Raw genomic sequence first — 144,179 nt, 5'->3', positions numbered from 1 at the left:
ATCATCCAAGCCAGGAAACAATGGAGTGGAATTTTTAAAGCACTGAAAGAAAAAAATGTCAGACCAGAATTTTCCACAAAATGAAACTATCTTTCAAAAGTGATATAGAAATCTAAAAAATAGCTTGAGAAAATCCACTACTACAAAAACTGCACAAGAAATATTAAATGAATTTTTTTTTTCAGGAAAAAGGGCTAGGATACCAGGCAGAAACTTGAATCAATATAGAAAAAATAAGATCTCCAGAAATGGATAGAGTGAAGGCAAATTTAAAAGGTATTTTTACTCATTTTATCACTCTTAAAGAAAATTGACGGCAATGATTTCATTGCAGATCAGTCCTCATGAACATTTTACTAGCCATCCCAGCCAGTGCAGTAAGGTGAGAAAAATAAAAAGAGTATATAGTAAAGGAAAAAAAAAAATAAAATGGGCTCATATGACAGGAATCTCAATGTGGAAATTCCCATAGAAATTACATGAATCTATTAGCTCTAATAAGAAAATGTGTCAAGGTAATAAGATACAAGATTCACATATAAAATCGAGTTTATGTCTAAAAAATTGTAATGAACAAACTGAAATTGATTAGTATCCCAAAATGTGAGCTATTTTGTTATAAGTCTAAGAAAATATGGGCAAGATATGTATGTTGAAACCTAAAAAAGTACTGATTAAAGAAAGCAAAATAAATGGAGAGGGATATAGTCATCAGGAATTGGAAAAGTCAATATTGTGAATGATGTCACATTTCCTAAAATTCAATGGAATCATATATTATTCACTCTTGTGTAAAGCCTCTTTGATTCAGCATAAATTTTGTGAATTTTATTGAGGTATGGTTACATACATTCTACTGTATCCATTTAAAAGTTTACAATTTGGGGAATATGGACATATATGTGCACAAAAACGAATCCACAGTCGGAAAAAAACCAGACCAGTGGTTACTCAATCAGAGTAGTTGTGGAAATTTTAAGGGTCATGAGGGAGCTTGCAGAGGTGAGAGTTATGTTCTCCATCTTGATAAGGGTTCATGTTGCATCAGTATATTCATTTGTCAAACACTGACTGAAGAGTATCATTTTGTGTTTCCTTGTTTAAACAATTTACTGCAAAAAAGAACCAAAAAAAATTGCATTGTACTTAATAATATGAAATTAATATTATATGAAATTAAATTAATATGAAATTAAAATTGTACTTAGTAATATGAAATATTGTAAATGGTATTTTTTTTTGTAAATGGTATTTTACAATAATATCTGTAAAAATAAAATACTTAGAGACAAATTTACTAATAAATGTATAAAATATCCTAAGATTATATCATATTGTTGAAAGAAATTAAGAAAGTTTAAATCAATAAAAGGTACACTAGTTCTTGAATTGGAAGATTCACTATTGTTAGTTTTCCCTAAAGCAAGCTGCAGATTAAATGCAATCCCAATCAAAAGTCCAACAGGTTCTTTTGTACAAATGATCAAGGTGATTTGAAAATTTATGTGGACATGAAAAAGACCTAGAATATTCATAACCACCTTCAAATGTAGAGCACTTCACCTGACTTTAAAACAAATGTAGAGCACTTTACCTGACTTTAAAACTAACTCTAAAGCTAGTAGTTAAAATAATCAATCACTTTGATACTCATGAGCAAATAAACATCAGTTGAATTCAATGAAACAGAATGGTGAGTTCAAGAATAGATACACTTATACAGTCAAACAATTTTGTCAATGGCACAAAAGTAATTCAATGGGAAAAAGAAAGTCTTTTCATCAAATGGTGCTGGGACAGTCTGTATCCAAGTAGAAAAAGAATTACTTTGATCCCCACATTAAATCACATACACAAATTAATTTGAGATGGGTTATTATCTAAACATAAAAGTTAAAAATATAAGGCTCTTGGTAGAAAATATAGGAGAATGTGTCCACAGTCTTAGAGGAACAAGGACTTCACAGGACTCAAAAAGCACTAATCATAAAAGAAAACAATGTTGAATTGGACTTCAACAAAATTAAAATCTTATTCATTAAAGCATACCATTGCTTTTGCACAGCAAAGGAAACCATCAACAAAATGAAAAAACCTACTGAATGGGAGAAAACATTTGCAAATGATATGACTGATAAGGGGTTAATATCCAACATATATAAAGAGCTGATACAACTCAACATTAAAAAAAACAAAAACAGGGGCTTCCCTGGTGGCGCAGTGGTTGAAAATCTGCCTGCCTATGCAGGGGACACAGGTTTGAACCCTGGTCTGGGAAGATCCCACATGCCACGGAGCAACTAGGCCCGTGAGTCACAACTACTGAGCCTGCACGTCTGGAGCCTGTGCTCCACGACAAGGGAGGCCGTGATAGTGAGAGGCCCATGCATCGCAATGAGGAGTGGCCCCTGTTTGCCGCAACTAGAGAAAGCCCTCACACAGAAATGGAGACCCAACACAGCCAAAAATAAATAATAAAAACAACAACAACAACAACAAAAAAAAACCCACAGTGAGATATCACCTTGCACCTGTCCGAATGGCTATCATCAAAAAGAACACACTAGGGCTTCCCTGGTGGCGCAGTGGTTGAGAGTCTGCCTGCCGATGCAGGGGACACAGGTTCGTGCCCCAGTCTGGGAAGATACCATATGCCATGGAGCGGCTGGGCCCGTGAGCCATGGCCTCTGAGCCTGGGCGTCTGGAGCCTGTGCTCCGCAAGGGGAGAGGCCACAACAGTGAGAGGCCCGCGTACAGCAAAAAACAAAAAAAACCCAAAAAAAACCCAATAAAGAATGTTGGTGAGGATGTGGAGAAAAGAGAACCCTCATACACTGTTTGTGGGAATTTAAATTTGTGCAGCTACTATCGAAATAGTATGGAGGTTTCTCAAAAAATCTAAAAATAGATTTACCACATGACCCAGCAATTCCACTCCTGGGTGTATATTTGAAAAAAACAAAAACACTGATTGGAAAAGATACATGCATCTCAATATTCATAGCAACATTATTTACAATTGCCAAGATATGGAAGCAACCTAAATGTCCATCAACAGATGAATGGAAAAAGAAGATGTGGTGTATACACACACACACACACACACACACACACACACACACACACACACAGTGGAATACTACTCGGTCATAAAAAAGAATGAAATTTTGCCAGTTGCAGCAACATGGATGGACTTGGAGGGCATTATTCTAAATGAAATAAGTCGGACAGAGAAATACAAATACTGTATGATATCACTTATATGTAGAATCTAAAAAATAAAACAAACTTGTGAATATAACAAAAAAAGAAGCATACTCACAGATATAGAGAACAAACCGTGGTTATCAGAGGGGAGGGGGAGGGGCAATATAGGGTTTGGGGAGTGGGAAGTACAAATTATTGGGTTTAAGATAGGTTACAATGATGTATTGTATAACACAGGGAATACCACCAATATTTTGCAATAACTGTAAATGGAAAGCAACCTTTAAAAATTGTATAAAAAATTTTAACAACAAAAGCCACATTTAAAATGGCAGGGAATTTTGTGGAATCTTTACTTGTCCTTGCTCCATCCCTGCCTTGCACAGCATAGCACAGATGGGAGAAGCAGTAGTCTTATCCCTTGTTAATTTTAGTGAAGTAGAGAAAGTTCGACTGAATTTGCTCTGTTCTAAACTGTCTGTGCACTGTGTAAGGGAATGAAATCTACAATGCTTAACTCAGAGTTCAAAGGACCGAAAATAGCTTGGATCTCAGGCTAAGGGTAGCCTTGGGAAGCTGAGAGCATGGCTAATGAAAATCCACCAGATGCCTGCATGCAAAACATTATTTTGTGGGGATTTTTTCCCAGCTTTATTGAGATATAATTGACACATAACATTGTGTAAGTTTAAGGTGTACAACGTGTTGATTTGATACATTTATAAATGCAAAATGATTACCACCATAGTATCAGCTATTATGAAAGAGGTTTTTTTTAAAGGACCATTTATTCCTTTCCCAAATATTACAGTAAAACCAGCTGGAAGAGAATGGTTTTAGCAGTTAGAAAAAAAAGTACAAATCTGAGGTTTGGCCATTAAAAGTTATTTACAACAATGGGAGGGGAAAAAAGACAATAAGAAGTTGTTTCACATTACAGAACTCCCCCCAACCCCAAAGCTTAATACTTGATTACCAAGTAAAAAAGAGATACAGTTGATTCACAAGCTGGAGGTCTGAACTTGAGTAATACATTTATAAAAACCTAGACAGGGGCAGTGTCCTCTCCAGCCTAGGTGCCACTAGGCACAGCACAAGAGACTAAAAACTCAACAGAGGAAGGCTGGACACTCAGGGTTTGGGAGTGTAGGCACCCCCACATGTGGCTCTGGGATTTGGGGAGTAAACAAAGCCTACTTGGAAAAGAATTGGGGAAGAAAACCAGCAACTGCCTTATGCATGGGTGGGGATAGGGAATGGGTAGGGCCAGGGGCAGGAGCATTTCCCATCACTAACCTAACTTGGGAAACTGCAAGGGACCATCTTCAACTGGCCTTAAGAGGAAGACCAGATGGATGATGGGAGAATCCACATAGAGAGAGGAGGAGAGGGAACGTGGTTAGTGGGGCAACAGCCCCTTCCTTTCTGGGCGCAGGAAGGCAGCCAGGGCACCAGGTCCAGGCAGTGACCTCACAAGGACAGCACAGTTTTTGCAGCTTAGAGATCACCCACCTGCCCCCACCCAGATACTCATTCTGCTCGCTGGCTGGTGTAGGGCCACTCTCTGGCCCGAAGGGAGTGGATGGCTCTGCGCCTGGGGCCCTGCCTCTTCTGTGTCTCCTCCTCCCTTGGAGGAAGCACTAGCCTCTGCCCCTTTGGCCTGGGGCTCCTGGCTCTCAGGGGTGGCGGCAGCCTTCCCTCCCTGGGCAGTGCCTTCCTCGCTGCAGGCACCGACCGCCCCCTGCTCCTGCCCTTCCTCTGTGGGTGAGGAGGCAGATGGATCACCCCCAGCCCCCTCCTTGCGATTTATCTTGAAGGACAGGCCACTCAATTTGGAAGGCTTCTTGAAAGAGAATTTCTTCTTCTTCTTGGGGGTCTCCTTGGCGGGGGGTGGGGGGGCGGGGGGAAGCTCCCCCTTGACCTCAGAGTCCTGGCTAGGGGGTGCCGGCTCGATGGCATTGCCATTGGCCCCGGCTTCCTCTGTTCTGTTCACGGCAGGGGAGCGACCCTCCTCCACCTCTGGGGGATAAGTCTCCATTGTTTTTCACGTGGCCGTTCTCCCGTCCATTGACCTTAGCGGGGGAAGTGCTTGCTGCTTCCTAGGTGGTCACGTCGCCCCAGGGAGCCTTGGACCTCTGGTTGCCCATGGTGGGGGTTCTGCTGGTGGGCGCCAGGAGCCACCCCCTGCTCACGCCATAAGGGATAGTTTGGTCTGGTGGCCCAGGCAGGCAGAGGGGAGGGGCTTGCACCTGAGGGGGAAGGGTGTGTGTGTGGGAAAATGAGCTGCATCCCTGCTCCACACCTCACCGACTAGCTGCGCCCGCCACCGCTCTGCTCCTCACCAGAATGCCCATGCAAGAGATTATTGATTGAGGAATACAGAACAGCTAAGGCACAATAGAAACGGGGGTAAGCTTCTTAGGGAAAGGAAGGCATTTAAAAGCAACTATGTATAGACTTCCCAATTTCAAAGTTTACTATAAAACTACACTAATCAAAAGAGTGTGGTAAGTTTTGAAATTGGGAAGTGTATACATAGTTGCTTTTAAATGCCTTCCTTTCCCTAAGAGGCTTGAATGGACTTGAGGACCCAGGGAGTAGGAAAGGTAAGCTGGGACTAAGTGAGAGAGTAGCATTGACATATATACACTACCAAATGTAAAATAGATAGCTAGTGGGAAGCAGCTACATCTCAAGGGGAGAACAGCTCACTGCTTTGAGACCACCTAGAGGGGTGGGATGGGGGGGGGAGGGAGACGCAAGAGGGAGGGATATGGGGATATATGTACGCATATAGCTGATTCACTTTGTTATACAGCAGAAACTAATACAACATTGTAAAGCAATTATACTCCAATAAAGTTGTTTTTTTTTTTAAAAGTGTGATAATGACATAAAGACAGATATACAAACCAATGGAATAGAATTGGGAGTCCAGAAATAAAGCATTGCATATATGACCAAATGATTTTTCAAAAAGGTGTCAAGTTCATTCAATGGAGGAAGGACATTTTCCCAACAAATGGTGTTGGGAAAGCTGGGTATCCACATGCAAAAGGATAAAATTGGATCCTCACACCACATATGAAAATTAACTTAAGATGGATCAAAGACCTAAATGTAAGAGCTAAAATTATGAAATTTTCAGGAGAAAATATAGGGGGAGGGGACTTCCCTGGTGGTGTAGTGGTTAAGAATCTGCCTGCCAATGCAGGGGACACAGGTTTGATCCCTGGTCCAGGAAGATCCCACATGCTGTGGAGCAAATAAGCCCTTGCACCACAAACTGAATCCTGTGGGTCTACAGCCCGTGCTCTGCAACAAGAGAAGCCACCGCAATGAGAAGCTCATGCACCACAATGAAGAGTAGCCGCACTCTCCACAACCAGAAAAAAGCCCATGCACAGCAACAAAGACCCAACGCAACCAAAAACATAAATAAAATTTTAAAAAAAGAAAATATAGGGGGAAATTGTCATGATACTGGATTTGAAAATGATTTCTTGGGTATGACATCAAAAGCATAGGCAACAAAAGGAAAATGGATAAATTACACTACATTAAAATTTGAAAAAGCTTTTGTGCATTAAAGGACACTAACAACAGAGTAAAGAGGCGACCAGTGAAGTGGGAGAAAAATGTATGCAGATCAAATAGCTTAGTAGGGGTTAATATTAAGAATATATAAAGAATTTCCACAACTCAACAACAAACAGAAAAAACCCAATTAAAAATTGAAGAGGGCTTCCCCGGTGGCACAGTGGTTGACAGTCCGCCTGCCGATGCAGGGGACACGGGTTCCTGCCCCGGTCTGAGAAGATCCCACATGCCGCGGAGTGGCTGGACCCGTGAGCCATAGCCGCTGAGCCTGCGCATCTGGAGCCTGTGCTCTGCAACGGGACAGGCCACAACGGTGAGAGGCCCGAGTACGCCCCCACCCCCCCACCCCCCCCAAAAAAAGAAGAAAGAGATTAAATAGACAATTGTCCTAGGAAGATATACAAATGTCCATTAAGCCAATGAAAAGATACTCAACATCACTAATTATTAGGGAAAAGTAATAAAACCACAATGAAATACCACTTCTCTTCCATTATGATGACATGTTTTTTTTTTTTACAACTTCATTGGAGTATAATTGCTTTACAGCCGTGTGCTATTTTCTGCTTTATAACAAAGTGAATCAGTTATACATATACATATGTTCCCATATCTCTCCCCTCTTGCGTCTCCCTCCCTCCCACCCTTCCCATCCCACCCCTCTAGGTGATCACAAAACACCGAGCTGATATCGTTATCCTATGCAGCTGCTTCCCACTAGCTATCTATTTTAATTTGGTAGTGTATATATGTCCATGCCACTCTCTCACTTTGTCACAGCTTAACCTTCCCCCTCCCCATATCCTCAAGTCCATTCTCTAGTGGTCTGTGTCTCTATTCCTGTATTACCCCTAGGTTCTTCGTGACATTTTTTTCTCTTAAATTCCATATATATGTGTTAGCATATGGTATTTGTCTTTCTCTTTCTGACTTACTTCACTCTGTATGACAGACTCTAGGCCCATCCACTTCATTACAAATAGCTCAATTTCATTTCTTTTTATGGCTGAGTAATATTCCATTGTATATATGTGCCATATCTTCTTTATCCACTCATCCAATGATGGACACTTAGGTTGTTTCCATCTCTGGGCTATTGTAAATAGAGCTGCAATGAACATTTTCGTACATGACTCTTTTTGAATTATGGTTTTCTCAGGGTATACGCCCAGTAGTGGGATTGCTGGGTCATATGGTAGTTCTATTTGTAGCTTTTTAAGGAACCTCCATACTGTTCTCCATACTGACTGTACCAATTAACATTCCCACCAGCAGTGCAAGAGTGTTCCCCTTTCTCCACACCCTCTCCAGCATTTATTGTTTCTAGGTTTTTTAATGATGGCCATCCTGACTGGTGTGAGATGATATCTCGTTGTAGTTTTGATTTGATTTCTCTAATGATTAATGATGTTGAGCATTCTTTCATGTGTTTGTTGGCAGTCTGTATCTCTTCTTTGGAGAAATGTCTATTTAGGTCTTCTGCCCATTTTTGGATTGGGTTGGTTTTTTTTAGTTATTGAGCTACATGAGCTGCTTGTACATTTTGGAGATTAATCCTTTGTCAGTTGCTTCATTTGAAAACATTTTCTCCCATTCTGAGGGTTGTCTTTTGGTCTTGTTTATGGTTCTCTTTGCTGTGCAAAAGCTTTGAAGTTATATTAGGTCCCATGTGTTTATTTTTGTTTTTATTTCCATTTCTCTGGGAGGTGGGTCAAAAAGAATCTTGCTGTGATTTATGGCATAGAGTGCTCTGCCTATGTTTTCCTCTAAGAGCTTGATAGTTTCTGGCCTTACATTTAGGTCTTTAATCCATTTTGAGCTTACTTTTGTGTATGGTGTTAGGGAGTGACCTAATCTCATACATTTACAGTCCAGTTTTCTCAGCATCACTTATTGAAGAGGCTGTCCTGTGTCCACTGTACATTCCTGCCTCCTTTATCAAAGATAAGGTGACCATATGTGTGTGGGTTTATCTCTGGTCTTTCTATCCTGTTCCATTGATCTATCTTTCTGTTTTTGTGCCAGTACCATACTGTCTTGATTACTGTAGCTTTGTAGTATACTCTGAAGTCAGGGAGCCTGATTCCTCCAGTTCCGTTTTTCATTCTCAAGATTGCTTTGGCTATTCAGAGTCTTTTGTGTTTCCAGACAAATTGTGAATTTTTTTGTTCTAGTTCTGTGAAAAATGCCAGTGGTAGTTTGACAGGGATTGCATTGAATCTCTAGATTGCTTTGGGTAGTAGAGTCATTTTCACAACATTGATTCTTCCAATCCAAGAACATGGTATATCTATCCATCTACTTGTATCATCTTTAATTACTTTCATCAGTGTCTTATAATTTTTTGATTACAGGTCTTTTGTCTCCTTAGGTAGATTTATTCCTAGATATTTTATTCTTTTTGTTGCAGTGGTAAATGGGAGTGTTTTCTTGATTTCATTTTCAGATTTTTCATCATTAGTATATAGGAATGCCAGAGATTTCTGTGCATTAATTTTGTATCCTGCTACTTTACCAAATTCATTGATTAGCTCTAGTAGTTTTCTGGTAGCATCTTTAGGATTCTCTATGTATAGTATCATGTTATCTGCAAGCAGTGACAGCTTTATTTCTTCTTTTCTGATTTGGATTCCTTTTATTTCCTTTTCTTCTCTGATTACTGTGGCTAAAACTTCCAAAACTATGTTGAATAAGAGTGGTGAGAGTGGGCAACCTTGTCTTGTTCCTGATCTTAGTGGAAATGCTTTCAGTTTTTCACCATTGAGGATGATGTTTGCTGTGGGCTTGTCATATATGGCCTTTATTATGTTGACGAAATTTGCCTGTATGCCTACTTTCTGCAGAGTTTTTACCATAAATGTGTGTTGAATTTTGTTGAAAGCTTTCTCTGCATCTACTGAGATGATCATATGGTTTTTCTCCTTCAATTTGTTAATATGGCATATCACGTTGATTGATTTGTGTATATTGAAGAATCCTTGCATTCCTGGAATAAACCTCACTTGATCGTGGTGTATGATCCTTTCAATGTGCTGTTGGATTCTGTTTGCTAGTATTTTGTTGAGGATTTTTTTTTTTTTTTTTTTTTTTTTTGCAGTACGCAGGCCTCTCACTGCTGTGGTCTCTCCCACTGCGGAGCACAGGCTCCAGACGTGCAGGCTCAGCGGCCATGGCTCATGGGCCCAGCCACTCCGCGGCATGTGGGATCTTCCCAGACCGGGGCACGAACCCGTGTCCCCTGCATCGGCAGGCGGACTCTCAATCACTGCGCCACCAGGGAAGCCCTGTTGAGGATTTTTGCATCTATGTTCATCCATGATATTGGCCTGTAGTTTTCTTTCTTTGTGACATCCTTGTCTGGTTTTGGTATCAGAGTGATGGTGCCCTCGTAGAATGAGTTTGGGAGTGTTCCTCCCTCTGCTATATTTTGGAAGTGTTTGAGAAGGATAGGTGTTAGCTCTTCTCTAAATGTTTGATAGAATTCCCCTGTGAAGCCATGTGATCCTGAGCTTTTGTTTGTTGGAAGATTTTTAATCACGGTTTCAATTTCAGTGCTTGTGATTGGTTTGTTCATATTTCCTCTTTCTTCCTGGTTCAGTCTTGGCAGGCTGTGCATTTCTAAGAATTTCTCCATTTCTTCCAGGTTGTCCATTTTATTGGCATAGAGCTCCTTGTAGTAATCTCTCATGATCTTGTGTATTTATGCAGTGTCACTTGTTACTTCTTCTTTTTCTTTTTTATTCTGTTGATTTGAGTCTTCTGCCTTTTTTTCTTGATGAGTCTGGCTAATGGTTTATCAATTTTGTTTATCTTCTCAAAGAACCAGCCTTTAGTTTTATTGATCTTTGCTATCATTTCCTTCATTTCTTTTTCATTTATTTCTGATCTGATTTTTATGATTTCTTTCCTTCTGCTATCTTTGGGGGTCTTTTTTTGTTCTTCTTTCTCTAATTGATTTAGGTGCAAGGTTAGGTTGTTTATTTAAGATGTTTCCTGTTTATTAAGGTGGGATTGTATTGCTATAAACTTCCCTCTTAGAACTGCTTTTGTTGCATCCCATAGGTTTTGGGTCATCGTTCCTCCAGTGTTATTTGTTTCCAGGTATTGTTTTAATTTCCTCTTTGATTTCTTCAGTGATCACTTCGTTATTAAGTAGTATATTGTTTAGACTCCATGTGTTTGTATTTTTTACAAATACTCTCCTGTAATTGATATCTAGTCTCATAGCGTTGTGGTCAGAAAAGATACTTGATACAATTTCAATTTTGTTAAATTTACTAAGGCTTGATTTGTGACCTAAGATACGTTCTATTGTGGAGAATGTTCCATGAGCACTTCAGAAAAATATATATTCTGTGGTTTTTGGATGTAATGTCCTGTAAATATTAAGTCCATCTTGTTTAGTGCATCATTTAAAGCTTGTGTTTCCTTATTTATTTTCATTTTGGATGATCTGTCCATTGGTGAAAGTGGGTTGTTAAAGTCCCTTACTATGAATGTGTTGCTGTCGATTTCCCCTTTTATGGCTGTTAGTATTTGCCTTATGTATTGACGTGCTCCTGTGTTGGGTGCATAAGTACTTACAATGGTTATATCTTCTTCTTGGATCGATCCCTTGATCATTATGTAGTGTCCTTCTTTGTCTCTTCTAATAGTCTTTATTTTAAAGTCTATTTTGTCTGATATGAGAATTGTTACTCCAGCTTTCTTTTGGTTTCCCTTTGCATGAAATATCTTTTTCCATCCCCTCACTTTCAGTCTCTATGTGTCTCTAGGTCTGAAGTGTGTCTCTTGTAGACAGCATATATATGGGTCTTGTTCTTGTATCCATTCAGCCAGTCTTTTGGTGGGAGCATTTAATCCATTTACATTTAAGGTAATTATCGATATGTCTGTTCCTATTCCCATTTTCTTAATTGTTTTGTGCTTGTTATTGCACGTCTTTTCCTCCTCTTGTGTTTCTTGCCTAGAGAATTTCCTTTAGCGTTTGTTGTAAAGCTGGTTTGGTGGTGCTGAACTCTCTCAGCTTTTGTCTGTAAAGGTTTTAATTTCTCCATCAAATCTGAATGAGACCCTTGCTGGGTTGAGTAATCTTGGTTGTAGGTTTTTCTCCTTCATCACTTTAAATATGTCCTGCCACTGCCTTCTGTCTTGCAGAGTTTCTGCTGAAAGTTCAGCTGTTAACCTTATGGGGATTCCCTTACGTGTTATTTGTTGTTTTTACCTTGCTGCTTTTAATTTGTTTCTTTGTATTTAATTTTTGACAGTGTGATTAATATGTGTCTTGGCGTGTTTCTCCTTGTATTTATCCTGTATGGGACTCTCTGTGCTTCCTGGACTTGATTAACTATTTCTTTTCCCATATTAGGTAAGTTTTCAACTATAATCTCTTCAAATATTTTCTCAGTCCCTTTCTTTTTCTCTTCTTCTTCTGGAACCCCTATAATTCGAATGTTGGTGCGTTTAATGTTGTCCCGGAGGTCTCTGAGACTGTCCTCAGTTCTTTTCATTCTTTTTTCTTTATTCTGCTCTGCAGTAGCTATTTCCACTATTTTATCTTCCAGGTCACTTATCTGTTCTTCTGCCTCAGTTATTCTGCTATTGATCCCATCTAGAGTCTTTTTCATTTCATTTAATGTGTTGTTCATCATTGCTTGTTTCATCTTTAGTTCTTCTAGGTCCTTGCTAAATGTTTCTTGCATTTTGTCTATTCTATTTCCAAGATTTTGGATCATCTTTACTATCATTATTCTGAATTCTTTTTCAGGTAGATTGCCTATTTCCTGTTCATTTGTTAGGTTTGTTGTGTTTTTATCTTTCCCCTTCATCTGCTGTGTGTTTTTCTGTCTTCTCATTTTGCTTATCTTACTGTGTTTGTGGTCTCCTTTTTGAAGGCTGCAGGTTCGTAGTTTCCATTTTTTTTGGTGTCTGTTCCCAGTGACTAAAGTTGGTTCAGTGGGTTGTGTAGGCTTCCTGGTGGAGGCGACTAGTGCCTGTGTTCTGGTAGATGAGTCTGGATTTTGTCTTTCTGGTGGGTAGTTCCACGTCTGGTGATGTGTTTTGGGGTGTCTGTGGACTTATTATGATTTTAGGCAGCCTCTCTTCTAATGGGTGGGGTTGTGTTCCTGTCTTGCTAGTTGTTTGGCATACGTTGTCCAGCAGTGTAGCTTGCTGGTCATTGAGTGAAGCTGGGTGCTGGTGTTGAGTTGGAGATCTCTGGGAGATTTTCACCGTTTGATATTACGTGGAGCTGGGAGGTCTCTTGTGGACCAGTGTCCTGAATTTGGCTCTCCCACCTCAGAGGCACAGCCTTGACTCCTGGCTGCAGCACCAAGAGCCTTTCATCTACATGGCTCAGAATAAAAGGGAGAAAAATTTGAAAGAAAGAAAAAGAAAGAAAGAAAGAAAGAAAGAAAGAATGAAAGGTATGAAAGAAGGAAGGAAGGAAGGAAGAAAGAAAGAAAGAGGATAAAATAAAATAAAGTAAGATAAAATAACTAGAGTTATTAAAACAAAAAATAATTATTAAGAAAAAAAAACAAAAAAAAACCGGACGGATAGAACCCTAGGACAAATGGTGAAAGCAAAGCTAAATGGAGAAAATCTCACACAGAAGCGTACACATACACACAAAGAGGAAAAGGGGAAAAAATAATAAATCTTGCTCTCAAATTCCACCTCCTCAATTTGGGATGATTCGTTGTCTATTCATGTATTCCACAGATGCAGGGTGCATGTAGTTGATTGTGGAGCTTTAATCCGCTGCTTCTGAGGCTGCTGGGAGAGAGTTCCCTTTCTCTTCCTTGTTCGCACAGCTCCTGGGACTCAGCTTTGGATTTGGCCCTGCCTCTGCGTGTAGGTCGCCGGAGGGCGTCTGTTCTTCGCTCAGACCGGACAGGGTTAAAGGAGCAGCTGCTTCGGGGACTCTGGCTCACTCAGGCCGGGGGGAGGGTAGGGTGCGGATGCGGGGCGATCCTGCGGCAGCAGAGGCCGGTGGGACGTTGCACCAGCCTGAGGCGAGCCGTGCGTTCTCCCGGGGAAGTTGTCCCTGGATCCTGGGACCCTGGCAGTGGCGGGCTGCACAGGGTCCCCGGAAGAGAGGTGTGGATATTGACCTGTGCTCGCACACAGGCTTCTTGGTGGCGGCAGCAGCAGCCTTAGCGTCTCATGCCCGTCTCTGGGGTCCGCGCTGTTTGCCGTGGTTCGCGCCCGTCTCTGGAGCTCCTTTAAGCAGCGCTCTTAATCCCTTCTCCTCGCGCACCAGGAAACAAAGAGGGAAGAAAAAGTCTCTTGCCTCTTCGGCAGGTCCAGACTTTTCCCCAGACTCCCTCCGGGCTTGCCATGGTGCACTAACCCCCTGCAGGCTGTGTTCACGTAGCCAACCCCAGTCCTCTCCCTCATGATGACTTTTTTTTTAACAAAAGTAAATAACAAGCTTTGACAAGGATGTGGAGCAACAGGAACACTTGTGCATTAATGAAGGGAATGTACAATTATGCAGCCACTGTGGGAAATAGTAAGGCAGTTCCTCAAAAAAAAATTGTTGTATAATATGATCCAGCAATTCCACCTCTGGATATATACCCAGAATTGAAACCAGGGACTCGAAAAGATATTTGTAAAACCATGTTCATAACAATATTATTCACATAACAACATTATTCACTCAATATTCAAAATGTGCAAGGAAAAAACGAACAGGGTACGAGAAAATATTTGCAAACCATATGTCTGATAATGGGTTAATAGCCAAAATATATAGGGAACTCCTACAACTCAATAGCATAAAAACAAACAACCTGATTAAAATAGGGGCAAAGCAATTGAAACATGTCCAAAGAAGACATACAAATGTCAAACAGGTATATGAAAATGTGCTTGGCGTCTCTAATTATCAGGGAAGTTCAAAACCACAATGAAATGTCACCTCACATCTGTTAGGATGAGTATGATATGTTTTTAGATCAAAATCAGAATGAGCTACCACTTCATATCCCTTAGAATGGTTATTATGTTTTTTAAAAGCAAAAGATAAGTTTGTCATGATGTGTAGAAAGTGGAACCATTGTATGTGGTTGGTGGGAATGTAAAATGGTGCAACTTCTACAGAAAACAGTATGGGGTTTTCTTGAAAAATTAAAAATAGAATTACCATATGACCCAGCAATCTCACTTCTGGGTATATATCCAACAGAATTTAAATCAGGATCTGCAGGAGATATATTCACTCCCATGTTTATCGCAGCATTATTTGCAATAGCCAAGATATGGAAACAACCTAAATGCCTATTGACAGATGAATGGATAAGGAAAATATAATATATACATACAACAGCATGTTATTCTTTCTTACAATGGAAGAAAATCCTGTCATATTCAACAGCATGGATGAAACTGGAGGATATTCTAAATGAAATACACCAGTCACAAAAGGACAAATACTGCATCATTCCACTTAAACGAGGTCTCTAAAATATTCAAACTCAGAAAGAGTGAGTAAAATGATAGATGCAGGGGCAAAGGGGAAGAAACAGAATTGCTCTTCAAAACATATAAAACTCCATTTATGCAAGATAAATAATTTCTAGAGACCTGCTATCTCTAGATTGCACTTGTTAACAATAATGTATTGCATACTTAAAAATTTAACAGGTTAGATCTCATGTTAAGTGTTTTTACCACAAAAATGTATGTTTTAAATTACATGAAAATGAAAATACAACTCATTGAAATTTCCAAGATGCAGAAAAAGTAGTGTTTAGAGGGAAAATTGAATTAGAAAAGAAGAATTAATTTTAGCTATTTCTTCATTAGAAAAGAAGAAATAGCTAAAATAAATAATCTAATCTTCCACTTCAGGAAACTAGAAAAATAAGAACAAATTAAATTCAATATAAGCAGAATAAAAGAAATAATAAATATTAGACCTGTGAGGATTTCTACCTTCACCACTCCTACTCAAAATCATACTGGAATCCCTAGCTAGAAAGAGAAGAAAAGGAAATAAACATATACAGTTTGGAAGAAGGTAATAAAAAATTACCCCAATATTATACGACTCTTTGTGTAGAAAAATGTCAAAGAATCAACAAAATATCTTCCGGAACTAATAAGCCATCACAGGAAGGTTTCAGATAGAAGGTTAATATACAACTGTCAGTTCCTTTCTTATAGACCAGCTATGAACAACTGGAATTTTAAACTATAAGTACAATGTCATTTACATTAGCAACAACAAAGTGAAATACTTAGGTATAAATCTAACAAAATCTTATGAGAAAAACTACAAAACTCTAATGTAAGAAATCAAAAAACACAAATCAATATTGGCTTATCAATTGTTTAGTAAAGAATTAACCTCAATTCTTCTCGATTTCAAATAACAGAAGGGATTGGAACACTAACTTGTTCTATGAAGCCGGTATTTATCTGATACCAAAGCTAAACAATGGTATCGCAAGAAAACTATAGACCAATACCCTTTATGAATATAGATGCAAAAATCTTCAATGCAATTCCAGTAAATGGAATCTAACAGTATGTTGAAAGAATTATTCACCATGAACAAGTAGAATTTATCCTAGGAATGCAAGGTGGCTCAATATACAAAAATCAATGTGTAATATACCACATAGATAGAATGAAGGGAAAAACCCATCTCTATTGATGCAGAAACAGCATTTCACTATATTCAACACACTTTCATGATAACAGTCACTTAATAAACAAAGAATAGAAGGTATATTAGTTTGCCAGGGCTGTTACAACAAAATGTCACAGACTGAGTGGCTTAAAGAACAGAAATTTATATTCTCACAGTTCTGGGGGCTAGAAGTCCCAATTTAAAATGTCGGCAGGTTTTTTTTTTTTTTTTTTGATATGTGCCCTTTCCTTGGCTTGTAGATGGTTGAACTTCTCACTGTATCTACATATGGTCGTGTGCACGCACAACCCTGGTGTGTCTGTGTGTACAAATTTCCTCTTCTTATAAGGACACCAGTCAGATTGGATTAAGATCCACTCTAATGGTCTCATTTTAACTTGTCTACCTCTTTAAAGGCCTTGTCATCAAATATAGTCCCATTCTGATGTACTGGGGGGTTAGGGTTATGAGATATGAATTTGGGGACTACATAATTTAACAGAAGGGAACTTACACAACCTGATAAACTACATCTACCACAGCTAACACACTCAATGGTGAAAGACTAACAGCCTAATTCCATTAGATGAGGATGTTCATTTTTACCACTTCTATTCAATATTGTTCTATAAGATATAGCCAGAGAAATTAGCCAAAAAAGAAATAAAAACATCCAGATTTGAAAAGGAGAATGTAAAACTATCTTTATTCACAGTTGACATATTCTGTTTTTGCATTTTAATTTTTTGAATTTTTATTGTAGTATAGTTCATTTAATGTGTTGTGTTAGTTTCTGGTGTACAGCAAAGTGAATCAGTTATACACACATGTATATCCACTCTTTTTTAGATTCTTTTCCAGTATAGGTCATTACAGAGTACTGAGAAGAGTTCCCTGTGCTATACAATAAGTCCTGATTAGTTATCTATTTTACATATAGTAGTGTGTATTTGTCGATCCCAATCTCCCAATGTATCCCTCCCCCTCTTCCCCCCCACCCCCCCGGTAACCATAAATTTGTCTTCTACATCTGTGACTCTATTTCCGTTTTGTAAATAAGTTCTTTTTTACCGTTTTTTAAATTCCACATATAAGCGATATCATATATTTGTGTTTCTCTGTCTGACTTACTTCACTCAGCATGACAATTTCTAGGTCCATCCATGTTGCTGCAAATGACATTATTTCATTCTTTTTTATGGCTGAGTAATATTCCATTATATATATGTACCACATCTTCTTTATTCACTCCTCTGTCAATGGACATTTAGGTTGCTTCCATATCTTGTCTATTGTAAATAGTGCTTCAATGAACATTGGGGTACAACAGATGACATATTCTTATACAGAGAAAAGTTTTAAAAATCCACAAAAATTATTTCAGATTATAAACACATTCAGCAATGTTGCAGGATACAAGATCTACATATAAAACTCAGTTGTATTTCTATACACTAGAAATGATTAATCTAAAACTGAATTGAGGAAATTCGTCCGTTAATAATAGCATGAAAAAGAATGCAATATTTAGGAATAAATTTAATCAAGGAGATGCAAGACTTGTAAATTGGATACTACATAACCATGAAAGAAATTAAATAAGGTCTAAATAAATGGAAGGACATCCAATGATTATGGATTGTAAGAGTTAACATTGTAGATAGTACTACTTCCCAAAGTTATCTACAGATTCAATGCAATCTTTATAAAAATCTCTACTGTCATTTTTACAAAAAAGGACAAGCTGATCCTAAAATTCATATGGAATTGTCAGGGACCCCAAACAGTCAACAGAATGCTGAAATAGAATGTAGTTAAAGTACCCATAATTCTTGATTTTAAAACTTACTACAAAGCTCAGTAATAAATCGCGGTGATATAGGCATAAGAATAGACATGTAGATCAATGGAATAGAATTGAGAATCCAGAAACAAACCCATGCATCTGTGGTCAATTGAGTTTTGACAGGGTGCCAAGACCATTAAACCATCGAACCATCAACAAATGGTGTTGGGATAACTGGATATACCCTTGAAAATGATGGAACTGGACTCTTACTTCACACCCTATTCAAAATTAACTCAAAATGGACCAAAGACTTAAATAAAAGAGCTAAAAGTATAACAAAATTTAGAAGAAGATATCCAGGTAAATCTTAATGAACTTGGATTTGGCAGTGGATTCTTAGATCTGACACCAAAAGGACAAGCAACAAAAGAAAAACAGATAAATTGGAGTTCAGCAAAATTAAGAATGTTTGTATATCCAAATAATAGAAGTTGGTGAGGATGTGGAAAAAAGGGAACCCTTGTACACTGTTGGTTGGGAATGTAAATTGGTGCAGCCACTACAGTTTCTCAAAAAACTAAAAATAGATCTACCATATGATATATCATATATCAAATGATATACCCACTCCTGGGTATATATCTGAAAAAAACAAAAACACTAATTCAAAAAGATACATGCACCCCAATATTCATAGCAGCAGAATTTATAATTGCCAAGATATAGAAGCAACCCAAGTGTCCATCAACAGATGAATGGATAAAGAAGATGTGGTATATATATGCAATGGAATACTACTCAGCCATAAAAGATGAAAGATTCCCCATTTGCAGCAACATGGATAGACTTGGAGGGCATTATGTTAAGTGAAATAAATTAGAGACAGACAAATACTGTATGATATCACTTATATGTGGAACCTAAAAAAATACAACAAACTAGTGAATACAACAAAAAAAGAAGCAGACTCACAGATATAGAGAACAAACCAGTGGTCACCAGTGGGGGGGGAGGGGCAATATAGGGGTGGAGGATTGGGAGGTACAAACTATTGGGGGTAAGATAGGCTACAATGATGTATTGTACAACACAGGGAATATAGTCAATATTTTGTAATAATTGTAAATGGAGTGTAATCTTTAAAAATATATAAAAATAAAAAATAAACAGTAAAAAAAGAAAAAAGAATGTTTTTGTATCAAAGGATGCTGTCAAGAAAAAATAAGACCTATAGAATGAGTGGAAATATTTGCAAACCCTACATTTGACAAGGGTTTAGTATTTGGTATATATAATAAACACTTACAACTCAGAAAATAAAAGACAACCAACCCAATTAAAAAGTGAGCAAAGGAATTGAATAAACATTTCTCTAAAGAAGATATACAAATGGCAAATAAGCACATGAAAACATGTTCCACATCATTAGTCATTAGGGAAATGCAAATCGAAACCACAATGAGATGCTACTTCACACACAGTAGGATGGCTATAATAAAGAAAACAGAAGAAAGCAAGTGTTGACAAGGATATGGAAGAACTGATACACTCATATATTGCTGGTATGTATGTTAAATACTGTAGGTCTTCTGGAAAACCTTTTAGCTGTCCCTCAAAAAGTTAAACATAGCATGGTCATATGACTCAGCAATTCCACTCCTTTGTATGTACCCAGAATTGAAAACTGGTGTTCAAAGAAATAGTTGTAGACATATGTTCATAGTAGCACTATTCACATTAGCAAAAATTGAAAACAATCCATATGTCCATCCACTAATGAATGGATAAACAAAATGTAAATCCATACAGTGGAATATTATTCACCCATAAAAGGAATGAAATACTGATATATGGTACAACAAAGATGAACCTCATATACTTTATGGTGAGTGAAAGAAGCCAGACACAAAAGTCCATATATGATTTCATTTATATATGAAATGTTCAGAATAGGTCAAATTAATAAAGACAAAGTAGATTAATGGTTGTCAGAGACTGGGGGGAAGGGGAAATAGGTAGTGACTCCTTAATGAGTATGAGGTATTTTGGGGGGGCAGTGATGAAAATGCTCTGAAATTAGACTGTGGTGATAATTCTACAACAATGTAAATGTTCTAAAAACCACTGATTTGTTGACTTTAAAATGGTAAAAATGGTGACATTTATGTTATGTAAAGTTTACTTAAATAAACAAATGCACTGAGTATTCCTGCAATTAACAGAAAATTAGTTTGGTTTTGTTTAGCTGATAGATCAAAAATTAATATATAGGATACTCTATATTCATCATCCTAAGTAGGATAAACACAAAGTAATATATATCCAGACACATCATAGAGAAATGTCAAAATCCTAAAACAAAGAGAAAATTTTGAACAGAGCCAGAGAAAAACAACTTGTCATGTACAATGTGTAACCCCAGTAACATTCATAACTCTCTAGTAATCAGAAACAATGGAGGCCAGGAGGCAGTGGGATGACATACTCAAAGTGCTGAAAGAAAAAAACCCATCAAACAGTAATGTTTATCTCTCAAAACTATCTCTTAGAAGTGAAGGTGAAATAAAGACAGTCCTAGAAAACAAAGACTGAGAGAATTCACTGACAACAGACCCTCCTTATAAGAAATAATAAAGGAAATTCTTCAAGCTGAGAGAGCAAGTGTGATAGGCTGAATAATGGGCTCCCCAAATATGTCCATGTCCTAATTCCCAGAATCTGTTAATATGTTACCTTACATGGTAAGATACTTTGTGTGATTAAGTTAATGATCTTGAGATGGGGAGATTATTCAGGAATATATGGGTAAGCCAGATATAATCACAAGAGTCCTTGTAAAAGGAAGTCAAGAAAGTCAAACATAATAAGAAATGTGACAGTGGAAGCAAGAAGCTGCAGTAATATGAGGAAGAAGTAAAGAATCAAGGATACAAGCAGCCTTTAGAAGATAAAATAAAGGATTCTCTCCTGAATTCCAGAAGGAACAGAGCCCCCTGAACCTTGATTTTAGAATTCTGATCTCCAGAAATATGAGAACAAATTTGCATTGTTTTAAGTCACTAAATTTGTGGTAATTTGTTACAGCAGCAATAGGAAACTAACAAAACACATAAACACAGACACAATTCAAATTCACATTAAAAAAAAGAGTGCAGTAAAAGTAATTATGTTAGCAATTCCAAAAGAGAGTGTAAATATTTCCACTCCGTTCTTCTCTTAACTGATTTAAACAGCAACTGAATAAAATAATTGTTATATAATTGTATTGATGATTCTATATAGAAATATATTTGGCAATAACAATGTAAGGCAGGTGATTAAGGACAGAGTTTCATTTGAGTAGTTAAATGATACCAGATTGTAACTCAAATCCAGAGGAACAAATGAAGAGAACAAGAAATGATAAATAAAAAAGTTAATATAAGAAAGTATCAATATACAGTTTAGTCTATCCTCAGCTTTTTAAAAGACATAAAATTATATGATACAAGTTATAACAAAATATTGTTGTTTTTTATAAAATACACAGATGCAATATGTATAACAATAATAGGACACAAAAAGAGAAAAGAGAGCTGAGTTGCATAAGACTATCATTTGTGTATCTCACTGGAATTAAGTTAATATAAATATAAAATAGCTTTCCATAATTTCAGATGTATAAGCCCCAAAGCAAACACTGAGAAAATGAGTCAAAAATACAGTGCATAAAATGTTAAAGGAATTTAAATATTACACTAGAAAATATTTACATAATACAAAATAGGTAAAGAAGTAAAGCAGAAAGAGGAACAAGAAAAGACATGGGGCATATAGAAAACAAAAAGTAAAATGGCAGAAGTGAATCCAACTATATCAAACTTAACATTAAATGCAAGTAGATTAAACAATCCAATCAAAGGAGATTGTCAGGTTGATAAAAATAAAACAAGAACCTACTATATACTGTCTACAGTAGACACAATAGATTCAAGGATGCAAATAGGTTGAAGATAAAGGACAGAAAAAGCCATATCATGCAAACAGCAACCATAAGAAACCTGGAGTGGCTTTAAAACAAACAAAAAAACTGCTACTAGGATAAAGAGGGACATTCTATAATGATAAACAGGTCAATACATCAGGAAGGTATTATAAACCTATATACACTTAACAAGAGAGCTACAAAATACATGAAGAAACCAGTGACAAAAATGAAGGAAAAAATGGACAATTTAATGATAATATTTGGGGTTTTCAATACTACACTTTCAAAAATGGATAGAACAATTAGGCAGAATATCAACAAGGAAATAGAAGACTTGAACAACAGTGTAAATCAACTAGACATAACAGATATCTACAGAACAACAGAACTCTACTCAACAATGGTAGAAAAACCCTTCTTCTCAAGTGCACATGGAACATTCTCCAAGATCACAAAGTAGGGCATAAAATAAATCTCAGTGATTTTTAAGGAACTGAAATCATACAATGTATGTTCTTCAACCACAATGGTATGAAATTAGAAATTAACAACAGAAAATTTGGAAATCCACAACTATGTGGGTTCTAAACAACACATTCCCAAATAACCAATGGACCAAAGAAGAAATCAGAAAGGAAATTAGAAGATACTTTGAGATGAGTGAAAATGAATACACAACGTAACAAAACTAAAGGAATTCAATGAAAGCAATAATTAGAGAAAAATTTGTAACTGAAAATACCTATATTATAAAAGAAGAAAGATTTCAAGCCAGTAACCTAACCTTCCAATTTAAGACACTGGAAAGAAGAGCAAAATAGCCTAAAGCAAGCAGAAGAAAGAAAATAATAAAGATTTTAGGGAAAATTAATGTAGAAAATTAGACAGCAATTAAAGGAGATAACAAAATCAGTAATAAAACGGAAAATGTTTCTACCAATATTACAGAAATAAAATGATTATAAGGGAATATTATAAACTGTATTTCAACAAGTTAATAACTTATATGAAGTGGAAAAATTACTAGAAAGAATGTCTGGTCTTTGCTGACAAAACTGACTCAAGGGAAAGTAGAAATAGACCCATAAAAACTAAAGAGATTGAATTAGAAATTGAAAACAATCCACAAAGAAAAGCCCATGCCCATTACTTCTCTGGCGAATTCCACCAAACCTTTAAAGTGGAACTAGTATCAATCTTTACAAACTCTTCAAAAATATAAAAGAGCTAACACTTCCAAACTCATTCTATGAGGCCATTGTTACCCTGATACCAAAACAAAACAAAGGGATCTCAAGCAAAGGAAAACTGTAGACGAATATTCCATATGAATACAAAGGTAAACATTTGTGAAACAGTAGTAACAAGCTGAATCCAACAACATTAAAAAAGATAATAAACTATGACCAATGGGGATTTACTCCAGGAATGTAATGTTGGTTTATTGTATGAAAAAGCAATCAAGATAATATAACACACTAATCGAATGAAGGGAAAAAAACTACATGATCATCTCAATTGATGCAGAAAAAGCATTTGATAAAATCTAGCATTCTTTCATGATTAAAACACACACACACACTCAACAAACTATAGAGAGGTGAACTTCCTCGACCTGACAAAGGATGTCAATGAAAAATCCACAGCTTACATCATATTCACTGCTGAAAGACTGAATGTGTTCTAGCTACAACTAGGAACAAGGATATATACCATTGCTACTTTTATTCAACTTTTTACTGTAGGTTCTAGGAAGGCAATTAGGCAAGAAAAAGAATTTAAAGGTATCCAGATTAGAAAAGAAGGGGTAAAACTGTATTTGTAGATGACATGATCTTATATTTAGAATATCATATGGAATCCAATAAAAACATATTAGAAGTAATAAACAATTTCAGCAAAGTTACAAGATACAAGAGTCAACATATAAAAATCAATTTTATTTCTATACACTAGTAATAAAATCTGATAGAAAATTCTATTTACAATGGCATAAAAAAGAATAAAATATTTAGGAATCAATTTAACAAAAAAGTGCAACACTTCTGAAAGAGGGGTCCAAGATGATAGCATAGGAAGACCCTGAGGTCGCTTCTTCACATATAGAGCAATTCCTCCTGAAGAACAACTGAATGATTGAGCAGCTACTGCATAGAGAAGGATCACATAGAAATGGGTAGGAGAGATGGGAATATAGTATCCACGAGGGCCCACCCCTGATGTAGAGACCTGTAGTAGGGATGGATATTGCTGAGGGACCTGGGCACAGACTCACCCACCTTGGGACACAGTGAAAAAACAGCAATTTAAAGGGTACCTAGACTATAAGGGAAGGAAATCTATGCACTAACCCTAGAACTTTGGCTGAATGGGCAGGGAACAGTTGGAACCCTCTCCAGGGTTGGAGGTATCAGTGAATGGCATTGTTTGAGTTCCCTAGGCATTCCCCCAGGCCCATGCCCACTCCAGCTCCAGCCATCCCACCAAGGCAGCATCAGGTGAAGTATGCCCCCAGACACTCCCAAGCCTGTGCCTGATCCAGCTCCAGCTGTTCTGCCATGGAGGCCTTGGTGCAACATTTCCTGAGACTGCCCCCAGCCAAGGCCCACCCCAGCCCTAGCTGTCCTGCCAAGGTGGCCCCAATGTGGCACTCCCCAGGGAATTACCCTGGCCCAGGCCCACTCCATCTCCAGCCTTCCCACCAAGGTGGTCTCAGGAACGGCAGTCTCTGGGGACCACCACCAGCCCAGGCCCACTTCAGCTCAAGCCACCCTGCCAAGGCTGCCTCAGTTCAGCACTCCCCAGGGACCTCTCCAGGCTCATGCCCATTCCAGTTCTAACAGTTGGCCAAAGTTTCCAGGTGCAAGAAGTCTACATGAGGGATGCTCCCACACAAGGCCACTCCTTCAAGACCAAGAAAGGTAGCTGTTTCACCTAATTCATAGAAGCAAAGACCAAAAGTCACACAAAATGAGGAGTATCATAGGAATATGTTCTAAATGGAGGAACAAAAAAAAAAATCCTAGAAAAAAATCCCTAATGAAATGGAGATAAGTAACTTACCTGATAAAGAGTTCAAAGACATCTTTGTCTGGTTTTGGTATCAGGGTGATAGTGGCCTCGTAGAATGAGTTTGGGAGTGTTCCTCCCTCTGCTATATTTTGGAAGAGTTTGAGAAGGATAAGTGTTAGCTCTTCTCTAAATGTTTGATAGAATTCGCCTGTGAAGCCATCTGGTCCTGGGCTTTTGTTTGTTGGAAGATTTTTAATCACAGTCTCAATTTCAGTGCTTGTGATTGGTCTCTTCATATTTTCTATTTCTTCCTGGTTCAGTCTTGGCAGGTTGTCTATCTATTTACAATAGCAAAGAGATGGAAGCAACCTAAGTGTCCATAATCAGATGAATGGCTAAAGAAGATGTGGCACATATATACAATGGAATATTACTCAGCCATAAAAAGAAATGAAATTGTTATTTGTAGTGAGGTGGATGGACCTAGAGTCTGTCATACAGAGTGAAGAAAGTCAGAAAGAGAAAAACAAATACCATATGCTAACACATATACATGGAATCTAAGAAAAAAAAATGGTCATGAAGAACCTAGAGGTAAGACGGAAATAAAGACACAGACCTACTAGAGAATGGACTTGAGGATATGGTGAGGGGGAAGGGTAAGCTGTGACAAAGTGAGAGAGTGGCATGGACATATATACACTACCAAATGTAAAATAGATAGCTCGTGGGAAGCAGCCGCATAGCACAGGGAGATCAGCTCAGTGCTTTGTGATCACCTAGAGGGGTGGGATAGGGAGGGTGGGAGGGAGGGAGATGCAAGAGGGAAGAGATATGGGAACATATGTATATGTATAACTGATTCACTTTGTTATAAAGCAGAAACTAACACACCATTGTAAAGCAATTATACTCCAATAAAAATGTTAAAAAAAAAAGGGTTCAGGGCTTCCTTGGTGGCGCAGTGGTTGAGAGTCCGCCTGCCAATGCAGGGGACACGGGTTCATGCCCCGGTCTGGGAGGATCCCACATGCCGTGGAGCAGCTGGGCCCGCGTCCGGAGCCTGTGCTCCGCAGTGGGAGGGGCCGCAACGGTGAGAGGCCTGCGTACCGCAAAAAAAAAAAAAAAAAAAAGGGTTCAAAGAAACAATCATAGAGATACTCAATGAACTCAGAAGAGTGGAGGAACTCAGAACTTCAACAAAGACTTAAAAAATATAGGAAAGAACCAACCAGAATTGAAGAATTTAGTAACTGAAATAAAATATACTCTAGAGGCAATCAACAGCAGATTACATGATACAGAAGAATGGATAAGCAATCAAGAAGATACAATAGTAGAAATCACCCAATAAGAACAGAAAAAAAAAAAAAAAAGAAAAGCAAAGAAAAAGAAAGAATTTTTAAAGTGAGGAGAGTTTAAGGGACCTCTGGGATAACATCAAGCATACTAACATTCACATTATAGGGGTCCTAGAAGGAGAAGACAGAAAGGAAGGGACAGAAGACTTATTTGAAGAAATAATGGCTGAGGCAGTGTCAAGATGGTGTACTAGGAGGATGCGGAATTTGCGTCTCCTCACAACTAAGGCACCTACTGGTGGGGGACTACAGACACCTAAGAGGATGGGAGGAACACCCAGTGACTGGGTAAGAGGTAGGGGGAGTGAAGGGGGAGGAGAAGTGGAGGCAGGATGTGACTGGCATCACAGGGGCAGGGATCCTATGCCCAAAGGGGGAAATTGAGGAACCATTGGGAGGGTAGAGGATCAAAAGTGGGCATGGCCAGGTTTCCTCTGCCACTTGGGGCCCCAGGAACCTGCTGATATCCCGGGCCAGATCCTCTGCCCACTGAGGCCCCCTCCAGTCATGTGGGTCCTGAGGGAGTGGGAGGGAGGGAAGGGGAGCAAAAGTAAAGCCCAGACCTCCGGAACTGGCACCCTGAGGGGTGGCTGGGGGAGGGAAGGAGTTCCTACACCCAGCGGGACCCACCCATGGTTAGGGGGTCCAGCAGTGATGGGAGAGACCCTGGGGGAGATGGTGTGGGAGGGGTGCAAAGGAAGGGAAGGGAATGCAACCAGTGCTTTCCCTGTCCACTTAGGCAGCAGGGAGCCTGTTGGGCTCCTGGGCCTAAATCTCTGCCCTCAAAGCCTCTTTCCTGCTGCACAGAACCCAAGCCCCGCCCCTACACCCCCACCCAGGGCCCTACCTCTACACTTGGAGACCCCCTACAATAAGCTGGGCCTAAACCCCACCCACACACCCACAGCCAGGGCCCTATCTCTACACTCGGAGACCCGAAACAATGTGCTGGGCCTAAACCTCACCCACACAGCCTCACTCAGTGCCCTACCTCCAAACTCCAGAATTCCACACTCCAGAGGCCCTCTTCTGGACCTGCTGCCTTTCCCCTTCTGTGCGGGTCCTAAGCAGAGGCCCCACCCCAAGCTTGAACGTCACCCTGCCTAGGCCCTGCCCCACCCAAAACACTGCCCCTGTCTAAGTTCAAACCCTCCTGAACTCCACCCCCATAGCCAAGGCTGTTTTTTTTTTTTTTCCTTTTTCCTCTTTTAGATTGGGGTTCTCTTTTACCTTGTTGATTCATTGTTGTTGATTCTTTTATATTTTTATTTTTCCCAATAAATCTTTTAATTTTCTAATTTTATTTTATTCTTTATACTTTGTTACTGTTCTCTCCTTTTGTCTTGTTCCCTGACCCACACTTGTTTTTGTTTTTCTTTCTGTTTTCTGTTGTGGTTTTATTTTACCTTGTTGCAGTTGTTCAGTTATAGTTTTATTTTTTTGTGTGTGGTACGCGGGCCTCTCACTGTTGTGGCCTCTCCCATTGCAGAGCACAGGCTCTGGACACGCAGGTCCAGCGGCCATGGCTCACAGGCCTAGCCGCTCCGTGGCACGTGGGATCTTCCTGGACTGGGGCACGAACCTGTGTCCCCTGCATCAGCAGGCAGACTCTCAACCACTGTGCCACCAGGGAAGCCCTACCTTTCTAATTTTATTTTGTATTTTATTATTTGATATTGTACTGCTCCTTTTTCCTTTCTTCCTTTTCTTTTTTTTAACCATACCACGAAGCTTGTGGGACCTTGGTTCCTAGGCCAGAGGTCGGGCCCAAGCTCTTGTGATGGAAGCTCCGAGTTCAAACTGCTGGACTAACAGAGAGCCTCAGACCCCAGGGAATATCAATCGGAATGAGTCCTCCCAAGGGTCCTCATCTCAGCACAAAGACTGGGCTCTACCAAATTGCCTGCAAACTCTGGTGCTGGAAGGCTCAGGTAAAACAACCAGTAAGACAGGAGTACAGAACAACCCATCGAAAAAAAAAAAAAAAAGGAGAATAAAATGAAATGACAAAAATATGTTACAGATGAAGGAGCAAGGTAAAAACCTAAAGAACAAATACATGAAGATGAAATAGGCAACCTACCTGAAAAAGAATTCAGAGTAATGATAGTAAAGATGATCCAAAATCTCAGAAACAGAATGGAGAAAATACAAGAAACATTTAACAAGGAACTAGAAGAACTAAAGAGAAAACAAACAGTGATGAACAACACAATTACTGAAATTAAAAATATTCTACAAGGAATCAATGGGAGAAAAACTGAAGCAGAAGAATGGATAATTGAGCTGGAAGATAAAATGGTGGAAATAACTGCCAGGGAGCAGAATAAAGAAAACAGAATGAAAAGCATTGAGGACAGCCTCAGAGATCTATGGGACAACATTAAACTCACCAACATTCGTATTATAGGGGTCCCAGAAGAAGAAGAGAAAAAGAAATGGTCTGAAAATATCTGAAGAGATTAGAGTTGAAAAGTTCCCTAACATGGGAAAGGAAATAGTCAATCAGGTCCAGGAAGCACAGAGAGTACCATACAAGATAAACCCAAAGAGAAACACAGAGACACATATTAATCAAACTATCAAAAAATTAAATACAAAGAAAAATGTTAAAAACAGCAAGGGAAAAGCAACAAATAACATACAAGGGGATCACCATAAGGTTAACAGCTGATTTTTCAGCAGAAATGTTGCAAGCCAGAAGGGAGTGGCAGGACATATTTAAAGTGATGAAAGAGAAAAACCTACAACCAAGATTACTCTACCCAGCAAGGATCTCATTCAGATTTGAAGGAGAAATTAAAACCTTTACAAATAAGCAAAAGTTAAGAGAATTCAGCACCAACAAAACAGCTTTACAATAAATGCTAAAGTAACTACTCTAGGCAGGAAGCACAAGAGAAGGAAAGGACCTACAAAACCAAACCCAAAACAATTAAGAAAATGGTAATAGGAACATACGTATTGACAATTACCTTAAATGTAAATGGATTAAATGCTCCAACCAAAAGACATAGACTGGCTGAATGGATACAAAAACAAGACCTGTATATATGCTGTCTACAAGACACCCACTTCAGACCTAGGGACACATACAGACTGAAAGTGAGGGGGTGGAAAAAGATATTCCATGCAAATGGAAATCAAAAGAAAGCTAGATTCTCTATGTATAGCATCATGTTATCTGCAAACAGTGACAGTTTTACTTCTTTTCCAATTTGTATTCCTTTTATTTCTTTTTCTTCTCTGATTGCAATGGCTAGGACTTCCAAAACTATGTTGAATAATGGTGGTGAGAGTGGACATACTTGTCTTGTTCCTGATCTTAGAAGAAATGCTTTCAGTTTTTCACCATTGAGAATGATGTTGGCTGTGTGTTTGTCATATATCACCTTTATTACGTTGAGGTAGGTTCCCTCTATGCACACCTCTGGTGAGTTTTTATCATACATGGGTGTTGAATTTTGGCAACAGCTTTTTCTGCATCTACTGAGATGATCATATGGTTTTTATTCTTCAATTTTTTAATATGGTGTATCACATTGATTGATTTGTGTATATTGAAGAATCCTTGTATCCCTGAGATAAATCTCACTTGATTATGGTGTAAGATCCTTTTAATGTGCTGTTGGATTCTGTTTGCTAGTATTTTGTTGAGGATTTTTGCATCTATATTCATCAGTGATTGGTCTGCAATTTTCTTTTATTGTAGTATCTTTATCTGGTTTTGGTATCAGGGTGATGGTGGCCTCATAGAATGAGTTTGGGAGTGTTCCTTCCTCTGTAATTTTTTGGAAGAGTTTGAGAAGGATGGGTGTTAGCTCTTCTCTAAATATTTGGTAGAATTCATCTGTGAAGCCATCTGGTCCTGCACTTTTGTTTGCTGGAAGATTTTTAATCACTGTTTCAATTTCATTACTTGTGATTGGTCTGTTCATATTTTCTATTTCTTCCTTGTTCAGTCTTGGGAGGTTGTGCTTTGCTAAGTATTTGTCTATTTCTTCCAGGTTGCCCATTTTACTGGCATAGTGTTGCTTGTAGTAGTCTCTTAGGATGCTTTGTATTTCTGTGGTGTCTGTTGTAACTTCTCCTTTCTCTATTCTAATTTTACTGATTTGAGTCATCTCCTTCTTTTTCTTGATGGGTCTGGCTAAAGGTTTATCAATTTTATCTTCTCAAAGAACCAGCTTTTAGTTTTATTGATCTTTGTTATTGTTTTCTTTGTTTCTATTTCATTTATTTCTGCTCTGATCTTTGTGATTTCATTCATTCTACTAAGTTTGGGTTTTGTTTGTTCTTCTTTCTCTAGTTCCTTTAGGTGTAAGGTTATATTGTTTTTTTGAGATTTTTCTTGTTTCTTGAAGTAGGCTTGTATTGCTATAAACTCCCCTCTTAGAACTGCTTTTGCTGCATCCCATACGTTTTGGATCATTGTGTTTTTGTTGTTATTCGTCTCTAGGTATTTTTTGATTTCCTCTTTGATTTCTTCAGTGATCTCTTGGTTAACAACCAGAAAACTACTAGAGCTAATCAATGAATTTGGTAAAGTTTCAGGATATAAAACTAATGCACAGAAATCTCCTGCATTCCTATACACTAATGATGAAAAATCTGAAAGAGAAATTAAGGAAACACTCCCATTTACCACTGCAACAAAAAGAATAAAATATCTAGGAATAAACCTATCTAGGGAGACAAAAGACCTGTATGCAGAAAACTATAAGGCACTGATGAAAGAAATTAAAGATGATACAAACAGATGGAGAGATATACCATGTTCTTGGATTTGAAGAATCAATCTTGTGACAATAACTATACTACCCAAAGCAATCTACAGATTCAGTGCAATCCCTATCAAACTACCAATGGCATTTTTTTCAGAACTAGAACAAAAAATTGCACAATTTATATGAAAACAGAAAAGACCCCGTATAGCCAAAGCAATCTTGAGAAAGAAACATGGAGCTGGAGGAATCAGGCTCCCTGACTTCAGACTATACTACAAAGCTACAGTAATCAGGAAAGCATGGTACTGGCACAGAAAGAGAAATATAGATCAATGGAACAGGATAGAAAGCCCAGAGATAAACCCACTCACATATGGTCATCTTAACTTTGATAAAGGAGGCAAGAGTATACAATGGAAAAAAATAGCCTCCTCAATAAGTGGTGCTGGGAAACTGGGCAGTTACATGTAAAATAATGAAATTAGAACACTTGCTAACACCATACACAACAATAAACTCAAAATGGATTAAAGATTTAAATGAAGGCCAGACACTATAAAACTCAGAGGAAAATATAGGCAGACCACTCTATGACATAAATCACAGCAAGATCCTTTTTGACTCACCTCCTAGCAAAAGGAAAATAAAAACAAATATAGACAAATGGGACCTAATTAAACTTAAAGGCTTTTGCACAACAAAGGAAACCATAAACAACATGAAAAGACAACCCTCAGAAAGGGAGAAAATATTTGCAAATGAAGCAACTGACAAAGGATTAATCTTTAGAATATACAAGCAGCTCATGCAGCTCAATATCAAAACAACAAAGAAACCAATCAAAAATGAGAAGAAGGCTTAAATAGACATTTCTCCAAAGAAGATATACAGATTGCCAACCAATGCATGAAAAGATGCTCAATATCACTAATCATTAGAGAAATGCAAATCAAAACTACAATGAGGTATCACTTCACCCCAGTCAGAATGGCCATCATCAAAAAATCTAGAAACAATAAATGCTGGAGAGGGTATGGAGAAAAGGCAACCCTCTTGCACTGTTGGTGGAAATGTAAATTGATAGAGCCTCTATGGAGAAAGTATGGAGGTTCCTTAAAAAACTACAAGTAGAACTACCATATGACCCAGCAATCCCACTACTGGACATATACCCTGAGAAAACCATAATTCAATAAGAGTTATGTACTACAATGTTCATTGCAGCACTATTTACAATAGCCAGGGCATGGAAGCAACTTAAGTGTCCATGGACAGATGAATGGATAAAGAAGATGTGGCCCATATATACAATGGAATATTACTCAGCCATAACAAGTAACAAAACTGAGTTATTTTTATTGAGGTGATGGACCTAGAGTGTGTCATACAGAGTGAAGTAAGTCAGAAAGAGAAAACTAATACTGTATGCTAACACATATATATGAAATCTAAGAAGGAAAAATAGGTTCTGATGAACCTAGGTGCAGGCCAGGAATAAAGATGCAGACATAGAGAATGGACTTGAGGACACGTGGAGGGGGAAGGGTAAATTGGGAAGAAGTGAGAGAGTGGCATCGACATATATAAACTGCCAAATGTAAAATAGATAGCTAATGGGAAGCAGCCACATATCTCAGGGAGATCAGCTCTGTGCTTTTTGACCACGTAGAAGGGTGGGATAGGGAGGATGGGAGGGAGACTCAAGAGGGAGGGGATATGGGGATATAGGTATGCATATAGCTGATTCACTTTGTTATACAGCAGAGACTAGTACCACATTGTAAAGCAATTATACTCCAATAAAGATGTTCAAAAAAAATTAAAAAAATAAATAATGGTTTAAAACTTCCCTAATCTGGGGAAGGAAACAGACATACAGGTATAAGAAGCACTGAGAGTCCCAGTAAGATGAACCCAAAGAGATCCACACCAAGTCATATCACAATTAAAATGGCAGAAGTTAAAGATAAAGAGATAATCTTAAAGGCAGCAAAAGGAAAACAACTAATCACATATAAAGGAAACCCAATAAGTCTATTAGCTTAATTTTCAGCAGAAACTTCACAGGCCATAAAGAGGTGACAGGATATACTTAAAATGCTGAAAGGGAAGAAAAATCTTACAACCTGGAATAATCTATTCAGGAAGGTTGTCATTCATAATTGAAGGACAGATAAATATTTTCTCAGATGTACAAAAATTAGAAGAGTTCATCACCACTAAACTGGACTTTTACGAAAATGTATGGGACAACTTTAAGTGTAAAAGAAAAGGGCACTACTAGAAATAAAATATATGAAAGAAAATATGTCACTGAAAAATGCAAATATATAGGAAAGGCAGTTGATCAGCCACTTAAAAAGCTAGTATAAAGGCAAAGACAAAAGTTGTACAATCAATTATAACTAAAAATAGTTAAGGGCATGGCAAAATCAAAAGGTGTAAAATATGCCATCAAAAATATAAAATGTGGGTTGGGGAATAAAAATGCAGTACTGTTAGAATGCCTTCAAATTTAAGTGGCTGTTAGCTTAAAATAGATGGCTACATCTACAGGATGGTATATATGAACTTCATGGTAACCAGAAACCAAAACCTACAATGAACACACGAAAAATAAAGATGAATGAATATGAACATAACACTAAAAGGTTAGATGACATGTTAGGCCACAAAAGAATTCTCAATAAATTTAAGAAGATTGAAAGCATGTCAAGCATCTTTCTTGACCACAATGCTATGAGAATAGACGTCAACTACAAGGAAAAAACAGGAAAAAACACAAATAAGTGTAGACTAAACAACATGCTACTGTACAAACAGTAGGTGAATGAAGAAATCAAAGTGGAAAAGAAAACTTTAGAAAATTGAAAATGGAGATACAACTGTCCAAAATCTATGGGATGCAGCAAAAGCAATTCTAAAAGGTAAGTTTATAGTAATACAGGCCTACCTCAAGAAAGAAGAATCTTAAATAAACAATCTAAATATACTTTTAAAGGAACTAGAAAAAGAAGAACAAGCAAAACCCAAAGTTAGTGGAAGGAGGGAAATAATAAAAATCAGATTTGAAATAAATGAACTAGGAAGTAAAAACAATAGAAAGGATTAAAGAACTAAGAGTTGGTTCTTTGAAAAGATTAACAAAATTGAGAAACCTTTAGCCAGGGGAGAGAGAGAGGGCAGAAATAAATAAAATCACAACTGAAAGAGCAGAAGTTACAACCAGCATGACAGAAATACAAAGAATCATAAGAGAATATTACAAACAGTTATATGACACAAATTATACAACCTAGAAAGAAATGATAAATTCCTAGAAACATACAATGGTTCCAAGAATGAATCATGAAGAAATAGATAACCAGAATAGACTGATTACTAGTAACAAAACTAAATCAGTAATTTTAAAACTGCCAAAACCCAAAAATCCAGGTCCAAATGGCTTCACAGGTGAATTCTATCAAGCATTTAAGAAATAATTAATATCTATTCTTCTCAAATTATTCCAAAAAATTGAAGAGGAAGGCAAGTTCCAAACTCACTTTATAAGGCTAACATTATCCTGATACCAAAACTAGACAAAGACACCACACACAAAAAATATTACAGGCCAGTATCCCTGATGAACATAGATGCAACAATCCTCAACAAAATATTAGCAAACCAAATTCAATAACACATTAAAGGATCATATACCATGATCAAGTGGGATTTTTCCCAGAGATGCAAGGATGGTTCAAAATCCACAAACCAATCAACATGATACACCACATTAATAAAATTAAAAAAAAAACATATGACATCTTACTAGGTACAGAAAAAGCTTTTGACAAAATTGAACATCTGGGACTTCCCTGGAGGTCCAGTGATTAGGACTCAGTGCTTTCACTTCTGTGGCCCTGAGTTCAATACCTGGTCTGGGAAGTAAGATCTCAGAAGCCACACAGTGCAACCAAAAAAAAAAAAATTGAACATCCATTTATGACAAAATCTCTAAATAAAGTGGGTACAGAAGACATAATATAATAAAGGCCAAATATGACAAACTCACAGCTAACATCATACTCAATGGTGAAAAGCTGAAAGCCTTTCCTCTAAGATCAAGAACAAGATAAGGATGCCCACTCTCGCCACTTTTATTCAACGTAGTATTGGAAGTCCTAGCCACAGCAGTCAGAGAAGAAAAAGAAGTAAAGGAATCCAAGTTGGAGAGGAAGAAGTAAAACTGTCACTATTTGCAGATGACATGATATTATATATAGAAAACCCCTAAGACCAAAATACTATTAGAACATAAAAATGAATTCAGTAAAGTTGTAGAATAGAAAATTAATCACAGAAATCTGTTGCATTTCTAAACACTAACAATGAACTATTATAAAGAGAAAAGAAGAAAACAATCCTATTAACAAATGCATCAAAAAGAATAAAATACACAGGAATAAATTTAATGAGGAGGAAAAAGACCTGTACTCTGAAAACTATAAAAAACTGATGAAAGAAGTTGAAGAAGCCACAAATAAATGGAAAGATATATTATGTTCATAGTTTGGAATAATCAATATCATTAAAATGTCCATAACCACCCAAAGCAATCTACAGATTCAATGCAATCCCTATTAAAATACCAATGGCATTTTCACAAAACTAGAACAAATAATCCTAAAATTTGTATGGAACCACAAAAGACCCAGAATAGCCAAAGCAGAAAGAAGAACAAAACTGGAGGTATCATGCTCCCAGATTTGAAACTATACTACAATACCATAGTAATCAAAACAGTATGGTACTGGCACAAGGACAGGCACAGAGATCAATGGCACAGAATAGAGAGTCCAGAAATAAATCCACACGCATATGGTCAATTAATCTACAACAAAGGAGGCAAGAATATACAATGATAAAAAGACAGCCTCTGTAGTATATGGTGTTGGGAAAACTGGACAGCTACATACAAAAGAATGAAACTGAATGACTTTCTTACACTACGTAAAAAAATAAACTGAAAATGAACTAAAGATTTAAATGTAAGACCAGAAGACTCCTAGAAGAAAACATAGGCAGTAAGCTCTCTAACATTGGTCTTATCAATATTTTTTGGATATGTCTCCCCAGGCAAGGGCAAAAAAAGCAAAAATAAACAAATGAGACTACATCAAAATAAAAGCTTCTGCACAGCAAAGGAAACCATAAACAAAGCGAAAAGACAACCTACAGAAACGGAGAAAACATTTGCAAACAATGCAACCAACAAGGGGTTAATATCCAAAATATGCAAACAGTTCACACAACTCAATATAAAAAAAACATACCAATCAAAAAATGAACATAAGACCTAAATAGACATTTCTCCAAAGAAGACATACAGATGGCCCACAGGCACAAGAAGGGTGCTCAACATCACTAATCATCAGGATACTGCAAATCAAAACCACAATGAGATACTACCTCACACTTGCCAGAATGGCTATTGTCAAAGACAAGAAAGAAAAAATGTTGGCAAGTATGCAGTGAAAAAGGAACTTTCATGCACTGTTGGTGGGAATGTAAATTGGTGAACCCCCTATGGAAAACAGTACAGAGGTTCCTCAAAAAAAATGAGAATAGAACCACCATATGATCCATATATTCCTCTTCTGGATACTTATCCAAAGAAAATGAAAATGCTAATTTGAAAAAATATAGGTACCCTTATTTTCATTGCAGTATTATTATTTTTTTTACATGGATCATCATAGCATCTTTATTTTTTTTTCATTGCAGTATTATTTACAATAACCAAGATATGGCAGAAACCTAAGTGTTCACCTATATGGATACAGAAGATGTGATATATATATATATATATATATATATATAATGATATATTACTCAGCCATAAAAAAGAGTCTTATTGTTACCAGAAGTAGGGTCTGGCTGCTTGCTGCTCAAAAGCCAATTAAGAGGCAAAGTTGATGGAAAGGAAAGTTTGCTTTATTTTGGATGCTGGCAACTGGGGGTATGTGGGGAGGGCGGGTGAGAGCTTTTATAGGCTAAAGGAGGGGGCTGGATGCAGAAACAGCACAGTCAGCTCTGACAGTCATCTTGAAATTGGTCATCAGTGGTCTGATTAGCGTCATCTTGATTTTTTTTTAATGTTTTTTTTTATTGTTGTAAAAGTCACATAATATAAAAGATACTATTTTAACCATATTTAACTGTACAGTTTAGCGGCACTAAGTACATTCACATTGTTGTGTAACTCTCACCACTATCCATTTCCCGAATTTTTCAACTTCCTAAACTGAAATGCTGTGCCCATTAAACACTATCTCCCCATTCCCCCTCTCCACCATGCCCACCTCCCAGGCCCTGGCATCTAGCAATGTACTTTCTGACTCTATGAATGTGACTATTTTAGGTACCTCATATAAGTGGAATTAAGCAGTATATGACTGCACCTAATGCATATAGGAATACATTTTTAAGGTTAACTTAATATAGGTCCGGCAAACAGATTGTACCTTCTGTTTTTTCCCCTGTGCTATACAGTAGACTGTCACCAGCCATTTAATTCATACATAGTAGTGTACATATGTCAATGCCAATCTCCCAGTCCATCCCACCCCCCACCCCCACTGGTGTCCACACATTTGTTCTCTACGCCTGTGTCTCTATTTCTGCTTTGCAAATAGGTTCATCTGTACCATTTTTCTAAATTCCACATGCATGTGTTAATATACGATATTTGGCTTTCTCTTTCTGACTTACTTCACTCTGTATGACAGTCTCTAGGTCCATCCACATCTCTACAAATGGCACAGTTTCATTCCTTTTTATAGTTGAGTAATATTCCATTGTACATGTGTACCACATGTTCTTTATCCATTCCTCTGTTGATGGACATTTAGGTTGCTTTCATATCCTGGCTATTATAAATGGTGCTGCAATGAACATTGGGGTGCATGCATCTATTGGAATTATGGTTTTCTCCAGGTATATGCCCAGGAGTGGGATTCCTGGATCATATGGTAGTTCTATTTTTAGTTTTATAAGGAACCTCCATACTGTTCTCCATGGTGGCTGTATCAATTTACATTCCAGTTAAGAGTGTAAGAGGGTTCCCTTTTCTCCACACCCTCTCCAGCATTTATTGTTTGTAGATTTTCTGGTGAAGGCTATTCTGACCGGTTTGAGGTGATACCTCACTGCAATTTTGAATTGCATTTCTCTAGTAATTAGTGATGTTGAGCAAAATTTCATGTGCCTCTTGGCCATCTATATGTCTTCTTTGGAGAAATGTGTATTTAGGTCTTCCACCCATTTTTTGATTGGGTTTTTTTTTTTTTGATATTGAGCTGCATGAACTGTTTGTATATTTTGGAGATTAATCCCTTGTCAGTTGCATTGTTTGCAAACATTTTCTCCTATTCTGAATGTTGTCTTTTCATGTTGTTTATGGTTTCCTTTGCTGTGTAAAAGCTTTTAAGTTTAATTAGGTCCCATTTGTTTATTTATGTTTTTATTTTCTTTACTCTAGGAGGTGGGTCAAAAAAGATCTTGCTGTGATTTATGTCAAAGATTGTTCTTCCTATGTTTTCCTCTAAGAGTTTTATAGTGTCTGGACCTACATTTAGGTCTTTAGTCTATTTTGAGTTTATTTTTGTGAATGATGTTAGGGAGTGTTCTAAATTCATTCTTTTACATGTAACTGTCCAGTTTCCCCAGCACCACTTATTGAAGAGACTGTCTTTTCTCCATTGTATATTCTTGCCTCCTTTGTCATAGATGAGGTGACCATAGGTGCGTGGGTTTATACCTGGGCTTCCTATCCTGTTCTACTGATCTATATTTCTGTCTTTGTGCCAGTACCATACTGTCTTGATTACTGTAGCTTTGTAGTACACTCTGAAGTCAGGGAGCCTGATTCCTTCAACTCTGTTCTTCTTCTCAAGATTGTTTTGGCTATTCAGGGTCTTTTCTGTTTACATACATATTGTAAATATTTTTTGTTCTAATTCTGTGAAAAATGCTATTGGTAATTTGATAGGGATTGCATTGAATTGGTAGATTGCCTTGGGTAGTATAGTTGTTTTCACAGTATTGATTCTTCCAATCCAAGAACATGGCATGTCTCTCGATCTGTTTGTATCATCTTTAATTTCTTTCATCAGTGTCTTATAATTTTCTGCATACAGGTCTTTTGTCTCCCTAGGTAGGTTTATTCCTCGGTATTTTATTCTTTTCGTTGAAGTGGTAAATGGGGAGTGTTTCCTTAATTTCTCTTTCTGATCTTTCATTGCTAGTGTATAGGAATGCAAGAGTGCATTAATTTTGTATCCTGCAAATTTACCAAATTAGTTGATTAGCACCGGTAGTTTTCTGATACCATCTTTAGGATTTTCTATGTATGTAGTATCATGTCATCTGCAAACAGTGACAGTTTTACTTCTTTTCCAATATAGATTCCTTTTATTTCTTTTCCTTCTCTGATTGCCTTGGCTAGGACTTCCAAAACTATATTGAATAATAGTGGTGAGAGTGGACATCCTTGTCTTGTTCCTGATCTCAGAGGAAATGCTTTCAGTTTTTCACCATTGAGAATGATATTTGCTGTGGGTTTGTCAGATATGGCCTTTATCATGTTGAGGTAGTTTCCCTCTATTCTCACTTTCTGGAGAGTTGTAATCAAAAATGTGTGTTGAATTTTGTCAAAAGCTTTTTCTGCACCTATTGAGATGATCATATGTTTTTTATTCTTCAGTTTGTTAATATGGTGTGTTACATTGATTGATTTGCATATTTTGAAGAATCCTTGCATCCCTGGGATAAATCCCACTTGATCATGGTATATTATAATTTTAATGTGTGGTTGGATTAGGTTTGCTAGTATTTTGTTGAGGATTTTTGCATCTATGTTCATCAGTGATATTGACCTGTAATTTTCTTTTTCTGTGGTATCTGTGGTTTTGGTATCAGGGTGATGGTGGCCTCATAGAATGAGCTTGCGGTGTTCCTTCTCTGCACGTTTTTGGAAGAGTTTGAGAAGGATGGGTGTTAGCTCTTCTTTGATAGAATTGGCCTGTGAAGCCATCTGGTCCTGGACTTTTGTTTGTTGGAAGATATATAAGCACAGTTTCAATTTCATTACTTGTGATTGGTCTATTCATATTTTCTATTTCTTCCTTGTTCAGTCTTGAAAGGTTATACCTTTCTAACAATTTGTCCATTTCTGCTAGGTTGTCAATTTTTTCGGCATATAGTTGCTAGTAGTAATCTCTTTTGATCCTCTGTATTTCTGTGGTGTCAGTTGTAACTTCTCCTTTTTCATTTTTAGTTTTAGTGATTTGAGTCCTCTCCCTTTTTTTCTTGATTGGTCTGGCTAAAGGTTTATCAATTTTGTTTATCTTCTGAAAGATCCAGCTTGTAGTTTCATTGATCTTTTGTATTGTTTTTTTCTGCTCTATTTCATTTATTTCTGCTCTGATATTTATGATTTCCTTCCTTCTACTCACTTTGGGTTGTTTTGGTTTTTCTTTCTCTAGTTGCTTTAGGTGTAAAGTTAAGTTGTGTACTTGAGATTTTTCTTGTTTCTTGAGATAGGATTGTATTGCTACGAACTTCCCTCTTAGAACTGTTTTTGCTGCATCCATAGGTTTTGGGTCATTGAGTTTTCATTGTCATTTGTTTCTAAGTATTTTTTGATTTCCTCTTTATTTCTTTAGTTATCTCTTGGTTATTTAGTAGCATATTGTTTAGCCTTCATGTGTTTGTTTTCACAGTTTTGTTTTTCTTGTAATTGATTTCTAATTTTATAGCATTGTGGTTGGAAAAGGTGCTTGATACAATTTCAATTTTCTTAAATTTACTGAGGCTGGATTTGTGACCCAAGATGTGATCTATCCTGGAGTCTGTTCCATGTGCACTTGAGAACAAAGTGTATTCTGCTGTTTTTGGATGGAATGTCCTATTAATATCAATTAAGTCTTTCTGGTCTAATGTGTCATTTAAGGCTTGTGTTTCCTTATTAATTTTCTGTCTGGATGATCTGTCCATTTGTGTAAGTGATGTGTTTAATTTCCCCATAATTATTGTGTTACTGTTGATTTCACTTTTATTGCTGTTAGCATTTGCCTTATGTATTTAAGTGCTCCTATGTTGGGTACATAAATAGTTATTTGTTATGTCTTCTTCTTCGATTGCTTCCTTGATCATTATGTAGTGTCCTTCCTTGTCTCTTGTAACAGTCTTTATTTTAAAGTCTAGTTTGTCTGATATGAGTATTGCTACTCCAGCTTTCTTTTGATTTCTATTTGTATGGAATATATTTTTCCATCCCCTCACTTTCATTCTATATGTGTCCCTAGGTCTGAAGTGGGTCTCTTGTAGACAGCATATATGTGGGTCTTGTTTTTGTATCCATTCAGCCAGTCTGTGTCTTTTGGTTGGAGCATTTAATCCATTTACATTTAAGATAATTATTGATATGTATGTTCCTATCACCATTTTCTTAATTGTTTCATGTTTGTTTTGGTAGGTCTTTTTCTTCTCTTGTGTTTCCCCCTTAGAAAAGTTCCTTTAGCATTTGTTGTAAAGCTGGTTTGGTAGTGCTGAATTCTCTTAGCTTTTGCTTGTCTGTAAATCTTTTGATTTCTCCATTCCATCTGAATCATATCTCTGCTGGGTAGAGTGAACTTGGTTGTAGGTTTTCCCTTTTCATCACTTCAACTATATTCTGCCACTTTCTTCTGGCCTGCAGAGTTTCTGCTGAAAAACCACATGATAACCTTATGGGGATTCCCTCGTATATTATTTGTTGCTTTTCCCTTGCTGCTTTTAATATTCTTTTCTTTGAATTTTATTTTTGTTAGTTTGATTAATATGTGTCTTGGTGTGTTTATCCTTGGGTTTATCCTGTATGGGAGTCTCTGCACTTCCTGGATTTGGATGACTATTTCCTTTCCCATGTTATGGAAGTTTTTGACTATAATTTACTCACATATTTTCTCAGACCCTTTCTCTTTCTCTTTCTGGGACCCCTATAATTCAAGTATTGTTGTGTTTGATGTTGTCCTAGAGTTCTCTGAAACTGTTCTCATTTCTTTCCATTCTTTTTTCTTTATTCTGCTCCTCTGCAATTATTTCCACCATTCTATCTTCCAGCTCACTTATTCTTTCTTCTGCGTCAGTTATTCTGTTATTGATTCCTTCTAGTGTAGTTTTCATTCCATTATTGTGTTGTTCATCACTGTTTGTTCTTTACTTCTTCTACCTCCATGTTAAACGTTTCTTGTATTTTCACAATCCCTGCCTCCATTCTATTTCTGAGAGTTTGAATCATCTTTAGTATCATTTCTGTGAATTCTTTTTCAGGTAGATTGCCTATTTCCTCTTCATTTATTTGGTCTTGTGGGGTTTTACCTTGCTCCTTTGTCTATACCATATTTCTCTGTCATCTCCTTTTATTGATGGGTGGGGCTGTGTTCCTGTGTTGCTGGTTGTTTGGCCTGAGGAATCTAACACTGGATTTGCAGGCAGTTGGGTGCAGCTGGGCCTTGGTGCTGAGATGAGGAACCCCAGGAGAGCTCACAACAATTAATATTCCCTGGGACCTGACGTTCTCTGTTAGTCCAGCAACTTGGACTCAGTGCTCCCACCACAGGGGCTCAGGCCCAACCCTGGGCCTGGGAACAAAGACCCCACAAGCTGCATGGTGTGGCAAAGAAACAAACAAACAAAACCAAAAATCCGACAACTACAACAAAAGAGCAGAACAATAACAAATAAAAAAAATAATAAAATTAGAAAAATAAAAATATATTAGAAAAATAAAACTGAAACAACAAAAACAGAACAAAACAACAGCAACAGAAAAAGAAAAAATTGAAAAAACATAAATAAACAAAAATGAAGAAATAAAAAAAATAACAATTCCTTGGTGCATCCACTATCAGTGTCCTTGAACCCAAAGTGAACTACTTCCAACCTCCACCTCCTCAGGAGGGCCTCCAAGACCTGTAGGTAGGTCTCTGGCCCTGCTTTGTCATCCCCACCTCTGCATATGTTCCTTTCACCAACATCTGCTGCTGAAACTGGCCTGAAGCACACATACCCATGCAGGCTGGCTGGGGCACAGGCTTCCACAGGAGTGTCCACAGCAGCTGGCACAGGTGGAGGAGGCTTTGGAGGGGGGCAGTGCTTGGCCTGCCTGGACCCATGTGGGCAGAGGAGACTTTGTCAGTGGTGGCATGCAGGACACTAGGATCTGTGCAGCCTACAGAGGCTTTGGGGGATGCAGTTCTCATGTCCACTTGGACCTGTGCAGCTAGAGGAGGCCTCGGTGGGGGTGGGGCTGAGGTCCAGGACCCATGTGGCTGAAAGAGGCTTTGTTAGGGGTGGCAGGTGGGCCTCCAAGACCTGCGTGGCTCTCGGAGGTTTTGGTGGGGGCTGGGCCCAGGCCCAGAACCCTAGCAGGCTCACTGGGGCTTCAGGGGCAGGTGAACCTACTCAGGTGCATGCCTCTCCCACTGCACAAGGAGGCCAGGCTGGAGGGCAGGGAAGGGGACCACAATAGTGGCTCCGCCCTTTGCACATCACTGAACAATGGCACTCCACTTCCCTGGTGGCCCCAGCCTCCTCCGCCAACCTTCCTGGCTGTGGAGCCCTTCCTCCATGCTGCCTCAGGCCTTCCTCCCCACCAGGAGACACACGACCTAGCCTAGGGTGTGCAGGGCTGCGGCATGGACCACTGGCCCCTCTCCATCCTGCCCCCTACAGACCAGTAGCCCCATTCCCTTCCAATCCCCAGAGAGTTCCCCTCTGTCACCGCCAATCCCCCCACTGCTGCGAGTGACCCCCCCCCCCCCGAGTACAGGAGCCACTCCTCTCCCCTAGCCCCTTTCCAGGGACACCAGTCCTGTGCCATTTTACCCCTCTTCACTCCCTCCTTCCTTCCTATGTCCCACCCAGTTGCACAGGGACCCCTCCTGTCCACTTAAGTGTCTGAGGTCCACAACTAGCGCCCAGCAGGTGCTCCATGAGAACTGCTGACGCTCCCCTGTTGTACCTGTGAGGAGACATGAACTCCATGTCCTCTTACTCCACCATCTTGACTCCACCCCTTGATTGTTTTAAGTACAGTTAATCTTCAGTTCCAGGGTTCTTTTTATTTTTTATTTTTAACAACAATGTGGATATATTTATTACGGAATGGTACACTGAAAAAAAATGTTTAAGATGGTACATTGTATGTTATGTGTTTTTACTCCAACTGTAAACCAAGCAATCAAAACACATGCTTTTGAAATAAACATGAAGGATACAAAATCTACACTCCACTTCACAAATCTACTCCACTCCACTCCACTCCACTCCACTCCACTCCACTCTACACTCCACTTCAAAAATCTACACTCCACTCACTGAATTCAAAGGTGTTTACAATAAAGGTCACAGCCTTAAACAAAATCTCTTGTTTTTCTTAATGTCCTTCCTACATGTGTAAATCTCCCTAATGCAGTATTGGTTTTGAACTTTTTTTTTTACATCTTTATTGGACTATAATTGCTTTACAATGGTGTGCTAGTTTCTGCTTTATAACAAAGTGAATCAGTTAAACATATACATATGTTCCCATATCTCTTCCCTCTTGCGTCTCCCTCCCTCCCACCCTCCCTATCCCACCCTTCCAGGTGGTCACAAAGCACCGAGCTGACCTCCCTGTGCTATGCGGCTGCTTCCCACTAGCTATCTATTTTACGTTTGGTAGGGTGTATATGTCCATGCCACTCTCTCACTTTGTCACAGCTTACCCTTCCCCCTCCCCATATCCTCAAGTCCATTCTCTAGTAGGTCTGTGTCTTTATTCCTGTCTTACCCCTAGGCTCTTCATGACATTTTTTTCTTACATTCCATATATATGTGTTAGCATACGGTATTTGTCTTTCCCTTTCTGACTTACTTCACTGTGTATGACAGACTCTAGGTCCATAGACCTCATTACAAATACCTCAATTCATTTCTTTTTATGGCTGAGTAATATTCCATTGTATATATGTGCCACATCTTCTTTATCCATTCATCCGATGATGGGCACTTAGCTTGTTTCCATCTCTGGGCTATTGTAAATAGAGCTGCAATGAACATTTTGGTACATGACTCTTTTTGAATTATGGTTTTCTCAGGGTATATGCCCAGTAGTGGGATCGCTGGGTCATATGATAGTTCTATTTGTAGTTTTTAAAGGAACCTCCATACTGTTCTCCATAGTAGCTGTACCAATTCATATTGCCACCAGCAGTGCAGGAGGGTGCCCTTTTCTCCACACCCTCTCCAGAATTTATTGTTTCTAGATTTTTTGATGATTGCCATGCTGACCAGTGTGAGATGATATCTCATTGTAGTTTTGATTTGCATTTCCCTAATGATTAATGATGTTGAGCATTCTTTCATGTGTTTGTTGGCAGTCTGTATATCTTCTTTGGAGAAATATCTATTCAGGTCTTCTGCCCATTTTTGGATCGGGTTGTTTGATTTTTTGTTATTGAGCTGCATGAGCTGCTTGTAAATTTTGGAAATTAATTCTTTGTCAGTTGCTTCATTTGTAAATATTTTCTCCTTTTCTGAGGGTTGTCTTTTGGTTTTGTTTATGGTTTCCTTTGCTGTGCAAAAGCTTTGAAGTTTCATTAGGTCCCATTTGTTCATTTTTGTTTTTATTTCCATTTCTCTAGAAGGTGGGTCAAAAAGGATCTTGCTGTTATTTATGCCATAGAGTGTTCTGCCTATGTTTTCCTCTAAGAGTTTGATAGCATCTGGCCTTACATTTAGATCTTTAATGCATTTTGAGCTTATTTTTGTATATGATGTTAGGGAGTGATCTAATCTCATACTTTTACATGTACCTGTCGAGTTTTCCCAGCACCACTTATTAAGGAGGCTGTCCTTTCTCCACTGTACATTCCTGTCTCCTTTATCAAAGATAAGGTGACCATATGTGCGTGGGTTTATCTCTGGGCTTTCTATCCTGTTCCATTGATCTATCTTTCTGTTTTTGTGCCAGTACCATACTGTCTTGATTACTGTAGCTTTGTAGTATAGTCTGAAGTCAGGGAGCCTGATTCCTCCAGCTCCATGTTTCTTTCTCAAGATTGCTTTGGCTATTCGGGGTCTTTTGTGTTTCCATACAAATTGTGAAATTTTTGTTTCTAATTCTGTGAAAAATGCCAGTGGTTGTTTGATAGAGATTGCATTGAATCTGTAGATTGATTTGGGTAGTAGAGTCATTTTCACAATATTGATTCTTCCAATCCAAGAACATGGTATATCTCTCCATCTATTTGTATCATCTTTAATTTCTTTCATCAGTGTCTTATAATTTTCTGCATACAGGTCTTTTGTCTCCTTAGGTAGGTTTATTCCTAGATATTTTATTCTTTTTGTTGCAGTGGTAAATGGGAGTGTTTTCTTGATTTCACTTTCAGATATTTCATCATTAGTGTATAGGAATGCCAGAGATTTCTGTGTATTAATTTTGTATCCTGCAACTTTACCAAATTCATTGATTAGCTCTAGTAGTTTTCTGGTAGCATCTTTAGGATTCTCTATGTATAGTATCATGTCATCTGCAAACAGTGACAGCTTTACTTCTTCTTTTCCGATTTGGATTCCTTTTATTTCCTTTTCTACTCTGATTGCTGTGGCTAAAACTTCCAAAACCATATTGAATAAGAGTGGTGAGAGTGGGCAACCTTGTCTTGTTCCTGATCTTAGTGGAAACGCATTCAGTTCTTCACCATTGAGGATGATGTTGGCTGTGGGTTTGTCATATATGGCCTTTATATGTTGAGGAAAGTTCCCTCTATGCCTACTTTCTGCAGGGTTTTTATTATAAATGGGTTTTGAATTTTGTCAAAAGCTTTCTCTGCATCTATTGAGATGATCATATGGTTTTTCTCCTTCAGTTTTTTAATATGGCTTATCCCATTGATTGATTTGCGTATATTGAAGAATCCTTGCATTCCTGGAATAAACCCCACTTGATCATGGTGTATGATCCTTTTAATGTGCTATTGGATTCTGTTTGCTAGTATTTTGTTGAGGATTTTTACATCTATGTTCATCAGTGATATTGGCCTGTAGTTTTCTTTCTTTGTGACATCCTTGTCTGGTTTTGGTATCAAGGTGATGGTGGCCTCTTAGAATGAATTTGGGAGTGTTCCTCCCTCTGCTATATTTTGGAAGAGTTTGAGAAGGATAGGTGACAGCTCTTCTCTAAATGTTTGATAGAATTCGCCTGTGAAGCCATCTGGTCCTGGGCTTTTGCTTTTTGGAAGATTTTTAATCACAGTTTCAATTTCAGTGCTTGTGATTGGTCTGTTCATATTTTCGATTTCTTCCTGATTCAGTCTTGGCACATTGTGCATTTCTAAGAATTTGTCCATTTCTTCCCGGTTGTCCATTATATTGGCATAGAGTTGCTTGTAGTAATCTCTCATGATCTTTTGTATTTCTGCAGTGTCACTTGTTACTTCTCCTCTTTCATTTCTAATTCTATTGATTTGAGTCTTCTGCCTTTTTTTCTCGATGAGTCTGGCTAATGTTTTATCTATTTTGTTTATCTTCTCAAAGAAACAGCTCTTAGTTTTATTGATCTTTGTTATTGTTTCCTTCATTTCTTTTTCATTTATTTCTGATCTGATTTTTATGATTTCTTTCCTTCTGCTCTCTTTAGGGTTTTCTTGTTCTTGTTTCTCTAATTGCATTAGGTGAAAGTTTAGGTTGTTTACTCGAGACGCTTCCTGTTTCTTAAGGTGGGCTTGTATTGCTATAAACTTCCCTCTTAAAGCTGCTTTTGCTGCATCCCATAGGTTGTGGGTTGTTGTATCTCCATTGTCATTTGTTCCTAGGTATTTTTTTATTTCCTCTTTGATTTCTTCAGTGATCACTTTGTTATTAAGTAGTGTATTGTTTAGCCTCCATGTGTTTGTATTTTGTACAGATTTTTCCTGTAATTGATATCTAGTCTTATGGCGTTGTGTTTGGAAAAGATACTTGATACAATTTCAATTTTCTTAAATTTACCAAGGCTTGATTTGTGACCCAAGATATGATCTATCCTGGAGAATGTTCCATGAGCACCTGGGAAAAATATTTATTCTGTGGTTTTTGGATGGAATGTACTATAAATATCAATTAAGTCTATCTTGTTTAATGTATCATTTAAAGCTTGTGTTTTCTTATTTATTTTCATTTTGGATGATCTATCTCTTGGTGAAAGTGGGGTGTTAAAGTCTCCTACTGTGAATGTGTTACTGTCAATTTCCCCTTTTATGGCTGTTAGTATTTGCCCTATGTATTGAGGTGCTCCTATGTTAGGTGCATAAATATTTACAATTGTTATATCTTCTTCTTGGATCGATACCTTGATCATTATGTAGTGTCCTTCTTTGTCTCTTCTAATAGTCTTTATTTTAAAGTCTATTTTGTCTGATATGAGAATTGCTACTGCAGCTTTGTTTTGGTTTCCATTTGCATGGAATATCTTTTCCCATCCCCTTACTTTCAGTCTGTATGTTTCTCTAGGTCTGAAGTGGGTCTCTTGTAGACATAATATATATGGGTCTTGTTTTTGTATCCATTCAGCCAATCTGTGTCTTTTGCTGGGAGCATTTAGTCCATTTACATTTAAGTTAATTATCTATACGTATATTCCTATTCCCATTTTGCTTTGAGTTCTTTATTGTAGGTCTTTTCCTTCTCTTGTCGTTCTTGCCTAGAGAAGTTCCTTTAGCATTTGTTATAAAACTGGTTTGGTGGTGCTGAACTCTCTCAGCTTTTGCTTGTCTGTAAAGCTTTTAATTTCTCCATCAAATCTGAATGAGATCTTTGCTGGGTAGAGTAATCTTGGTTGCAGGTTTTTCTCTTTCATCACTTTCAGTATGTCCTGCCACTCCCTTCTGGCTTGCAGAGTTTCTTCTGAGAGATCAGCTGTTAACCTTATGGAGATTCCCTTGTGTGTTTTTTGTTGTTTATCCCTTGCTGCTTTTAATATGTTTTCTTTGTATTTAATTTTTGACAGTTTGATTAATATGTGTCTTGGCATATTTCTCCTTGTATTTATCCTGTATGGGACTCTGTGCTTCTTGGACTTGATTAACTATTTCCTTTCCCATATTAGGGAAAATTTCAACTATAATCTCTTCAAATATTTTCTCAGTCCTTTTCTTTTTCTCTTCTTCTTCTGGAACCTCTATAATTCGAATGTTGGTGCATTTATTATTGTCCACGAGGTCTCTGCGACTGTCCTCTGTTCTTTTAATTCTTTTTTCTTTATTCTGCTCTGCCGTAGTTATTTCCACTATTTTATCTTCCAGGTCACATATCTGTTCTTCTGCCTCAGTTATTCTGCTATTGATCCCATCTAGAGTGTTTTTCATTTTATATATTGTGTTGTTCATCATTGTTTGTTTCATCTTTAGTTTTTCTAGGTCCTTGTTAAATGTTTCTTGCATTTTGTCTATTCTATTTCCAGGATTTTGGATTACCTTTACTATCATTACTCTGAATTCTTTTTCAGGTAGACTGCCTATTTCCTCTTCGTTTGTTAGGTCTGGTGCATTTTTATCTTGCTCCTTCATCTGCTGTGTGTTTTTCTGTCTTCTCACTTTGCTTATCTTACTGTGTTTGGGTCTCCTTTATGCCAGCTGCACATTCGTAGTTCCCGTTGTTTTTGATGTCTGTCCCCAGTGACTAAGGTTGGTTCAGTGGGTTGTGTAGGCTTCCTGGTGGAGGGGACTAATGCCTGTGTTCTTGTGGATGAGGCTGGATCTTGTCTTTCTGGTGAGCAGGTCCACGTCTGGTGCTGTGTTTTGGGGTGTCTGTGGACTTATTATGATTTTAGGCAGCCTCTTTTCTAATGGGTGGGGTTGTGTTCCTGTCTTGCTAGTTGTTTGGTGTAGGGTGTCCAGCAGTGTACCTTGCTGGTCGTTGAGTGCAGCTCGGTGCTGGTTTTGAGATGGAGATCTCTGGGAGATTTTTGCCTTTTGATATTTTGTGGAGCTGGAAGTTCTCTTGTGGACCAGTGTCCTGAAGTTGGTTCTCCCACTTCAGAGGCACAGCACTGACTTTTGGCTGCAGCACCAAGGGCCTTTCATCCACACGGCATATCAGAGCCCCTGTGGATTGTTGTGTGCCAGTTTGTAACTTGATCCTGCTTAAGAACTCAACCACAGACCCCGAACAGCTGGGCCCTCAAGAAACGTGGCGGCAGGCATCAGGAAAACTGTAGCTGTCTTTTTAGTATCCTCCTCAGGTTTCTTATGAGCAATATCTAGCTTCCCTTTCAAGGTTCGCCCTCTAGTTCCCCAGCTCCAGGGCTCCGCATCCACTCAGTCTGGTCTCCACGTAGTGCTTCCTCGGCTATCAAGCCACAGATTTAGAGAAAATATTTATAAAAGAATTATCTGATAAAGGACTATTATCCAAAATATACAAAGAACTCTTGAAACTCAATAATAAGAAAATGAACAGCCCTCAGTAAAAATTGGCAAAAGACCCAAGAATCACCCAAGCTCACCCAAGAATATTTACAGATGGCAAGGAAGCATATGAAAGGATGTTCCACATCATATATCATCAGAGAAATATGAATTAAGAAAACGAGATACCAGTATACACTTATTAGAATGGAATGCTGACAACACAAAATGCTGGTGGGCATAAGGAACCAAAGTAACTCTCATTCATTGCTGGTGGGAATGCAAAATCATATAGCCAGTTGGAAGATAGTTTGCCAATTTCTTACAAAACTAAGCAGTCTTACCAATGTAATCTAGCAATTTCGTTCCTTGGTATTTACTCAAATAAGTTGAAAAGTAATGTCCACTAAAAAATCCACATGTGGATATTTATAGCAGCTTTATTCATAACAGCCAAAAGTTGGAAACAACCAAGATATCCTTTAGTAGTTGAATTGATAAATAAACCATGGTACATCCGGATGATGGATTGTTATTCAGTACTAAAAAGAAATGAGCTATCAAGCCATGAAATGACATGGAGGAAACTTAAATGTACATTACTACGTGAAAGAAGTTAATCTGAAAAAGCCCACATACTGTATGATTCTAAGTTTATGCCATTCTGGAAAAGGCAAAACCATGGAGACAGCAGAAAGATCAGCAGTTGCTGGAGTTGGGAGAGGAAGGGATAAATAGGCTGAGCACAGAGGTCTTTCAGGGCAGTGAAAATATTCTGCATGATACTATAATGATTGATACATGTCATTATAAATATGTATAACCCCACAGAATGTACACCAACAGTGAATCTTAAAGTATGGACTTTGGATGATTATGATGTGTCAATATAGGTTCATCAGTGATAACTAATGTATCATTTTGTGGGTGATGTTGATAATGAGGGAGACTATGCATGTGTTGGAGTAGAGTGTATATGGGAAATCTCTGTTCTTTCCTCCTAATTTTGCTTTGAATGTAAAACTCTAAAAGTAATATTCAAAATGAAATTTAAAACAAGACAGTGAATTGTCTTAAAAATCTTATATGAGTTATAAGTAACATTGGAGTTCTGAGTATATGGCAAAAGTTTTAAGTATGGTACTTGGACGACTTAGAGTATGAACAACTACACTACAGACCTATGCAGTAAAGATTGTTGACTATCCAGCCATAACTGTGAATTAAAGAATTGTTGCACTTACTGCAGGCATATACAGTATGGAATATCTTTTTGTCATCTCTTCACCTTGAGCATATGAGTGTTCTTAAAGCAAAGTGGACCTCCTATAGGCAGCATGTAGTTTAAAATTGTTTCTATCCACTAAGCCACTGTATGTCTTTGGATTGGAGGATATAAGCTATTTATATGTAGAATAATTATTGATAGATAAGGACTTACTAATCTCATCTTACTAATAGTTTTCTGGTTGTTTTATAGTTCTATTGTTCCTTTCTTCCTCTTGTGCTGTATTCCTTTGTGAATTGATGATTTTGTGTAGTTGTGTGCTTTGAGTCCCTTCATCTTTTGTGTATCTACACAAGTGTTTTGCTTGTGGTTACTATGAGGTTTACTTTATATATATATAACTGTATATTTTAAGCTGACAACAACTTAACTTCAATTGCATAAAAATTCTACCCTTTCTCTCCCTCCTTTTATGTTTAAAAATTTTTAATACAATTTTTAAAGGTTACACTCCATTTACAATTATTACAAAATATTGGTTATATTCCGCGTGTTGTACATCTTTTTTTTAAATTAATTAATTAATTTTTGGCTGCGTTGGGTCTTCGGTGCTGCACACGGGCTACTCTTCATTGTGTTGCGTGGGCTTCTCACTGTGGTGGCTTCTCTTGTTGCAGAGCACAGGCTCTAGGCACGCAGGCTTCAGTAGTTGTGGCGTGTGACCTCAGCAGTTTTGGTTTGAGTGCTTAGTTGCTTCATGGTATGTGGGATCTTCCCAGACCACGGCTCGAACCTGTGTCCCCTGCATTGACAGGCGGATTCTTAACAACTGCACCACCACGGAAGCCCTACAATACATCTTTGTAGCCTATCTTACACCTAACAGTTTATACCTGTCCATTCTCCACCCCTATGTTGCCCTTCCCCCTCCACTGGTAATTAGTTTGTTCTCTATATCTGTGAGTCTGCTTCGTTTTTGTTATATTCACTAGTTTGTTGTAGTTTGTAGATTCCACATATAAATATTACACCATATTTTTCTTTCTCTGTATGACATTTCACTTAGCATAATGCCCTCCAAGTCCATCCATGTTGCTGCAAAAAAAGAAAATTACAGGCCAATATTGCTGATGAACATAGATGCAAAAATCCTCAACAAAATATTAGCAAATTGAATCCAACAATACATTACAAGGATCATACACCATGACCAAGTGGGATTTATCCCAGGGACACAAGGATTTTTCAATATCTGTAAATCAATGTGATAAAACACATTAACATATTGAAGAATAAAAACTATGTGATCATTTCAACAGATGCAGAAAAAACTTTTGACAAAATTCAACATCCATTTATGATAAAAACTCTAAACAAAGTGGGTGCAGAAGACACATAACTCAACATAATAAAGGCCAAATATGACAAACCCACAGCTAACATCATACTCAATGGTGAAAAGCTTAAAGCTTTTCTTCTATGATCAAGAACAAGACAAGGATGCCCACTCTTGCCACTTTTATTCAATATAATATTGGAAGTCCTATCCATAGAAATCAGAGAAGAAAATGAAGTAAAGGTATCCAAATTGGAAAGGAAGAAGCAAAACTTTCACTGTTTGCAGGTGACATGACACTATGCATAGAAAATCCTAAAGACGCCACCAGAAAACTAGTAGAGCTCATTAATAAATTCAGTAAAGTTGCAGGATACAAAATATACAAAAAACTGTTGCATTTCTATACACTAACAATGAACTATCAGAAAGAGAAAGTAAAGAAACAGTCTCATTTACCATTGCATCAAAAAGAATAAAACACTTAGGGATAAATCTACCTAAGGAGGTAAAATACCTGAACTCAGAAAACTATAAGAGGCTGATGAAATAAATTGAATATGACACAAACAAATGGAAAGATATAATGTGTTCTTGAACTGGAAGGATTAATGTTGTTAAAATGACCATACTACCCAAGGCAATCTATAGATTCAATGCAATCCCTATCAAAGTACCAATGGTATTTTTCACACACCTAGAATGAAAAAAATTTAAATTTGTATGGAAACAGAAAAGACCCCAAATAGCCAAAACTATCTTGAGAAAAAAGAACAGAGTAGAAGGAACCATGCTCCATGATTTCAGACTATACTACAAAGCTACAGCCATCAAAACAGTATGGTACAGGCACAAAAACAGACACATAGATCATTGGAACAGAATAGAAAGCCCAGAAATAAACCCATGCACTTATGGTCAATTAATCTACAACAAAGAAAGCAAGAATATACAATGGAGAAAAGACAGTCTCTTCAATAAGTGGTGCTGGGAAAAATGGACAGCTAGATGTAAAAGAATGAAATTAGAACATTCTCTAACACTCTACACAAAAATAGAGTCAAAATGGATTAAAGACCTAAATGTAAGACTGATACTATAAAACTCCTAGAGAAAAGCATAGGCAGAATGCTCTTTGACATAAATCGCAGCAGTATTATTTTTTTTTTTTGGATCTGTCTCCCAAAGTAAAGGAAATAAAAGCAAAAATATACAAATGGGACCTAATTAAAGTTAAAAGCTTCTGCACAGTAAAGGAAACCACAAACAAAATGAAGATGACCTACTGAATGGGAGAAAATATTTGTAAATGATATGAATGATAAAGGATTACTATCCAACATATATAAAGAGCTCATACAACTCAACATCATAAAAAACATGAAACCCTATTAAAAAATGAGCAGAAGACCCAAATAGACATTTTTCCAAAGAGGACATGCAGAAGGCCAACAGACACATGAAAGGATGCTCAACATCTATAATCATCAGGGAAATGTAGATCAAAACCACAGTGAGATATCACCTCACACCTATCAGAATGGCTATCATCAAAACACAAATAACAAATGTTGGTGAGGATGTGGAGAAAATGGAACCGTTGTACACTGTTTGTGGGAATGTAAATTGGTGCAGCCATTATGGAAAACAGTATGGAGGTTTCTCAAAACACTAAAATAGAACTACCATATGACCCAGCAATTCCATTCCTGGGTACATATCTGAAAAAAACAAAAACACTAATTCGAAAAGATACATACACTTCAATGTTCACAGCTGCATTATTTACAATTGGCAAGAGATGAAAGAAACCTAAGCATACACCAACAGATGAATGGATAAAGAAGATTGGTATATATGGAATGGAATACCACTCGGCCATAAAAAAGAATAAAATTTTGCCTCCTTTTGTGTTTTTCATGTCACAATTTATCTCTTTTTCTATTGTGTATTTATTGACAAATAATTATAGGTATAGCTATTTTTAATACTTCATCCCTTAATCTTATTAGTAATATTTAAGTGGTTAACACACTTCTATATTACAGTATTAAGATATTCTGAATTTGACTATATACTTACATTTACCAGTGCATTTTATATTTTTTATATGTTTTCATGTTACTAATTAGCATACTTTAATTTGAGCTAGAAGAACCCCTTTCAGCATTTCTTATAAAAAAGTTCTAGTTGTCATGAACTCCCTTAGCTTTTGTTTACCTGGAAATATCTTTATCTCTTCTTCATTTCTGAAGGACAACTTTGCCAGTTAAAGAATTTTTTTAGACATTTTTTTCTTTTAGCACTTTGAATATAGCATCTTATTTTCTCCTGGCTTGAGAAATCTGATGATAGCTTTATGGGGTTTCCTGTGTAAGTGACAAGCTTCTTTTCCTTTGATGATTTTAAGATTCTCCTTGTGTTTGATTTTTTTTTTTTTTTTTTTTTTTTTGTTGCGGTATGCAGGCTTCTCCCCATTGTGGCCTCTCCTGTTGCAGAGCACAGGCTCCGGATGCGCAGGCTCAGTGGCCATAGCTCACGGACCCAGCCGCTCCGCAGCATGTGGGATCTTCCCGGACCAGGGCATGAACCCGTGTCCCCTGCATCGGAAGGCAGACTCTCAATCACTTTGCCACCAGGGAAGCCCCTTTTGTTTGATTTTTGACAGTTTTATCGCAAAGTGTCTTGGAGAAGATCTTCTTGAGTTGTGTTTGTTTGGGGACCTATTAGCTTCTCAAACTTGGGTGTCCAAATTTCTCCCCAAATTTTGGATGTTTTCAGCCATTATTTCTTTAAATAAGCTGTCTGTTCTTTTTCCTTCTCTTTTCCTTCTGGGATTTCAATAATTTTCTCATTGCTTATTTTCATTATAGTGCATGGTTTACATAGGCTTTCTTTACTTTTTTTTTTTCATTCCTTTTTTTTTTCTTCTCTGGCTGGGTTATTTGAACAGTCTGTCTGCTACTTCACAGATTTCTTTTTCTTCTTGATCCGTTCTGATGTTGATGCTCTCTATTGCATTTTTCATTTTATTCACCATATTTGTCAGCTCCAGAATTTCTATTTGGTTCTTTCTTTTTAAAATGATTTCTATCTCTTTGTTATATTTCTTATTTTGTTTGTGTGTTATTTTCCTGATTTTGTTGAATTGTCTGTGCTTTCTTGTAGCTCATTGAGTTTCCTTAAAACAGCTATTTTGAATTCTTTATGAGGTAAATTGACTAACTCTATGTCTTTGGGGTTGATTACTGGAAAACTATTGTGATCCTTTAGTGGTGTCATGTTTCCTTGATTTTATGTGTTCCTTGAAGTCTTGCATTGCTATCTTTGCATTTAAAGTAGAAGCCACCTCCTCCAGTCTTTACTAACTGACTTCAGGAGAGAAATACCTTCTGTCGTCTTATTAGAGATTCTAAGGCTTTCTCAGACCTTCTATGAATACAGCTGCTTTGTGCCTCTTGCTCCCTCTTGTGGAAGAATTCTTAAGCTTGTATGCTTTCTCTCAATCCTGCAATGTACCAGTCCAAGTTCTGGCAGCCTCCCTTTTGCTTTCCCAAGGGTGGTACTAAATGCCCAGATTGTGGTCTCTCCCTGGCCTGCAGATTTGGACCGGATTTCTGTACATGTTCACTAGCCATCTGCGAAAATTCACTCTTGCTGCCACTGGGAGCACTCAGAGGGGGTCAGTCATGAGGTGGAGGGTGATGTGGGTGAGGTATATAAAACACTGGGATGACCTTCAGCTATCTGGGGAGATCTACACAGAAGAAGTCTCAGGGGCTCATTTGAGGGTCTCCCAGTGTAGTCCATGATGTCATTATTAGGATTTTGTTCCTTTGATACTTTCCAAACACTGGCTGCTGTTCTCCCAGCTGCTCACTGCCCCTTAGTTGTCCAGCTCACAACTCAGGACTCTAGATGGAATGAGAGAGAAATGGATCTCTTTGGCAGTGTTCTGCACAACTGGAGAAGTCACGCACTCACACACTCTCACTTTTCCCTGCAGGAGAAATCATGAGCCAAGGACTCTGTTGGCATTGAACACTGGTAAAGTCAATGTGTTCCTCACCCTCTCCAATGCATATAATCTCTGATTTTTTTCTCCACAAGTGTCCTGGGACTTCTCCAATGGACTTCCACAAAGGCTCTCTCATTTGTGGGTGATTATCTAAGTGTGTTTGTTCTCCAGGGGCTCTCAGACAATGGCCTAGAGGGGCTGGAGTTGGTTCATGGTGCATTTCAGGGTTCACAGCTGGGACCAAGTACTGTATGTCTATTATCGGACATATGGGTGGGCAATATTCCTCCTGGGCTCTTAGGCATCGGGTGCTGGATCCCACAGCTCCCACAAAGGTACTTTTGTGCATAGATGGATGCCAAATTGCTGTTGCTGAGGGAGGTATACAAGTGAAGGACATGTTTTTTCCTTCCAGTTTTATTGAGATATAATTGACATAAGCATTGTATAAGGAGTACAGCATAATGATTTGACTTATATATATCATGAAATGATTAACACAATAACTTTAGTAAATATCCATCATCTGATATAGATGCAAAGTTAAATAAATTAAAAAAATTTTTCTTGTGATGAGAACTCTTAGGATTTACTCTCTTAACAACTTTCATATATAACACACAGCAGTGTTAATTGTATTTATCATGTTGTGTATTACATCTGTTGTACTTATTTATCTTATAACTGGAAGTTTGTACATTTTGAATGCCTTTATCCAATTCCCCCTCCCTCCACCCCCTCCTTTGGTAACCACAAAGCTGATCTCTTTTTCTATGAATTAGTTTGTTTTTGAAGTACAATTGACCTACAACACTGTGTTAGTTCCTGTTACACAACATAGTGATTTGGTATTTCAAAGTGATCACTATGATAAGTCTAGTTATGATATGTCACCATACAAAGATATTACATAGTTATTGACTATATTCCCCATACTGTACATTTCATAGCTGTGAATCATTTATTTTGCAACTGGAAATTTGTACCTCTTAATTTCCCTTACCTATTTCTTTCTTCTCCCCATGCTCCTCCCCTCTGTCTACTACCTGTTTGTTCTCTGTATCTATGGCTCTGTTTCTGTTTTGTTATGTTTTCTTTTGTTTTGTTTAAAGTCCACATACAAGTGAGATCATACAGTATTTGTCTTCCTCTGTCTGACTTATTTCACTTAGTATAATACCCTCTAGGTCCATCCATGTCATTGCAAATAGCAAGGTTTCATTCTTTTTTATGACGAGTAATAATCCATTGTATATATATATACCACATCTTATTCAGCCATCTCCCTGTCATCACTCCCACTTCTTTCCCTTCAAATTACTTTGATGGACTTTCTCTGGTCCTAGGTTTTTTCTTCATGTCTCTCTTCAAAGTATGACAGTTCTAACTGCTTGGGTTCTTACTAGGCCAAGGAGTTCTTGGTTGTTTTAACATTACCAGCCACAGTGTAAATAAGGAGTAATGAAAGCATTAGTTTATGCCATATCTACACTAGACATCAAGGCAATTGAACTGACCCACTATGGGAATCAAACATTTAGCACCCATTAGGATCTATGATATCGTCTAATTTAATTTTCACATTTGACTTACAGGAAATAGAAGGGAAAAAGGGGTTCTCTCCCAGACCACTCTGGACTACTAATAGAACTCAGGTCTTCTGCCTCCCAACCCAGTGCTCTTTTAATTATATATTGCTTATAAATATATTTCTTAAATTTATCAATTATATGCATGGCAAGAATCTGACTGCCATTTTGAAAAAGGAAAATCTAGTCTTTGGCATTGCTGTACCCAGGGGCTCTCACTGGGAGATTATCCTATATTCTGGGCTTCCCCCCATAATTTATTAATATATCTTTACCCTGAGCTCAGTTCTTCAGAGCTCTGTCTGCTGCTTTCCCAGGTGACAGCAGGTGTGTTAATAGCTCACCCTCTATTCCTTGCTATATAATTGACCTTCTGGCAAGACTACCCTAACCTAGAAGAATGATTAATAGTATAAACTTTAGGCACTGTGGCAGGTAAGCTAGAGGGATGTTTAGGGATGGTGCGCCCTGCAATCGTTCTTAAATCATACTATGTGTAGTGATGTCAAGTTTTTTCACATTCAGGGTCAGAACTTATAATATTAGAGGTAAAGCAAAAGGATCTTTGCAGTTGATAGAGACATGTCATTTGCCAACCTTATCAGCCTTTCTCTTTATGGCTGGAGGCATATGAGGAATGAAAAATGATAGACTATTTAGCAGATTTTGGGACACCTCATAGAGGTGTGGAGAAAAGGGAAACTTGGTACACTATTGTGGGAATGTAAATTGGTGTAGCAAGTATGGAGCTTCCTTAAAAAACTAAAAATAGAACTATCATATGACCCAGCAATCCCACTCCAGGCCATATATCCAGAGAAAACCATAATTCAAGACACATGCACCCCAGTGTTTATTGCAGCACTATTTATAGTAGTCAGGACATGGAAGCAACCTAAATGTCCATCAACAGAAGGATGGATAAAAAAGATGTGGTATATATATACAATGGAATATTACTCAGCCATAAAAAGGAACGGAATTGGATCATTTGTAGAGATGTGGATGGACCTAGAGACTGTCATGCAGAGTGAAGTAAGTCAGAAAGAGAAAACCAAATATCGTATATTAATGCATATATGTGGAATCTAGAAAAATGGTACAGATGACCTTATTTGCAAAGCAGAAATAGAGACAAAGATGTAGAGAACAAATGTATGGATACCAAGGGGGAAAGGGGGGGTGGGAGGAATCGGGGGATTGGGATTGACATATATACACTATTGATAGTATGTATAAAATAGATAACTAAGGGAGGTACCAGGAGAATTCCCATTCTCCTTTGCTAGCACAGATTTATTTGTTGACTGTTTCCAGCACTTTGAGCGAAAAAAATGTTGAGACAGAGATGAATAAAAGCCAAAGTTGAGACAGAGATAAAAGCAAACAGGAAGACAAATACAATTAAAGATTTTATAATACAATGTTATAATTTATTACTCATTAAGCTCTTTTACTGGTATTAAAAATATCATGGAAATTGGGGCTCAGACTGTAGGTAGGTTTCCTTTCAAATATGGATGTTAAGAGAATCTAGTTGAAAGGTTCATATATTTGAATTTTCCCCTTCAGCCAGAAGAAAATGGGTCACTGAAAATTTCTCCAAGACCCAAGATTAACAGCCCTTGTTTGTAATTCATCACTCTTGCTGTCTGGCCCCCATTGTGTACATCCTATCTTAGTTCATTGAAAATTCACTAATCATTGAAAGCATTTCAAGGTTTCCTTTGATCTCCTTCTGCCTATCATTCTGATCATCATCTATGCCACTCTGAACATCTGCATTCCTGCCCACATTTCATCTGTGAAACCCCTCGCCAAACCATAAGCATTTCCCAGACGAGAGAAATAAAGACTGGATTCCCAGCTATCTCAGAGTTCTGCTTGTTGATTGGCTTCACTCCTGCCCTCTGCCTCTTACCAAATGACTCAGTTCTAGTCCAAACTGCTTAAAACATTAAAAAAAATCACAACAAAAGGAGAATGCAAAGTTGATCTCAGGAATAATATTTTTGCTATTTAATCTACTTTATTGTGCATATATATAAAATATAGAAATGTGTACATGTGTATACTCATAAGCAGTACATGATGTCAGAATAGCATGGTGATTATGAACATAGGCTTAAACAAAACAGTGTAGGAAGAATGCTTAATGCTGAACCTGGCACATATTAAATGCTTACTAAATACCGACTGAATAAATGAAAGAATGAAATAACGAAGTGTGCCACCTTAGAAGTTAGCTCCCAGAAGGTAGAGATCACATGCTGTGTAGACATGGCAGGGGCCATGCACATGACAGGTGTACAAAGAATGGCAAAAGAACCTGAGGAGAGCCCCTAAGTAAAAAGAACTAAGACCCACTACCTTGGTGGAGTTTTGAATGGTCAACATGTTTAATATAAGCAGTGTAGACAATCCTGATGAAAGAATTGGATTAACGTACCGATCAGAAGGCATAGATTGTGAAATTACTCTTCACTAGAAACAAAAATATTGTGATTTGGTATCTTCCCAGCTCTTTCGCATAATTGTTAGTCCTAACAATTATCTTAGGTGTAATTATTCCTGTCACACCAAGGCTAAAAGAGTTAAACTACTTTCCCAAGATTGTCTAGATGGAAATGGCAGGCAGGAAGCATAAGGCCAGGTCTACAATAAATATAATATAAATCTAATGCTTCTTTCTCTGAATCATGACAGCCTTCCTACAATTGGTAAAGTGTTAAGAGACAGCAATTTCAAGGGAGTGAGAATGCTATAGGAACACAGAATATGGCGAATAATTTGTGACTAAAGCCTCTTTTATAAAGTCAAATTTAAAAAGGTGTTAAGGGAAGCAGTAGGCAAACATGGCGGTTGAAGCCTGTGGTCGATGTTTGAGAGGGAATTAGGCAGCTTGCTTTCCCATCTGACTGCTGAAAGAAGGGAGGGGAGATAATTCTAGACTGTCACAAATTGTATTTGCTGATGCTTTTCATTGAGCTATCAGAGGTCTGTAAATCATAGAATTTGAGAGCTGGTGACTTCCTTCAAGGGATAAGGCCACTAGCACTGACTTTTAGGGACAGCTCTGCAGGGCTGAGGATGGTGTTCCACGTGCCCTCGATTGGAGGAGCAAGGATCCTCTGTTCTATTTGTAGCTGCTGGGGATGCCAGTTTGATCCTTCCAATTTTCGCCAGTATCCCACCTCAATTAGCACCTCTAAGTGTGTGTGTATTAATAAGTAGTGTGTCTATATTAATTCCTGCTCTTAATTCTCCCCATCTACCCAGAGGAAGACAGAAATACTCAGTTTCTGTGTGTCATATCTCTCATGCCTTTCCTAAAGCAATTTTAAAATATATACCAAGAGCTATAAAGACTTCAACCCTTTCACCCAATAATCAATTTGTAAAAATATATCCAAAGGAAATGATCAGATTCAGGTAAGGATTTATGTATAAAGATGCTGATGAAGTCATTATTTATAATAGCAAAACACTGAAAACAGACTAAATACCAAAGCAAAATGACTAAATTATGGCATATTCAAACATTGTTCTGCTGTTAGTTTCAAAGATTATGTACTGACATGGGAAAATATGAAAGTGTAAAAGCAGCATACAATATAATTAAAACTGTAAAAAATTCACTATACACACATATAAAAATGTCATGCAATTTAAATATATTAAAATGGAAGCATATGGTAAAATTATGGGAGATTTTAATTTTATTCTTCATACTTCTATTTCATATATTTTCTAGTGGAAGCAAGTTTTTTTTTTTTTTCTGAGGCCTCTCCTTTTTTTTTTCCCCATTTTAACATCTTTATTGGAGTATAATTGCTTTACAATGGTATGTTAGTTTCAGCTTCACAACAAAATGAATCAGTTATATATATACATATGTTCCCATATCTCTTCCTGCTTGCGTCTCCCTCCCTCCCACCCTCCTTATCCCACCCCTCCAGGGGGTCACAAAGCACCGAGCGGATCTCCCTGTGCTATGCGGCTGTTTCCCACTAGATATCTACCTTACGTTTGGTAGTGTATATATGTCCATGCCTCTCTCTCGCTTTGTCACAGTTTACCCTTCCCCCTCCCCATAGCCTCAAGTCCATTCTCTAGTAAGTCTGTATCTTTATTCCTGTTTCACCCCTAGGTTTTTCATGACATTTTTTCCCTTAAATTTCATATATATGTGTTAGCATATGGTATTTGTCTCTCTCTTTCTGACTTACTTCACTCTGTATGACAGACTCTAGGTCTATCCACCTCATTACAAATAGCTCAATTTCGTTTCTTTTTATGGCTGAGTAATATTCCATTGTATATACGTGCCACATTTTCTTTATCCATTCATCCAATGATGGACACTTAGGTTGTTTCCATCTCTGGGCTATTGTAAATAGAGCTGCAATGAACATTTTGGTACATGACTCTTTTTGAATTATGGTTTTCTCAGGGTATATGCCCAGTAGTGGGATTGCTGGGTCATATGGTAGTTCTATATGTAGTTTTTTAAGGAACCTCCATACTGTTTTCCACAGTGGCTGAACCAATTCACATTCCCACCAGCAGTGCAAGAGTGTTCCCTTTTCTCCACACCCTCTCCAGCGTTTATTGTTTCTAGATTTTTTGATGATGGCCATTCTGACTGGTGTGAGATGATTTCTCGTTGTAGTTTTGATTTGCATTTCTCTAATGATTAGTGATGTTGAGCATTCTTTCATGTGCTTGTTGGCAGTCTGTATATCTTCTTTGGAGAAATGTCTATTTAGGTCTTCTGCCCATTTTTGAATTGGGTTGTTTGCTTTTGTGTTATTAAGCTGCATGAGCTGCTTATAAATTTTGGAGATTAATCCTTTGTCAGTTGCTTCATTTTCAAATATTTTCTCCCATTCCGAGGGTTGTCTTTTGGTCTTGTTTATGGTTTCCTTTGCTGTGCAAAAGCTTTTAAGTTTCATTAGGTCCCATTTGTTTATTTCTGTTTTTATTTCCATTTCTCTAGGAGGTGGGTCAAAAAGGACGTTGCTGTGATTTATGTCAAAGAGTGTCCTGCCTATGGTTTCCTCTAAGAGTTTGATAAGTCTTTAATCCATTTTTAGCTTATTTTTGTGTATGGTGTTAGGGAGTGATCTAATCTCATACTTTCACATGTAGCTGTCCACTTTTCCCAGCACCACTTATTGAAGAGGCTGTTCTTTCTCCACTGTACATTCCTGCCTCCTTTATCAAAAATAAGGTGACCATATGTGCGTGGGTTTATCTCTGGGCTTTCTATCCTGTTCCATTGATCTATCTTTCTGTTTTTGTGCCAGTATCATACTGTCTTGATTACTGTACCTTTGTAGTATAGTCTGAAGTCAGGAAGCCTGATTCCTCCAGTTCCGTTTTTCATTCTCAAGATTGCTTTGGCTATTCGGGGTCTTTTGTGTTTCCATTCAAATTGTGAGATTTTTTGTTCTAGTTCTATGAAAAATGTCAGTGGTAGTTTGATAGGGATTGCATTGAACCTGTAGATTGCTTTGGGTAGTAGAGTCATTTTCACAATGTTGATTCTTCCAATCCAAGAACATGGTATATCGCTCCATATATTTGTATCATCTTTAATTTCTTTCATCAGTGTCTTATAATTTTCTGCATACAGGTCTTTTTCTCCTTAGGTAGGTTTATTCTTAGATATTTTATTCTTTTTGCTGCAGTGGTAAATGGGAGTGTTTTCTTGATTTCACTTTCAGAGTTTTCATCCTTAGTGTATAGGAATGCCAGAGATTTCTGTGCATTAATTTTGTATCCTGCTACTTTACCAAATTCATTGATTAGCTCTAGTAGTTTTCTGGTAGCATCTTTAGGATTCTCTATGTATAGTATCATGTCATCTGCAAAGAGTGACATCTCTACTTTTTCTTTTCCGATTTGGATTCCTTTTATTTCCTTTTCTTCTCTGATTGCTGTGGCTAAAACTTCCAAGACTATGTTGAATAAGAGTGGTGAGAGTGGGCAACCTTGTCTTGTTCCTGATCTTAGTGGAAATGCTTTCAGTTTTTCACCATTGAGGACGATGTTGGCTCTGGGTTTGTCATATATGGCCTTTATTATGTTGAGGAAAGTTCCCTCTATGCCTACTTTCTGCAGGGTTTTTATCATAAATGGGTGTTGAATTTTGTCAAAAGCTTTCTCTGCATCTATTGAGATGATCATATGGTTTTTCTCCTTCAATTTGTTAATATGGTGTATCACGTTGATTGATTTGCGTATATTGAAGAATCCTTGCATTCCTGGAATAAACCCCACTTGATCATGGTGTATGATCTGTTTAATGTGCTGTTGGATTCTGTTTGCTAGTATTTTGTTGAGGATTTTTGCATCTATGTTCATCAGTGATATTGGCCTGTAGTTTTCTTTCTTTGTGACATCCTTGTCTGGTTTTGGTATCAAGGTGATGGTGACCTCGTAGAATGAGTTGGGGATTGTTCCTCCTTCTGCTATATTTTGGAAGAGTTTGAGAAGGATACATGATAACTCTCTTCTAAATGTTTGATAGAAATCGCCTGTGAAGCCATCTGGTCCTGGGCTTTTGCTTGTTGGAATATTCTTAATCACAGTTTCAATTTCAGTGCTTGTGATTGGTCTGTTCATATTTTCTATTTCTTCCTGATTCAGTCTTGGCAGGCTGTGCATTTCTAAGAATTTTCCATTTCTTCCAGGTTGTCCATGTTATTGACATAGAGTTGCTTGTAGTAATCTCTCATGATCTTTTTTATTTCTGCAGTGTCAGTTGTTACTTCTCCTTTTTCATTTCTAATTCTATTGATTTGAGTCTTCTGCCTTTTTTTCTTGATGAGTCTGGCTAATGGTTTATCTATTTTGTTTATCTTCTCAAAGAACCAGCTTTTAGTTTTATTGATCTTTGCTATTGTTTCCTTCATTTCTTTTTCATTTATTTCTGATCTTATTTTTATGATTTCTTTCCTTCTGCTAACGTTTGGGTTTTTTTGTTCTTCTTTCTCTAATTGCTTTAGGTGCAAGGTTAGGTTGTTTATTCGAGATGTTTCCTGCTTCTTAAGGTGGTCTTGTATTGCTATAAACTTCCCTCTTAGAACTGCTTTTGCTGCATCCCATAGGTTTTGGGTCGTTGTATCTCCATTGTCATCCCTTTCTAGGTATTTTTAAATTTCCTCTTTGATTTCTTCAGTGATCACTTCGTTATTAAGTAGTGTATTGTTTAGCCTCCATGTGTTTGTATTTTTTACAGATCTTTTCCTGTAATTGATATCTAGTCTCATAGTGTTGTGGTCGGAAAAGATATTTGATACAACTTCAGTTTTCTTAAATTTATGAAGGCTTGATTTGTGACCCAAGATATGATCTATCCTGGAGAATGTTCCATGAGCACTTGAGAAAAATGTGTATTCTGTTGTTTTTGGATGGAATGTCCTATAAATATCAATTAACTCCATCTTGTTTAACGTATCATTTAGGGCTTGTGTTTCCTTATTTATTTTCATTTTGAATGATCTGTCCATTGGTGAAAGTGGGGTGTTAAAGTCCCCTACTATGATTGTGTTACTGTTGATTTCCCCTTTTATGGCTGTTAGTATTTGCCTTATGTATTGAGGTGCTCCTATATTGGGTGCATAAATATTTACAATTGTTTATCTTCTTCTTGGATCAATCCCTTGATCATTATGTAGTGTCCTTCTTTGTCTCTTCTAATAGTCTTTATTTTAAAATCTATTTTGTCTGATATGAGAATTGCTAATCCAGCTTTCTTTTGGATTCCATTTGCATGAAATATCTTTTTCCATCCCCTTACTTTCAGTCTGTATGTGTCTCTAGGTCTGAAGTGGGTCTCTTGTAGACGTAATATATATGGGTCTTGTTTTTGTATCCATTCAGCCAATCTGTGTCTTTTGGTGGGAGCATTTAGTCCATTTACATTTAAGGTAATTATCGATATGTATGTTCCCATTCCCATTTTGTTAATTGTTTTGGGCTCGTTATTGTAGGTCTTTTCCTTCTTTTGTGTTTCTTGCCTAGAGAAGTTCCTTTAGCAGTTTTTGTAGAGCTGGTTTGGTGGTGCTGAACTCTCTCAGCTTTTGCTTGTCTGTAAAGGTTTTAATTTCTCCATCAAATCTGAATGAGATCTTTGCTGGGTAGAGTAATCTTGGTTGCAGGTTTTTCTCCTTCATCACTTTCAATATGTCCTGCCACTCCCTTCTGGCTTGCAGAGTTTCTGCTGAAAGATCAGCTGTTAACCTTATGGGCATTCCCTTGTGTGGTATTTGTTGTTTTTCCCTTGCTGCTTTTAATATGCTTTCTTTGTATTTAATTTCTGACAGTTTGATTAATATGTGTCTTGGCGTATTTCTCCTTGTATTTATCCTGTATGGGACTCTCTGTGCTTCCTGGACTTGATTAACTATTTCCTTTCCCATATTAGGGAAGTTTTCAACTATAATCTCTTCAAATATTTTCTCAGTCCCTTTCTTTTTCTCTTCTTCTTCTGGAACCCCTATAATTCGAATGTTGGTGCGTTTAATGTTGTCCCAGAGGTCTATGAGACTGTCCTCAGTTCTTTTCATTCTTTTTTCTTTATTCTGCTCTGCAGTAGTTATTTCCACTATTTTATCTTCCAGGTCACGTATCCGTTCTTCTGCCTCAGTTATTCTGCTATTGATCCCATCTAGAGTATTTTTCATTTCATTTATTGTGTTGTTCATCATTTTGTTTCATCTTTAGTTCTTCTAGGTCCTTGTTAAATGTTTCTTGCATTTTGTCTATTCTATTTCCAAGATTTTGGATCATCTTTAGTATCATTATTCTGAATTCTTTTTCAGGTAGACTGCCTATTTCCTTTTTATTTGTTAGGTCTGGTGGGTTTTTATCTTGCTCCTTCATCTGCTGTGTGTTTTTCTGTCTTTTCATTTTGCTTATCTTACTGTGTTTGGCGTCTCCTTTTTGAAGGCTGAAGGTTCGTCGTTCCTGTTGTTTTAGTGTCTGTCCCCAGTGGCTAAGGTTGGTTCAGTGGGTTCTCTAGGCTTCCTGGTGGAGGAGACTAGTGCCTGTGTTCTGCTGTATGAGGCTAGATCTTGTCTTTCTGGCGGGCAAGTCCATGTCTGGTGGTGTGTTTTGGGGTGTCTGTAGACTTATTATGATTTTTGGGCAGCCTCTCTGCTAATGGGTGGGGTTGTGTTCCTGTCTTGCTAGTTGTTTGGCATAGGTTGTCCAGCACTGTAGCTTGCTGGTTGTTGAGCGAAGCTGGGTGCTGGCGTTGAGATTGAGATCTCTGGGAGATTTTCGCCATTTGATATTATTTGCAGCTGGGAGGCCTCTTGTGGACCATTGTCCTGAAGTTGGCTCTCCCACCTCAGAGGCACAGCACTAACCTCTGGCTGCAGCACCAAGAGCCTTTCATCCACACGGCTCCTTAATTTGGGATGATTCGTTGTCCATTCATGTATTGCACAGATGCAGGGTACATCAAGTTGATTGTGGAGCTTTAATCCGCTGCTTCTGAGGCTGCTGGGAGAGATTTTCCTTTCTTTTCTTTGTTCTCACAGCTCCCAGGGGCTCAGCTTTGGATTTGGCCCCACCTGTGCGTGTAGGTCGCTGGAGGGCGTCTGTTCTTTGCTCAGACAGGACGGGGTTAAAGGAGCCGCTGATTCGGAGGCTCTGGCTCACTCAGGCCGCGGGTAGGGAGGGTCACAGAGTGCGGGGCGGGCCTGCGGCGGCAGAGGCCGGCGTTACCTTGCACCAGCCTGAGGCGCGCCGTGTGTTCTCCCGGAGGAGTTGACCCTGGATCCAGTGACCCTGGCCGTGTCGGGCTGCACAGGCTCCCCGGAAGGGGGGTGTGGATATTGACCTGTGCTCGCACACAGGCTTCTGGGTGGCAGCAGCAGCAGCCTTCGCGTCTCATGTCTGTCTCTGGGGTCCGCATTTTAGCCGCGGCTCGCGCCCGTCTCTGGAGCTCCTTTAAGCAGCATTCTTTTTTTTTTTTTTTTTTTTTTTTTTTTGCGGTACGCGGGCCTCTCACTGTTGTGGCCTCTCTCGTTGCGGAGCACAGGCTACGGACGCGCAGGCCCAGCGGCCATGGCTCACGGGCCCAGCCGCTCCGCGGCACGTGGGATCCTCCCGGACCGGGGCACGAACCCGCATCCCCCGCATCGGCAGGCGGACTCTCAACCACTGCGCCACCAGGGAAGCCCAAGCAGCATTCTTAATCCCCTCTCCGCGCACACCAGGAAATAAAGAGGGAAGAAAAAGTCTCTTGCCTTTTCGGCAGGTCCAGACTTTTCCCTGGACTCCCTCCCGGCTAGCCGCGGTGCACTAACGCCCTGCAGTCTGTGTTCATGCCGCCAACCCCAGTCCTCTCCCAGCGCTCCCGCAAGTATTTTTATAATAAAGAAAAGGTTATCTTAATGGCCATACTTTCCATCCATCAGACCCTAATACAGATCCTTATTAAATCATAAACTGACAGTTCTGGTTGCATTATCTAAACATATTGAGTCTAAATTATGTTTGAAATGTCTTTTTCAAAAAAAATTAATATCATTTTGGTTCAACATAGTGTGAGAAAAAAACAATCAGGAGTCCTATCTAAATAACAATACCTAGGACAGGTTTTATAGATTCCTACCTAGAGTTCTTAACATGGTGTTATCACCTTGGGCAATATTACTCTTGTGAGATAACAAGGCAGGTGCTGCTTTGGATGGATGACCAAATTTTGTTGAAAGTTATGAAGTAAAGGTCAGTTCTAGAATAACATGTTGGTCCTCCCTGCTTGTGGCTGTTTCACTAGATGGGGTCTTTGATGTCACTATTGTACTTGGAAGTGTGACCAGTTTTATTAATACCAGCAACTCATCATCATATACAGACCTTAAAAGGCAAATAATTTGAAATATACCAATGTTACAAAATCACCTCATGGACACTCAGAATGTCAGAATTAAATGAGGCTTTACAGATTGTCTAGTTTATGGAATCATTAAATCAAGTGTCCATTAGCACCAGGTAACATCAATGAATGCAGTAGGTGTCAATGGAAAAAAATGCACAACCTAAAAGTTGAGAATTATGTTTTATTTGGTGGACAAAACTGAGGTCTTAAACCCAGAAGACAGCCTCTTAGAGAGCTCTGAGGGACTGATCTGAAGAGATAAGGGAGGAGCCAGGATATATAGGAATTTTGCAATAAAAACCAGGTAGTCAGAACATCAAAAGATTACAGTTAATTAAAGAAAGCTGGACATCTCAAGTTAATGAATTTAGCTTTTTTTCTATATGGGTAGATGCTTGGCTCATTGAAATCATTCTTTTGATAAGCAGTATCCTGCTTTTCTCCATCTTGAATCCCCTCAGGGTGCACAGTTGGGGGTGGTTGCAGTGGTTTCTGGTTTGATGACTGCAACATCCTCTGTTTACTGATATGGCAGGCAACAGTTTTCAACCGCATAGGTCATTTGTAAGGAAACACTTCCTTTCCACAAAAAAGGCACTCTCTCCATCCCCCATCCCACCAAATATTAAAAAATAATCACGTAGCTATCATAGTCTGTATTTTTCCCATAATTTTGAAAGAGATATGGGTTCAGGAAATATATTGCTTCCTTTCTAACTATACCATAAGACAAATAAAACAACCTGAGTTTCAGGGAGACAAGAGGGAATAGTAATGATATTGGAAAAACAGAAAATAAATGCTCCAACTTCACACAAGTCAGAATGGCCATCATCAAAAAGAATAGATGCTGGGCTTCCCTGGTGGTGCAGTGGTTGAGAGTCTGCCTGCTGATGCAGGGGACACGGGTCCGTGCCCCGGTCCGGGAATATCCCACTTGCCGCAGAGTGGCTGGGCCCGTTAGCCGTGGCTGCTGAGCCTGCGTGTCCGGAGCCTGTGCTCCGCAATGGGAGAGGCCACAACAGTGAGAGGCCCACATACCGCAAAAAAAAAAAAAAAAAAAAAAAAGAACAGATGCTGGAGAGGGTGTGGAGAAAAGGGAACCCTCCTACACTGTTGGCAGGAATGTAAATTGGTGCAGCCACTATGGAAAACAGTATGGAGGTTCCTTAAAAAACTAAAAATAGACTTACCATATGATCCATCAATCCCACATCTGGGGATATATCCAGAAAAAACTCTAATTCGAAAAGAAACATGCACTCCAGTGTTCATTGCAGCACTATTTACAATAGACAAGACACGGAAGAAATTTAAGTGTCCATCGACAGATGAATGGATAAAGATGTGGTATATATATATATATATATATATATATATATATACAGTGGAATATTAGCCATAAAATGAATGAAATAATGCCATTTGCAGCAACATGGATGGACCTAGAGATTATCACACTAAATGAAGTCAGACAAATATATCACTTATATGTGGAATCTAAAAAAAAGATATAAATGAACTTACTTATAAAACAGAAAGACTCACAGACATAGAAAACAAACTTATGGTTACCGAAGGGGAAAACGGGAAAGGGATAAATTAGGAGCTTGGGATTAACAGATACACACACAATATATATAAAATAGAAAAACACCAAGGTCCTACTGTATAGCACAGGGAACTATATTCAATATCTTGTAATAACCTATAATGGAAAAGAATCAGAAAAAGAATATATATATAATAAAATAAAAAGAATATATATATATATATATATATATATATATATAACTGACTCACTTTGCTTACACCAGAAACTAATACCACATTGTAAATCAACTACACTTTAATCTAAAAAAAAGAAAAAAATAAACCAAAACACAAATTGATAGCATTGCATTGTGTGAATGTACAGAAATTTACTTACCTGGTACCTCTTAATGGCTATATTTTCCAAATGTTCTGTTATTATAATGAGTAATGCTGATGTCAATATTCTTAATACACATGTATTTGCACAAATGTTCTCCATACCCATTTGTTGGCATTGTCTTTGTTTGTGGCATGTGTAAAGATCAATTTTGCTTCAACTCTACGTGGTCAAGTTTATCAATCATTTCCCCCGGCAACCCCCCCACAAAAAAAGAAAATGAATGCTCCATCAAAAAGGGGCAGGTTGCTATTCAGCTCTTGCTGATTGTTCACATGTGGAATTTCTCAAGGGAAGCCAGAAATCTGGATTTCTATGTGAAGTCTCTTAAATGCTGGCAACTAATTCAAAATGTGTGAAAAAAAATTCTGCAGGTCAAAAAGACACGTGTATCTGAGGACTGGTTATAGCTTAGTTTGCAACCTTGATCTAACCCAACCTCTTACCTTGGAGATGATGGATAAAATCAGGCTCACTGAGTGTCCTGATTTTTGCTAGAGGTCACTCAGGTGATAGAACAGGGATTACAACTCAGATTTATGGTAATTACAACTGAAGAATTCTCTATCTCCCAGAGAATTTCTTACATTTAGGTAAGTGAAGCATCCCATAAAGTGGTAAATGTTATTTAATGACAGATTTAAAGGCATGTGGCTTCTGCCCTCAATAACATTAAATGCAATGTAAAAGTATTTCCTACATAGCATATCCTACTCCACATCCAAGAAGTTATCAATGAAAAGTATAGATTTTTATCCATCCACATAGTAAAGTTTCAAAAAAGAATTTTAAAACAAAACATGAAACCTCTCTGTAGGTTTAAGTGTGTCATCTCTGCTTTAACATTTTAAAATTTATAGTCTTTTTGAAATATTCAGTACAATTACCAGAGATACTGGGAAACATCATACAGTTTTTCTTATTATGTTACATTTGCTGTTTTGCTAAATTTGCATGTTTTTAAAAAATCTAATATTATTGCATGTTAATCACCTTGAGTAATAATAACTCAAGTAGAATGTTAACACTTGAGTGTCTTATATAGTCTGCTAACAAGAGTCAAAACTTTTGCCCTGAGTAGCTTCACATTTCAACATTTCTTGCACTAAAACATTATGCTTGGTAAGGTGGAACTCCACTTGTACTTTTATTATTTTTTTTTTTTGGCGGTACACGGGCCTGTCAGTGTTGTGGCCTCTCCCGTTGTGGAGCACAGGCTCCGGACGCGCAGGCTCAGCGGCCATGGCCCACGGGCCTAGCCGCTCCGTGGCATGTGGGATTTTCCCGGACCGGGTCACGAACCCGTGTTCCCTGCATCGGCAGGCGGACTCTCAACCACTGCGCCACCAGGGAAGCCCTGTACTTTTATTTTTACAGTTCACAATTAGGCATGCAGGGTGAATGCAAAGTTGTTTAGAAACAAATTCCTACTTAGCCAAATGCCAAACGCTGGGCACAACCAAGGCCCCCAAAGCCAACAGATAGCATGAATTACTTACAGGGTTAGACATAACACTAGCAAATGTGGGAAGGGGCAATATGCAAAACAAACATTTTAAAAGGAATCCTTAATTACTTTATAATGATGAAAGCAGGAAATGGAAGGAAGAAAGGAAGATGCACCAAAGAACACACAATTCATTAATACAGATTTGCACTTTATTGTAATTTTGCATCCTGAGATAATAAAATTTAATATCTGACAAGTGAACAACGACAGAAGCAGCAGTGAAAGTTTCAGAGAGGCAGGTATCCTTCATTTTGGCACAGCTGTATATAGGTTGAGTTCTTCCAGGGGAGTCACTCCCGAACTCAAGGGAGAAAAATGATTCATTCCACAGGCTATATAACAATACAAGATGCATGAACGTTCTCGGCTTAAATGGACATATTCATTTTTATCCTTTTCTGGTAAAACTGTCCCAACAGGAATCCTCTGCCAAAAAGTAGAAATCCTAGGCTTTTCAAACAAATATTTCTATCAATGCCCACCTTCTAGCTACCAGGATTTCCTGTTTTTGTAGCTGAGACTCATATTTGTACGTGGCTAGTCCAAGGATGGCAAACTAGCTTGTAGATTATATAATTTCAAACATTTGTAACTTGTTTAAAGTCCAGGTATTAAATCAATTTTACACTATTTGCTTACTATAAAAATGAAAAATTAAAAACTTAAGCAAAGATCAAAGCAAACAAAATAAGCAGGAATAAAAGGAACATTTGAGAAATTATTGCCTTGACTCATCATGTTGACTTTATAAACAGAACTACTTTGAGACTCAGATATTGATATTTACTCCAATGCTAGAACATGACATTATAACACTTTCCACATCTGCGATCCTATATGTGTGTGTATGTATGATTTACACATACACACCCAGATAAATTAGCTCAGTTATATCATCCTGAAACAGAAAAAAATGAAGACAAATTCTAACCTGAAGTTATATAGCCCAATCTAGCCAAAACACACACACACACTCTAGCATTTCATTATTTAGGGACTAGGTAAGCAACCTGTAGAGGTCAAATAATCTTTGTTCCTTTATAAAAGTGGCTCCCAACATTTTTACCATAAGGATCCCTTTATTATTCCTTCCCCATATTTTCAAGTATTTTATTTATTAAATTGCATGTAACAATAGGCTTTCTCATTTAAAAAATTAATCAAAAGCATAACCACCATTCACAGTTTCTGATCAGTGTATGATAACCAGTGTTAGAATCAAAGAAATATAAGCAAATGTGTGTAATTCAATGTCTTAGTTGGCTTGTGCAGTAGGAATATTTTGGGTAAATGTATGGTTTCTAGTATAACTTTTTGAAATACTGAAAAAGGTTCAAGAACGACCCCACTGCTATTTTCATCTGCCCCAAGTTGAGAACCATTGGTTTATATCCACATGCTTTTCCTCTCTAAATCAAGTATTAATATAACACAGTTACCCATGTTAACATATAAGGGATTAATAACAAAAATTACAAAAAGAATAGATTAACTGCAATACTCATTCTGTAAGGTGTGACTGAGAAAGAAAACATAACAACATAGACTTAAAGGACTCTATTTAGAAATTACCAAATTATGATGTACAATATATCCTTCAGTCAATTTCAAAAGCACATTAATATATGAAAAAATCCTCAATTCCCCTGTGAGGTAGGTCCAGATTATTGTCCCCACTTCCACAATGAGGACATGAGGTACAGAGGAATTAAGCAGCAGAGCTACGAATTAAACCAGAAGTGACTTGGGTTTGACTTCTATACCACTTTCCTTTCCAGCTAATATTACCAATTTGTTCCAACAGATGTTTTTGAGGATATGGAACTAAATAAGACACTGAAGCAGATATTGGATAGGATATGAAACTCTTTTTCACATTAATGTCAAAGTGGGTCCTATCATATCTCCATTGTTCTCACAGCCATAATTCTTGCCCAGGTACCAACTGCATATAGTCAGATTCCATGTAGGTAAAGCCCATAGACCTCATTCCTCAGTTCCTAGGGAAACTGCAATCATTCATATCACTATGGAGGGGCTGAGGTCTAGCAGGCATCAGGTTGAGTCTGTGTGATATGAACACACATCAGCTAGGAGCCAGTTGGCAAATCAAAAGTTTACTGTGTGCAGGGCACTGAGAATTTCCACCAAGGGTAGTAGATTTGTGAAAAATCATTCTGAGATCCTGTAAACATTCCCTAAGGATTCCTAGAATCACAGAATGTCAGGTGACCTCTAATTTTCTGTCCAGCTCTAGGTTCAATCCCATGATTTTACAGATGAAGAGACTGACATGTAATGTAAGTGACTTGCCTGGAGCCCATTAAATCATTTCCTCATATAGTATGAATCTGACAAAGTCCACAAAAAATGGAACATATTCTCAGGCTGCCATCATAAACATGAAAAGGCTGGCTCAGAATCAGGAAAGAGAAACTGGGGGCAAGATATGGAGATGTATACATATACATACATATATATGTATCTCCTTATATTCAGTCCACATATTACATCAACAGGTATTATTAATAAAATCTATTCATTTTTTTGTGGAAAATTTTCCAATAGTTCACCATTTAAAGTAACCCAAACAATTTGACAATTGTTGCAAAATGGATTAAAGCAGAATTTTATAGGTATAAGAGGACCTAATTTCAATGAATTTGAGCATCTTATCAAATTAGCAGAAAGTATTTCCACTATGTGAAATTGCTCCAATTAAATGGGTGTATACAATTTCTATATCCCCTCAGGTCAATATAGTCAATTCTAATAAAATACTATTTGGAGGCTTTATGTTTAAGAAGTGGGGTTTGATTTTTTAAGTGGCAATTTATATGTAAACAAAATAAAATTCTAATGATTTTTTTAAAGCTCTCTTACATTAAAAAAAATCCCTATTTGTTTGAAGGCTTACAAATGTCATGGAATTTCACTCAAATTATGAAAAAACAAGAAAAAAATTCATTAAGATGGTAGAGTGCTAAACAGTAACACAGTTTGATTAGCTGATCAGACATTAGTGTTTACAGGTCATAATAATATGAATTGCATGTGTGTTAAATACTTAAGCAGGTTTTGGTAGAGCTTCAAAGACCATTGTTTTTCCAGAACCATGTTAAATTACATGTTTACTAGCATTAGAATTATACTAGTTATGTAAGTGACTGACAGTCCTGTTCTGTAATATTTTCTCACTAATATATCTCATGATTGGGGGAAACCAAGGAAACAAGCTTTAAATAATAAATAGAAGAAATATAATGTACTATCAAAATATTCTTAACACTTAGCTGAAAAGGATGGCTTTAAATATAAGGATTTACCAATTCATTCATTCTGCTTTCTTCAGCATAAAATGTTATCTTTATTCAAAGAAGACAAGGCACTTCTCCATCTACTTCTAACATTTAACTACAATGGTCTCTTTCCTAAATTAACATAGCAGGTAGAAGGGAACAAAAAGTAGCTGAAAAATGTTAAAGCTTATTTCATTTTATACACAATTTACGGAGGTGGAGATGCATAATGGAAAGTCAGAGAAGGAACAGTTTTAACTTGTAACCTCAAAGCTTTGTAAGGTACATGTTATTTTCTCTGGAAACATCTACGCAGGTTTCATAAAGAAATATTATGCAACAAAGAAATTCAAAATTAGTTTCTTCAATCTAAAAACAACTGTCACAGAAATACTTTATTAACTTGACATGTTGTATCCTGAGGATGTAAGAAAAAAAGGTCAATGGGGGAGAAGTTAATGTCCACAGTGTACTCTGTCATTTTAGCATTCACTGCTGCCAATACCACTGAAACGAAAACAAATCCCTTAAAGGACTCCAAAATACTCAACTGCTAATCAGTCCCCTCCAAAGGAAAAGAGTTTGAAAAAGCAGTCATATAAGAAAGAAAAAAAGGAAATTGCGTATTTTCTGAGTAGTTCAAGAATATGAGTTGACCAGCATAATGAACAGTAAGATAATAAATTTAAGAGCTATTAGAGTAGGTTTTATTTTTTTTAAAGATTTTTTTTGATGTGGACTATTTTTTAAAATCTTTATTGAATTTGTTACAATATTGCTTCTGTTTTATGTTTTAGTTTTTTGGCTGCGAGGCATGTGGGATCTTAGCTCTGCAACCAGGGATCGAACCCACACCCCCTGTATTGAAAGGCAAACTCTTAACCACTGGACCGCCAGGGAAGTACCCTACAGGAGGTTCTAAAATTAAGTTTACACATGCTGGTAAATGCTTTTTATGATAAATACTACTGTAACTTGAATTATATACTCTGTCACCTCCAGATGTACTCTATTTCTGTCTCATTATTTGTTTTATGGAAACAATTCACTACTTCCTGCTATTCTTTGAGCAAAACAAGTGTGATTTATACATGGCAGAAAAAGTTACTATGACCATCATATGGCCAAATTCTAAGTTTACAGGAAAAAATGAGATTATAAGGGTTGACACTTAAAAGTAATTATTCTATCAGTGATAATTAGAAATTCTGTACTATGCTAGAAATCAATTTTGGTATTAAACGGTCACAGTTTGAAGCATAAACCTGATGATACTAGCTGGAACATAAACCATAGATACAATTTTTCCCTGACCTTATCTAGAAAACAAGACATTTGGTATGCATTTTCAGAGGTTTCCACTTTGTCTATAAAAATATACCTTCAGTTTTGCAGCAGACAAATGATTTTTGCAGGCACACACAATATATTAAAAGTTAGAGATTCTGGGTATGGGGGTAATAATGGGGTCCTACAGAGGGAGGTGGAAAAGTGTTTGCGCAAAAAATTACAGTCACATATCAAATAGTATCTTTTTTTCCCCCTCTTCTTTTACTGGTCTAGGACTGTGGATTTCAAATTAGGCACAAATTTTAAAAGTGGCTTTAAAAGGCTTGACCTTGTATGAAGAAATGATTGTTCTCTTTACTGGGATGAATGTTTGCCTTAAAAAGTTAACTAAAAGCAATTAAGACTAAGATGATAAATAAAATATTCAGTCCCAGATACTTTATTTTTAGCACTAAGAATTACAAATAATGCCTATATACAGGCACAAATTTGAAGTTGAATTAATGCAATGTAAAGCTTTCATTATGTTAAAAATTCAAATCTAGAAGAATTAGAGGGTGGTACTCTCACAATAATGTGAAGAGAAATAGAGAAATATGCACGTACCAATGAAAAGGCAACGTATGGCTAATTTATAAACTAAAATACTTTTGTCTAAATACTTATCTTTCCTCATTAATAATATCCAAATGTTTACAAAGGATCCTCAAAAAGAGGATTAAGAGTATTTAATCAATTATGAATCAGCCACTCTAGGTACAGCTTTTCAATTAGCTCTCTCTCTTTCTCAAAGTAGATTATCATAACTCCAGAAAGGGGTTAGCAGTGGCTTTCATGGGGGGGCGGGTCTAGACACCTCCTAAGATGTCTGAAATCTTGAAACATTCCTTAAAGGTCATAATTGTGTGTATTTCCAAATGAAGGAAAGGATACATAAAGGGAAATAAATGAGGAGACTTGAGGCTATGAAATGTGTCAGATGTCAAATGAATTCTTTTGGGGGTGGGAGTAGAGGACAAAATGGGATTTACTGAATTAAATGGAAAAAATAAGGTTCTTGGTTTCAGGTGCAATGCAGATCTCAGACAATGATTTCAATTTTAATCCACTCATTACAAAGGGCAACCCTGCCCACACCTGAAATTTTTAACATACTTATTATGGCTTTGCCATAAAACAGCATGTTAACAGTCTCTACATTCAAAAGGATGCTTGCAAACTTCATTCATATTAAAATCTACGCAGAATCGTTGGCAATACATTAAGAGTTACATTACATTCTGTAAACCATGGCATATCACATTTTACATTACGCAAAGAGACAATATTTACAAGTCTTAAGGAGTTTAAATATTTTATCCACTAACATAAGTGATAATTTAGCAAAGTGCAGGACAAAACCAGTGCTATTAATTACATGTCCTTTAAAAGCAGGTAAGAGTAAAACCATTTCTAGAAGCTACCAAAAGCTTATTTATGTATGTCCAGTAAGGGATTACAGAGCATTAAGTAGCCTAGAAAAATGATGCATATTTAGAAACAGTGAGTATGAAAATTATAAGGCAGCATGCTCAGAACATGTTTTTGTTTTTTAAACACCAGCACTGATGTTTATTTTTAGTGGCTATATATATATATACACACATATATGTATGTGTGTGTGTATTTATTTAAAAATTGACAGTGCAAAACACAAGCCTCATTTAACAACAAAAAAGATGTGCAAAATTTCTTCTTAAACCAACACAAATGAAAGTGTGAGGAGAATATTCTACCATTATAAAGAATAAGTTGAACACAGCAAAGGAGACCATCTTCATTCCAAAATCATCTACAAGGCACTAAGGGTAGGAAATGACAGGTAATACAGAAGTGACTGAATAAAATCCCTCAGTCAGGTCGGAATATGGGATATTTTGGTAAGAATTCTATTAGTATTACCTGTAAAATAAAAATAAACAAGAATATATTGACAAAATAATTTTCATTTACTATAAATTATATATAACCCAGAGAGTCTATAATCATTTTTCACAGGCCTATATTTTGATCCTGTACTATAAAGCAAGTGAAATATAGAAAACAGTTATAAAAGGAACTTACCACAAATTATCATTAGACTGGCAATTAAACTGGAAAACATAATTACTTACTGTAGCTAATAGCTTTATCACCTGATTTACAGTAACTGTTTAGGTGCAGAAAAGCAAACCCTATTACATTTTAATGTCTTTCCCATCTTCCCTCAATCCCCCCCTTTCTTTTTTAGCAAAGTCGAAGGGATTAAAATTTTGTTACATGGATTAGAAGAAATACCTTTATATATATTACGTCCCTCTATTTTTTCAATTAAAGCAGCTAATATCGGTTGAGTATTACTATCTTTTAGAAGTTTTCTGTAAAAAATAATAAAGTGTTCAAGTGGATTAAAACATTTAAATTTAAAACAGGTTTGGAAATATAATAATAAAAACTTAAGATGTTTATAAATTTATATAAACTTACAATAGTTTATATAAGATTTTACCTATAGAGAATTTTAGATTTGTGGTCATTTGCACATTTTCCCCAAAACTATTCAAAGTAGAGAAAGATACATAATAATCCTTATTTATGAAATAGAAATGGAATGTTTATTATTAAATATATACTATATGTATATAAAAGCTTGTACATGTAAATACTACATGTATTTAAAGCTTGGATGAATTTCATATTCTTTTGAATGTTAATGATGCTGAATTTGTCACTTTGGTTATATGTGGATTTATGCTTTATGACTAAGATTGCATAGCTTTTATTAAAAAAAAAAATTAGGATCTATAGTTTCTTCACTGAAAGTTAAATATCAGCTAAGAAAAAAAGCCAGGGAAAGGAATCCAGAATTCAGAAGTCAATTCCTATTTTATGTAAGTTTTGACAAGATTACATTTAGAAATATTTTGTTCAGCAGCAGCTGTGCCCATCACCATATGCGATGGTTTGCATGTATGTTAAAAAGAAGATTAAGGTTATGCAGTGTTTTCATCTGAGCATACTAGCTAAGATTTTTCTAAGATCTAAATAATTGTCAGCTTTCAAGATATTTTATGTTGGCTACAAATCTAAAAAAGGTGAAAGGAAACCTCTATGTTCCAAATGACAAAAGTTCAAGCTGAGGAGAAAAAAGGTAGAAAGAAGATTTGACAAATGATAAATCACAATGTAACATTCAGGATGGAATCCAAAAAATGTAATTAAAGGTAACTGCATACTTACATACTCCATCATATTGCTAGTTTCACATTTCCTTTTAGTCAACTTCCAGTGCAAAGCAAGCTAAGAAAGTAAAGTTTGTTAAGAATTTTGATAGCAATTTACACTAATTATTACCTACACATTTGAATAAATCGCCGAACAATAATCCAGGAATAAGATACAAAACATTGCATTTAAAAATACTTTGTAAAGGGTATATATTAAAAATTGAGTATTAGTTCTCTAATCCATGCATTTGTGGCCTGAAAAATTCCCATTTTTTCAATTTATTAATGGAAGTATGAATGGGACACTTACTTGCTTAAACTTTCTTACCTTGTGATATAATCTGTTATTTTCCCACTCTAACAACTTCTGAATTGATCTTCTGGTCTAAGAGAAAGAATCAAGACTTCGTTACAAGATGAATTGAAGAGCTTTGTAAACTATGTGTATCTATATTCTTCTGCTTACTTGTAAGATCCCATTATTCTCTCCTCTTTTTCTTTTCAAAATGAAATATGTACAAATTACTCTGTGTTGTGAGTCCATTCACTGGGCTATTATAAAAACATTACCAGGGGCTTCCCTGGTGGCACAGTGGTTGAGAGTCCGCCTGCCGATCAGGGGACATGGGTTTGTACCCTGGTCTGGGAGGATCCCACATGCCGCAGAGCGGCTAGGCCTGTGAGCCATGGCTGCTGAGCCTGTGTGTCCGGGGCCTGGGCTCTGCAACGGGAGAGGCCGCGATGGTGAGAGGCCCGCGTACCACAAAAAAACCCAAAAAACAAAACAAACATTACCAGTACTCCTAGTAGTCCATTTATGAACCTAAATCTAGATTTTCATATACATTTTCACAGGGTTACTTTTTTAATATACATGTAATATGCCAAGCTAATCTGATTACTCATAGAAAATTTTCCTATCAGAGCTCTTAGCACAACACCTGGCAAATAGCAGTCAGTCAACGTCTACAGGTTGAATAAAACAAGCCAACATATATCAGAATTTCCACTGAAAAGAAATATAAAAACAGCCAGTAGGAAAACATGTATTTAGAGGAAAAAATATAAACAACAGAAGCAGCACTGTAGTAAACAGGAGGACAGAGGACAAGTTTCTCCATCTGGAGTGCATATATTTTGCAAGGAATAAGAAAAGTTTGCAAAATCTTCAAAAACATTAAAATTAAGGATTGTTAGGCATTTTTGATTTTTAAGAAAGGGTTTATAAGGTTTCTGATAAAAAAGGCTAGTAGGCATTGTTAAATTTTAAAACTACTCGTTAAAATTAAATGATTTACAAACAGACTATATCTGACATGATTTCCAAAGCACCAACATAAGAAACTATTCTAACTGTTCAACCACGTAAGTTAACAATGACAATTGTATTCAGCTCATCTACAGTGGGCCAGATCAGCAACAATGCCAGTTAAAGTATACTACTGGGCCACTGTACTTGATACAATCTCTCTAAACAAAATCAGATGGGTAACAAATAAGTAAATTGGATGAGTAGTTATAAATCTTTACACAAAGAAAACCCCAGGCCCGGATGGCTTCAATGATGAATTCTACCAAACAGTTAAAGAAGAAATAATACTATGAATATAAATGCAAAATTCTCAACAAAACACTAGCAATCATTATATCATGACCAAGTGGAATTTATCCTAGGAACACAAAAACAAAATGATGTAATACATTATATTAATAGAATAAAGAACAAAACCCACATGATCATCTTCATAAATTTAGAAAAGGCAATGGACAAAATACAGTACTCATTCATGATAAATATCCTAAAAAAAAACTAGGAATAAAAGGGAACTTCCACAACCTAATAAAGGGCACCTATGAAAAACCTCCAGCTAACATCACACTAAATGGAGAGAGACTAAATATTTTCTTCCTAAGATTAGGAACAAGACAAGGATGTCTCCTCCCACTACTTTTATTCAACATTGTCCTAGATGTTATAGCCAGGACAATTAGACAAAATAATAAATAAAAGGCATCCAAATTGGAAAAGGAAAAGTGAAACCATCTCCATTTGCAGACAACATGATCTTATATAGAGAAAACTCTAAAGCACTACTAGAACTAATAAATAAGTTCAGCAAATTTGCAAGAAACAAGATTGTGGTAGGTAGAATTCTGGCCTCCATGATCTTCACCTCCTGGAATTACACCTGTGAATGTTACATTACATTGCAAAAGGGACATTGCTGATATAATTAAAGTTACTAGTCATTTGGCTTTAAAATAGGGAGATTATTTTAGATTATTTTGGCAGACCCAGTGTAATCTCATAAGCCCTTAAAAGCAGAGAATTTTTTCTGGCTGATGGAAGAATAGTCAGAGGGGTTTGAAACACAAGAAGTACTCAAACCACCATTGTTGGCTTTAAGGTGGAAAGGTCACATAGAAAGTCTAAGGAAGAAATGATTTCTGCCAAAACCTGAATGAGCTTGGCAGTAAATTATTTCCCAGAATCTCCAGAAAGGAATGCAGCCCTGCCAGCACCTTGATTTTGGCCTTGTGAGATCCTAATAAGAGAACACAATTGAGCCAGCCACACTGTACTGAGACTTCTGACTGTGAAATAAAAGGGTGTTGTTTTAAGCCATTAAGTTTGTGGAAATTTGTTATGCTAGATAGAAAAGTAATACAAGGTTCAACATATAAAAATAAATTTTATTTCTATGTATAAGCAAGGAACAATCTGAAAATGAAAGTAAAAGATCAATTCCATTCACAATAGATTTTTTCTTTTTATATGTTAATCCCATCCTCCTAATTTATTCCTATTCACACAGATTTAAGAATAAAATATTTAGGAATAACTTTAACAAGAGAAGTATGAGATGTGTAAACTGAAAACTAAGAAACACTGCTAAAGGGAATTCCTTGGTGGTCCAGTGGTTAGGACTCTGTGCTTCCACTGCCGGGGGTCCGGGCTTGATCCCTGGTCATTGCTAAAATAAATTAAAGAAGAGGTAAATAAATGGAAAATATCCCATATGTATTCATGAGTTATAAGACTCATGTAATAGCATTTACAACATATGGTGATGGGAAAATTGGATATCCAAAAGAAAAATGATAAATTTGGACCCCTATCTCACACCATACACAAAAACTAACTCAAAACGGATCAAAGACTGAATCATAAGAAATTAAACTTTAAAACAACTAGAAGAAAGCACAGGAGTACACCTCTATAATCTTGAGTTAGGCAAAGCCCTCTTAGATATGATGTAAAAGGCACAAGAAAGAAAATTTTAAGAGATAAGTTTGACTTAATCAAGTTAAAAGTTTTGTGTGTCAAAGATACCATCAAGATAGTAAGAACCCATCCAGAATGCCAATGTGAGGACCTTATGAAAGTCTCTTCCCTGGAGAGACAACTATTAAATTTGTCAGTATTAGTAAGTACAATCATTCAAATGTTCTAGAGATTGATCAAAGGGTTTACAACAGACTGAGAAGTATTCATTCAACAAAATCTATTGAAAATAAGTAAGAACAGTGGGAAGCCTTGGTATTAGAGCTAGGCACTATACTCATATCCACAGCTCTGCCTTGTGGAAGAACTGTTTAAGCAAGCTTGGGAGCTGAGTGTCAGGCAGTTCCCATATCTTCCAGATACTTAGAGTGGAACGGCTCTTCTGGGTAGTTTTGGCAGATGGTGAAAATAGGCAGATCCCATTTTCCACAGCTCTGTGTTATAGAATGCCTATATCAAGTGGGTGGTGGCAGCAGGGCAGCACCCATTTCCCTACCTACAACTTCTGCAAAATAGGCAGCACAGTTGGTGAAGAGTGCAGCCCCCCTTTCTGGCACACATCTATATCGTGGGAGAGCTGTTATAGTTGGTTTGACAACTGAGTGGCAGTTCTTACCTTTCCAGCTTCCTAGGGCAGATATATTCTTGGTTGATTTGACCGATGGGGAATATTAGCAGACCCCACTCTCCCTGGTTTTAGGTTAAAAAAGTATCCACAACTAACATCATACTAAATGGTGAAAGACTGTAAGCTTTTCCTCTAAGACAGAAGGAAGGCAATGATGCCCATGCTTGCCACTTCTATTCAACATATTACTGGAAATTCTAGACAGAGCAATTAAGCAAGAAAAGAAATAAAAGGTATCCAAATAAAAAGGAAGAATTATCTCTCTTTGCAGGTGACAATATCTTATGTGCAGAAAACCTTAAAGAATCCACAAAAAATCCTGTTAGAGTTGATGAACAAATTCAGGAATATTTCAGGATATGAAATCAACATGCAAAATTCAGTTGCATTTCTATACAAGAACAGCAAACAATTCAAAAGAGAAATTAAGAAAACAATTACATTTCCAATAGTTTCAAAAAGAATAAAATACTTAATAAATTTAAGCAAGAAGGCAAAAGACTTGTACACATAAAGTTACAAAATGATGCTACAAGAAATTAAAGACCTAAATAAATGCAAAGAATCCTATGTTCATGGACTGGAAGACTTAATATTGTTAAGATGACAATATCATCCAAAATGATCACAGATTCAATGCAATCCTTATCAGAATCCCAGTGACTTTTTCTATAGAAATAGAAAAATCCATCTTAAAATTCATATGGAATCCCAAGAGACTCCTATTAGCCAAAAAAATCTTGAAAATGAGAAACAAATATGAAGGACTCACATTTCCTGATTTCAAAACTTACTAAAAAGCAACAATAACCAAAAAGAATATGGTACTTGCATAAAGACATATAGACCAATGGAATAGAACAGAGAGCCCAGAAATAAACCCTCGAATATCCACAACAGATTTTTTTAAATAAAATATTCTTTTTTTAAAAAAATTTACTTTATCTATTTTGGGCTGGGTTGGGTCTTCGTTGCTGCGCGCAGGCTTTCTCTAGTTGTGGAGAGCAGGGGCTACTCTTTGTTGCGGTGTGTGGGCTTCTCATTGCTGTGGCTTCTCTTGTTGCAGAGCACAGGCCCTAGGCACACAGGCTTCAGTAGTTGCAGCACGTGGTCTCAGTAGTTGTGGCTCACGGGCTCTAGAGCACAGGCTCAGTAGTTGTGGCACACAGGCTTAGTTGCTCCATGGCATGTGGAATCCTCCCAGACCAGGGCTCGAACCCGGGTCGCCTGCATTGGCAGGCGGACTCCCAACCACTGCACCACCACGGAAGTCCTCCATGACAGATTTTTGACAAGAGTACCAACCATTCAATGGGGAAAAAGGACTTTTCAATAAATATTGCAAGGAAAACTGGATATCCATATGCAAAAGAATTAAGTTGGATCCTAAATTTATGCCATATGCAAAAATTAACTCAAAATGGATCAAAGAACTAAACATAGGAGCGACGACCATAAAAGTCTTAGAAGAAAACATAGGAGACAGTCTTCATGACACTGGATTTTGCAGTTATTTCTTACATATGACAATGAAAGCCCAGGCAAAAAGGGGAGAATAGTTTAACTGAACTTCATCAAAATTAACATCTTTTATGCATCAAATGACACTGTCAATAGAGTGTGAAGAAAATCTAGAGGATGGCAGAAAATATTTGCAAATCACATATTTGATAAGGAATTAATAACGAGAATATATATAAAACACCCACAACTCAACAATAAATAAACAAGCTAGTTACAAAATGGGCAAAGTAATATACAAATACCCTAACCTAATATACAAAGGGCCAATAAGCAAATGTAAAAATGCTCAACACCACTAGTCATTACAGAAATACAAATCAAAACCACAATGAGATATCACTTCACACTCATTAGGGTGGCTATTATGAATAAAATGGAAAATAATGAATGTTGGTGAGGATCTAGAGAAACTGGAAACCTTGTGTACAATTTACCAGAGTAGAAATGCAGGAGAGGAAAACTTTGTGGGAACTAGGACTAGGATAGCAATACCTGAACTTAAACTGATGAACTGTTGGAAGCTCAGTGGGACAAGTTTGAGAGTTCAAAATTCCAAAGGGGCCCAGTCTTGGCAGAGACTCCCACACTTTTATGACTTTTATTACCAGAAGCCCTATCAGGTTCTCACAGTGATTTCAGAAAAATCTCCTCATTTTCTGGCAGGAGAAAGGGAAGAAGAGTCACATTTAAATATGCCCAGAACATTCTGTTCTTCTTAACAAAGCCTTCTCTCAAGAGAAACTATTGTACCAGAGCCTAACCTATTGGGGTATTACCAGAGGCCAACCAATCTTGGAGAAGGGAAATACACAATTCTAGAACCCTCTAGCTTTCCTGTCCCATGTAAAGTGGAAAACAAAACAAAACAAAATTGAGAAGCACTTGTGTAGAGCACAGCCCAGGAACACAGGCTAAATAAAAACCTTAAGCCTAATCACAATACTATAGAACACTTCTAGTCCCCCAGCACCCTGCCACTACATCAATAAGGCTTCTGTATTATAATATGAGGAATACAACTGAAAGAACTGTGCACCTCAGGTGATATCTAAGAAGTCTATAGGGAAATTCAAGGAAAATAGGCCAGACAAAATCAAGGACGCCAAGGAACGTTTAGCCTTCAATTTCCAACAGCTACAGCAAACAGTAAACACAGCCAAATGAAAATAAAATCTCACTTTAAAGGCCTATTTACCTCAGTTCCTTTCACTAGTGCATCATGTGTAGTTTTCAAACAAAAATTAGAAGTCATACTAAAAGACAAAAAAAGTTTGAAAAGGCAGAGCAAGCATCAGAACCAGACTCAGAAATGGCAGAGATGTAGAAATGATCAGACTGGGAATATAAATAAACTATGATAAATATACTACTTGCTCTTATGAAAAAAGTGGACAACATGAAAGAATAGATGGATAATGTTAGCAGAGAAATGGAAACTGTAAGAAAAATATCAAAAGGAAATGGTAGAAAGCCAAAATATCATAACAGAAATGAAGAATGCCTTTGATGGGCTCATCAATGACTGGACATGGCTGAGGAAACCATCAATGAAGATTGAAGAAATATCAGTAGAAACTTCCAAAACTAAAAGAAAAAAAGAAAAAAGAACAGAATATCCAAGAACTATGGGACAATTACAAAAGGGGCAATAGACCCATAATAGAAATATCAGTAGTAACTTCCAAAACTAAAAGAAAAAAAGAAAAAAGAACAGAATATCCAAGAACTATGGGACAATTACAAAAGGGGCAATAGACCCATAATAGAAATATCAGAAGGTAAAGAGAGAAAGGAGCCGAGGAAATATTTAAAGCAATAATGACAACAGAATCCCCCCAAATTAATGAAAGGCATCAAACTCATAGACTGAAAAAGCTCAGAGAATACAAAACTGGATAAATACCCACAAATCTACACTTAGTCATCTCATATTCAAACTGCAGAAGATCAAGGAAAAATCTTGAAAGAAGCCAGAGGGGAAAAATACCTTACATATAAAGGAGCAAGGATAAGAGTTGTATCAGACATCTCCTTAGAAACTATGCAAGCCAAGAAAAGAATGGAATGAAATATTTAAAATGTTAAAAGAAAAGGACTACCAACCCGCAATTCCATCCGTACCCAGCAAAATTGTCCTTCAAAAATGAAGGAGAAATAAAGACTTTCTTAGATGAAAAATTGAGGGAATTTGTCACCAGTAGACCCACCTTGCAAGAAATGTTAAAATAAGTTCTTTAGAAAGAAGTATAATGCTACAGATAAGAAACCTGGATCTATATAAAGGAAGAGTGTTTGAGAAGGAATAAATGAAGGCAAAATAAAATCTTTTATTTCTTCTATTCTCAACTGATCTAACAGGTAACAGTTTGTTAATAAAAGTAATGTATTCCATGATTACGGTTTATGGATAAGTAATATGAATGGCAACAATGTTATAAGGAAGGGATGGGGGTAGGAATTATAAATATTCTGTAATAATGTCATTATTCTACCTGGGAAGTGGTATTGTGTTATTTGAAAGTGGACCTGGGGGGGGCTTGAAGATGGCGGAAGAGTAAGACGCGGAGATCGCCTTCCTCCCCACGGATACACCAGAAATACATCTACACGTGTAACAACTCCTACAGAACACCTACTGAAGGCTGGCAGAAGATCTCAGACCTCCCAAAAGGCAAGAAACTCCTCACGTACCTGGGTAGGGCAAAAGAAAAAAAGAAAAAACAGAGACAAAAGAATAAGGACGGCACCAGAACGAGTGGGAGGGAGTTGTGAAGGAGGAAAAGTTTCCACACACTAGGAAGCCCCTTCGCGGGCGGAGACTGCGGGAGGCGGAGGGGGGAGCTTCGGGACCGCGGAGGAGTGCACAGCAACGGGTGTGGAGGGCAAAGCAGGGAGATTCCCGCACAGAGGATAGATGCTGACCGGCACTCACCAGCCCGAGAGGCTTGTCTGCTCACCCGCCGGGGCGGGCGTGTCTGCGAGCTGAGGCTCGGGTTTTGGTTTCGGACTGAGCGCAGGGAGAGGACTGGGGTTGGCGGCTTGAACATAGCCTGAAGGGGTTAGTGCACCATGGCTAGCCGGGAGGGAGTCCGGGGAAAAGTCTGGACCTGCCGAAGAGGCAAGAGACCTTTTCTTCCCTCTTTGTTTCCTGGTGCGCGAGGGGAGGGGTTTAAGAGCGCTGCTTAAAGGAACTCCGGAGACGGGCGCGAGCCGCGGCTAAAACCGCGAACCCCAGAGACGGGTGCGAGCCGCGGCTAAAAGCGCGAACCCCAGAGACAGGCAGGAGACGCTAAGGCTGCTGCTGCCGCCACCAAGGGGCCTGTGTGCGAGCACAGGTCACTCTCCACACCCCTCTTCCGCGGAGCCTGTGCAGCCCGCCACTGCCAGGTTCCCGGGATCCAGGGACAACTTCCCCGGGAGAACGCACGGTGCGCCTCAGGCTGGTGCAACGTCACGCCGGCCTCTGCCGCCGCAAGCCCGCCCCGCACGCAGTGCCCCTCCCCACCCCATCCCCGGCTTGAGTGAGCCGGAGCCCCCGAATCAGTGGCTCCTTTAACCCCGTCCTGTCTGAGCAAAAACAGACGCCCTCCAGCGACCTACACGCAGAGGCAGGGCCAAATCCAAACCTGAGCTCCTCTGAGCTGTGAGAACAAAGAAGAGAAAGGGAAATCTCTCCCAGCAGCCTCAGAAACAGCGGATTAAAGCTCCACAATCAACTTGATGTACCCTGCATCTGTGGAATACCTGAATAGACAAGGAAGGATCCCAAATTAAAGAGGTGGACTTTAGGAGCGAGATCTATGATTTTTTTCCCTTTTCCTCTTTTTGTGAATGTGTACGTGTATGCTTCTGTGTGAGATCTTGTCTGTATAATCTTGCTTCCACCATTTGTCCTAGGGCTTTTTCCGTCCATGGTTTTTTTTAAAAAACTTTTTTTCTTAATAATTAATTTTAATTGTAATAACTTTATTATACTTTACCTTTGTTCTTTCTTTCTTTCCTTCCTTCCTTCCCTCCTTTAGACAACGAATCACCCCAAATTGAGGAGGTGGTCTCTGAGAGCAAGATTTATGATTTTCCCCCCTTTACCAGTTTTTGTGAGGGTGTATGTGTATGCTTCTGTGTAAGACTTTATCTGTATAGCTTTGCTTCCAACATTGGTCCTAAGGTTGAATCTGTCCCTTTTTTTTTTTCTAAATATTTTTTTAATTCAATAACTATATTATACTTTATTTTATTTTTACTGTATCTTCTTTCTTTCTTTTTTCCTTCTCTCCCTCCTTCCTTCCTTCCTCCCTCCCTCCCTCCCTCCTTTCTTTCCTTCTTTGCTTCGTTCTTCCTTCCTTCCTTTCCTCCTTCTTTCTTTCCTCATACTTCTACTAATTCTCTCTACTTTTTCTCCCTTTTATTCTGAGCCGTGTGGATGAAAGGCTCTTGGTGCTCCAGCCAGGAGTCAGGGCTCTGCCTCTGAGGTAGGAGAGCCAACTACAGGTCACTGGTCAACAAGAGACCTCCCAGTTCCACATAATATTAAACGGCGGAAATCTCCCAGAGACCTCCATCTTAACACCAGCACCCAGCTTCATTCAACGACCAGCAAGCCACAGTGCTGGACAACCTATGCCAAACAACTAGCAAAACAGGAACACAACCCCACCCATTAGCAGAGAGGCTGCCTAAAATCATAATAAGGCCACAGACACCCCAAAACACACCACCAGACGTGAACCTGCCCACTAGAGAGACAAGATCCAGCCTCATCCACCAGAACACAGGCACTAGTCCCCTCCACCAGGAAGCCTACACAACCCACTGAAACAACCTTAGCCACTGGAGACAGACATCAAAAACAATGGGAACTACAAACCTGCAGCCTGCAAAAAGGAGACCCCAAACACAGTAAGATAAGCAAAATGAGAAGACAGAAAAACACACAGCAGATGAAGGAGCAATATAAAAATGCACCAGACCTAAAACATGAAGAGGAAATAGGCAGTCTACCTGAAAAAGAATTCAGAATAATGATAGTAAGGATGATCTGAAATCTTGGAAATAGAATGGACAAAATTCAAGAAACAGTTAACAAGGACCTAGAAGAAATAAAGATGAAACAAGCAATGATGAACAATGCAATAAATGAAATTAAAAATACTCTAGAAGGGATCAATAGCAGAATAACTGAGGCAGAAGAATGGATAGGTGACCTGGAAGATAAAGTAGTGGAAATAATTACTGCAGAGCAGAATAAAGAAAACAGAATGAAAAGAACTGAGGACAGTCTCAGAGACTTCTGGGACAACATTAAACGCACCAACATTCGAATTATAGGGGTTCCAGAAGAAGAAGAGAAAAAGAAAGGGACTGAGAAAATATTTGAAGAGATTATAGTTGAAAACTTCCCTAATATGGGAAAGGAAATAGTTAATCAAGTCCAGGAAGCACAGAGAGTCCCATACAGGATAAATACAAGGAGAAATACGCCAAGACACATATTAATCAAACTGTCAAAAATTAAACACAGAGAAAACATATTAAAAGCAGCAAGGGAAAAACAACAAATAACACACAAGGGAATCCCCATAAGGTTAACAGCGGAACTCTCAGCAGAAACCCTACAAGCCAGAAGGGAGTGGCAGGACATACTGAAAGTGATGAAGGAGAAAAACCTGCAACCAAATTGCGGTACCCAGCAAGGATCTCATTCAGATTTGATGGAGATATTAAAACCTTTACAGACAAGCAAAAGCTGAGAGAGTTCAGCACCACCAAACCAGCTTTACAACAAATGCTAAAGGAACTTCTCTAGGCAAGAAACACAAGAGAAGGAAAAGACCTATAATAACGAACCCAAAACAATTTAGAAAATGGGAATAGGAACATACATATCGATAATTACCTTAAATGTAAATGGATTAAATGCTCCCACCAAAAGACACAGATTGGCTAAATGGATACAAAAACAAGACCCTTATATATGCTGTCTACAAGAAACCCACTTCAGACCTAGAGACACATACAGACTGAAGGTAAGGGGATGGAAAAAGATATTCCATGCAAATGGAAACCAAAAGAAAGCTGGAGTAGCAATTCTCATATCAGACAAAATAGACTTTAAAATAAGGACTATTAAAAGAGACAAAGAAGGACACTACATAATGATCAAGGGATCGATCCAAGAGGAAGATATAACAATTGTAAATATTTATGCATGCAACATAGGAGCACCTCAATACATAAGGCAAATACTAACAGCCATTAAAGGGGAGATCGACAGTAACAGATTCATAGTAGGGGACTTTAACACCCCACTTTCACCCATGGACAGATCATCCAAAATGAAAATAAATAAGGAAACACAAGCTTTAAATGATACATTAAACAAGATGGACTTAATTGATATTTATAGGACACTCCATCCAAAAGCAACAGAATACACATTATTCTCAAGTGCTCATGGAACATTCTCCAGGATAGATCATATCTTGGGTCACAAATCAAGCCTTTGTAAATTTAAGAAAATTGAAATTGTATCAAGTATCTTTTCTGACCACAACGCCATGAGCCTAGATATCAATTACAGGAAAAGATCTGTAAAAAATACAAACACATGGAGGCTAAACAATACACTACTTAATAATGAAGTGATCACTGAAGAAATCAAAGAGGAAATCAAAAAATACCTAGAAACAAATGACAGTGGAGACACAATGACCCAGAACCTATGGGATGCAGCAAAAGCAGTTCTAAGGGGGAAGTATATAGCAACACAAGCCCACCTTAAGAAGCAGGAAACATCTCGAATAAACAACCTAACCTTGCACCTCAAGCAATTAGAGAAAGAAGAACAAAAACCCCCAAGGCAAGCAGAAGGAAAGAAATCATAAAAATCAGATCAGAAATAAATGAAAAAGAAATGAAGGAAACAATAGCAAAGATCAATAAAACTAAAAGCTGGTTCTTTGAGAAGACAAACAAAATAGATAAACCACTAGCCAGACTCATCAAGAGAAAAAGGGAGAAGACTCAGATCAATAGAATTAGAAATGAAAAAGGAGAAGTAACAACTGACACTGCAGAAATAAAAAAAATCACGAGAGATTACTACAAGCAACTCTATGCCAATAAAATGGACAATCTGGAAGAAATGGAGAAATTCTTAGAAATGCACAATCTGCCAAGACTAAATCAGGAAGAAATAGAAAATATGAACAGACCAATCACAAGCACTGAAATTGAAACTGTGATTAAAAATCTTCCAACAAACAAAAGCCCAGGACCAGATGGCTTCACAGGTGAATTCTATCAAACGTTTAGAGGAGAGATAACACCTGTCCTTCTCAAACTCTTCCAAAATATAGCAGAGGGAGGAACACTCCCAAATTCCTTCTACGAGGCCACCATCACCTTGATGCCAAAACCAGACAAGGATGTCACAAAGAAAGAAAACTACAGGCCAATATTACTGATGAACATAGATGCAAAAATCCTCAACAAAATACTAGCAAACAGAATCCAACAGCACAATAAAAGGATCATACACCATGATCAAGTGGGGTTTATTCCAGGAATGCAAGGATTCTTCAATATACGCAAATCTATCAATGTGATAAACCATATTAACAAATTGAAGGTGAAAAACTATATGATTATCTCAATAGATGCAGAGAAAGCTTTCGACAAAATTCAACACCCATTTATGATAAAAACCTTGCAGAAAGTAGGCATAGAGGGAACTTTCCTCAACATAATAAAGGCCATATATGACAAGCCCACAGCCAACATCATCCTCAATGGTGAAAAACTGAAAGCATTTCCACTAAGATCAGGAACAAGACAAGGTTGCCCACTCTCACCACTCTTATTCAACATAGTTTTGGAAGTTTTAGCCACAACAATCAGAGAAGAAAAGGAAATAAAAGGAATCCAAATCGGAAAAGAAGAAGTAAAGCTGTCACTGTTTGCATGATACTATACATAGAGAATCCTAAAGATGCTACCAGAAAACTACTAGAGCTAATCACTGAATTTGGTAAAGTAGCAGGATACAAAATTAATGCACAGAAATCTCTGGCATTCCTATATACTAATGATGAAAAATCTGAAAGTGAAATCAAGAAAACACTCCCATTTACCACTGCAACAAAAAGAATAAAATATCTAGGAATAAACCTACCTAAGGAGAAAAAGACCTGTATGCAGAAAATTATAAGACACTGATGAAAGAAATTAAAGATGATACAAATAGATGGAAAGATATACCATGTTCTTGGATGGGAAGAATCTACATTGTGAAAATGACTCTACTACCCAAAGCAATCTACAGATTCAATGCAATCCCTATCAAACTACCACTGGCATTTTTCACAGAACTAGAACAAAAAATTTCGCAATTTGTATGGAAACACAAAAGACCCCGAACAGCCAAAGCAATCTTGAGAACGAGAAAAGGAGCTGGAGGAATCAGGCTCCCTGACTTCAGACTATACTACAAAGCTACAGTAATCAAGACAGTATGGTATCTGCACAAAAACAGAAAGATAGATCAATGGAACAGGATAGAAAGCCCAGAGATAAACCCACGCACATATGGACACCTTATCTTTGATAAAGGTGGCAGGAATGTACAGTGGAGAAAGGATAACCTCTTCAATAAATGGTGCTGGGAAAACTGGACAGGTACATGTAAAAGTATGAGATTAGATCACTCCCTAACACCATACACAAAAATAAGCTCAAAATGGATTAAAGACCTAAATGTAAGGCCAGAAACTATCAAACTCTTATAGGAAAACATAGGCAGAACACTCTATGACATAAATCACAGCAAGGTCCTTTCTGACCCACCTCCTAGAGTAATAGAAATAAAAACAAAAATAAACAAATGGGACCTAATGAAACTTCAAAGCTTTTGCACAGCAAAGGAAACCATAACCAAGACCAAAAGACAACCCTCAGAATGGGAGAAAACATTTGCAAATGAAGCAACTGACAAAGGATTAATCTCCAAAATTTACAAGCAGCTCATGCAGCTCAATAACAAAAAAACAAACAACCCCATCCAAAAATGGGCAGAAGACCTAAATAGACATTTCTCCAAAGAAGATATACAGAATGCCAACAAACACATGAAAGAATGCTCAACATCATTAATCATTAGAGAAATGCAAATCAAAACTACAATGAGATATCATCTCACACCAGTCAGAATGGCCATCATCAAAAAATCAAGAAACAATAAATGCTGGAGAGGGTGTGGAGAAAAGGGGACACTCTTGCACTGCTGGTGGGAATGTGAATTGGTTCAGCCACTGTGGAGAACAGTATGGAGGTTCCTTAAAAAACTACAAATAGAATTACCATATGACCCAGCAATCCCACTACTTGGCATATACCCTGAGAAAACCAAAATTCAAAGAGAGTCATGTACCAAAATGTTCATTGCAGCTCTATTTACAATAGCCAGGACATGGAAACAACCTAAGCGCCCATCATCGGATGAATGGATAAAGAAGATGTGGCACATATACACAATGGAATATTACTCAGCCTTAAAAAGAAATGAAATTGAGCTATTTGTAATGAGATGGATAGACCTAGAATCTGTCATACAGAGTGAAGTAAGTCAGAAAGAAAAAGACAAATACTGTATGCTAACACATATATATGGAATTTAAGGGAAAAAAATGTCATGAAAAACCTTGGGGTAAGATAGGAATAAAGACGCAGACCTACTGGAGAACGGACTTAAGGATATGGGGAGGGGGAAGGGTGAGTTTTGACAGGGCGAGAGAGAGTCATGGACATATACACACTAACAAACGTAGTAAGGTAGATAGCTGGGGGGAAGCAGCCGCAAGGCACAGGGATATTAGCTCGGTGCTTTGTGACAGCCTGGAAGGGGGGGATGGGGAGAGTGGGAGGGAGGGAGACGCAAGAGGGAAGACATATGGGAACATATGTATATGTATAGCTGATTCACTTTGTTGTAAAGCAGAAACTAACACACCATTGTAAAGCAATTATACCCCAATAAAGATATTTAAAAAATAAAAAAATAAAAAAAAAAAAAAAAAAAAAAGAATTACCATATGACCCTGCAATCCCAGTACTGGGCATATACCCTGAGAAAACCAAAATTCAAAAAGAGTCATGTACCAAAATATTCACTGCAGCTCTATTTACAATATCCAGGAGATGGAAACAACCTAAGTGTCCATCATTGGATGAATGGATAAAAAAGATGTGGTACATATATACAATGGAATATTACTCAGCCTTAAAAAGAAACGAAATTGAGCTATTTGTAATGAGATGGATAGACCTAGAGTCTGTCATACAGAGTGAAGTAAGTCAGAAATAAAGAGACAAATACCGTATGCTAACACATATATATGGAATTTAAGAAAAAAAATTTCATGAAGAACCTAGGGGTAAGACAGGAATAAAGACTCAGACCTACTGGAGAATGGAATTGAGGATATGGGGAGGGGGAAGGGTGAGCTTTGACAGGGCGATAGAGAGTCATGGACATATACACACTAACAAACGTAGTAAGGTAGATAGCTAGTGGGAAGCAGCCGCATGGCACAGGGATATTAGCTTGGTGCTTTGTGACAGCCTGTAGGGGTGGGATAGGGAGAGTGGGAGGGAGGGAGAGGCAAGAGGGAAGACATATGGGAACATATGTATATGTATAACTGATTCACTTTGTTATAAAGCAGAAACTAACACACTATTGTAAAGCAATTATACCCCAATAAAGATGTTAAAAAAAAAAAAAAAAAGAAAGTGGACCTGGATTAGTTGTGTATGTATATATAGTGCAAACTCTCTTTAGTGGGCAACTACTAAAAATATTAAAAAGTAGGATTATTGATATACTAAGGGAATATAAAAAATGGTGTCATATAAAAATACTTAATTAAAACCAGAGAAGACAGAAAAAGACTGTAAGATAAAAATAGGAATAAAGAACAAGAGTAATGAATATAAAACAGTAACCAACATGGTAAATATTAATAAAATTATATCAATAATTACTTTAAACATCAAAGGTATAAATACATCAGTTAAAAAACAGATTGTCAGGGCCTCCCTGGTGGCGCAGTGGTTGGGAGTCCGCCTGCCGATGCAGGGGACGCGGGTTCGTGCCCCGGACCGGGAGGATCCCACATGCCGCGGAGCGGCTGGGCCCGTGAGCCATGGCCGCTGGGCCTGCACGTCCGGAGCCTGTGCCCCGCAACGGGAGAGGCCACAACAGTGAGAGGCCCGCATACCGCAAAAAAAAAAAAAAAAACAGATTGTCAGAATGGATCAAAAAATAAGACAACTACATGCTGTCTACAAGTAACCTACTTTAAATATAAAGACATACACAGACTAAAAGTAAAAGAATGGAGAAAGATATACCATAGTAACAATAATCAAAGGAAAGCCAGAGTCACTTTAGTAATTTTATTTATTTATTTATTTTTTTGCAGTACACGGGCCTCTCACTGTTGTGGCCTCTCCCATTGCAGAGCACAGGCTCCAGAAGTGCAGGCTCAGCAGCCATGGCTCATGGGCCCAGCCGCTCTGCGGCATGTGGGATCTTCCCAGACCGGGGCATGAACCCATGTCCCCTGCATCGGCAGGTGGACTCTCAACCACTGCACCACCAGGGAAGCCCCACTTTAGTAATTTTAGACAAAGCGGACTTCAGAGTAAGGAAAATAATCAGACATAAAGAGAGGCATTACATAATGATAAAGGGTCAATTTTCCAAGACATAACAATTCTTAATGTGTATATGCCTAACAAAAGAGCATCAAACTATGTGAGGCAAAAACTGACAGAACTTCAAGGAGAAATAGAGGAGTTGACTATATAGTTGGCAACCTCAACAGCCCTCTATCAGAAATAGATCAAGTAGGCAGAAAGTTGGTAAAGACACTGGTGAACTCAACAGCACCAGTGATCTACTGGATATAACTGACATCTACAGACGACTTCATCTTACAACAGCAAATGACAGATTATCCTCAAGTTGATGTGGAACATATACCAAGACAGACCACATTCTGGGTCATAAAACACATCTTAACAAATTTCAAAGAACAGAAATCATACAGTGTATGCTCTCAGACCACAATGGAATTAAACCAGAAATCAACAACAGAAAGATAGCTGGAAAATCCCCAAAACACTTGGAGATTAAACAGCATACTTCTATAACACATGACTCAAGAAGAAATCTCAAGAGAAATTTAAAAATATTTTGAACTAAATGTAAATGAAAGCAAAACTTATCAAAATTTGTGGGATACAGTTAAAGCAGTAGCATTGAATGCATATAGTAGGAAAGAAGAAATACCTTAAATCAATCATATATGCTTGCACTTTAGGTAAAAAGTGAGCAAATTAAATCTAAAGTAAGAAGAAAAGAAATAATAAAAATTAGAGAAGTCAATGAAACTGATAATGGGACTTCAATAGAGGAAATCAACAAAATAACTGGTTCTTTGAAAAGTTCAGTAAAATTAATATACCTCTAGTCAGGTTAATTAAGAAAAAAAGAGAGGAGACAAAAATGTTACAAAGTTTCAGAAATGAAATAGGGGTTATCACTACTGATGCTATGGACATTAAAAGGATAATACAGGAATATTATTAACAACTCTATGCCCATGAATTTGATAAGCTAGATGAAAAGGACTGATTATGTGAAAGACACAGTCTACTAAAACCCACACAAGGAGAAATAGACAATCTGGATAGGCCTATATCTATTAAAGAAATTGAGTCAATAATTAATAACCTCCCCAAGTAGAAAGTACCATGACCAGATGGGTTCAAACATTTAAGGAAGATATTATACCAGTTCTCTACAATCTACTCCAGAAAACAGAAGCAGAGGGAGTATTTCCTAATTCATTCTATGAGGCCAGTATTACCCTAATACCAGAATCAGACATAGGTATTATATGAAAAGAAAACTGCAGATCAATATTTTTCGTGAACATAGATGCAAAAACCTGTATAAAACATTAGCAAAGAAATACAACAATGTATATACTACAATAAGTAGGGTTTATCTCAGGTATGCAAATCTGGTTCATCATTCAAACATCAATTAATATGTAAGCCATCACATCAACAGGCTAAAAAAAAATCACATAATCATATTAATAGATGCAGAAAAAACATCTGACAAAATCCAACACTCATTCATGATAAAAACTCTCAGCAAACTAGGATGGGGGAACTTCTTCAAGTTGATAAAGAATATCTTACAAAATCCCTACAGTTAACATCATACTTGATGGTGAGAAACTCAGTTTCCCACTAAGATCAGGAACAAGATAAGATCAGGAACAAGACAAGGATATTCCCTCTCACCATTACTTTTCAACATCATTCTGAAAGTCCTAGATAATGCAATAAGACAAGAAAAAGAAAATAAGAGGTGTATATACCAAGAAAAAAGAAACAAAATTATCTTACTTCATAGATGACATGATTGTCTATGTAGAAAATCCTGAAAAATCAAAAGAACTCCTTGAATTAACAAGCAATTATAGAAAGGTTGCAGGATACAAAGTATATTGGTATATATGATGATAGATTGGTATACATGATGGATACATGTCATTATACATTTGCCAAAATCCATAGAATGTATAACATAAAGAGTGAACTCTAATGTAAACTAAGGACTTCAGTTAATAATAATGTGTCAATATTGGCTCATCTGTTTTAACAATTGTACTTCGATAGAGCAAGATGTTGATAATAGGGAAAATTGGGGGTTGACTGAGGGAGATATATGGGAACTCTTTTTTTTCTCAATTTTTTTCTGTAAACCTAAAATTGTTCAAAAAATAGGCTATTAATTAAAATATTATAAATAAAAAGTAAAGATGAAATGAAGATACTCTTAGATAAAAACTGAGAGGATCCATCCCCTGCAGACCTACTATATAAGAAATATTATGGGAAGTTCTTCAGGCTGAAACCAAGGTACGTCAGGTATTATTTTGAGTCCACACACAGGAAAAGATAAACTGAGAAGCTCAATGAACTCCAAGTAGGATAAACTGAAAGAGACCCATACTGAGAGAAGCTATATTCAAACCTTTGAAAGCCAAAAACAAGAAGAAAACTCTTGAAAGCCACAACAGAGAAGCAACTTGTTATGTACAAAGAGATACTCAATAGGATTAACAGCTAATTTCATATCAGCAACCATAAGGTTCAGAAGCAGTGGGATGACATATTTAAAGTGCTAAAAAGAAAAAAAATACCTGTCATCCAAGATTTCTATACTTGGCAAAACTATCCTTTCAAAAAAAGAAGAAATTAAGACATTCCCAGGTAAGCACTGAGGGAGTTCACTGCTATTAGAATTGCCTGTAAGAAATGCTGAAAAGAGTCCTTCAGGCTGAAATGAAAGAACACTGTACAATAACTCAAGCAACATGATAAAGTAAAGAACACTAGTAAAAGTAACTGCATAAATAAATATAAAAGCCAAAATTGTTCTCTTTTTGTTTTGGAACTTCTATTTTCTTCCTTTATGATCTAAAAGACAAATGTATAAAATGATAATTATAAATCTATGTTAATGGACACACAATATATAAGATGTAATTTGTGATAAAACATATATGGGGAGGCATGTAGATGCACAGGAGCAGAATCTGTATATTACTGAAGTTAAAGTGGTATTATTAATTCAAACTAGTGTGTTACAAGTTTAAGATATTAATTATAATCCCAAGGGTAACAACTAAGAAAATAGCTAAAAATATATACAAAAGAAATGAAAAGGCACGTGGTGCACTACAAAAATCAATTAAATATAAAATAGGGAAGTAATGGAGTTGTTTTCCAGCTCCATTATCAGAAATGCCAAAAGACAAAATGGCAAAAGTCCTCCCTTATCTGTTACAGACTGAATTATGTTCTCCTAAAATTCATATATTCAAGTGTCACAACCACCAGTACCTGAGAATGTGACCTTATTTGGAGATATGGTTTTTAAAGTGGTAATTAAGCTAAAATGAGATGATCAGAGTATGCCCTAATCCAGTATGACTAGTGTCTTAGTAAGAAGAGATTAGGACACAGACATATATAGAGGGAAGGCCAGGTGAAGACCCAGGGAGAAAAACGGCCATCTACAAGCCAATGGGAGAAGCCTCAGAAAAAATACATCAACTTTCCCAACACCTTGACCTCAGACTTACAGCCTCTAGAAATGTGAGAAAATACATTTCTGTTGGCTAAACCACCTAGTCTGTAGTACTTAATTAAGGCAGCCCTGGCAAACTAATATATTATCATCAATCACTTTAAAGGCAAATAGATTAAACTCTCAATTAAAAGGGAGAGATTTGCAGAATGGATTTAAAAACACGATCCATTTAAAGACCTAAATGTAAGACCCGGACACTATAAAACTCTTTAGAGGAAAACATAGGAAGAACACTCTTTGACATAAATCACAGCAAGACCTTTTCTGACCCACCTCCTACAGTAATGGAAATAAAAACAGAAATAAACAAATGGGACCTAATGAAACTTAAAAGCTTTTGCACAGCAAAGGAAACCATGAACAATATGAAAAGACAACCCTCAGAATGGGAGAAAATAGTTGCAAACCAATCTATGGACAAAGGATTAATCTCCAAAATATACAAACAGCTCATGCAGTTCAATATCAAACAACCCAATCAAAAAATGGGCAGAAGACCTAAATAGACGTTTCTCCAAAGAAGACATACAGATGGCCAAGAGGAATATGAAAAGATGCTCAACATCACTAATTATTAGAGAAATGCAAATCAAAACTACAATGAGGTATCACCTCACACCAGTCAGAATGGGCATCATCAGAAAATCTACAAACAATAAGTGCTGGAGAGGGTGTGAAGAAAAGGGAACCCTTTCACACTCTTGACTGGAATGTAAATTGATACAGCCACTATGGAGAACAGTAGGGAGATCCTTAAAAAACTAAACATAGAATTACCATATGACCCAGCAATCCCACTACTGGGCATATACCCAGAGAAAACCATAATTCAAAAAGACACATGCACTGCAATGCTCACTGCAGCACTATTTACAATAGCCAGGTCATGGAAGCAACCTAAATGTCCATCAACAGAGGAATGGGTAAAGAAGATGTGGTACATGTATACAATGGAATATTACTCAGCCATATAAAGGAATGAAATTGGGTCATTTGTAGAGATGTGGATGGACTTAGAGAGTGTCATACAGAGTGAAGTAAGTCAGAAAGAGAAAAATGAATACCGTATGCTAACACATATATGTGGAATCTAGAAAAATAGTACAGATGAACCAGTTTGCAAGGCAGAAATACAGACACAGATGTAGAGAACAAACGTATGGACATCAAGATAGGGAAGGGGGGATGGGATGAATTGGGAGATTGGGATTGACATATTTACACTAATATGTATAAAATAGATAACTAATGAGAACCTGCTGTATAGCACAGAGAACTCTATCTACTTCACTTTGCTATACAGTAGAAACTAACACAACGTTGTAAAACAACTACATCCCAATAAAAAAAGAAAAAATATCTTAACATAACATGGTAACACAAAAACAAAAAAACAAACACAAAAAAATAAACTGAGTCTACATGAGACTCAGTTTAGATTCAAAGACAAGTAGGTTGAAAGTGAGAGGACAGAAAAAGATTTTCCATGTAAATAGTAACCAGAAAAAGAGCTGGGATAGATGATATCAGACAAAATAGATTTTAAGTAAGAAAAAATGTTACAAGAGAAAAAGATGGACACTATATGTCTTAATATGCTCAGGCTACTATGACAAAAGACCATATTCTAGGTGGCTTAAACAACAGTTCTGGAGTATCGAAGTCTTAGATCAGTGTGTCAGCATGGTTTGTTGAGTTCTGGTGGAAGTCCTTTTCCTCATAGAAGAACGACTTATAGTTGTCTATAAGTTCCTTATAGACAACTTCCTTGTTGCTCACATGGTAGAGAGATAGAGAGCAAGCTCTCTATTTTTTTCTTATAAGGGCACTAATTCCACCATGAGGACCCCACCCTCATGACTTCATCTAAACCTAAGTACCTCCCAAAGGCCAAAATACCAACCACCCCCAAATACCATCATATTAGAGGGGAGGGCTGCAACATATGACTTTTGAGGGAACACAAACATTAATTCCCTAACAATATATATTGATGAAAATATAAATCTTTCAAGAAGAAATGACAATTGATAAATATATACACAACTAGCAGCAGACCTGCAAAATACATGAAGCAGAAACTGACACATCTGAAGGGAGAAATAGATATGTCTACAATAATAGGACTTCAATACTCCACTTTCAATAATGGATAGAACAACTTTGCAGAGCAGTAAAGAAAGGCAGGACTTGAACAACACTGTCAACCAACTAGATCTAACAGACATATACAGAACCCTCCACCCCACAACAATATGATACAAATTTCTTCTCAAGTATACATGGAGTATTCTCCAGGATAGGCCATATGCTATGCCACTAAACAAGCCTCAATAAATAAAAAAAGATTAAAACCATACAAAGTATCTTCTCCAATAACAATGGAATGAAATTAGAAATCATAAGGAAAACAACATTATGTTCATGTTGTAAGACTGAGATAACAGTCCCTTCCCTCTGAACATCCCTCTCAGTTTAGCAAATATTATAGCAAAAAAGGTAAATGTTAAAAGTAATATCAAATTTAAGGATGGTGGCAGGATTAGGCCTGAAAATTGACTGTAATAACACAGTGGTAAATGTAAGAATGGGTAAACAAAGACCTTCATTTCATATGTCATGTAAGCTTAGAATCCTACCAGAGCCAAGAGAGACTAGGAGCAGCTCAGGGCATTCTGGTCTGTATTTCTTTTCTTTCAACTAAATTGCTGGGAAAAAATGTCCATGACGTATACTGGCCAAAAAAAAGTTCACAAGGCAGACTGTTTACAAAGAGGTTCTTTTCTTGGAAACATTTTACCATCATTCATTTATACAGCAACCTTGTGACACAGGGCAGATTAATCATATTATTTCCATTTTATTTTGTGGATAGACACAGATGTGACTTCTATGAAGCTAGATACCCCATTAGAAATGGCCAGAGCCATTTTAAAATTGTTGTATTTTATTTTTTATTTCTCCATGTGGACAAAAAAAAGCAGTGACGGGCCTTAAATCTCTTCATCATCACAATCACCATAAAAGTAACTAATATTATCTGGATTTTATAGGTGAGGAAATTGAGGCTCCAGAAAGGACAGTGCTTGTACAAGGTTACCAGCATGTGCTTGGTGCTTCATTGTCTAGTGTGTTAACATAGTATGTACAAAATCAACGGCCATAACTATAAAGTGTACAGAGCAAGTCAGATAATGTAAATGCTGCGTAGTTCTATGGTGAACCAGAGACCACGTGTCCTATTTAAAGGAAGGAGCCACCACTCAGCAAGGGCTAATTGCTGAAAGATAGGCATGTTGGGTCCAATACTGTCAGAGCTTTAGATTTTACAAGAGATGCTGGCTGTTTCAAATTTTACTTTAAATATTCTAATTTTTAAATGCTGGCAACTGATTTAAATGTTTAAAAAACAGAGTGGGCTGGATTTAGCCCACAGGACAACTGTTTGCATATCTGTACTAAATAAACTTTTTAAAACTGACAGATTAGTGATCTAAGAATACACTGATGCCTCAATTTCAATATGAATTCCTAACCAAAGTAGTGGGAGATGGGAAGAAATCACAGCATCAGTATTAATTTCATATCAGTAGTAATCATAGTAAAATACATGACTGAATAAATTGTTTCTATTTCAGGCCTTGTGGCGGAGGTATTAATAAAGAGGCAAGGGCTTCCCTGGTGGCGCAGTGGTTGAGAGTCCGCCTGCCGATGCGGGGGACATGGGTTCGTGCCCCGGTCTGGGAGGATCCCACATGCCGCGGAGCGGCTGGGCCCGTGAGCCATGGCCGCTGCGCCTGCGCGTCCGGAGCCTGTGCTCCGCGGCGGGAGAGGCCACAACAGTGAGAGGCCCGCGTACCGCAAAAAAAAAAAAAAAAAAAAAAAAAAAAAAAAAAAAGAGGCAAATACGTAAACAGGTCATCAGAAAAAAAGATCCTGGATAATATTAAAACCAAAAACTCTTCTTAAGTAATTGAAATTGGCTATATTTGTGTGATGAAAAAATCCCATAATTAATTCACATTGAGGCTTTAAAAATAATGAGGATGGGTAGGAGTTATTGATTTGTAACTTTTAAAAGATATGATAATTAAAGAAAGAAATTTATGCTGTCATTTTTTTTAACTTACACAAAGCCATTTGAGAACATTGCTCATGCTTTGACAAACAATAAACTAAGCTCTATTTAAAATAAAGCACTGATCTACTGGTAGTGACCAAGAGAATTAATAAAATGTCTAATTTTCCATTCAAAAAGTTATAGGGGTGACAGTATTTTATTATTTGTTTTTTTGAAGTAGACATTAAGGAGGGCAAGAGAAAGATGGAGAGGAAAATGTAATGAGTACTTGTTGGGAATCTTTTTGGTTTATGAAACAACTGCATCACTAATTATACCCCCACAAGGTGCTGTGATGTTGAATATGGTTCAGTAGGCTAATTATTATTTAGAAGTTTAAATGAAATCATCAGTGTGGTACAGGGAAAATAACTGTAGGTAAAATGAATTAATTTTCCTCATTGGCTTCAATTAAAAAGTTTAAAAATATCTTCCCACAGGAGGAAAAATCATTCTAAAGATCAAAATAAAATTTTAAAGAAGACGAGATAAATGTAGTAGTCTTAAATCCATGACATAACTGGTAATGTCATGTCAGAATGTTATTTCAACATGTTCAAAACTAACAAGCATTTCCCCTACCAACTTTGTAGATTACTCTCACTTCTGCCTTTCTTCAGATCAGAAGAAACTCTCCCATATACCTGTGGCTTGGAAATACTTTAAATCATAGCTTCAGGTTTTGTAAACAGAATAAGTAGCCCAGTCACATTTATATTTACTTAAGTACTCCACTTACTTTGCACTTATTTAAAATAATGATTGAACCCATATTAAGTGATAAAGCGTTGATAAAGGTTGGACAAATGACTTAATCTCTCTGACCCCGAGTTTCTTTATATCTAGAATGAGGACAGCATTGTTATGACAATTTAATAAATTCTGTAAAGTACTTGGCACACAGCAAGTGTTCAATAAACGTTAGCTCATTATTATTACACAATAAAATGGTTACTCACTCTTTTGTTGAGACAAATAACGGGCCACAGGCTGCAACCCAGTGTGCAACAGCAGCAGAGACAACCACACAGCAGCCATTTCACATTGACTGGGAGAGCCTTTTTCAAACATGCATTCACACGGCCAATGCTGGTCTTAAATTCTTCTGGGGCCACCTACAACAAGGGTGCAATCTTTAACAGTCTGTGGGCAGCTTTCTACTATTTGTCTCTAAATCTAAAGAAAATGTTTGTCTTATTACAAGTACTTTAAGGAATTACATGTCTAAATATATTTCCTCCCTATCTTTCCCTCGGTGCTTTGTGACCGCCTGGAGGGGTGGGATAGGGAGGGTGGGAGGGAGGGAGACGCAAGAGGGAAGAGATATGGGAACATATGTATATGTATAACTGATTCACTTTGTTATAAAGCAGAAACTAACACACCATTGTAAAGCAATTATACTCCAATAAAGATGTTAAAAAAATAAAATAAAATACCAAAAAATATGTATTACATACTCCTGGATGACATTAGAAAGCAAAACAATATAATTTCATGTTTACAGAACTTATTCTCATGTTCGAAAACAGTCTTTTGAAATTATCAACAATAAAATGAGAACAGTAACATTGGTGGTAAAGGATACCTGTTAAGCAGTTTTCTTACAAATATTCTCATTATTAAAGCAATATTATTTATAGTCTACAGTCACTCAGACCAAAGGTTGAGTAAGACTAGAAGCATAATACAACAATAAAACCTAAATACTACCAGAGTAAATAGAATTAAATTTAGACCTCGGCAATATTGCTGGATTATCTTTAAAAAGGCAGCTCTCAAAACTTTTCTCCCTGGCAAATTTGCAAGATAACAATTTTAACACTTGCCATTGTTTGTAGGGAAAAGCTACACTAACAAAAGACAGTGAGGAGTGATCACATTCAAAAAACAGTCTTAATATTAGCATAAAATGGACTCATAGCTGCTATAAATTTTAGAAGTTCAGAGATCCTTAAATATACAAATTTAATATTTTTAATTACTACCTCCATTCCTGGAAGTGGCTGCTTGTGCCTCTCTGTAAACAATGACAAAGTCAGTTCAAAGGCAAGAGCATGACAGGCATAATTAGATTTATACAAAAAACTCTGCTTGAAGGTTATACAATTCAAAGGTATACTAAAAATAGTTTGCTTTCAGTGAAATCACATTTCTGGATCACAAAAATGATTCCCTTTCATTTAGAAAGCCGTCACACTGTAAAATCTATGGGAAAAAAATTCTGCCATCTGGTTGTGCAAGCAAAAATTATGAAATTACTAGGAAGAATAAGCTGCTGTAAAATAAAAACCTCACTAGCACGTTTGGTATCAAAAATACAGAGCTTTATAACTCTTCCAAGTAAAAACTGTATTACAGGAATCAATTTATTACATTTTTGTCTTTTAATAAACATGTCTTAGAATCAATACTACAATACATACCTATTAGCAGATGTTAGAAAGACACATGACCACAGAATTCAGTACCATCATGATTTAAACATTAAATAATTATACTAGCTTTATTAGAATTGTTCATGCCACCCAATAATGTTAATCGCTTAACCTATAAATTAGATTTTCTTCCTAATATGTTAACAAGTTGTGAAATTGTAAGGCTCAAAACTGTATTTACAGGAGGAAACTAAACTGATTTCATTCTCCAATATGACCTAAAGACAATCACTGAGTGAAAAGAATTCCAAATAAATGACTAAATATCTGGAGTAAATATGAAAGTAAATTCAGAGAACCATGGCTTATAATTGAAAATAGAAAACACCAACAGGCTAAGCACATTAAGACAACAAGTCAAGATCTAGATTCTAGTCTCTTATTAGTTATAAAAAATCCTAGGTAAGTTCATTTAATTTTTGTGAGTTTTAGTCTCCCATCTATAAAATGAAATAAATAATTTTTCTATTACATACCTCACAGGGAATGGAAATTATACCTTAGAAAGGACCTCCTAACTAGAATGCTTTGAGAAAGGAAGTCAGTGAATCGTATCTGACTAGATTTGGAGAAAGAAAAGCAAAGCTCTTTTTTGCATCGAGTATCACCTGAAGGTTTTTATCAGGTAACTTAATACTCCACAGCTTTGCTACACAGTCTATTATAAACAAAAGGATAAACTGCTACATTTTGAATGCAAATTTAATGCTTTTCAATTCTTAAGAGAAAAGAAGTTCTTTGTAAAATCAAGGTACTAAGTTGCTATCTTAAAATTTACCTCTCAAAGAGTGATATTCAACTTCTTTTTTCCTAGTGAACCACTGAGCAAGCAAATGGAAGTTAAAATAAGGAAAATATATTTATATATTTAGCTGTAATCTGTAATATAACATTATTATCAATTTTCTTTAAACTGTGTATCCAGAAACACTAATACATTTTTTAAATATGGCAAATTTTGATATAAACTCATAAAATTATTAAATCTGTCCATTTACAAATTTAAGTGCTTGTAAGTAGAATTTAAATTTATGTTTAAAAAGTAAAATTTTTATTTAAAACTTTTATTTAAAAGCATGTAAGCACAGACGAGAAAAAGTAAAGAATGAGGCTAAAGTCAGAAATGAATCAATCCAAAATGTAAAATTTGATTTTTGTTTAAAACACTGTGAATGAAGTAAATTATATGCCAAGGTATATAAAATTTGTTATAAGATTTATCTTTCATTACATGCTTCTGGAAATGAATTAACAAAAGCATTTCTAAAATGTGGCAATTTTCCTTCTTCTCCACCAATACTTTCCACTTTTAACATATAATATTCACAGTTTGTACTCTCTTACTATGGACAAATTAAAAACTAAAACATTCAAGTTACTAAAAGTGAGAATTCAAATTTTTTGAAGTCATAACAGAAACATATTGAAAAGAAAACTTTTACTAGAATTTCAAAGAATAAACTGAAATCTTCATTTTGACTTTAAAAGGAAGCCAGAATTGTCTTTGAAAAAAAAATCTGTATTTGAATAACAGTAAAAGTCATAAAACAGAGATAAAGGCATAGGAAATGAGAATTGGTTAACTCCCGATTTTAAACAATGTGAAAGAAATGTTTAGTTAACTGTGTGGAATCAGAGTTAATAACATTTTACTCATTTACTTCCATATAATTGAGTATTTCTAGTAATGAAGGTTAGATGGAAGCCCTTTACTTTGTAGCTGAATGGCAGGTTGTAAAGAAACATTTAATTCCTTTTGACTTTCTTAGAAAGAAAAAAGAAAGCCACATCATAAAGGTGGGGGAAAGGGTCATAATATTTTATAACAGGATGCAAGAGACTTTGCAAACAGAAGAAAATCTAAGCAAAACCCAGCAGGACTGATTTGCCTCCTTCAATCATGGGGAACACAACCCAATCAATCACTTGTCATACTGGATCGCAATAGTAAAGGTGGATTTTATGGTTTATGGTTCCCAACACTGCACACTAATCTCCCTGTAACACCATTTAATTGTTTCAAGCTGAGGGCCGGAAGCTTTTATTTCTTTTCTGAAGTTTTGTGGTTCTTCATTTTCTGGTCACCAGAATCTGTATGTAGACACCTGTTTGATATGTCCTATCACGACAGGAGGACTTATCTTCAGTGAAAGGAGGAAACAATCTTTCCTTAACTTAATATAAAAGATTATCTTTTTATTTATATTAAAAGCATTAATACATAAGAAGCACAAAATTAATACTGAGCCACAGAACTTAACAAAATGGCTTTTGAGGTTTTCAGAATTCACTCCACAATTTTGCTTAGTTTAGGCATAAATGCTATATAGAATTCCACTCATGCTAGAATACTGGTTTTGTAAAGTGCAGATTTATTTTTCTACTTTACCTACTGCATTTATTCATTTTGAAATATACTTACACTGCTGCTAAGTCTGGAATTCAAACCTTTTTTTTCTTTTAGATTTTTTCTGAAACACGCAAATTCTTTTTTGCCTCTCAAGACCCCACAGTTATCAGAGATGCATTTTGATAATCCAAAATAACCTATACAAATGAAATAGTGCCTACCGGAGAAAAATCATCTCATTAAAGAGAAAATAAATAAAGTTATCATGTGACTTTGAAAAAAAATCAGATTTTCAGAATTCCTTTTAGTTTTTTTCATCACCAAACACTAAACTAGGAAAAACATCACTGTATAATTTATGCCTCATTCAATTTATGAGAAATTTTGTGCATTTAAATAATGCACACTAGAATAAATATCCAATCATTATGTGTTACGAAAACGGTCACCTGAAAAGAATGGATATCTTTAAGAACAGTTCATATCCAGATCATTTAGGTTGTGTGAATGCATACCAAAGGCAGCTTAATATTCCTACTTCCCTAGTTTAAAAAATGACTATCTTTTGTGCTGGTGGAATTTCTAGTTTTAGAAGGCTTGGAAAGAAATGAAGAGGTGTGAAGAAATATTCTGAAGATTCCTCGTGCACATAAAAGTGGCCAATTTCAAAGATGGATAATTCTTACACCTGGGAACTCTATTCTCTGACATATTTTTTGATTATTCATTTTCTAGAGTTACTTGTATTTGTAATTCAAACTTTTTAAAACTAAACCAATAATAAAGCTGGATGTAACTGCCCAGACAACACATGCAGCAGCATCAAGGGAAACATAAAGAACAAGTTTTCCACTGGAGATGCTTTAATTCACATTCTCTTTAATATTGAATTTGCCATCTTTCCACAGACAAATTACTATTCAAGAGATTTTTTCCCATAGCTATTTTTTCCCTTGGAAAAAACATTTATGATTAATTCATATACACAAATCTAAGTCTGAACTGCTGCTTAAATTGGTGAATAATTCTAAATGATCAGGATAGGAAGGTAGAACATACTAGAGAGTGAGGCCAAAATCTCAAACCAAAGGGCTCTTTGTATCCTAAAAAGATAAATGGCCACATATTTTCTAATGTTCACTTACCTAGGGACTATCACCACTTGTTTAGTACTATATGGAATGATTTGACATTATATATCAGGAGAGACAGAAAAGGTCAACAGTCAAAGAGAACAAATTATCGATGGGACCGAGAACAAACAATTACTCAGATGAAGAAGGTTAAAGTAGCAAAAGCAATTAAAATTGAAAGCTGGTGAGTAAAGTGGAAAAACAATCAGGGTGAAACTGGGATATACTGATGAAAAATTATCAATAACAACCACAAACTTACATTGTGAAGCTAATAAGTACCTCACAATACGCTAGGAGTTTTATATATTCTTTTTGCCTTAGTCAGAGCTTTTTCCTTTGGGTTTAGAAGTTAGCATTACTGTTGTAAGAGGATTTTCCAAACAGTTTTGAATCCTAGGAAGTCTTTGAATATTGAGCCTCGATGCTAGAAGATACTACTGGGTGTAGAGGAACCAGGAAACAAAAAGGTAATAACAATTTATTGCAGTGAATACAATTGTAGAAGCTCAAGCTATCTAAATGACAGAAAAATGTCCAACCAAAAATTTGATTTTTTGATGTATAACAAATCACATCACAGGACACTAAAATTCATAGAGTGATACAAATTTGAACACTGATAACTTCGTTAACTCTAAAATCATTGGAAATTACTGACCTAAATGAAAACAATTATAGCTACCAGTGATGAGAAAAAAGGCAAAACTGGAAAAACTGAACAGATAAGTAAGTAATGGCTGGCATTAATGGACATGAACAAAATAACTGGTCATATGCTAGTAGTCATGGAGACAGCTTTCAGTCACTAATGACATAGCCTCCAATTACCCTGACCTCTTATTATCAGACTTCATTACAGTGAGTCAAAGCACTTGTCATAACACTAAATCAGCCATAAAACAATGCTTTTAGAATTGAAAAGTTCAATGCAAACTCTCACTTACCTTCCCTGTTAGAACTGAGGGAAATTCAGTATCAAACTTGTTGCTCAAGCCAAACCTTAAAAACAAAGACAGAACAAAATATATTCTACCCAGCATATTTAACTCTTTGCCTTAAAAAAAGTTACAAAGCCATGCATTTTTCTTTTGATGTTGGGACCTAAAAGCACGTCCTAAAAATAATTTGATATTTATAGAAAATACACCTTTGACTATTAATCCAAATTAATAGTAAAAGAAACTTAAGGAGCCAATGTTAAAGTAGGATTCTAACTAGAACCATGATATGAGATTAAAAAATAATAGAGAAACACTGACATACAGCTGGAAATATCACAACTTTTGATTGAAACATCTCTGTTAAAACCCATTTTAATTGATAACTGTTGGAACTGGCTGATGGGTTATATATGGGAGTGGATTATATTATTCTTTCTACTTCTGTGGATATATGAAAATTCCTAATAAAAACTAATGTAACCTTTGGAACTATAGAGCTTGACAACTTATGATCAGTTACTATTCAGATACTCAAAGGTTGATCCTTATGAATGGCTTTTATGTATATGTTCAACCAATTTTGAGAAAACAGATCCCAGCCTCAAAAGCTCTGACTTTTTTCAAGTACACTCACTGAAATCTGTACTAAGTCAAAATGATTTTTTATAAGCCTTCCTTCACCTACTTGGTGATTGATTTCGGTAGGAATAACAAAGGTCACTTCCTGCATGTTAGATGATATATCAGAGTGACTACAATTTTATGTTAGTGTAAGCAAAAAACACTAACATTTAATAAGAACTCCTTTTGAGGTAGACAATAATAGTAACAGTTACCAGTAACTATCTACTTACCATGGGTTAGACACTGTGTTAGGTAAATACATTACCTCTAAAATTCACAAGCCTTCAAGAGAGGTATTGTTATCTCTGTTTTACAGAGAAGGAAGCTGACACTCAGAAAAAATTTTTTCAAAAAGTAATCAAATGACTTGCCCAAAGTCACATAGTAAGAGGAGGCAACCAAAATTCAAATGCTAATCCCTAAATTCTTTCTGTCCTATATTAAGCTCCTTGAGAACAGAAACTATGGCTTATTTCCTTTGCTATCTTCCACTATGCTTAGTAGCACAATGGAATCTAGTAGGTGCTTAATAAAAGTTTGTTGAATAATAAGCTACTGTATGTCCTGTTTGATTCTACTGATTTATTGCACTTTGGTCTTAGGGTCACTTTAAAGACATCTTAAGAATCCAACGTCCTATTAAAACTCTCTGTGAGAATCACAGTCTCCTTGTATCATTTATGCTAACAGCTCCTCTTCAAGGACACAAGCCAATCCTTGTGCTCTTTTTGTGCAAGACTACATTTAGCAGCTAGCAGCAAGGTACATATCTGTACATAAATATATTTTACCTTGCATGTTTAAAATGTATTTTAAAACAACAAATTCTATATTTTAAGAGTTGAGCAAATTAATTAGCAATTATAAAAAGAACTTAACTTCATTAAAAAACTTCATTCTCTAGGTGTCAGTACAACACATAACGAGAGCATAACATTTTTATAATAACATTCTCATAACATTCCCCTTAAAACTATACATAGAGGAGTATAACCTAACTTAAAAATAAAATGGTACTCTTGTACATGAATTTTTATGGCAACTTTCATGTGCTGTTTGAGAAACTGATACTCTAGTGTTAAATATATATTTGTAACTATGTACTAGCTAAGCAATCAGTAACATGACAAATATTTAATAGAGCAAGAAACATATTTAATTCAAATCATATTTAGGTAAATAGTGACCTTATCACTAGTCAAAAAGATGTAATTGAATTCATTATTCCACAGTTAATTCTTATTGTGTAACAAAGAAATATATACAGGTTTCATTTATAGAAAGTAGACATGATACATTTGAAAGCAGAGCTCTATTTCCATTCGTACAGCTTGTCTTTTATTTTTTTAAATTAGGGCTTCCCTGGTGGCACAGTGGTTGGGAGTCCGCCTGCTGATGCAGGGGACACGGGTTCGTGCCCTGGTCCGGGAAGATCCCACATGCCGCAAAGCGGCTGGGCCCGTGAGCCATGGTCGCTGAGCCTGCGCGTCTAGAGCCTGTGCTCCGCAACGGGAGAAGCCACAACAGTGAGAAGCCCGTGTACCGCAAAAAAAAAAAAAAAAAAAAAAAAAAATCCAATTTCTTTATTTATTTATTTTTGGCTGTGCAGTGCAGCATGTGGGGTTTTAGTTCCCTGACCAGGGATCAAACCTGTGTCCCCTTCAGTGGAAGCACTGAGTCCTAACCACTGGACCACCAAGGAATTCCCCTTTTGCCTTTTAGATACAATGTTAATAATATGTTCCTACCTCCATTAGAGACTGCTGCCATTATAGCTTTTCCCAGTTGCCATTCTTTTACTACATATCAAATACATAGAGGATATAGACAGATGTATTCCTCAAAATGCATGGAATATATCTATTATTTAAAAAAAATTTAGCTTTGCTATTCTCTTTGCATTTATCACCAGACAAATGAACTTTCGTTGCCACTGTTTCCATTTCCTTAATATTATCCCTTCCTTTCTTAACCTTTTGAATGAACATGCTGGCTTTTTTTTTTTATTTTGGCTGTGCCGTGTGGCATGTGGGATCTTAGTTCCCCCACCAGGGATCGAACCCGTGCCCCTGTGTTGGGAGCATGGACTCTTAACCACTGGACCACCAGGGAAGTCCCTAACCTTCTGAAATTTCTCTTTTGATGCTGTTACTATACTGAAAATAATCCCTTATTTGGTAAATTTATTTAGAAAGACAAGTTCATCTTATTTAGTGCCAAATTCAATGTCCTCTTCTCAGAACTTTCCTCCCGACTTTGCAGCCTGTGATGCTGTTCACCACTCCTTCCTAACATTCTCCGATTCATTCACTCTCTCCTAACACTCTTGTCTTTTCCCAAAGTTTAGCTGTTAGTCATCTGCTCCTCTTTCTAAAGGAATTACAACAGTTCATCTATTTTTAATAGCCTTGACAATCACTTCTATGCCAAATCTATATCTCTAGTTCTATATTTCCCAACATGCTCTAGTCCCTCATCTCTAATTGCATACTAAAAATTTCCATTTGGAAATAATGCCATTTGTAGCAACATGGATGGCCCTAGAGATTATTATACAAAGTGAAGTAAGTCAGAAAGAGAAAGAGAAATGCCATATGATATCACTTATATGTGGAATCTAAAATATGACACAAATGAATTTATCTATGAAACAGAAACAGACTCACAGACATAGAGAACAGACTTGTGGCTGCCAAGGGGGAGGGTGGGTGAGGGAGGGATGGAGTGGGAGTTCGGGGTTAGCAGATGTAAACTAGCATATATAGAATGGATTAACAACAAGGTCCTACTGTATAGCACAGGGAATTATATTCAATATCCTGTGATAAACCATAATGGAAAAGAATATGGAAAAGAATGTATACATATATATAAATGAATCACTTTGCTGTACAGCAGAAATTAACACAACATTGTAAATAACTATACTTCAATAAAATAAATTTAAAAAAACAACAAAAATAACAATTTCCATTTGGATATCTTGCTACAAAATAATACACCTCAAGTGAACATGTCTAAAATTAAAAGTTACCTTTTATTGGAAACTGGCTCCCCCCTTTCAAATTCCTCATCTCTATCAATGGCACATTGACTCTCTTTAACCTAGACCCTGGTATTTTTTGGACCTTCCCTCTCCTATTTTTTGCACCTTGCTTATATCCAGGTGGTCCCAAGTCCTATTATTTGTTCCTCTGAAATGATTCTCATATCATTTCCTTCCTTTCCATTGCCACTGCTGTGTTGGCTCGTCTTTGCTCATGTGGTTTCTCTTGCTTCCACTCCCTAGTTTCAATCCAATGCAGTCCTCAAAACTCAAGTCAACCCCTGCTGCAAGCCTTCATGGATTTCCCTTTCTCTGAACACTCATAGCCAACTTTAATCTGTACTACACAATTCAAAATTTAATAAAATATTTTCTTTTATTCTTCGCTGCTCCACACCAATTCCTTAAAGGAGATCTTCCTGCTAGCTTTGTAAACCAAGACCTGTACTTTCTTTTTTCTGTATTCTTCATAGTGCTTAGCCCAGTGCTCAGGTTCTCAAAAAATGCTTGCTAAATTCACATTACAAATTTTCTTCTCTAATATAAAAATGGATTGTATTTTCTAAAATATAAAAAGTATATTAGAAATGGTAAGGAGGGAATACCCTGGCAGTCTAGTGGTTAGCACTCTGTGCTCTCACTGCCAAGGGCCCAAGTTCAATCCCTGGTCGGGGAATGAAGAGCCCACAAACTATGCAGGGTGGACAAAAATTAAAAAAAAAAAGAAATGCTAAGGAAAGTGTCATTTTACTTCTTAAAATACTCCATTATGGCCTACATTTATCTACTTCAAAAGGTATAAAGATAGGCAAACTAGGCCCAATATATTCTCATAATTTGGGCTAAAAGGTAGTAGCAATTCTGTTCTTGCCTACCAGGGATTTCTTTCTTTAACTTCTCCATTAGATATTCAGCACCTAAAATGAGTACTTAAATAATCTTAGGCACAACATTTTACTTAGTAGCTACTAGGAAAATGTTGAAATGGCTCCTGCTAAATGAACACCTCAGCTTTGTTTCATAAGTAAACTATTAAGTTAAGAACTGTGAGTCCACAGAGGTTAGACAAGCTCATCTACCCATTACTGATCAGTGACAGACATGAGTCAAGATGTGGGGTTCTTCAGCATTAGACAAAGGCACTTAGGAACTGCTCACACTGTCATTTTATCGGATTCATTAAATATAGAGCCTATTATGTGTTTGAAGCTGACCCAGCTGGTGGTTCTTAATGATTGTATTTTATTTGTTAAGTGTCTCCAATGCCCCAAATTTTAATTTCTTGGACAATTCTTTGGAGTAAAGGAAACTGAGGTAAAGAAGGATGGGTCCTCTAGTTGCTCTTCCCTCTTTTCTCCCTCCCTATACCCCTTACTGTTTTTAATTCTTTTGAAAATGACTATACATCAGCCTTTGAAAACCTTGCTCAAACTTAAGTTTATGTGTTCAGGTTGTTTAAGAAAACACATCAAAGTGTAGTAAAATTCTGCCAACAAAAACCATTTCACTAGAAAACTATAGTAACATTGATTCTGAAGAACGTGCACTGATCTCTATTTACTATAACAAGAAAAAGGAAAGTCTATGCCCTTCAATTAAAAGAGATTTTTAAAAATTAGTTAATTTTTTTTGTTTTGTTTTGTTTTTTTTTTTGTTTGTTTTTTTTCTGTATGCGGGCCTCTCACTGTTGTGGCCTCTCCCATTGTAGAGCACAGGCTCTGGACGCACAGGCTCAGCAGCCATGGCTCACGGGACCAGCCGCTCCGCGGCATGTGGGATCTTCCCGGACCGGGGCACGAACCCGTGTCCCCTGCATCGGCAGGCGGACTCCCAACCACTGCGCCACCAGGGAAGCCCAAAAATTAGTTAATTTTTTATCTTCCATATGGAAATAATCATGTCTTGCTGCCCTGTAAAATGACAAGTTACCATAGCTTCAGTATTCTCAAAGCCTAAAATCTTATAAAATACTTACTTTATACAAACACAAATTAACAATGCTTCACTGTAATTCCTCAAAGACAGCTGTTTACAGAAAAGGCATTCCATTCACTGATTAGAGAAGTATCAATATTTGTAGTGCTCTCTAACTTTCTGCAGAAATGCACTGTTTGGCAAATTTGGCCATCTTTTTTCAATTCTGTATATAATCACTTCAGCTCTTTTAGATTAATTTTAATGAGAATTTTATATATTTCTGAGAATTGGTAACCTCTTATCTCTACTAACTTCTATACAGCTGTATTATCAAGGGTAAATATCTATTTATTTTAAGTAATATAAAGAGTGTGGTAATACCTATAAATAAGAAAAAAAATCTCATGAGATGTAAGATCCAAATATTCATCCTAAAAATATCAAGATGAAAAATGATAGACACTAAGCTACATCACTCAAATGTATAGTATTTCTGAAACAATACTTACAAGAGACATTTCATTATTTCTGTTTCTAAAACCTCAAATCTGTGGGAGTTAATTTAGCCATTTATATATATATTAAAGGCATTTTTGTATCTTTTAATAAAATATTTTAGGTGTGTTATACAATATTTAAATGGTAGTGCCCATCATACTGGCATACTGACACACAGAAGATGGCAGTTACTGTTCTTTGTGCTGGGTATATATACAGCAATGAGTAACACATCAAATATATCTGCCCTAATGACACTTTAAAAATTTTTTAATTTGAAAGAAGATACCCAAATATCCATTTATGATCATCATCATCTCAGATTTGGAATTACAATTATTCTGTTTAGGTCATTCAACTTCTCAAAAAATTATAATTGATTGATAAGACATTAAATGATATCTTGATAAGTAACGAGAAAACCAATGTGTAAAGATAATATAAGTACACAGGGGTATTCTGACACATAAAGTCTTGCTCAACAAACCTTTCAGAGGTAAGGACATGCCATAACCCCCACCCCAAATCTGGTAGTATTGTATCTATGCTCAGAAACACAAATACTCTCCAAAGGATGATTCAACTAACTAGCATTTGTTGAGGGCCTATAATACAGCACACACTATGGTGGGCATATTTTTACTAAAGTGAACCAGTATTTATTCAACTCACTTTTACTGAGTGTCTACTTCAGGGCAGGCACTGTGTTAGGCACTGAGAATTCAGAGGGAACCAGTGATTGTCCTGCCATTTCTGCTTCCAATTTATTCAGGGCAGAGAAGACTTGCAGGAGGTGGTGACTTATGAGGTAAAGGTGGTAGGTACTGGGATTCTAGATGAAGGCCCCAGCTTGAGCAGAGGCAAAGAGATAAACAGCATGCTGTGAATAAGAAAATACAAGCAGTAAAGGGAAATGTCAAAAGATTAGGCTGATAGATAGGCAGGGTCCAGTTCTATATTCCATGTTATAGGGCTTAGACTCTATCCTGTGGATGAAGGGGAAACCACAGAAGTCTTAAACAGGAAAGTGGTGTCTCCATTGAGCAGCAGGCCGAGGGATAGATTTGGAGGTGACAAGGATGAAGACAATATGACTAGTAGGGTGGTGAAAGGGGCATGAATCAGGGAAGTGGTGGTAGGGAGGAAAAGAAGAAATTTTTAGGTCATACATTACTAATACCCACTGATTGCTTAGCTGTGAGAAGACTGAGTGGGAAAGAGGAACCACTGATAAATAATGGGATAGGAGGAGGTCCATTTAACTGAGTTGGAGAACTCAGAAATAGGAGGAATTTTTTGAGGGGTTGGGATGGGGGTGTGAGGGGATGTGAGAGGGGGAGGATGAGTTTTGTTTTGAGTACGTTGAATTTAAGATGTCAGTGAGCCATTACGTGAGGAAGTCCAGATAAGAGTCAGAGCAGAGTCTGGTATAGAGATACTGATACATATTTGGGAGACATCAGAGAATTGAAACCATGAGAGTCAAGATGAGACCATCTTGATAGAGCAGGGAATGAGAATAGTGGGCTGAGAACAAAACCCTGGAGATCACTAGTATTTAAGGAGCAAGAAAGGAAAAGAAACCCATGAACGAGGCAGTTAAGGAATAACCAGAAAAATATAAGGAGAACCAGGAAAAGTGAAATGGCCAAGGAATTCCTAGATTTGTTTAGCTGGCAAAATGTTTTTTTTAAAATCAGAATTTGAATACCTTTAGGCAAAACATATACCTTCCAGTTCAACTAAGGCCCCATCATTACTCATGCTGCACTATTTTCTGTGACCTGTCTCACCTCTGAAGGCCAGTGTGTTTATGACCCCTGGAGTAAAAGCCTCTGAGAAAGAGGGAGTCATTATATGCAGCAGAGAGGACCAGAAAGATAGGAAATTGAAGATGCCCACTAATTTAGCAACAGGAGGGTCATGGTGATCTTAATGATACCAGTTTGTCTGTGGTCATGGTGGCAGAATCCAGATTACAGAAGGGTGAAGAGGAAATAGATATGGTGAATGTAGCTACTCTTAAGAAATTTGGAGAAAGAAGGAAGAGAGATTAGACAATAGCTAATGGGGAATGTAGGTCTAGGAAGGCTTTTATTTTTAAAGAATTAGAGAGACTGAATATGTTTACAGGCTGAGCCAACAGAGAGGCTGAGTGAGGTAATATAGAGAGAGGTGCTGCCTGGGAGGAGGCTGGAAGAGAAGGGTATGGAAAGCACAAATGGAGGGGTGAGTTTTGAACAAGCAGAGGGACTCCATGATCTCTGAGGGTGGAGGAAGAGAGCACAGGAATTCAAACCTAATTAAGATACAGTACAGGTGTTTCAGCAGGAAAGTGACATGATTAAACCGTGTTTTACGAAAATTAGTTTGGCACAAGCATGCACATGGATTGGGGTGGGGAGAGGTGGCAGACTGTGGCCGCAATTCAAGCAGGAGATGATGGCAACCCAAACTAGAGAGGTACCAGTAGAAATGGAGAAAATGAATGATCTAATAGACCTTTTAAAGGAAGAATTATGTCATGATGACATAATTCTGGGACAGACTGGCAAAGGGCAATTCAAGGAGAAGGAAGAGTTAAAAATGACTCAAGGACTTGAAATATTACCCTGGAAGATTGGAATGGCAGTATCAGGGTCAGAAATGGGGAAACTGGAATGCACAATCTGGGGAGGGAAAATAAATTGGGTTTAAGATATACTGAGTTTGAGGTGATGGTTCTCAAATTTTAAACTTTGTAAAGAAACAACATCCTCTAAAGAACAGATGACTGCACGAAGAATGAAAAAAATAAGAATGGGAGAGAATAAGAAATATTTCATTCAGATAGGGCAACTAACACTCCCATGCCAGAAAAAAATTAAAGAGGCTGATATTTTAGACGTCTCAGAATTAGATTAACTATTTCCTAAGGATCTTACTTTACCTGTTGTAAGGAAGGTTTTCCTATCATAGAAAGACCAGTTTCTCATTTAACATCAAACATGCTTTCTAGGTCAGAGAATGTGTACAATACAACTAAGTAATTTTCCAAACTATGTACACTGGTTAGCAATTCAAGTACTGGTTTGCTGCTTTTCAGGTTTTGGCTTCAATTAATACCAGCAGTTACTATGAGCACCATTATTTCACACTCCTTATTCCAGAATTTTTAAGCTGAGAAGGTCATTACACCTATCATAAGGGCCTGGGCATGGCAAGTGTCAGTGCTTTGCTTTTAATTGAAAATAGGTTGTTAAGTACTTCACCATGGTTGTGTGAGGAGTAGAATGGAACCACAAATAAGTTTCAGGGAACTTAAACTCTGTTTTCTTGCCTGTTCCTTGTTTTCTGAATTTTAGGAAAAAAATGAAGGGGAGGAATGCTGGAATATAAAATTATAGACTGGAATAAAAAGCCTTTTTCTGTTTGATCATATGAAATAATCTGCATGAAAGTAACCTTTGGTACCAGAATCATAATTAATTTGAGTAATAAATTGTTTCCCTAGTGATGAAAGGAATGGAAATAAAACAGCGCAGTAAGCTGGCATCTGAACATTGTAGGCTATCTGCAAAATTCTTGGACCAAGAAAAATTGTGTTAAAATTGCCTAACCAAAAGGCAGGTCTAAAAATCTCCCCACACTCTTCCACAATTTTGAAATCTTCCTTAATACTTTTCATGCAAAGATCACAAAAGTATATTACAATTAAAATACTCAGCATGTTAAAATTAAAAGCTAACATGACGGGGGGAGGTGGTGCATAATATATGATTTCAGATAATATGAACTCAACTGAAAGTCAGAGGGGTAGGTGAGCCATTATCAAAATTACAGGCAGCATGACTTGATAGGAAAAAATAGTCCTATTTTGAAAACTCAGTAAATGATAGCATAATTAAGAGGATGCACATGACACTATTCAAACTTCCAAGTATTTACTGTCCAAGCACATAAAAACGAGAAAGCACTCTTCAAAGACCAGAGAACCATTAAATTTTTCTTGTGCTTTGACAACTACTACTCTATGAGGTCCCTCCCCCTTTTTATTTTCTCAAATATGATCCAAGATGTCAATTTTAAAAAAAACTCTGTATGAGTTTTCAAAAAATCATTCTCAGCTCCTAGGGGACTAATTTCCATATATATTTAATGTTTGCATATTTAATATTTGGGAATACAAAATCTCCTGCAGGTATGTTAAATTATTTCAGAGCTGAAAGGCTTTAAAAACCATCTACTCCAAACCCCTCATTTTACCAATGGAGAAATCAAGGCCCAGAAATGGGAAGTAACCTGACCAAGGTCACAGGGCCAGTAAGAAGCAGGGCTGGGACTAACATACAAGAGCCCTCACTCTCAATCCATTGCTCTTTCTACGTTTCATAGCTACTTCTCACCCTGAACCTCTAATTGTGTGATATTTAAGAAACGTCAGAATGAGGAGTGATCAAGACACAGAAAGGATTATTGAATTCATTTACAAAGGGATTAGATAGGAAGAATGGATGGATGAATACATGGATGGGTGGATATTCTATAATGTTATTCACAAAATATATTATGTTTCTGTTTTGAAGAGTCCAAGCCTAGGTCTCGTCACTTGTTACAGCTGTCACCGTGTTCCACCAGACATCAATCTTGGCGGCAAAGAGTCCGCTGGTACATCCTGCAGTTTAAAGACTGTTCATCGCCAGCATACACAGAAGCAAGGAGACTCACCCCTACTCCAATCCCTCTGGCTCCCAACTCCCTAACTTCCCTGTCCTATATATACTCACTTTTTACCCGGTGTTGGTGCATCACATTTGCTTTCTCCTCACTTCCTTTACACTTGTCTCCCTCAGTTTCCCCATTTAGACCAGGTGTCCTTTCCTAACTATATGCCTCAGTCAGCCCTCCCCCACTCCACAGGCCCCTCGACTGCCTTATTCCTCTGTCGCCAAATCTCAGCCATTTCAAAACCCACGGCTCCCTCTCGCTTACACAGTGATGTGGCCGGCGCCCCGCACCAATACTGGGTCGGGGGCATATCTCCGCAGATGCTCTTCGCTCACTACCCGAGGCGGGGGCGGCGTATCCTCCACCTGCTCCTCTTCTTCTTCCTCCTCCTCCTCTTCTTCCTCCTCCTCCTCATCTTCCTCGTCATCGTCAGGCCCCGATACCGACGACGACGACGACGGCGACGACGACGACGTTGCCGCTTCTTCTTCCTCCTCCTCCAGTTCCGAGATCGTGTCGAACTCCGCCATGTTGGGCAGCAGGATGCTCATCACGTGACCTCTCGATCACTGCCACCCTCACGCAGAAGAGTTTGAACCTGCTGAGGTGCTGGAAGAGGAGGGGGAACGAAATGCAGAGAAAGATGAGGGGTGTAGGGACAGGATTTAAGGAGATGCGCCTGCGTGGTGGGGTAGACCGGGGGGCGGGGGGGGGCGGAGGGTGTTGGAGGCGGGGGCATGAGGGAGAGAGGAGCAAAATCAGTGTACGCTTGCGCGGCTCCAAGGGAAGGGGGGCGTTAGAGGTGAACTACTGGGAATTGTCGAGGTACGGTATGCGGGTGCTGCTCTTAATACTGCTGTTTGGGCTTCTGCTGCTTGTTTCCCGCGGACGTATCTTCTGGTTTTATTTCCTATTAATTAATAATGGGTATTATTACCCCCTTCCCTCCAGTGCAGGGAAGGGATAGTCTATAAAAGTGAGGTTAGAACTTTGCCCCATATATCTTAAGGTATACACCAATCCCTTACGTTTGTTCTGCATTACAGTTTAAAAGACTTTTACAGCAGAACTTTGCCACACCCTGGGAGGCATTTTTATTAACATTTTACTGAAGAGGAAACTTTCTACTACTTCTACTATGCAATACTTACGGAGGACTTACTAAGTGTCAGGGACTGTGCTAAGTGCTCTATGTGCGTATCTCATTTAATACTTCACAACCCTATGAGATATGTACCATGATGATCTCATTTTACCGGTGGGAAACCTAGATGCAGAAAGGGTAAATAACTTGCCCAAGGTCATGAAGTTACTAAATGGCAGACCTGGTTTTAAACTTGGGGGGTCTTTTCTAATTCCAGAAGCCCAGCACTCTTAACCAAAGGGCTATACTGCCTGAAATTGTTTGGAAGGGCTTCGTAGAGTGGTGCCTTTTGGGCATCTTGAAAGGTGTTTGAATTTTGGAGTTTTCGGGAGCGGGGGAGGACTCCAACCCTAGGAAACATTAATTAACATCATCCATTTTCCAGACACTGGGCTAGACTCTTTCACATACAATATCTCAGTTAACCCTTAAACAATTCTGTGAGGTAAGCATCATCATTATCTATTTTATAGATAGCAAAGCAGTCTCGGGAAGTTTAAGTAATTTATTAAGGTCTCTGGTGACCTTTTGTCCAAGATTTTCCATTTCAAATATTCTATCTTCCCCACACCCACTAAAATGTTACAGAGATCACATATTTTGAGTTTCCAATCCATGTCTCAAACTATTTCGTACTTGGCAGCAGCACAAAAATCAATGCCATAATTCAGGGATCATTAAGACAATAAATTCACACAGCTGCTAAGTAATAAAACAAATACTGTAATCCAGGTATTCTAATGTTAGCTTCACTGCTCTTTCTGCTACACTAGCTGCATCCCAGTTAGTTGATGAGACAGGAAACAGATATAGCCACACTTGAATTTAGGGTGAGCATTTTATTAACAGTATAGCAGTAAAAACAAAGCATCTAGGATGTATGAGGGAGGAAGAAATTAGTTCTGTGAAAGGCACTGATCAAACCATCATCATTATCAAGGAGGTTGCATTATTAAAATGGAAAAAAATTTGTTGTACTCAAAAGTTTGATTATTTAGGAACTTTAAAAGTAAGTTGCAGCACTATCAGTGAGCAACAAAATCTAGTATTTTATAGCAGAGAGAACTTTATCTACTAGCCAGAAATTATAATTAAAGATAGAACCTTAAAGTATTTTATAATAGCCTTCTGGTATGTCTTTTCTTGGGCATTAATAAATAATGTCATGTCATTTATCAGAGCAAAATACCTTAGACTTAAGATCAAATCAATATTCTGCATCAGTTCTTCTCTTTCAAAAAGCAAAAAAGCCATAGGCAATACTAAAAATGTTTCAAATATCTTATATTATCTGTAAAGTTCCACTAAGTCAATCTCTAGAGGGAAGTATTGTGCTATTACTGCTTAAGTGGTAGTTCACCACTCAGGATTAGCCTAGGTAGGGATATTTGAAGGGAGAGTATAAGGAGTGGACTTGTGATAAGTGTAAATGAGATATTGGAACTATGGTAAAAGTGAAGAAATGATGGTTGTAGGAGATGGGAGGGAAGGAGAGGGAGGGTGAAATTCCATAATCAAAATGGAAAGAGGCCCCTGACACTTAGATGTCAAAAGGATGAAAGAGTTAAGAGAAGTGCTATGCTTGGAGAAACTCACGAGTATAGTCAAATCTGCTTATCTGTTCTCCTGCATATACAGTGGGCTAAAAAGGTATATATGATTCCAAAGGTAATTTGTTTTGCTAAACTATAGGAGAATTTGGAATTGGAAAAGCTGAGAAAAACATAATTTGTCAGCAACGCAAGAGACAACATGATTTTTAAATGATACTTTAGCAACCATCAAGGATAGTAAAGCTAGGAGTGAATGAAACAGAAAGCACACCATGTAACTTTCTGTCTGATGTGCTAAGCAGGGAATGGAGGTAATTCTCCCATGAGACAAAAGGTCACAGGTTTAACCATTTGAGGCGGGAAATTTCAACTTAAAACAGCCGAAAAGAATTGCAACCTTTTTATTGGAGTATAATAGCTTTACAATGGTGTGTTAGTTTCTGCTTCATAACAAAGTGACTCAGTTATACATATACATATGTTCCCATATCTCTTCCTTCTTGCGTCTCCCTCCGTCCAACCCTCCCTATGCCACCCCTCTAGGTGGTCACAAAGCACCGAGCGGATCTCCCTGTGCTATGCGGCTGCTTCCCACTAGCTATCTATTTTACGTTTGTTGGTGTATATATGTCCATGCCACTCTCTCACTTTGTCACAGCTTACCCTTCCCCCTCCCCATATCCTCAAGTCCATTCTCTAGTAGATCTGTGTCTTTATTCCTGTCTTACCCCTAGGTTTTTCATGATATTTTTTTTCTTAAATTCCATATACATGTGTTAGCATATGGTATTTGTCTTTCTCTTCCTGACTTACTTCACTCTGTATGACAGACTCTAGGTCCATCCACCTCACTACAAATAACTCAATTTCGTTTCTTTTTTGGCTGAGTAATATTCCATTGTATATATGTGCCATATCTTCTTTATCCATTCATCTGATGATGGACACTTAGGTTGCTTCCATCTCCTGGCTATTGTAAATAGAGCTGCAATGAACATTTTGGTAAATGACTCTTTTTGAATTATGGTTTTCTCAGGGTATATGCCCAGTAGTGGGATTGCTGGGTCATATGGTAGTTCTATTGTAGTCTTTTAAGGAACCTCCATACTGTCCTCCATAGTGGCTGTACCAATTCACATTCCCACCAGCAGTGCAAGAGGGTTCCCTTTTCTCCACACCCTTTCCAGCATTTATTGTTTCTAGATTTTTTGATGATGGCCATTCTGAATGGTGTGAGATGATAAATCATTGTAGCTTTGATTTGCATTTCTCTAATGATTAATGATGTTGAACATTCTTTCATGTATTTGTTGGCAATCTGTATATCTTCTTTGGAGAAATGTCTATTTAGGTCTTCTGCCCATTTTTGGATTGGGTTGTTTGTTTATTTGTTATTGAGCTGCATGAGCTGCTTGTAAATTTTGGAAATTAATCCTTTGTCAGTTGCTTCATTTGCAAATATTTTCTCCCATTCTGAGGGTTGTCTTTTGGTCTTGTTTATGGTTTCCTTTGCTGTGCAAAAGCTTTGAAGTTTCATTAGGACCCATTTGTTTGTTTTTATTTCCATTTCTGGAGGTGGGTCAAAAAGGATCTTGCTGTGATTTATGTCATAGAGTGTTCTGCGTATGTTTTCCTATAAGAGTTTGATAGTTTCTGGCCTTATATTTAGGTGTTTAATCCATTTTGAGCTTATTTTTTGTGTATGGTGTTAGGGAGTGTTCTAATCTCATACTTTTACATGTACCTGTCCAGCTTTCCCAGCACCACATATTAAAGAGGCTGTCCTGTCTCCACTCTACATTCCTGCCTCCTTTATCAAAGATAAGGTGACCTCATGTGGGTGGGTTTATCTCTGGGCTTTCTATCCTGTTCCATTGATCTATCTTTCTGTTTTTGTGCCAGTACCATACTGTCTTGATTACTGTAGCTTTGTAGTATAGTCTGAAGTCAGGAAGCCTGATTCCTCCAGCTCCATTTTTCATTCTCAAGATTCCTTTGGCTATTTGGGGTCTTTTGTGTTTCCATACAAATTGTGAGATTTTTTGTTTTAGTTCTATGAAAAATGCCAGTGGTAGTTTGATAGGGATTGTGTTGAATCTGTAGATTGCTTTGGGTAGTAGAGTCATTTTCACAATGTTGATTCTTCCAATCCAAGAACATGGTATATTTCTGCATCTATTTGTATCATCTTTAATTTCTTTCATCAGTGTCTTATAAGTTTCTGCATACAGGTCTTTTGTCTCCTTAGGTAGGTTTATTCCTAGTTATTTTATTCTTTTTGTTGCAATGGTAAATGGGAGTGTTTGCTTAATTTCACTTTCAGATTTTTCATCATTAGTGTATAGGAATGGCAGAAATTTCTGTGAATTAATTTTTGTATCCTGCTACTTTACCAAATACATTGATTAGCTCTAGTAGTTTTCTGGTAGCATCTTTAGTATTCTCTATGTAGAGTATCATGTCATCTGCAAACAGTGACAGCTTTACTTCTTCTTTTCTGATTTGGATTCCTTTATTTCCTTTTCTTCTGTGTTTGCTGTGGCTAAAGCTTCTAAAACTATGTTGAATAAGAGTGGTGAGAGTGGGCAACCTTTTCTTGTTCCTGATCTTAGTGGAAATGCTTTCAGTTTTTCACCACTGAGGGTGATGTTGGCTGTGGGTTTGTCATATATGGCCTTTATTATGTTGAGGAAAGTTGCCTCTATGCCTACTTTCTGCAGGGTTTCTAACATAAATGTGTGTTGAATTTTGTCGAAGGCTTTCTCTGCATCTATTGAGATGATCATATGGTTTTTCTCCTTCAATTTGTTAATATGGTGTATCACGTTGATTGATTTGCGTATATTGAAGAATCCTTGCATTCCTGGAATAGACCCCACTTGGTCATGGTATATGATCCTTTTATTGTGCTGTTGGATTCTGTTTGCTAGTATTTTGTTGAGGATTTTTGCATCTATGTTCATCAGTGATATTGGCCTGTAGTTTTCTTTCTTTGTGACATCCTTGTCTGGTTTTGGTATCAGGGTGATGGTGGCCTCTTAGAATGAGTTTGGGAGTGTTCCTCCCTCTGCTATATTTCGGAAGAGTTTGAGAAGGATAGGTGTTAGCTCTTCTCTAAATGTTTGATAGAATTCGCCTGTGAAGCCATCTGGTCCTGGGCTTTTGTTGGAGGATTTTTAATCACAGTTTCAATTTCAGTGCTTGTGATTGGTCTGTTCATATTTTCTATTTCTTCCTGATTCAGTCTTGGCAGGTTGTGCATTTCTAAGAATTTCTCCATTTCTTCCAGGTTGTCCATTTTATTGGCATAGTGTTGCTTGTAGTAATCTCTCATGATCTTTTTTATTTCTGCAGTGTCAGTTGTTACTTCTCCTTTTTCATTTCTAATTATACTGATTTGAGTCTTATCCCTTCTTTTCTTGATGAGTCTGGCTAATGGTTTATCAATTTTGGGTCCTTCTTTGTCTCTTCTCATAGTCTTTATTTTAATGTCTATTTTGTCTGATATGGGAATTGCCACTCCAGCTTTCTTTTGTTTTCCATTTGCATGGAATATCTTTTTCCATCCCCTTACTCTCAGTCTGTATGTGTCCCTAGGTCTGAAGTGGGTCTCTTGTAGACAGCATATATAAGGGTCCTGTTTTTTTGTCCATTCAGCCAGTCTGTGTCTTTTTGTGGGAGCATTCAATCCATTTACATTTAAGGTAATTATCGATATGTATGTTCCTATTCCCATTTTCCTAATTATTTTGAGTTTGTTATTGTAGGTCTTTTCCTTCTCTTGTGTTTCTTGCCTAGAGAAGATTCTTTAGCATTTGTTGTAAAACTGGTTTGGTGGTGCTGAACTCTCTCAGCTTTTGCTTGTCTGTAAAGCTTTTAATTTCTCCATCAAATCTGAATGAGATCCTTGCTGGGTACCGCAATTTGTTTGCAGGTTTTCCTCCTTTATCAATTTAAGTATGTCCTGCCAGTCCCTTCTGGCTTGCAGAGTTTCTGCTGAAAGTTCAGCTGTTAACCTTATGGGGATTCCCTTGTGTGTTATTTGTTGTTTTTCCCTTGCTGCTTTTAATATGTTTTCTTTGTATTTAATTTTTGACAGTGTGATTAATATGTGTCTTGGTGTGTTTCTCCTTGGATTTATCCTGTATGGGACTCTCTGTGCTTCCTGGACTTGGTTATCTATTTCCTTTCCCATATTAGGGATGTTTTCACGTGTAATCTCTTCAAATATTTTCTTAGTCCCTTTCTTTTTCTCTTCTTCTTCTGGGGCTCCTAAGAATTGCAAGTTTTAAAAGACAGCTTCCTTCCTCCCTCCTCCCTCCCTCCCTCCCTCCTTCCTTCTTTTCTCCCTCCCTCTCTTCCTTCCTTCCTTCCTTCCTTGCTTGCTTTCTCTCTATTTAGATATCTATTTATTTAAACATATGATTCAGTGATTATAGTGAATTTACAGTGTTGTGCAGCTATCACCACAAACTAATTTTGGAACATTTCTGTCACATTCAAAAGAAATCACTGTCCCATTTTCAGTTATTCACCACTCTTTACCCATAGCCCCAGGAAATAATTAATCTACTTTCTGCCCCTAAGATTTCTTTTCCAGACCTTTCAAATAAATTAGATTGTACAACATGTGCGCTTTTGTGTCTAGCTTCTTTCGCTTACCATAGTGTTTTTGAGGTTCAGCCATGTTGTGTCTTGTATGAGTACTTCATTCCTTTTAATTGATGAATAGCATGCCATTGTAAGGATATATCACATTTTGTTTATCCATTCACCAAATGATGACATTTGGGTTGCTTCTACTTTTTAGATATTATGAAAATGCTGCTATGAAAATTCACTTACAAGTCCTTGTGTGAACATATATTTTAATTTCTCTAGGTTAGGTACGTATTAGTGGGATTTCTGAGACATATGGTAAGACTGTTGAATTTAAGAGAACTGCCAAACTGTTTTCCAAAGTTTCTCAATCAGTTTATATTCCCACCAGCAATGTATGAGGAGTCCATTCTCTCCACATCCTCTCCAGCATTTGTTATTGTCTATCTTTTTGATTATAGCTATTCTTGTGGGTATGAAGTGCTATTACATTGTAGTTTTACTTTGCATTTCCCTAATGACTAATGATGTTGAGCATCTTTTCATGTGCTTGTTGTCCATGTGCTTGTATACCTTCTTTGATAAAATGTCTATTCAAATCTTTTGCTCCATTTTAAAAATTAAGCTTTATTTTAAGATAATTGGAGATTCATATATAGTTGTAAAAAATAATACAGAGAAGTCCCATTTAGCCCTTTACTCAGTATCCCTTCATGATAACATCTTCCATAACTATAGTACACTATCACAACCATGAAACTGACATTGATACAATCCACCCATCTTAGGTTTCCAGTCATACATGTACTCATTTGTGTATGTGTATTTATTTCTATACAGTTTTATCACAGATGTAGGTTGGTAATAACAACCATAGTCAAGGTAGAGAAGAGTTACATCACCACAAGGATCCCTCTTGTTATCCTTTCATTACCACCAACCCCCTCCTCAAAACCATTAAATTTTCTACCAGCTATAATTGTTATAATTTCAAGAATATTATGTAAATTTTATCATACAGTATGTAGCCTTTGGGGTTTGGCCTTTTTCACTCAGTATGCTTCCAAGAATCATCTAGGTTATTGGGTGTATCAATGGTTCATTCCTTTTTATCGCTGTATAATATTCCACAGTACAGATGTACCACAGTTTGTTTAGCTATTCACCTACTGAAAGACATCTGGTTTTTGCCCCAGATTTTAACTGTTATAAGTAAAATTGCTATGAACATTCGTGTATGGCCTTTTGCCCTTTTAAGAATTTGGTTATTGGGCTTCCCTGGGGGCGCAGTGGTTGAGAGTCCGCCTGCCGATGCAGGGGACGCGGGTTCGTGCCCCGGTCCGGGAGGACCCCACATGCCGCGGAGCGGCTGGGCCCGTGAGCCATGGCCACTGGGCCTGCGCGTCCGGAGCCTGTGCTCCGCGGCGGGAGAGGCCACAGCAGTGAGAGGCCCGCGTACCGCAAAAAAAAAAAAAAAAGAATTTGGTTGTTTGTTTACTTATTATTGAGTTATAAGGTGCCTTTTCTATATTCCAGATAAAAGTTATTTATCAGATATATGGTGTACACATATTTTCTCCCAGTCTGTGGCTTGCCTTTTCGTGTTGTTAATGGTGTCTTTTGAACTGAAAAAGTTTTCAATCTGGATGAACTACAGTTAATCAATTTTTCTTTTATCACTTGTGCCTTTGATGATATATCTAAGAAATTTTTGTCTAACATAATGTCAAAAATTGCTTTTTGTTTACTTCTAAAGGTTTTTTTAAATGTCTGTTATCCATTTTGAGTTCATTTTTGTGTATGGTATGTAGTAAGGGTTTAAATTCATATTTTTGCATGTGGCTATTGAATTGTCCCAGAACCATTTGCTGAAGACTATCTTTTTTTCTGTTGAATTACCTTGATACCTTTGTTGAAAATGAATTAGCCATAAATGTATGGGTTTATTCCTGGACCCTTAATTCTATTCAGTTGATCTGTATGTCTGTCTTTATGCCAGTACCACACCATCTTGAATACTATAGTTTTGTAGTAAGTTTTAAAATTGGAGCATGTAAGTCCACCAAATTTGCTCTTTTTCAATACTATTTTGCCCCCGCCCCGGGGTCATTCACATTTCCAGGAAAATTTTAGGATCGTCTCATCAATTTCTTCTAGAAAAACTAGCTGGAATTTTGATAGGAATCACATTGAATCTGTATATGGATTTGGGAATATTGCCAACTAAACAATATTAACTTTTTTGATCCATGAACATACCTCTTCATTTATTTAGATCCTTAATTTCCTTCAATGTTTTGTAGCTTTCAGTGTAAAAAAATTGTAATTCTTTTGTTAAATTTATTGCTAAATGATTTTGTTCTTTTCGATACTATTGTGAATGGAATTGTTAATTGATTAGTTTATGGTAATACAATTTATTTTTGTATATTGATGTGTAGCCTGTGACCTTACTGAACACATTCACTAGTTCTAATAGGTGTGTGTGTGTATCTGTGTGTGTGTGAAAACCTTAGGATTTCTACGTATAAATTCATGTAATCTGTAAATAAGCATAGTTTTACCTGTTCCTTTTCTTTTCCTTCCCTTTCTTTCTTCTCTCCTTCTTCTTCTCTTCCTCCTCCTCCTCCTCCTCCTTCTCTCTCTCCTCCCTCCCTTCCTTCCTCCCTCCCTCCCTCCCTCCCTTTCCTGCCTGATTACATAGCCTTGAATTTACAGTACAATATTGAACAGAAGGGTTGAGAGCAGAATTCCTTGACTTGTTCCCAATCTCGGGAAAAAAAATGATTCAGTCTTTCACCATTAAGTATGATGTTAGCTGTAGTTTTATTCTTTTGTAAATGTCCTTATTTAGGTTGAGCAATTTTCCTTCTATTCCTAGATTGTTGAGTTTTGTTTCTTTTTTTAAATCAGGAATGGGTCTTTGATTTTTGTCAAATGCCATGTCAATTGAAATGATCACGGAGTTTTTGTTCATTATTCTCTTATATGTTTTATTACATAATATGATTTTCAGTTCAGTTCAGTTTTTTTTTTTTTTTTTGCCATGTCTTGTGTCATGTGGAATCTTAGTTCCCTGACCAGGGATTGAACCTGTGCTCCCTGCAGTGGAAGTGCAGAGTCCTAACCACTGGACCAACAGGGAATTCCCCGATTTTCAGTTCTTAAACCAACCTTTCATTCCTGGGATAATTCCCCTTGGTCTTAGTGTATAATCACTTATATATGTGGGTGGATTCAGTTTCTTAATATTTAAGTTTTTGCATTTATATTCATGAGGGATATTGGTCTCTATTTCTTTCCTTGTGATATTGGTTTGGATTTGGTATTATGGTAATGATAGCCTCTTAGAATCATTTGGAGATTTTTCCCTTTTCCTCTATTTTCTGGGAGAATTTGTGAAGAATTTTTATTTTTCTTCTTTAAATGTTTGAAGGAATTCACCAGGCCTAGGCTTTTTTCATTGGTAGTTTTTAATTACTAATTCAATCTCTTTGTTACAGATCTATTCAGATTTTATATTTCTGCTTAAGTCAGTTTCAGTACGTTTTGTCTTTCTAGGAATTTATCCATTTCATATAAGTTGTCTACTTTGTTGGCCTAAAATTTTCCAGAGCATTCTATTGTAATCCTTTTAATTTCTGTAAGATTAGTAGTGATATCTCCTCATTCATTATGGCTTTAGTAATTTATATGTTCCCTCTCATTTTTCTTGGTCAGTCTAGCTACAGGTTTTTCAATTTTGTTTATCTTTTCACAGAACCAACTGTTGATTTCACTGATTTTAAACTACTTTTTTCTATTATCCAGTCCATTGATTTGTGTAGTAATTTTTATTATTTCCTTCTGATTTCTTTGGATTTAATTTGCTCTTTTATTCTAATTTATTAAGACAGAAACATAGGTGATTGATTTGAGATCCTTCATGTACATTATAGATATTAACTCCTACAAATTTCCTTCTAGGGACTGCTTTAGTTGTATCTGAGAAATTTTTCTGTGTTGTGTTTTTGTTTGCATCCAGCTCAAAATACTTTCTACTTTCCCTGGTGATTTTTTTTTTTTTCTTGCGGTACACGGGCCTCACTGTTGTGGCCTCTCCCGTTGCGGAGCACAGGCTCCGGACGCGCAGGCTCAGCGGCCATGGCTCACGGGCCCAGCCGCTCCACAGCATGTGGGATCCTCCCGCACCGGGGCACGAACCCGAGTCCCCTGCATCGGCAGGCGGACTCTCAACCACTAGCGCCACCAGGGAAGCCCTCCCTGGTGATTTTTATTTGACCCATTTGTTATTATGAAGTGTGTTGTTTCAATTCCATATATTTGAGGATTTCCAAAATTTTTGTCTGTTGTTGATTTCTTTTTTTTGTTGTTGTTGATTTCTAATTTAATTCCACTGTTGTTTGAGAACACAAATTGTGTGATATCAATCCTTTTAAATTTACTGAGACTTGTTTCATGGCTTATCATATCATTTATTTTTGAGAAATTTCCATGTATATTATGCTCTTGCTGATTGGATTGTTCTAAAAATGTCAGTTAGGTCTACATTATAGTGCTGTTCATGTCTTCTATATCCTCCTTGATTTTCTGTCTCATTTTGCTGTTCATTACTTAGAGGTGGGTCACTGAAGTCTCCAAATATTATTGTTAAATTTTCCACTTCTTATTCATTTTTGTTAGGTTTTGCTTCATGTACTATGGGGCTCCTCTGTTAGGTGTAACTATGTTTACATACTCTATTTTAAATTGATCCTTAATAATTATATAATATCCCTTTATATTTCAAGTAAAAATTTTAGTTTATTTTTTGTATTGATATAGAAACTCCAACTCTCTTATTGTTACTGTTTGCATCATACTGTGTGCATCATATTGCACATTCTTTTATTTTTCTAATTAACATTTTTATTGAAATATCATTGACATAAAGCATCGTGTAAGTTTAAGGTGTACAACATATTGACTTCATAAATTTATATTGCAATAATATTGCCATTGTAACATTAGGTAACACCTCTGTTGTGCCACATAATTATCATTTCTTCTAGGGGGTGGGAACAATTAAGATGTACTCTCTTAGTAAGTTTAATGTTTATAATACAGTTTTGTTATCACTGTACTGTATATTAGATCTCCAAGATTTACTTATTTACTACTTTCAAGTATGTACACTTAAACAACATCTCTCCAATTCTGACTCCCCAGCCCCTGGTAATCATTATTCCACTCTCTATTCTTTTGAGTTCAGTTTTTTTTTTAAGATTCCACATATAAGAGATATCATACAGTATTTGTTTTTCTCTGTTTGATCTCAGGAAAATGTATTCAAGGTCCATCCATGTTGTTGCAAAAGGCAGAATTTCCTTTTTTCTCAAAGCTGAATAGTATTTGTATATGTACACCAAACCTTTATCCATTCAATCACTGATGGACACTTAGGTTGTTTTCATGTCTTTGCTATTTCGAATAATGCTACAAAAAACCTGGGAGTGCATATATCTTTTCAATAACTTGTTTTCATTTCCTTTGAATATATACCCAGAAGTGGGCTTGCTGGATCATATGGTAGTACTAGTTTTAATTTTTTTTCAGAACCTCCATACTGTTCTCCATAGTGGCTGAACCAGTTTACAATCCTACCAACAGTGTACAAGGGTTCCCTTTTCTCCACATCCTCACCAACACTTGTTATCTCTTGCCTTCTTGATAACTGCCATTCTTACAGGTGAGAGGTGATATCTCATTGTGGCTTTGATTTGTATTTCCCTGATCAATAGTAATGTTGAGTACCTTTTCATGTACTTCTTGGCCTGTTGGACATACCTGTTGGATTCTTTAGAAGAATTTCTATGTAGTTCCTCTGCCCATTTTTAATTAGATTGAGTTGTATGAGTTCTTTATAAATTTTGTATACTAACCCCTTATTCAATACATGCTTTGCAAATATTTTTTTCTTATTCCGTATTTTTCATTTTGTTGATTCTTTTATGTGGTGCAAAGTTTTAAAGTTTTTTTTCAGCATATTATGCTTTATTATTTCAAGAAAGGTAAAAATGCAACTGAAACACAAAAAAAGATTTGTGCAGTGTATGGAGAAGGTTCTGTGACTGGTCAAATGCATCAAAAGTGGTTTGTGGGGACTTCCCTGGTGGTGCAGTGGTTAAGAATCCACCTGCCAATGCAGGGAACATGGGTTCGAGCCCTGGTCCAGGAGGATCCCACATGCTGTGGAGCAACTAAGCCCATGCACCACAACTACTAAGCCTGCGCTAGAGCCCACGAGCCACAACTACTGAGCCTGCGTGCCACAACTACTGAAGCTTGCATGCCTAGAGCCCATGCTCTGAAACAAGAGAAGCCACCGCAATGAGAAGCCTGCACACTGCAATGAAGAGTAGCTCCCGCTCGACACCAACAGAGAAAGCCTTCCCACAGCAATGAAGAACCAATGTAGCCAAAAATTAATTAATTAATCTTTTAAAAAAATATTTATGTATTTATTTATTTTTGGCTGTGTTGGGTCTTGATTTCTTTGCGAGGGCTTTCTCTAGTTGTGGCAAGTGGGGGCCACTCTTCATCGCGGTGCACGGGCCTCTCACTATTGCGGCCTCTCTTGTTGCGGAGCACAGGCTCCAGACGCGCAAGCTCAGTAGTTGTGGCTCATGGTCCTAGCTGCTCCGTGGCATGTGGGATCTTCCCAGACCAGGGCTCGAACCCATGTCCCCTGCATTGGCAGGCAGATTCTCAACCACTGCGCCACCAGGGAAGCCCCAATTAATTAATTTTTTAAAAAGTGGTTTGCAAAGTTTCGTGCTGGAGATTTCTTGCTGGATGATGGTCAGATAGACCAGTTGAAGTTGATAGTGATCAAATCGAGACATTAACTGAAAACAATCAACATTATACCACGGGGGAGATAGCCAACATACTCTAAATATCCAAATCAAGCACTGAAAATCATTTGCACCACCTTGGTTATGTTCATTGCTTTGATGTTTGGTTTCCACATAAGTCAAACGATAAAGCCCTTCTTGACCATATTTCCACATGCAATTCTCTACTGAAACGTAACGAAAACATTCCATTTTTAAAACAAATTGTGACAGGCGATGAAAAGTCGGTACTGTACAATAATGTGGAATGGAAGAGATCATGGGGCAAGTGAAATGAACCACCAACAACCACACTATAGTCTGGTCTTCATCCAAAGAAGGTAATCTGTATATGGTGGGATTGAAAGGGAGTCCTAAAGTTTTTAAGTTTGATGTACTTACACTTGTTGATTTTTTCTTTTGTTGTTTGTTCTTTTGGTATCAAATCTAAAAAATCCTTGACAACACCAGTGTTGAAGAGATTCTTCCCTATGTTTTCATTTTTAAAAAAAAATTATTAAGGTATACCTGATATACAATATTATATAAATTTCCACTGTACAGCATGGTGATTCACAATATTTAAAGGTTATACTTCATTTATAGTTATTATAAAATGTACTGTATTCCCTATGCTGTACAAAATATCCTTGTAGCTTATTTATTTAATACATAGTAGTTTGCACCTCTTAACCCAGTACTCTTATCTTGTCCCCTCCCCTTCCCTTTCCCCACTGGTAACCATTAATTGTTCCTTATATCTGTGAGTCTGTTTCTTTCTTATTATATTCACTAGTTTGTTTTATTTTTTAGATTAAAACATATAAGTGATATCATACAGTATTTGTCTTTCTCTGTCTGACTTATTTCACTTAGCATAATACCCTTCAAGTCCATCCATGTTGTTGCAAATGGCAAAATTTCATTTTTTTTATGGCTGAGCAGTATTCCATTGTGTGTGTGTATATATATATATATATATATATACACACACATATATATCACATCTTCTTTATCTGTTCATCTGTTGATGGACATTAATGTTGCTTCCATATCTTTGCTATTGTAAATAATGCTGCTGTGAATATTGGGGAACATGTATGTGTTTGAATTAGTGTTTTTGTTTTTTTAGATTTATATACCCAGGAGGGGAATTGCTGGGTCATATGGCAGTACTATTTTTAGGCTTTTGAGAAACCTCCGTACTGTTTTCCACAGTGACTGCGCCAATTTACATTCTTACCAGCAGTGTATGGGGGTTCCCTTTTCTCTACATCCTCACTAATATTTGTTATCTGTGTTCTTTTTGATGACAGCCATTCTGACATGTGTGAGGTGATATTTCATTGTGGTTGTAATTTGCATTTCTCTAGTGAGTAATGATGTTGAGCATCTTTTCATGTGCCCATTGGCCATCTGTATGTCTTCTTTGGAAAAATGTCTGTTGAGGTCTTCTGCCCATTTGTTGATTGTTTTTTTTTTTGTTTTTTTGATATTGAGTTGTATGGGTTGTTTGTGTATCTTGGATATTAACCTCTCATCGATCACATCATTTATAATATTTTCTCCATTCCATAGGTTGTCTTTTGTTTTTATCGATGATTCCCTTTACTGTGCAAAAGCTTTAAAGTTATTAGGTTCCATTTGTTTATTTTCTCTTTTATTTCTTTTGCCTTAGGAAACTTATCCAAAAAATATTGGTATATGTCAACATGTGTTCTACTTATGTTCTCCTCTATGAGTTTTATGGTTTCCATTCTTATATTCAGGTCTTTAAACCATTTTGAGTTTTTATATGGTATGAGGGAATTTTCTAATCTCATTGTTTTTCATGTAGCTGTCCCCCTTTCTCAGCATCACTTGTTGAAGGGACTGTCTTTTCTGCATTGTATATTCTTACCTCCTTTGTTATAGATTAATTGACCATAGGTGCATGCATTTATTTCTGGGCTCTCTATTCTGTTCCATAGGGCTATGTGACTACTTTTGTGCCAGTACCATGCTGTTTTGATTACTGTAGCTTTGTAGTATAATCTAAAGTCTTGAGAGGGTTTTACATGCAGCTTTGTTCCTTTTTCTCGAGAATGCTTTGGCAATTCAGGGTCTTTTGTGGTTCCATATGAACTTTAGAATTATTTGTTCTAGTTCTGTGAAAAATGTCATGGGTATTTTAATAGTAATTGCATTATATATGTAGATTGCTTTGGGTAGTATAACCATTTTAACAGTATTAATTCAATACAAGAGCAGAGGATATCTTTCAATTTTTTGTGTCATCTGCAATTTCATTCATCAGTGTTTTATGGTTTTCAGGGTATAGGTCTTTCACCTCCTTGGGTTATTCCTAGGTATTTTATCTATTTTTTTGGATGCGATTTTAAATGGGATTATGTTTTTACTTCCTTTTCTGATATTTCATTATTAGTGTATAGAAATCCAACAGATTTCTGTATATTAATTTAGCAAACTTGCAGAATTCGTTTAACAGGTCTAATAGTTTTGGGTGGAGACTTTAGTGTTCTCTATATAAAGTATCATGTCATCTGCAAATAGTGACAGTTTTACCACTTCCCTAACAATTTGGATACCTTTTATTTCTTTTACTTGTCTCATTTCTGTGACTTGCATTTTCAATACTATGTTAAATTGAAGTGACAAAAGTGGGCATCCTTGTCTTGTTCCTGAATTGAGCAGATAGGCTTTCAGCTTTTCACCATTGAGTATGATGTTCACTGTGGGTTTGTCATACATGGCCTTTATTATGTTGAGGTATGTTCCCTCTATACCCACTTTGACGAGAGTTTTTATCATGAATGGATGTTGAATGTTGTCACAAGATTTTTCTGCATCTATTGAGATAATAAAGTGATTTTTACCTTTTCTTTTGTTAATGTGGTATATCACATTGATTGATTTGTGAATGTTGCACCATCCTGTGACGCTGGAACAAATCCAAGTTGATCATAGTGTATAATCCTTTTTATATATTTTTGGATTCAGTTTGCTAATATTTTATTGAAGATTTTTCCATATATATTCATCAAAGATACTGGCCTGTAATTTTCTTTTTCTATAGTGTCTTTGTCTGGTTTTGGTATTAGGGTAGTGGTGCCCTAATAGAATGAATTTGGGAGTTTTCCCTACTCTTCATGTTTTGGAATAGTTTGAGAAGTATAGGTATTCTTTATATGTTCAGTAGAATTTCATGTGATGCCATCCAGTTTTGGAATTTTGTTTGCTGGGTGTGTTTTCATTAAAAATTCAGTTTCACTTCTAGTCATCAGTTTATTGAAATTGTTTCCTCTTTTTTTTTTTTTTTTTGGCGGTATGTGGGCCTCTCACTGTTGTGGCCTCTCCTGGACAGGCTCTGGACATGCAGGCTCAGTGGCCATGGCTCACAGGCCCAGCCGCTATGCAGCATGTGGTATCTTCCCGGACCGGGGCACGAACCCGTGTCCCCTGCATCGGCAGGTGGACTCTCAACCACTGTGCCACCAGGGAAGCCCAAAATTGTTTCCTCTTGATTCAGTCTGAGCAGGCTGTATGTTTCTAGAAATTTGTCCATTTCTTTTAGGTTGTCAAATTTGTTTGCATATAACTATTCTTGCATATATAGTATATGCATAGACAGTATTCTCTTATGTTTATTTTGTATCTTTGTGATACCAGTTGGTATTTCTCCTCTTTCTTTTTTTATTTTGGATCCTCTCATTTTTCTTCTTCATGAGCCTGGCTAAAGGTTTATCAATTGTGTTTATCTTTTCAATAAACAGCTCTTGGTTTCCTTGATCTTTTCTATTGTTTTTTTTAAATCTCTATTTTATTTATTTCCTCTCCAATCTTTATTATTTCCTTCCTTCTGCTAGTTTGGGCATTGTTTATTCTTCTTTTTCTGATTCTTTTAGGTGGTAAGTTAGGTTGTTTACTTGAGATTTTTCTTGTTTCTTGAGGTAGGCCTGTATCACTATGAACATCCCTCTAAGAAACGTTTTTGCTGCATCCCATAGATTTTGGAAAGTTGTGTTTCCATTTTCATTTGTCTCTAGGTATTTTCTGAATTCCTCTTTGATTTCATGATTGCCCCATTGATTTTTCAATAGTATGTTGTTTAGTCTTCATGTGTTTGTTCTTTTCTCATTTTTCTTTCTGTAGTTGATTTCCTGTTTCACGTCATTGTGGTCAGAAAAAATGCCTGACATAATTTTTATCCTCTTAAGTTTGTGTGGTTTGTTTTGTGGTCTAGTATGGGATCTATCCTGGATAAAGTTCCATGTGTAGTTGAAAAGAATGTGTATTCTTCTGTTTTTGGATATAATCTCTTGGAGATAGCTATTTGTCCAACTGATCTATTGTGTCATTTAAGACCACAATTGCTTTCTTGATTTTCTGTCAGTGTGATCTGTCTATTGATGTAAGTGGGGTGTTAAAGTCCCTTACTATTATTTTAGTTATATCTACTTGATTTAAACTGATAGTCATTTAAGTTCAAACATACTCCAAAAGGTCTACATTTTTTACTCCCTTTCCCCACATTTTTGTTTTTGATGTCATACTTTATATCTTTCTGCTTATTATTTTACTGTTTATTGTATTAAGTTGGCCAAAAAGTTCATTCAGTTTTAAGTAAAAATAAAAGACACATTTTTCATTTTCACTAAGAACTTTATTGAACAATGTATTCACTAACCAAATGAACTTTTTGGCCAACCCAATAGTTTTAGTTGCCTTTACAATTTTTTTTTTTGTCTTTTAATCTGTGTGCTGTCTTATTTAAGTGATTTTCATTTCTTACTATATATTTGCTTTTCCTACTGGGATTTTCTCTTTGCTGTAGTTTCTCACTTCTTTTTCATTTAGACAAGACCCTTCAACATATATTTTAGGGTAGATTTAGTACTGATGAATTCTTTTAGTTTTTGCTTGTCTGAGTTTCTTTCTCTTTCCTATTCTAAGTGATAATCTTGCTGGGTAAATTATCCTTGATTGCTGATTTTCCCCTTTCAGCACTTTGAATATATCATTCCACTCTCTTCTGACCTGCAAACTTTGTGCAGAGAAATCAACTGATAGCATTATGGGGGCTCCCTTGTATATGACTCTTTGTTTTTCTCTTTCTGCCTTTAGAATTTTCTATTTATTTATTTAATTTCAACTTTTGCTGTTTTGATTATATGTCTTGGTGTGTGTGGGTCTGTTTGTATTCATCTTGCTTGGGACCCTCTGTGCTACCTGTACCTGGAGATCTGTTTACTTCTTTAGGTTTGGGATGTTTTCTGCCATAATTTCTTCAAATACATTTTCAATCCCCTTCTCTCTCTCTTCTCCCTCTGTAACCCCTATAATGTGACTGTTGACATGTTTAATGTTATCCCATAGATCTTTATGTTACTTTCCTTTTTTTCCATTTGTCCTTCTGTCTGTTGTTTGGATTGGGTGATTTCCATTATTCTATCTTCCAGATCACTTATGCATTCTTCTGTGTCATTTAGTCTGCTATTTATTGCTTTTAGAGTGTTTTTTAAATCTCAGATATTGAATTATCTATTTTTGATTGAGTCTTCTTTATATTTTCTAGTTCCTTATAAAATTGATCTGTGTTTAGATCAATTATTTTCCCTATTTTAGTTAGCATTTTTATTACCAATGTTTTGAATTCTTTATTTGGTAGATAAACCTTTCCCAGGTTCTGGATGCCCTAGATCCAGTGCCAAGTTGTGGCATGGGGTGAGCAGTGCTGGGGCGTTTGCTCAGTTCAGGTTGGGCTGCATGTCTAGGTGGCAGCCAGTGAGTCAGACCTCTCTCTGCCCTGCCTGGAGGCAAGCCAATACTCTCGCATTCCTCATGAGTTCAGTGTAGGCTTCTCCAACCCTTCTATCCATTTCAGTGGTTCTCCAAGTAGCTAAGGGGCTTGTCTCTTATGTGTAAGACCCCAGGACTGGGATGCCCAGACTGTGGCTTGATCTGCTCACTCCCTAGGGAGAGTGTCCACCCTTGTGATATCCCTTTTCCTCTGAGTCCCCTATCTGGGGCACAGGTCCCAACCCAATCGCTCTTCTTCTCTTCCTACCTGATTACGTGTGTATCTTTCTTACAACCTTGGTTGCACAGGAGTCCTTCTGCCAGCTTCCAGTTAGTTTTCCATGAGTGTTGTTCCACATGTATACATATTTTTGATGTGTTCATGGTGGAATGTGAGCTCCGTGTCCTCTTACTCCACCATCTTGATCTCCCTGGTCTAAAAACCTATTCTGATGTAGAGTTGCAATTTTCTGACTCTCTCTGTATACTTATCACCTTACTACAACTTTTGTGTACTTTTGCCTTTTTGTCTCTGGTAGAATAGCTCCTTTCAACGTTTCTTGTAAGGCAGGTCTAGTGTTGATGAACTCTCTCAGCTTTTGTTGTTCTGGGAATGCCTTTATTTCTCCTTCATATCTCAATGATGCC

At 37.1% G+C, this 144,179-nt stretch overlaps 1 protein-coding gene, 1 non-coding gene and 1 pseudogene across 3 annotated transcripts; all 3 read right to left on the bottom strand.

Moving 5' to 3' along the window:
- Positions 1-4,532: 4,532 nt before the first annotated feature.
- Positions 4,533-5,354, bottom strand: LOC116747111 (annotated as a pseudogene).
- A 68,054-nt stretch (positions 5,355-73,408) lies between these two features.
- Positions 73,409-124,258, bottom strand: CHIC1 (cysteine rich hydrophobic domain 1). Of its 2 annotated transcripts, XM_032620708.1 has the most exons (6): positions 123,826-124,258; positions 112,773-112,827; positions 106,864-107,019; positions 81,440-81,496; positions 81,125-81,184; positions 73,409-79,807 (listed from the first exon to the last, which is right to left on the bottom strand). In XM_032620708.1, the coding sequence occupies exons 1-6, from the start codon at positions 124,110-124,112 to the stop codon at positions 79,757-79,759; spliced, it is 666 nt and encodes a 221-aa protein (XP_032476599.1). In that variant the 5' UTR covers positions 124,113-124,258; the 3' UTR covers positions 73,409-79,756. The 2 variants fall into 2 exon arrangements, with proteins under 2 accessions (XP_032476599.1, XP_032476600.1); XM_032620709.1 differs by lacking the exon at positions 112,773-112,827 and having other exon boundaries at positions 123,900-124,167.
- A 9,671-nt stretch (positions 124,259-133,929) lies between these two features.
- Positions 133,930-134,002, bottom strand: TRNAG-UCC. The gene has a single exon. It is a non-coding gene; the product is annotated as a tRNA-Gly (tRNA).
- Between the last annotated feature and the right edge of the window lie 10,177 nt (positions 134,003-144,179).

This window comes from Phocoena sinus, chromosome X (assembly GCF_008692025.1).
Source record: "Phocoena sinus isolate mPhoSin1 chromosome X, mPhoSin1.pri, whole genome shotgun sequence".
NCBI lineage: Eukaryota > Metazoa > Chordata > Mammalia > Artiodactyla > Phocoenidae > Phocoena > Phocoena sinus.
This window is presented reverse-complemented; position numbering and strand designations above follow the sequence as displayed.

Excerpts from the sequence above, each read along its gene's own strand:
- CHIC1 (XM_032620708.1), bottom strand. The coding sequence starts at position 124,112 with ATGAGCATCCTGCTGCCCAACATGGCGGAGTTCGACACGATCTCGGAA. Across the intron at positions 112,828-123,825 it reads GGCGCCGGCCACATCACTGT|GTTTGGCTTGAGCAACAAGT; the intron begins GTAAGCGAGAGG and ends TTTGTTTTTAAG. Across the intron at positions 81,185-81,439 it reads ATAACAGATTATATCACAAG|CTTGCTTTGCACTGGAAGTT; the intron begins GTAAGAAAGTTT and ends TTACTTTCTTAG.